The 144,179-nt window shown below is 39.1% G+C and overlaps 2 protein-coding genes and 1 long non-coding RNA gene across 7 annotated transcripts in view; 2 read left to right on the top strand and 1 right to left on the bottom strand.

Annotated features, from left to right (window-relative positions):
• The first annotated feature begins 6,494 nt into the window (after positions 1 to 6,494).
• LOC117394804 (ras-responsive element-binding protein 1-like) lies at positions 6,495 to 65,442 on the top strand. Of its 4 annotated transcripts, none has more exons than XM_033993398.3 (12): positions 6,495 to 6,968; positions 35,334 to 35,456; positions 36,247 to 36,449; positions 38,285 to 38,374; positions 39,470 to 39,633; positions 49,841 to 49,982; positions 53,067 to 53,206; positions 59,012 to 59,201; positions 59,320 to 61,978; positions 62,925 to 63,089; positions 63,588 to 64,343; positions 64,674 to 65,442. In XM_033993398.3, the coding sequence occupies exons 1-12, from the start codon at positions 6,929 to 6,931 to the stop codon at positions 65,144 to 65,146; spliced, it is 5,145 nt and encodes a 1,714-aa protein (XP_033849289.3). In that variant the 5' UTR covers positions 6,495 to 6,928; the 3' UTR covers positions 65,147 to 65,442. The 4 variants fall into 4 exon arrangements, with proteins under 4 accessions (XP_033849289.3, XP_033849290.3, XP_058870902.1 ...); XM_033993399.3 differs by having other exon boundaries at positions 36,250 to 36,449; XM_059014919.1 differs by lacking the exon at positions 6,495 to 6,968 and adding an exon at positions 29,583 to 29,697.
• Positions 65,443 to 76,288: 10,846 nt separating this feature from the next.
• On the bottom strand, positions 76,289 to 84,488 carry LOC117394886 (translocon-associated protein subunit alpha-like). 2 transcript variants are annotated; one of them, XM_033993568.3, is made up of 9 exons: positions 84,323 to 84,488; positions 83,405 to 83,517; positions 81,589 to 81,685; positions 80,389 to 80,651; positions 80,035 to 80,111; positions 79,564 to 79,642; positions 79,296 to 79,389; positions 78,492 to 78,506; positions 76,289 to 77,454 (listed from the first exon to the last, which is right to left on the bottom strand). In XM_033993568.3, the coding sequence occupies exons 1-9, from the start codon at positions 84,483 to 84,485 to the stop codon at positions 77,387 to 77,389; spliced, it is 969 nt and encodes a 322-aa protein (XP_033849459.2). In that variant the 5' UTR covers positions 84,486 to 84,488; the 3' UTR covers positions 76,289 to 77,386. The 2 variants fall into 2 exon arrangements, with proteins under 2 accessions (XP_033849459.2, XP_033849460.2); XM_033993569.3 differs by lacking the exon at positions 78,492 to 78,506 and having other exon boundaries at positions 84,323 to 84,485.
• Positions 84,489 to 141,795: 57,307 nt separating this feature from the next.
• Positions 141,796 to 144,179, top strand: part of LOC131721853 (uncharacterized) — a 15,554-nt gene continuing 13,170 nt past the window's right edge. Inside the window, exon 1 of the long non-coding RNA XR_009319940.1 lies at positions 141,796 to 144,154. This is a non-coding gene — a long non-coding RNA (uncharacterized LOC131721853). The remainder of the gene's footprint in view (positions 144,155 to 144,179) is intronic.

Below are 144,179 nucleotides of genomic sequence, written 5' to 3' on the forward strand. Positions count from 1 at the left end.
TATTATATAAATATAAATATTTTCACTTTGGGCGTTATTCATAAGTCTTTGACTCATGAGTTACAGACATGTTTTCTAAACATCTGTTTACGAAGAGCAATATTCTTGATCTCAGACAAACAACATAGGTGTACTGTAGCATATAATTACTACTAATGGCTTACCTTGACCAAAATGCCTGCTTATTTCAGCCAGTCAGTTTCACTGGTGTTACAATATATTGTATTTAAAGCATATAATATATATTGTCACTCTAGTCAACTTTCCAGTCTGGAATGGTTTTATTCATCTACAACATATTTTGTTTACTTGGGGGAGTGTAAAAATATAATTACAAGGCTTATCCAACTATAACATAGTGAATCAAAGTTAAAACCTGGAAGTTATTTGCATTCTGCATGGCACTTTTTTAAATACATCACATTACTTTTCACAAATGATTTTCCTGTGTTTTGTCAGTGAGCTAAACTAATAATATTCTGACATAAATTCATTGTTTCATTCAATTTCATTTTTGAAAGTAGGGGTAACCAATGAGAAACTGCAACATCATTCTAACAGCTTTAGTTTTTTAGGCTATACAGAAATTCTACTTGTAATAAGTCAGTGTTTGAACAATCTGTCACTCTAAATTGTTTATTATATGTGTGTGTGTGAGAGAGAGATGTTGTTAAGAACATTTCTTGAAGTATATTTACATGTGATTTTCCTTTCAGTGAGTTTTTCATTAATGAAAGTCAGGAAGGAGTGTTAAACTTTCACCTCTTTCATCTCTGAAGCACTGGATGGGGATTGGTTGCCTTCAATGCTGGCCCACAAGCCCCCCAGCTAGAATGAAAAAAGAAGACATGAGTACTCCTTTGATTGTAGAAACAGCTTTTTCAGGAATGAAGACTCTCACTTGTCAGCAATAGGAGCTTATGTGTACCTGTAAAAGAGGCCTATTTCTGTCTCAAGGAGGATGCACTGTTTATTGAAAGAATATATCGGCAGCTTGCTTTTAACTCTTGCAGTGTGTTAAGTTTGTACATTCAGTCTTCCAGCATCAAATACACAATAAAGAACCAGGGTTGGTCATACCAAATGATAAATTAAGTGTATTACTATTATTATTTATTTCTTAGCAGACGCCCTTATCCAGGGCAACTTACAATTGTTACAAGTTATCACATTATTTTTACATACAATTACATTATTTTTTACACATTATTTTTGCATACAATTATCCATTTATAGTTTTTTTTTTTTTTTTTTTTTTTTTTTTTACTGGAGCAATCTAGGTAAAGTACCTTTCTCAAGGGTACAGCAGCAGTGTCCCCACCTTGGATTGAACCCATGACCCTCCGGTAAAGAATCCAGAGCCCTAACCACTACTACACACTGTATTAGGATTTAAATATGTAAATACAATAATATAGGTAATCTTTCATCTTAATTTGCCATTCCAAAGTAATGAGTTCCAGGACTGTACATTTTCACGTTGTTTATTTTATGAATCCATCTCCACACTTCACATCTAAACCTTTGTGAAGTTACTGAAACTTAGAATGCACGACTAAATATAATTTACCATGGCTGGTTGGTTGGCTAAGTGATGGATCTGAAAACAGATTCAACCTGTACAATTCTGGGGAGTGGAAACAAACAAAAATAGGGGGGCTGTGGCACCAGACTGCCCAATACCATTACTCTATGATGATAGGAATAAGTTTCTTGATCACAGTCAGATCAGGTGTTAACATGAAAGTAAACAAATATGCAAGTCATATAACTTATTGCTTACACAGAATTAATTTGCTAATCTGTGAAACAATTAAAACAACAATAAATAAATAAATAAATAAATAAATAAACTCAAATCATGAAAAAGTAAATGATACTGGGTCAGGATAATAATCTTGGCTGTATGTTTTTTAAACAATAATTGTATAGTAACAACACCTCAAAGCATGATTCTGACATTTTTATTTAAAATGTTCTACGAACAAAAACATACTTGTTCTTTCTTTTTTAAAACTCAGAAATGGCACTATCAAAGAAATGGCGATTCATTTAAATTGCTATTTTTATTATGGTCTGAGCAAAAGGATATTTATTCTGTGCTATAAAACGGTATTTTTTGCATTTGTTTGAAAGGTAAGGATATATTGAGAAAATTACGACATCCACGTTTAAAACTACAGTTACATTTGAGGTATTAGGAGAATTGAAAGTGCAGAAGATGCTGGTTTTATTTTAGCTGTTGCACTAAGGAATGCAGGCACTGCACATGCCATCATAACCAGTCATGCTACAATTTACTCTCGACAAATTTAGCAAATCTGGTTGCAACAAGACATTGTGACATAACTTAACATGACAATTTGACAACATAAGTTTGGTGATTTAATAGTATATGTATTCCATGCTATAGGGATATAATTATACACTGAAAACGGCACCGCCGCTGTCCGTTTGCTAGCGAAAGTAGCACAAAACAAGTCTGCAAACACGTTTTAACCTAGTAGATTCTGCTGCTATCTGAAACCGGTTTCTTACCACTCCCTCAACATCTATCTGTGCGTTCTCCCTGCAGTACACACGAGTTTAAATAGCTTTGCGATATCCCTGTTCTAAATTCAACAAAACACGATTTTTTTTTTTTTTTTTTAATGCAACAACAGATAGAAACGGTTGAATGTGAACTTGTAAATATATCACTAACTCATATACATGTTGTTTGACAATATTCCAGCACTGACACTGCCACAACCAGCAACAAAGTTAACCCTTGCAGCTGCTTCGTGTTTTTTTTTTCTCAAATCGCTCAAGATAGAAGAGGTAACTACGCTTGCGCAACAGTGATCTGGTACCCGGCTTGTGAGTGAATGCTCAACAGGTCACAAACTTCAATACAGGAAAACACCAAGCACGAGGAGAGACTGAGCTTCTGTGGGAGATGCTGCGTGTTTCCAGAAGGCTTGTGAATGTGATAATACAGTTTAAAATAACTAGTCACCATATCATTAATATGTATTCACTGTCTAGCATAAAAAAATATATATTATGAGTGTACTCTACCGGTATATGATGACGCGATTAATTGTTTAGCAAGGTCAAATGGAATTTACAATGTCATTGAAATAAATAGCGTAACTTCTAAAAATAATTAAGAATAATGTAGTTGCATTTGCATTTATGAAACCGTGCTCTTACGCTTTTGTAAGGTTATAACTATGCTACATTTAAAATGCCTTTTCTTCATAACTATGTGATAATAATAAAATAAACGCTGCCCCTTGACATGTGGAATGTTAGCGTCTTGCACCAAAGGTGGAGCATTTAGTTACACATCCATTTATCACCGAACGGCAAGACAGTACAAACAGGTGTTCATCTCATGTGACTGCGAAGAGGGGGGAGGTATACAGAGATGCCATCAGAAATGCAACAATACGTGCACTGCTTCGGAAATTTAGCAGTAGCACGTACAGGATAACGGCAGGAGGGTTGCCCTAAAGAAAGAAAATTAAATTTAGTTTTGCCAAGATTTCCAAGTTTGGTAATTGGTGTGGGAGGAAATCGGCGAGGCGGTGAAACTAGACTCTGCCCCTGGCTGTTGCAAAAGGGAGTCTCCGTGTCTCATCCGTAAGCTGTATATCAACGTTGATGATGCCCAGTCTTCCTGTTCCTGGTTACCATGGGGGATCATGGGTGATGATCTTTTGTGATCGTTTGATGAGGGAAATTATCCCCTAGCAACAAAGTTAGGCTTGGATCCCTGCGAGACGACAACAAATAGCTTCAGACTAAACTGGAAAAACGAGTGTGTTTACTTCGGTGATTGTATTTGTAGATGGAAACTGCGCTAGGGGGATGCATTCTGGATCATACATCTTTAAAGTTTCAGCAAATATCGTAGATATTCTATATAAACAGCACAGTGATGAAGGTCGTGTGTTTCTTAATAATAAACAATTTAGACTGGACTTTTAACTTCATGCGACTTTGTAAGGTTAAGCAGACTGTAGTGCAATACAATAAATACAATACAATGTTATAATTTATAATAATGAATAACAATATTTATATTGGTATATATTTTAATTTAAAACACATACAAGCTTTACCTTAGCTGTTACCCAGAAACGTTTAGGCATATTCCCTGAGCTAATCCTATTATTTTTCTGCATTCAAGAAGGTTATTAATTTATAGTACAAATGCAGTTTAGTACATGCATTGTATCATTACAATAAAACCTCACTTTAACAAAAATACAGACACCTCAAATATTAGGTCTATCCATAAAATAACAAATTCCACCAAGGTTTATTTGTCGTAAAGGCATTTGGGATACTACAACTGCAGATGCTTTTGCATTCATTTAAATAGGCGATTATCATCTATTTAGAGTTAATATCTCCCAGAAAGGGATTCTGTCCAGCACAGATACAACATTGGATGTCTGTCTCTAATACCGAAGGACCAGCATGGAAGCCATGACTGCTCTGTAGTGTTGACAAATTGCACTAAACAATAAGCGGGGGGATGGGACCTTGTTAAAAAATAGCTACTACATCTTAAATGTCGCCAAATTATCTAAACAGTGAATCGCAGCCCCAGAATTTAGTAGAAGCTCATAATCTCGGTCAGTTATACACAAACGACAATATACATTGTTAAAAGTAAAAAAAAAAACACATAGTACACAACATCAGTAGAAAATGTTACACTTACAGTTGGGTTTCAGCTTATTTAAAGATGGTCTACTCAGGGAAGCATGAACTGTGTTTGTTCCAGATACAAGCAGCTTGATAAACAGAGAGATCTGTGTCCAAATAGTGTTTAGCCAGGGAATAAGGTAAGTAATCTCAATCCCTGTCTACTCTGCTGCAGTGACATTCTGCATATACATAGTTATTGCTATTGAGAATAGATTTTTATTTGTTCTTTCTTTATGCTGCTGTGATTTAACAAATAAGATACAATTTACAAGGGGGTCCTGGGGTAGCATTTTGGCAATCATACAGCTAGTAAGATGGCTAAATTCCTAAAAAAAGCAGCTGTCTGAAATAAGAAGATTTAATTATCTCATGGTATACTATTCACAACCACACAACAATTTCAGGAAATGGGACATACAGTACATATGTCGACAAAGTGCAGCACGTCTAAGAAACATCCTTGGTTTAATATTGTGTTTGAGCCAGGAAGACTCACTTTTGTCATCTGTTTGTAAACCAGTCATTCTAATGAACCTGTGTTCTACCACTGTTGCTGTGACAGTCCGAGTTGATTTTAGAGAATGCCCTAGCTGAGCAACCTGCCTGTCTTGTAAAAAATAAATATTATAAAAGAGAGATGATAAGTGATGAGCACTTTTATGTTATTTTGTATTATATGTAGAGAACCATTCAACCAATTCTGATAAAACTTGGTCATTAATTATCACATGTCACTAAACGAATTAGAACGTGTACTAATGACCTTGCTTGTGACTGGTTTGGTTAGGAGGGCTATATCTAAGAAGACTTTTGCATGTACTTTTTTTTTTACAATAAGTTATGCCTGTCAGTCCATCAATCCATGCCATAATTAAAAATTAATTGAATGTTGTACCTGGACATTTTGGGGGCTAAAATGTACAAATGTCCCGATTGATCATTGTGTATTGGCAGTAAATAGATAATACTATGAGACAGTTTTTTTTAAAAAAAATTAAAATTGTATAATGGGCTGATTGTTCACTTTAGGGATACTGAGCTATTCATTAAGAAAGGGGTCTGAGTGCAGTAAAAACAGGCACAAAAAATAAATCTGCATACATTGGTCACAGTACTTGTTGGGGGTGGTTATATTACATTTAAGTCTTAGGGATTCCCATAATGTAGGTGGCTTTTGGTGGGCAGCATACCATGTTCTATATATATATATATATATATATATATATATATATATATATATATATATATATATATATATATATATATATATATATATATACACATACATACATATATACATATATATGTTGTGTTGTACAAATAACATTGCTCTTGCCTTTTGCATCATTCTAGTGGTGCATTATATAATAGGGGGTAATATTATTATATAACCCATTTAATGATTTCCCCCCTTGCAATAATCTGCTGTATAATAAAACGTACATGTAAACGATGACCGGGCACTGAATAAGATATATTACTTTCGTAAGCATCTGAAATACTACTAATAAAAACACAGCAATATCTGTTCTTTACCATTACTTAAATTCAGGGAACATTTTGCATTGTTTAGTAAAGTTACCTATGACGCAAAAAAAAAAAAAAAAAAAAGTATTACAGCTACCCCTGCTTAATACTAGACGTAGTAGGTGCAACTTTTCTTCTTTCTTTCTACTAATAAAGGTGAGCTGAGAAATGTACCCTCCCCTCATTCATAATGATGCTGCCAGCAGCGTCCTGTTTAAACGGCGGAAATAAAACGAAACCTACTGGCATACTTCCTTCTCTGTATGTAAGAAAGGAGGTGAGTTGGGTGGTACCAGGCAGTTCGATACAACTTTTTTTTTTTTCACGAGAGACCCCTCCTGCTGTAGAGATGATGCTTGTAACTGGCTGCACTGTAGTAGTGGCAGCCTCAGTAACACGTCCCCCTGGAGACTAGCAGGAACAACACGTGATGTGTCTACTTATCAGGTTTAGGGAGAGGAGAGAGCAGCACTGTTAGAGACTGAGTGAGAGAGGAGTGCGAAATAAGAGACTTTTTCAGTCTCCCACTCTTTCTTTCCATCTTCCATGCTCGGGAAGAAAACGGGAGAAAGGGAAATAATAAGTTAGTAAACTTTGCACATCCTCAGAAACGCCATTTTGATTCCTCTCCGGAACAACTTTGCAGCTCTTTTTTTTTCATCTTGTAAGTCCATCATCACCATTCACCATCATCATCATGTCTCGGCGCAAACAGCCCAACCCCAACAAAGTCAAACGTAAGTACACGGATCCCTTTTCAATGCTGCCTTCTTAACTTTTTTCGAATCTGTTGCAGAGCTACTTTTGTGACACACAAAAGTTGAAAAAGTTGTAAAGATGTTGTGATGATGTTGGGTTTAGTTTTTGCAACTCCCCTTTCCTTCCTAGTTTCGTCTGGACCTGATGCTCATCCATTAACTGTCTGAGCTCAGGAATTTGACTTGGTCTTCCCCATGCACATTTATTTTTAACTACCTGGGTAGTTAATGGTAGTTAAAAATGTTATACAAACTGCATTCGTTGATATTCTTTGAACTTTTTCAGACTTTACTGTGGAATGATGCAGTTCGCTAAAGGTACAAAGTTTATTCCTTCTGTCGTGCGGAGCATCCATATCTATATGTACTTTGATCAGCTCTACTAATGCGGAGGGGCCATGTGTCCTTTTGCGTTTTGACCTTGTCGAGCCTGTTAGTTGTTATTTAATTGTATACACTTACGTAATTTAAGATAGTTTTAAACACATTTAATGTCTTTTAATTTAATATTTAGGTCATATGACATTTTGTTAATCGGACGTAAGTTTTTTTTTAAAAGGATAATATAGAACAGACATTAAGCATCGCCAGAAAACAAGGAAGTTTAACCTGCAGTAAAATATAGATTTGCTGTTTGATGATTTGCATTAATATCATCATTATGAGATGCAAATATATAATGCACATTACATATTGCTAGTGGTTTTTTTGTTGTTGATAAAAAAAATAGTCACAGATAAGAAATTCTTAAGGTCAAATTAGTCTTAAATGGCTGGAGATGGATTCCTTGTTTTGTGGGACGCTGAGAATAGTTTCACAGTGCAGATCAGGAATTGACAAGTTTAGTCTCTTAGGAAACTGCAACCTATAATGGTTGCTAGGGCGGGGGGACAGAAGTGTATTAGCATTTTGCATTTTCCGTACACTTGGGATAAGTTTGTGGATGTTTTATGCATTAATCATTTCACTTTTTTTACTGGACCATCCATGTCGTTCTAAATTGTAACACTGATCTGTATTTGGCTACCCCTAACGCGATGTGCTTTTTATTTTTATTTACTTATTATAAATGTTTATTATTTTGTTATCAGGCCTAGTAGTAACACTGCGGTGTTGGTGAAATAAATGTTGTGTTTTTCTCGCAATAACCTTTTGGGAGATTTAATATATAAAGAAGGAAAGTGATTGACCTTGTTCAGCATATTTACCCACTTTCCCTTTGCTGTTTGGAAGATAGAATGAGAGCGAAGATCCGGATGAGCAGTTGACATTCCATTACGAAATTCTACACGGCTTTTGAGCAGCAACAGGCACACACACACAAACACACACACACACACACACACACACACACACACACACACACACTTTTACATCTGTACTTTGCTGTCAAATAGAATTCTGCTGTGGTTGCCTGCAGTACTGGTGATGGCTGTTTGGAAAATTAAAACGACTTTTAAGAATAGGTCGGTGCAGGGTTGGATTGATTGGACGTATTTTTTAGATTTTTCAGTATTTCGCAAATATGTTTTTAGTTTGTTTCGAGTTTTCAACTATACAGTATTTAACAAAGTAAAGCGATATACTGAAATACAGCGGGGGAAATGCGCATTCCAGTTATACCTGAGCAATGTACTTTTGGAATTCTTAGTAGTGCACATTTGCATTGGTTTAAGGTCAATAGGTTTTTGACATACTTGTCGTGTGTGTGTGTGTGCCTGAGTTGCCCGTTGTAAAATAGTGTAGGTAGTATGTTTAAAATGACAGCATCCCTGGTTAGACAGCTAGCTGTAGCTATAAACACACATTTAATTCGCAGTTTTTAATAGCCAGGAACTGTACTGTAGGTTTTAAAAGTCGATTTTTTATATCCTGGATAAAATCTGTGAATGTCAGTAAATCCTGTTTGCTTTGGTGCTTGATGCTCTTTCAGTGACTGGTCTTTAGAGGTGCCTCCATTGAGCAAAAGTAAATGGTCTTTGTGGTAGATGCTCTAAGTTGAGCTTGCACAGGTGGTGCAGCCATTTTTGTTGCTCATTTTAACTTTACATTATGACCTCAAGGTTAAGTGATTTCAGTTCTGTTTTGAAGAGAGATCAGTATTATCAAGCCTATGCCATACATTACTAAACTAACCCATCTTTTCCTTTGGAAAGAATATTCTTTAAGTTGAAAAGGTATATTTTAAACATAGGTTACAGTCTAGAAAGAAAATCACAAAGCCAGGTAAAGGTATGTTTGAGGTTTTTTGGCAAGTTGAGTCGTGAGTATTTCTTAATACAGTGGGGTGTACTTTCAGAATCTAGGCGTACTGTTGTGGTTAGTACAGTTTATATTTCACAATTGATTCATAACATAAAAGACTAAAAGGTAGTTTCTTTTATTGTTTCATTATCTTTATTAATTTGTCTTTTTAGTTGCATCACAATGTATTTTTGTGAGTGGGTAGTTCTATCATTTAGGGCAGCTAGAGTAGCAACTAAATAACACACAGCTAAATTTAGCTCCATGGTAGCCTTTTTACACGCACATTCATTTATGAATGTTTTAAACATAATACTTGCAGAATTTTCAGGGTTATGACTTGAAGTTGTGATACATTTTCTGTGTGGGATTGTTAAATTGAGTTTTGCCCTAGAATGCCCTTGACTATCTGTCTCATTATACAGTAGTTCAGTGCTCTTGGAGCACCTGATATATTTCGGACGGTGGCCTCTGCAGGCAGACCTGATGCAGTCCTTTAGAATTTGAAGATTTTGTTCAATCACTTCTATCTTTGTGTTTATCCAGTGTGGGTTTTATATGAAACAAAATGCGGGTGCAGTGTGAAATTACAATGAGGTAAAGCTTCTGAACTGTTAATCACAAAACAAGTGGAGATTTTTAATGTTTGGGAAGTTCTACAATTTTTAAAGGAAGTCTTTAAAGATAGAGCCCTTTTAATTTTGAATGAAGAGATAAAAAAACAAAAAAGTTTTGCTAAAGATGCAAATTATGGCATGGAACGTTTTACATTAAAGCCTTTTATACCCTTCCTGCTATCTGCCTGCCTAGCAGCCAATAGAGCAGCGTTCAGTGAATAGTCTCCTGAGACAAAAGAATTAGGTGACGGGTGGGGAGTGTTTGTTCAGTGCGATTCAATCAAGTAGAACTAAAATACTTTGAAAAGTCCCAGAGACTGCCTAGCTGAATGACCCTACTGGGATTCACCTGTAATCTCCCAGACTTCAATAGGGTGGTATTAATAGGGGTGGGAAAAGCTATTGTATAGCCCCCCCAGAGGTATTGTAAGATTAAAAAAGAAAACAAACCAAATGACGGTTAGCTGACAATCCCTAAGGACTTTTTACACAGTCCTACACTACTCTGTATCTAATAGAAAAAGATTCACACTAACTCTTGTTATAAGATGTCTATTTTCAATAGACCCTTTTTATATACAAGTAAAACAGGTTAAAGCATGTGTTTAAAGTTTTGTGAATAGGGCCTAGTTTTACATATAAAGTGTGTCTATGTGTTTTGAAATGATATTTAAAATCCACAAATAGAAGTGATGGAAAGTACCTTGATAAAGCGTGTTTCACATTTTATTATTTTTATTATTATTATTATTATTATTATTATTATTATTATTATTATTATTATTATTAATGGGGACATTTGTGACAAAATACAATGTACAGTACATCATACTGTTCTGTACCTGCTCTATCTGTGGGTTCCTTCAGTCAGTTACTTTTGCACAGTGTATGTGCTTGTTGGCCTGAGGGTCCAGATGGGTTTCCCCCTTTGCTTCTTCTCTATTTATAACACATCTATTTTAAGATTATATTCCATCACAGAGCATGGATGCAGGTCTGCAGGGAATGAACTCCCTGGAGGACCATAGCAGTTGATTTTAAATAAATTTATTTTGATTTATTTTAACTGGTCATATAGAAGTTTCCAATAAACTTTGAAACAATTTAGGATCTCCTGCCCTACTGAGTAAACTGTACTGTACTGAAGATATATACACAGTAAGACACAATAAAATGCTCCCTAATGCTGTACTGACGTTCATAGACATCAATCACTGAAACCCTTCAAGTTAGAAAAGGGGCAGTTATTATCAGACATTATTGTGGATGCTAATATATATATATATTTTTAAACTATCAGCGAATGCTGTTTTATTATTAATCCTAAAAAGTGGGGAATTTTATGAAGAATTTAGAGCCATCTTCTGCAGTGGTGCTTTTATTGGTGTAACAAAGTCATCTTATTTTTGGATGACAAGACAGCAGTTGTACTGCATCATCTTTTTTTTGGCGATTGTGGTAAGATCATGTGAAACTGCTGAAATAATTGTGGAAAGATCACGTGTGGCAACCTTGTATCTGGCCATTATCCAGTGACCTTTGTATGAATATAGTGGAAGAAACTTGGGCATTTATGATACTGATACACTGAGTTCAGTTTGTAATGGGACACTACAATTTGGAAACACTGATTGTTATTCAAAAATAGATTTCATAGAATCAGCCGCCATCCCTGGGTAAGTGCAAAATAATTTCAGTAGGTGAAAAGGTGTTAAATGTAAATGTTGTCAATGACAAATCCATGACATATTCTAATTCAGCATGTCAAAAGCACACAATGTGTTGTGTTTTGGTACAGCACATGTTAATTCTTTGAGCATCAGAATGATTGTTTTTACAGTTTAATCTGAATTGTGTTGTGGTTGTAACTGGCCAGTACTTAAAAACAGAGTGACAGGTGCAAATACTAAGGGGTAGATGTATTAAGATGGGCCAGTCGCAGCGCAAACATACTGTAATTTGCATTTTCGTTACGACAATTCGCAAAGTATACATTTTGTTGTACGTACTAAGAGAAAATATGTTAATGAAAAGAGCAGCAAAATACTAATTTAAATGTTTGTTGAGTCTTCTTAGTGAGATCTCTTGCATACATTGCGAGAGTCGTGCAACGTTGTTCAGATAAATAGTGGGAGTTGAGTTGTGGTTTGCTGCAGCAGAGGCTGTCTGAAGGATAACGTCTACATGCAAGGGTGCAAGAATCAAAGTAACATAGTTTTTGTTAAATGTAAACGTCATCTATACAATGCATTCTGTTCCGTATTCATTTTTTCCTATTTTAATACTGTTTATATATATATATATATATATATATATATATATATATATATAAATTAAAGGCAGTTTAATCCCATCAGATTCTATAGTGGGGCCCCAACCTTCACCACCCAAAAGCTTTTCATAATCGTACAGTAGTCTGTCGCTAAACCGGACATGTTTGTCCGACATAAGGAGGTGCCGGGTTTAAAAACAATACAATAAAATCGCACACAATAAATCATTGCACTGAAATAACACTAATATGTTTTGGGCAGGCTACACATTACATTATGTACAAATATAAATCTGTACAGTAGGCCTATACAGTAGTAAAATCAAATGAACACCTGCACACTTATTGTACTTTAGCCTACTGGTAACACAAAATAAATCATGCTGCTGCATTGTACACCTCGGTGTGCAATGAGAATAAAAGATTATTTTAAATTGAAACTAAAGGATTTATTTTAATTATTTTTGTAACTTGGCCTACTTAGTAGTAGGGGTGTAAATCGTCTAAAGTTTAAACGTTAGTAAAGTGTCAAACATTTTTAATTTTGCAAATAACGGCTACTCAGTTTTTAATTTTTTTATTTTATTACTTCCTACCTTTGTCACGTGGATTCATTGCCATTGGATATTCACCTCCCAATGTCCAGCATGCTTTTGGTCACGTGACTAGTTTAAGTCTATGAAGCTGGATCTAGTGTGGAGGAGGAGGTGGGGCCCAGACATTCAAACAAAATGTTAGGAAATGCCATAAAAATTCAGGCTGAAAACATAACATGGTTGCTTTTTGAGACGATCGCAAATGGCATAGAACCAATTTCAGTGGAGGGTACTGGATTCAACTTTAATGTAAAAAAATCATAATCATTAGTAATAATAGATTTTTTTTAGCATGTTAAGGGTTTGTCCCACACTAGCCGCTCATGTTGTTCACCTCTGAAGGTTTAAATCTGGTTCATATAAAAAATGAAAAGAGTTTGGTGGTCCAATATTTTTGCTTCTAAAAAAGCTGACACAGCTTGCCACAATTGACAACCTTTACTTGAGAGATGACAATTTAGTTGTGTTTGTGCATCAGTAACTTATAAAGGGGAACCAAACTTAAACTTTTATTCTCAAGCAATGTCGTGCAGTTTCAGTAAGTATAATAGATGATACGTTGCAATGCAAGAGGCATCCTTTTACAGTTTGATACAGTTTCTCAGTTGATGGCTTATTTGGGAAAGCATTATATAGTTAAGTGATAGAGCTTGATAAGTGTATGAGGAAATAAACTGACTCCCGAGTGGATAAATATATTTGTGGTTCCTGCAATACAGCAACTGTTTTGAAAAATGCCTGGCCCATCTGTCTTTACGTATGCTGTATGTACAGTATGCCACACTTGTTTTTTTTTTTTTTTTAAATACACATGAAGGTGATTAACTTTATAATGATTCAGATATCTCTAGTTTTGTATTTTACAGCTATGGCAGCTTTGTATGTTACTAACAGACTACAGACTTATTCATAGCATCCAAAAATCCTGGCAAATACTTACACTTATGCATTTCTTTATTGAATGTGCTAACCCTGTTTCCTGTAAATGATCCACAAACACACTTTATCAAAGCAGGCAATAAAGGTCTTTTCATGTCCTTGAAATCAGAACTTATTTAACTTTCTGTGTAAATGTTTTGTAGGACCGCAATATGTTAGATTGTTTGTGACTGTTTTTCAGACACAATGGACTAGACAAAAAAATAAAACACAATACAAAAACATAATGTACAGTACGGTTCAGGGTGTTGTATCTGCAAGGAAGAGCTTTTGTTTGACATAAAAAAAAAATCCATGGTAAAGAGTATAGTTAATTCATAATTCTTGCTTTTAATTTAGAAATCTTGATTACACCATGAAATAAGTAATTTTAACTGCAACACATAACTGCATAGCTTTTCAAATGCTTGCAAAACAGCACAGTGCATCCTCAACATGGGCACAATCCTCCTCCACATCAAATAAGCCAGGTATTTATAGGGGGTTCAAAGTCTACTCGCTGATGTGTCATTACTGTGAAAGAATCCACAGAAAACAGCCAGCACCTGGAGCTGATAGGGGAGTGGGGGATAGGACATGAAACAGACTGTGTACTTCTTTTGCATGATGGTCTTGCAGAAAGATGGAGGAAGTAACAACGACAAGAAGCAATAACTTTGAGTGTCCCTTCTGCTCAAAGGGGGTCATGGGATCAAGTGTTTTTAACTGAAGCAAAATGAGAGATAGTATGAGGAGAAAGGGGCCTATACTGTATATTTCAGAACTGTTTTCTTAGTGGATGATGAGGGGAGGGGAGAGTAGGGGAGTGGGGGGGGGGTGGTCTTGCTTAACGTCCTTCATTTAAGGGAAGGAGTAACACAGTTGAAGAGTGATGGAGAGAGAGAGAGAGAGAGAGAGAGAGAGAGAGAGAGAGAGAGAGAGAGAGAGAGAGAGAGAGAGAGAGAGAGAGAAATAGTGTGAGAGAGGAAGGTTGCTTCTCCCTCTTGCTTCTTGCTGATTAAACAGTTTTGTCAGCTGGCAGTTGCCTGCCTGAGGATTTGTGATAGCTGCTAGAGGTTGTGGGGGAAGGGTGGTACTTCCAGCCAGTACTTGTTGCTTTAGTAGTGAAAGAGGCATCTTTCATACCTGTCTTTATTGAAAAGCTATTCATGGTTTAAGAGCAAGGAATTGGTTCCTAAAATAAATACATTAATAAAATACAAAACATAAATTGATAGGTATAACAGCATGTGCAGTAAAGCCACACCACCTTACATTTGTTTTGTGTAATTTTAAGTTCAAGAAGTGTGCTTATCTGGCTTTGTTTTTGAATAAAGTAAGCATGCAAATTAAGTAGAGTTGTTCTATTATTACATTCTTGAAAATGGGCTTAGAACAATTTGGTATTGCTTATGTTAACATAGCGGAAACGGACCTACATAGAAATAGATGTTTTCATATAAACCAGTTGTTTTGGACTGGTAGACGTTACTCCATTTACTGTAGTCTAGATAACCCTAGGTGAGGAAACGACCCAAGAAGTTCTTATGAAACAGTTCTGTACCAAATTTAGTTAGTTACAAACTTATGTGAATTGAAGCAGTTTCAAAGGGTTAACTGAAAGGGTTGTTCTTAAGGCCTCTCAATATAGTAAATAAGATAGCATGGTAATATCAGTAGTTTCCATTCTGACAATGACAGGATTAAATGTCAGCCTAAGGTTATTCTTTTGGGTAGCAACTTGCATTGTAGCACCTGCATGTTCTTTCGTCAGGTTTATACAAATGGAAAATGATCAATTTTGGGCAGCAATTACTTATAAAAGTACTAAGATGATAATCTTATAGATGCTGTTCTACTTAGAAACATGAGGATTTAAGCTTTACTAATTTTTGTTGTAACAATATATTATTGTGGATGCTTTATATACCTACTTTTGATGCAACATGTTTACATTAGTTAAATTGAACAAAGTTACAGTAAACTTGTTGTTCCTACTGTATGTTTGTCAATCAGTCTTCCTTCAATCAATGGCATTTTAGGGTTAGAGCCAAGTTCAACCCTACTTAAGTATTGCTTAAACAGACTGAAATTGGAGTTACGTTTTTTCCTTTTCTTTTAAAGCAAATTGTAATTATGAATTTCATTCATGAAATGAATACAGTTACACCATAAGGGTTTTGTTGCCTCTGCCTCTGTAGTCGGCTCTTTTGAAACATCCTTTGGGAATGATGCTGTTTATAATAACCTGTGACACAAATCTTGAGTGGTTTCCTTAAAAGCCAACGTTTTGTGTTTTGTTTTAAATAGTTAACTTAATGAAATACAATGAATAAAAATGAAACAACACAACTTAATTCCAACATCTTGATAGTGACTGTTCTTCAACACAACATGGTGGTTATTGCATGCACGCACCCACAAGCACAGTACAGGTGTGCGTGACGTGTGTGAGTGAGTGCGGAAGTTCCTAAGATCAGCAGCCAGCACTGCTAACTTACTGTAGAGGCGCATTCTTGGTGCAGGATTATTTTTTGCCACATGCTCAGAATGCGATATGTTAACACTCCTGTGAGTCCCAGAATTGCTCACCTGCCCCTTGCCCTGTCTGCTTCATACTGCCTGAAAAGGTGCCATTGTTTGTTCTGCAAACACTGGGTGCAGTTTGTTTCCAAGGTGACTATAGTCTTCTTGTTGCTTCTTGGCATAAAAGTTCTCTCCAAACACCTGAGAGCATCCAGCCACTGAAAAGAGGGGAGTGGGTGGAGAGTGAGGATTATTTAAATAGGAGCAATACCCAGGGTAGACAATAGACTAAGTGAGACTGAAACCTTTGGATAAAAGGTGGGGTCTTTGTAAATGTTGATTGTACAGTTGTATAAAGTAAAACGTATAAGTTTAACTCTAAACTTACCTAAAATAGTTTATCAGCGTTTAAAGTTAACTAGTTGTGATGACGAATTAATCAGTGAATGTGGGCTTTTGTGGACATTATATCTTCTTGTAGCACCTACTGTGTTCTGAAAATATACTTTGTAATTTGAACGAAGGATAGGGGCATTTCTTTCTTTTCATAGTAACACAATATACTTGCACTATATCACAAAATAAATCCCATTGTAAAGGTTATTGTCACCTACTGTCTTTTTAGGAACATTATGTCTGTTAAAAAGTTTTACAGATTGCCCAGCGATTTGCTTAAGTCTATCAGCTGTCGCAATGAATTGGCTAAACACCCACAAGTAATTCTGTACTTGAATATCAGTCAACATACTAATCCAAGTCTTTGTTAATGACATTAGATAATGAAATTAGCTCTGCTATAGATTTATTGCTTGTCCAACAGCACAACGCTGGCAATCAGTAGCAGCCATAACACTTACAGCACTTTATCAAACCAGTTTAACTAACAGTACAGTAAATGAATGGTACAGAGAGACATGTTTCTGTCTTCTTGTGGCCTAATCTACTGTAGTGCAAATGTAAGAGTGCTGATTTGATTCAGCTGTTGATTTAATTTTATTAAGACTTTTGTTGTCAGTAGGGCTGGGCAGAAGAGGACTTAACAATGCAGACACTTATCAGCTCAGTCAGAGGACCACTGTAAGAACCTGAAGAGACACCAGAAAGTGCACCACTTCAACCTGATAAAAGTGTACTGTGCCACTGAGTTTTACAAAAAAAGGTTTAATGGTTTTAGAAGACTGGTTTTTAGGTCCTTATTTTCTCTGTTCTTGCTCCCAGAACTGAGATTTCACTTTCCGTTGCATTCTGCATTTTGTGATGGACGTGTACTGTCTGCAAGGTCTGCAAAAGCAACAACATTAATCCAGAAAGACATTTAAAAAAGGATTCATGCGTTTTTACCACTGAAGCACTAAGATCTGTTGTAGATATGAAATGCATTGCTGAAATACATTTTATTGAACAGAACTGAAATTGCAGCTTGCCTACTGTAGCATCTTGCATAATGTATTAATTGAATAATCCGCTCGAATATAAAGAAAAACAATGTACAGTTTATGTCTACACTTCTGTGCTCAGGTTTTTTGTAATCTAACAGTACGTGCTGCCAGGATTTAAATACATTCTGATTTTGAAATGGACTCAGAAGCTAGGTTGACCAGTTAGAATATATTTGCATACAGGAAATCCTAAATATTCAGACTCTTGTGAACAGGAACATGTCGTGGGAGCTTTGTCGGATCAGAATGTGCAGTAAATTACTGGTGGGGACCTCAACTGAACCAGCAACCATTCAATCTTAATTTGATAGTAACAACTGATTACAAATGTATCTGTTTAAATTGTTGAAGCACGGTTCAATTCAAAATAATTGTTTGTTTCCTTGTTTTATATTAAGACATTTTTGGCATCACCAGCCGACTCCATTAATGAAAACATTTTAAAAGCTAGTTCTGTTCAGTCGATCTGTAATTCTCCCAGGGTCAGATACAGTATACAGTACAGCACTGTCTCCTTGCTAGTTCAGTATGCTGGAGAAAGGGCTGCTATCACACCATAGGGTTTCATTACTGCTTGTCCAACATTAAGAATAGGGTTGAGTTTGATAAGTTGCCGGTGGGATCAAGTGAATATATCCCTCCTACAAGGGAAAAAAGAAGATGCTGTTGAAAGAAAAAAGAAGGCAAAGTGTTCTGCTATCTGCTTTACTGTGGTTCATTCACAGGTTTCAGTAAACATTAACCACTTTTATCAGACCTCAGAGAAATGAGTTCCACAAGGAACACAGTACTGGGAGGAATACTTAGATTTTCTACTGAGGAGGGTGAAACCCATTCACCTTTATACAGTAGCTCATATTCTTTTGGGGGGTGGGGATAAGTGGTGTTTGTATTGGCCCTTTGTATTGTGCCGTTATTGACAAAATGTCTCATAATAAGTTGTTGTATTAAAAAAATTAATTAGACAAGGATTTTTAGATCTCCTGTTACCAAAGTAGCATGGCAACAAAAAACATGCTAAATGGGTGTTTGCATTACAACTGAACAATGATTATAATGGATGGGGCAGCAGGGGTGATGGGGGGGGAGTTTATGGCCTAGAGTGTTTAACCCCAGATATCCTTTAAGCTGTCTCTGAAGGCTATCATGCCAGGCATTTGAACCTGTACACTTTCATCAGTTGAGGTGTACAGTATGTTTTATGATAATAAATGTCTGTTTACATTAGCAGTGTTTGTTTTTCTAGCACATTGCTTCATTATAACAGTGCGTATAATAATGCTCGTTCAATAAAAATAATTGATGAAGTAGGCAATACTATCTTCAAATACTGTGATAATATCATTTTGTAAATACATTTTAAAGCCACTCCAAAATACAGGAAGTGAACAACGGTTGTGTACACTGAGTTCGTGTGATAATTATTAACAATATAATCCCACTTGAAGGAGATGCCAAAGGTGTACATTTTTATTACGGTAATGTTGAAAAGATTTCTCGTATTTGAATCACATTACACTAATTGTCTTGTCATCTGCCATAGACTTGATAATATAATGACAGAAATGAACTGCAATAGACTGTATGCATTAAAAAAAAAAAAAAGAAGAAAATGTATACAGTTTTTAAAGGAGAGGTGATTTGTCTAAAGAAATGACTCCACTTGATTCAGCATTTCCCTGTTTAAACTGTTCCTTATTGATGTCCACACAGTAGATACTAAATTAGACATGACAAATTGGTATTACAGTAAAATCACAATTGGACAGTAATTTGGGAAAGTGAAAGGAGAGGGACTCACATTTTAATTATATTTAAGTGCTTTCTAGTTCTATTCCAGTTACTGGTTTACCCTAGAAGAGTAAAAGGATTTAGCACATCTTGTAAACTGGCCCCTAGGCGTGAACATACACTGTGGTTTTCTTTCAAAATCTATGCAACAGAAAAACAATGTGTCTGTTATTTGGGGTGGGGGTTGGGGAGTGGGTAAAGAAGCTGGAAGGCCATGATGTGGGAGCGTTGGGAGATTCAGTCTGTGATGGATGACACCTTCTGCAGTAACAGTGCACTGCTGTCTGTCAGTCTCTGAACCTTGCAAACAGAGCTGAAGCAGCTGGGGCAGGTCTGCTGATTGGTCCAGGAGTGGCACATGGGGTGGGGAGGGGTAAAGCTACCACAGCAACAGTTGGCTGATGTTCTAGCCTTGTACTTTGGCCTGCATCCTCAAGCCTGTGTATAGCTTTGCAGGGGGAGAGATTAGCTTGGAGGACATTGTTGGATAATAGTTTCTTAGGAAATACGGGCCAACCTAACTGTAAATTTCTTACCCTGACTCCTCCTCTCAACTTTCATAACCAGCCATTGTAATACAGTGTGTGTGTGTGTGTGTGTGTGTGTGTGTGTGTGTGTGTTTAACAGCAGTTAAAGTAAGTCCCTAGCTTCAGTAGTTGATTCATTTAATTATTTACATTTCACGGCCAAAAACTAATACTTATATTTGCATTGCAGTACCACTGCAACGTATATGTCTCCACAAGTAAATAAAAAAATGAATAAATAAATAAATAAAAGCTTGTACACAATTGAATGCAAGGGGTAATTAGGCCTTGGTAGGGTCAGGAGAAAAAATAAATAAAAAACACAACAACATTTGCAACAAACCTAAAGCAAGTTTAACATACTACAGGTGTGTTACTAAAATATTTATTCCAAACAGTACTTTGGAATGCAATCTATAGAAACTAGACACGAGTTTATGAAAAACATCTTTTATTCAGTGGCAGCTGCAGCATCACGGATTGCATCTTGTTAATACTGTACCACCTAACCTTCGCTATCTGTGAAACACACAAAGCGGTAATCCCTGCCTAAAACTTCATCATAATAATAATAATAAAAAATAAATTGATTTACTTGCCACAACATGCATACCCGCTTTTGGTCAAGCTGATCGTTACTCCAAAATTGCGTTTAACATCACTGATCATTTATTTAGTTATTGAATATTGTTAAATATTCATTATATAACAGTTCATTTTGAAACTCCAAAGAAACTCAAACTATATACAGTCGTTTTCTTCAATGTGCACAATTTATTTACAGGCTGTTTGCCAGGAATAAAAGCCTGTCGTCCTGCTCTGGATTCAAGGCGACACCCTGCTTTTTTTTTTGGTTTACATGGAACTCACAGAGGGGCGTACTTACAAAGCATTTTCAAAACTGATTCTTTGGTAGGATGGGACCAGCAAATCAGACGCTAGTTAATATGAGCAGGAAAAGAAGAGCATGCCCACTGCTTGTCTGGCAGAAATACTGTAAATAGCAAGGCAGGGCGTTCTGTGCAGTTTCGTTGATAAACTTAAATAATGTTATTAACTATACGCGTTACAAAAATGTAATTATTGAATCGATTATCCAGTATTTATATTGATGTACATAATGAGGAATGGAATCGATCGAAAAAACGATTTTTGATTTAATCGTAGCAGCCCTAAAAGTTACACATGAAAAACAGTTCTTGCATTCTCCAGTATGACCTCTGTGCATAACCTGTCAGAAGCCACAGTGCTTGTTTTATGGTCGAGCAGCATTGTACTGCGCTGTTGTTGGCGCTAGTCTCCAGTCGAACAGGATTGGTGAGGCCTGTTGGATAACTCCTTGTCTCCATGATAATTTTCCGTAACAAAACAGTATTTTTCTACCTTTCAGACAAGTGGCCACACCCTATTCTCTCTAAACTCAGAAGGGACACTAGTCATGCTTCCAATTAGCTGTATAAAAAATAAAAAAAAAAGAAAAGAAAATCCTGTTCCCTTCGAAGATGTCACTTACCTGTAACACAATCTTCTAAAGAATGTGTTGCCTTGTTCTTTTCTTTAAAAAAGAACCCTTTCTTTTCTACCTCCTCCTCCTCATCCCATACCATAGCCCTACATCGGTCCATCCTGTTTTTGCCACACTAAGTACTTGCAGTAATGTAAGTCAGGCCCTTTTTACAGTTGAGTGAAGATTCAGTTTGCCCCCCTTGAGATTTGAAACTAAGATTTATCTATAATGTCTTTCAGAAAGTGGGGTTGATAACTTCACTTGCATCTGAGCTTTGTTGGCATTTAAACAAAAAAATGTGTTTTACTACTGGTTGTGAGAACTGGTAACTATTATTCCTATTTGACTTCCCAAGTTAAGTTGAATTCCTCTGCTTTTGTGCCCATAGAAGCCAGAATCACTGTGTTCAGTGCAAAATGTTTTTGTGCACCACACAACTACTTAGACCAACATTTCCTGTAACTGAAAACCAGCCTGAGACCGTGACCATTTACTTCTGCAAAGTTAGGCCAGCCAGCCAATAGACATTGGCCTCCTTCAATTTATAGACTGAGCAGACGCTGCCCTAGCTCATGAATGTACCATTTGTTGCAGAGAGGACAACTGTCAGATGTAAGTAACAACAGCCTGCTGTACTTGTGACCACCATAAAAAAATAAGAAACTGTGACTGGCTGCAGAGTGCTGAAGTTGGAGGTACTGACAAAAATGGAGAGAGAAAAAGAGAAGCTTCCAAAAAGTGACGTTCTTTCCTTTATCCGCTAAAATAACATGCATATTGTTCACTGGCTTGTAACAAACACATTGTGTTTTTGTACGATTATTCTCAAATTATTTGAGAACATACTTTATATATTTCCAGGTATTTCCAGGCATTATTATTATGTAATTATTTGGCAGGTACCTTTTCCAAGGCGACTTACAGGTGTTACAATGCAAAATCAATATTTAAATACAGTATAGTTTACGATAAGTGCAAATTATACTACTGAAATACAATATGAAATAAGATGCAACAACAATTTATATCTACAATTACATACTAGTAGTGCAATACTGTAATTGCAGGTGTTATAAAGCTGGATAGTAATGTTGCTCACCTCAGGTTATTTGGTTAGTATGAGATTTTACAAATAATTAAATTAGTATAGAAACCAGCATTGGATCTTTTGTTACTAAAATTATACTTATTAAGTACACAAATAACAGCAATTAAAATGCATTTGCTTAGATACATAAATTGTTAGGTTGAAATGACTAATCTAGTAATTTAGCCAAAAACAAAACACTGCGTTATGGAAAATTTAAAATCTCTGTCAAAAGCACCTGTGCAGAATGACAGCTGATGCTTCTGTTGCCAAGGGAGTCGTTTACTACCTTTAGCCTGCTTGACTTTTAACTCGCAATTGGCCAATGCCAAGCCATATCCTGGATAAAAACTCCTGAAAATATGGATGACACAAATTCAAATACCGTAGTGTAGGCGTCCGTTGTTCAGCAATCCAGTTTGTGATTCAGCTAATGCAAATATTGAGAACAACTGCATGTACTAGAAATGGAAAGTTCCTAGAAATTCAGGAAAGTTGGACTTAGTTGTTTTTTTTTTTTAACATTTTTTGTAGGATGAAATTTGCATTGTAACATATCAAATCAAATCAAATCAAAGGTTATTCATATAGTGCCTTTCATACAAAATGTATCTCAAAGCACCGTACAATACAAAGCAAAGAAAATCACAATAAAATACATTTGTATAAGGATACCAAGGTGTGTCACATACACAAAACTGCCAACAATTAGACCATTATATATGTTGGAAACAGCAATTCATGAAAATTACAAGAGTATTTAACACTGTTGCGGTATATAAAGCCTAAAGATTGCTTCAGTAAACTGTTTCAACAATTTCCTTATAAGATTTCATAGGGTTAAGCATAGGAAAGTAAGTAGGATAACAGGATAAACAGGCTTGTCACGGCACTCTTGCAGCTTTCTACATGTTGGAACCCACTAATCCCCCACCCCCAGCCCATTATTATTATTATTATTATTATTATTATTATTATTATTATTATTATTATTATTATTATTATTATTTATTTCTTAGCAGACGCCCTTATCCAGGGCAACTTACAGTCGTAAACAAAAATACATCAAGAATCACATTACAAGTAATAATACAATTAAGAGCAAGATAAAAATACAATGACTTTGGTTCTAGCAAGTACAAGTATAACAAAATACCATTCAATAATGGAGCAGATAACAGTGTCAGTGATAGTTACATCAGGATATAATTAAATACAAAATACTACAGATTAAATAACACTTGTGACAGATTACAGTAGTCAAGTACAGGATTACTTTATCAAAAGATTTTCTACGAGAAATGGATATTCCACAGTGATGTGAAGCAAGCAAAAAACGATAGCTCTCTCTGTCAACTGTTCTGAAATCATCAGTTTTGACTTGTCTGTGCCTGTCATTCTGCAGCATCGCAGCATTCTTGTGTACATCCATGCCCTCTATAGGGCTTAGCAGATAACAAAGTAAGAAAGAAAAGCATGTTTTTGAACATATATTCATTACTGTACATGGGTCGTACGAAGAAAAAAGAAAATACTGTACTGATCTTTTTCTCGTACATATTGTATTGGCACAAGAATATCTTTATTCGCATTCATTTTCTCTGAAAAGCAGTTTTGTGTTGACAGTGCATAGACAAAGGCTGCACATGAATAACTAATTTATTTTTTTTCTTAGCAGACGCTCTTATCCAGGGCGACTTACAATTGTTACAAGATATCACATTATTTTTACATACAATTACATTATTTTGTTGACATACAATTACCCATTTATACAGTTGGGTTTTTACTAGAGCTATCTAGGTAACATACCTTGCTCAAGGGTACAGCAGCAGTGTCCCCCACCTGGGATTGAACCCACGACCCTCCGGAGTCCAGAGCCCTTACCTCTACTCCACACTGCTGCCTTATCATCAGTAGATGTTAGAAAGACTCCACCGTATGGCTGATCATGCCATTCAAAAAAAATAATTTCAATTTTACTCAATACATGTTCATCTGCAGTGATAAACACATACATTCATAACTTGTCTGTTGTGTATTTCTGCATCAGTTTCTAAAAATGATTCTGCACCCACTTGCCACATCTTCCGATCGGTCTATTGATGAGGTCAAAGGTTCACTGCCCTTGTCGAATGCATTCCAAGGGCAGTATAAGCCTACACTATGCATACAGTAGCAATGTTTTATGTTTTTTTTGGTGCACTCCCTTTAAGCAGATACTTTCCAGCATAAGGCATACAGTAAGTATTGTATACAGTGATGCACTCATATATTGCCACTAATGCTTTTACATGGGCCAAGGACCATTGATCTTGATGTTACCACTGCACTGTTAAAACATTTAGTCAAAATCAACTTGTATTGCTTGCTGCTTAGGAAGATACTGTAACATTATTGGAGGGGGTCAATATGGGCACCACTGTTTTTGCATGCCACATGTGTAAGTACAGCATTGTGTGCTTAATTAGTGAGAAACCTAAGTAAGCTGCTGATTTTTGTTTGTTTGAAAGTTAAAAGACTTAACAATAACAGTTTAAAACACAAGTTTAAATGAAAAACAAATCATGTAAATTGATGTTCACTTGATCAGGATGCTGCTAGATAAATCTGTAGTGAATATGAACATCTGATTTTTGAATCCGAATACATGTCAAAAAATATTCGTTCGAATACTATGATATTTGTCCCAGCAGTAATTTAATTTATTGTTTTCGCTTATTTATTTCCATGCTACCTGCCTTAATAATTAGCGAAGCTGTCTCTTAATTAAATTATATTATCTGACAATGAAGAAACAAGCTCAGAGCTATTTTTCTAGCTATACATTCCTTTAAGGAAAGTGATCGCTTTACTGTGTGAAGAATGTAATCACTACACTACACACCGTTTGTTTCAAAAAGACATTCTGTCTGGAGACACACCTCTTGTTAAATCTTGCAAATAACAAGGAAGAATTAGTAAAGAAACAATTAGGAGGATTAATTATGCGTTTACATTAAAAGGGGTGGTATTTATATTACAATCTGTAATACACAGCAGTGAACCTGTTTAGATCAACGAGTAAGTCAACATGCGTTTTTTAAATCAGTGTTTCATATTCTATCCTTGTTATTATACACCAGTAAAACGCTAAACTTAATTTGTGAAGTACTGTAAATAGGATTACTCTCACATGACATTGCAGGACTGTTACTAAACTGTTTGATAATTTGTAATGTTATTGTAATGCCAGCTAAGATAAACAGGTCTTTTCCAAACACCTTTATTTGTAGACTGAACTACAGTGTTAGTGGGAGGCTGTAAATATGATTCTCACAATAGTGCTAGACATTTGTTTTCTGAACTGTTTTGTAATATAATTCTTAGGTTTTCCTGCTTATTTTAATGCCAGCAATGTGCCAGGTGATGTCTATAAACATGACAGGTTTGAAGTGTCTTCAGGTGCTTTACTTATTATTACAACAAGCAACACGAGTCTTATTCAAAATATTGGGTTTAATTTAAAAAAAAAAAAAAGTAATTGTGGTAATATTTATTAATTTACTTATTTTAACTATTAGAATTATATTTATATTTGCATGCCATGTTTAATTATTAATATGTTTTTATGAAAAAACAGAATTGTTCATTTTTGAAAAACTGAATATACTATTCCCAAGAATGGAAAATCAGTAGCTCTAGTTCTGCAGTTCTGAATGACAGGGTTAGAAAAGGCTGCATACACTTCTTTAACTAACCCTGTGTTAAGTCTCCCGAGTTTTCAACAGTGCTACAGTACCAAATTACAGATTACTTGTGTCACAGCCAACATATTGCATGTAAAACACTCCCTTTAGAGATGCAAATGGCTTTACATCAGGGAGAGGGAGTATTGGCCTATGTGTCTGAAGTCTTTTGTTGAAAGTCAGTTCATTTGATTTTCCAAATACTCTGGAACGCATCAGTAATGGGGAACTGACCCATTTTTTTCTGATTGCCTTAATTTAGCATGTTGCAGCCTGAGCTGTCTGGTCATCTCCTTAAAAGATGTCAGTCATACTCCTCCCACTGCAATGCTGGAGTGAACCACTGATGCCCTAGAAAGAGGGGTGGTTGGTTCTGTGCAACAGGAGAAAGTCTTTGTTCTCGTACTGTAAAAGCACTACGTATTTCTTCTATACAGTGTGTGTTAAGGCTAGCCTAAGCTGTCAAATAATAACTTCCACATAGACTGGATGCAGGAGTTTACTGCTGTTTTCAAAAGGGAAGTATTACAAAAAAAAAAAAAAAGTTGGTTGCCAAGCAGCACCTGGCAACAGGTGCAGAGCTGTGAAAACATGCAGACATAAAGTTTAAAGGCTGTTTAATTAACTTTACCCCACGTCGCTCCCCCCCCCCCCCCCCCCCCCCCCGGCGACAATAATCCTGTGATGCCTCCTGTTGATTTTTTGTTTTTTTAGCGAAAGAAAATGTGTTTTAGAATTTGGCTGTCAGTTTCTCATTGGAATTGGTTTTAAAAGGGTGTTGTTGTAAAATGTTAAATGTTTTGTATTTTGTATTCAAATAACTATTGTTGAAAAAAAAAACACTGTGTTTGTTTATATTAAATGCAAGATACTATAAGCAACCGAGTTAAAAAAAATAAAAAATAATAATAATAATCTAATTTAGGTTCCATATCATAGGTTTGATGGTACTCTACAATAGAATAAAATAGTCACTTAAAAATGTAAATCATCGTGGGTGTGGAGTGCTGAAGTACCAAGCATTACAGCGAGAGGCCTTGTTGGAAGTGCAGCAGAGCTGAATGATTGCCACAGCCCGGGGCAAAAAACATTCTCAGGTTTTGCAGAAGCACCAGCATGCTGTCTGATATACCTGGAACAAGTGGTGCTCTGAACCTGTTAAAGCTATTCAACTTCAGCTATAGGTCCTTGGAGCAGTAGAAAACAATTATTTTATTAATTTTTCCCCCATGTTTCCAAGAACTGCAAACGCTCGTTTTGCTCTGGTAGAAAGTCAGAGGCACTGTAATTTGCCCCCAGAGTCATAAAGCAGCCATAGTTCGTGGCCGCCGAGACTTTTTCAGCATGAATTATATTATTTTACCTTAGAGGATGTAAAACTAGTAATTTAAGGTGATTATCGTGTGGTGTGAGCTGGGGGAGGAGGTGGTACAGTAGTAAATGTTGGTTTGAGTCACAGGGTTGTTGAGCTATGAAAGTTAGCAGAGAGTTAAAGCTGTGCAGTCACTGAGAAAATGTGTTAACGTGGTAATGCTACAGTAGAAAATACGGTTTATAAAAGATGTAAATTTTTTGAAACCCACACAAATATTGTTATGAATTGGATGTGAAATACTTTTTTATGATGTTCAGGCACTTCTGTCTGATGTGATACAGTACCAAATAAGCATGTCAACGTTTAAATTACTGTAAAAGGACATTTAAAACAGGAACTTCCTCTCTCATTTTTTTTTTAGTATTGTAATTTGTCTGAGTCATTTTGAAGGAGGAAAAAAATATTTGGAGTCACTTTGAAATATTTTTGGTGTCATCAATGTGTATAGTCTGACATATCCTGGCTCTGATTCTATCTCTGTGAATTGAAAAGAATGTGGAGTAGCAGTAACTGTAATAGGGATGCTATTATCTGCATCTTATCAGGTTGAGAATGATTTAAAGGGTAGTACCCTGGAGGAGAAAAGCAGACCGCAGCTTTGAATTATAAGGAGATGGAATTCAGATATAATCAGTTTTTGGAAGCAAGAAGTGCTGTACATCTCTGCACTGTGCTTCAGAGCAGGCTGACAGTGTTAGGAGGGAGCATTGGGTTGCATCTCAAAATGGAGAACAATTTAGAGTGCACTCTATCCATTTCTTATGCGTTTACCCTCAGATTTAAAGGGTGTGTCACTTTTCAAAGTGTGTGAAAGGTATCCAGCTAGTAAATCTACTCACCTTTTTTATTTTGTGTTGTTTTTTTCAGAAGCATTAAATTATGTTGAAAAAAAAAACATGCAAAAGGCATGCAAAATAACAAAAAGATGTTGAGTGCTGTAGTATTTATCTACTTACTGCTGTGACCCGTGTCATTATAAAAATTGCCTTTCTGACAGACATTTTTAAATTAAAGGCTTAAATGTTCTTTGACTTGCTGTAGTTATGGTTTATTGATGACTGTAACTTTTCTTGGATTTCTTTCTGATGTTTCACCACTTGGAATTAAAACTTTTTTTGTGGACACTTAGTTGAAAAATGACTGTGAGGGATGTTTCCATTAATTCAGCCTATCAAATGTAAGAACCTTTTTCTGATGCCCCTGGAATAAATATTCATGGAATTTTTAGACTTGTTCAAGTCTCAGTCATTTGTGAATGGCCTTTGGCTAAACAAGGAGACAGGGCAGGCTACAGTTCACACAAAGTTATGTCAGTGGCATTCTAGATAAGGTTTGCTTTGGAGGTCTTTTGGTGATATGTGCCCATGGTACTGTAACTTAAACTTTGTTTTTCAATTTGTAAAGCCCGGCTACAGTATGTGAGGATTTGAGTCACCCTCTGCTCCGGAGCATGATAACCTAACTTTGGAAATCGTCACAGTCAAAGAGTACTGCATAGGAAAGCATAACTGTGTGAAAGCATCTAACTGTATATGCTTTATATATAAAATATATCTACTACTGTAGCAAGATATATGCAGAGAATGTTAAATATGTAGATCAGACTGTTCTGACTGTGGGAACTACCAGAAGTTTCAGGTCTAACAAAATACACATTAGAGTGTTAGCAGTCATATGGAAAGTAGTTTACAGTCTAAAAAGTGCCACAAATCTGTCATAATTAGGGCAAAAAGAATTATTATAATAAGGATTCATATGATATTGATAACCTAGAATAGAGCACATGACAATTTTCAGCAGTGCTGTTTTTTAAAGCACAAAGTGAAATGGGTGTGGAGAGGATGCTTTGTCTGGGCACATCTCCAAATCCAACTGTAACATTTAAACACGATGAACATCCCTTAAAGCCAGCAGCAGGAAATCCAGAGCTGGGCTGCAAGTTGCTACATGGTCAGAAGATGAGGAGAATGGCCTGTTTCAGCTGGGGGCTGTTTCATATCAAAGCAGGGTGGGATGGGAATGAAAGAGACTGTATTACCCACTAACTTAATGAGAAAGTGCCGTGTCCACCCTAACAGTTGGTAAGTGATGTTGAAAATGATTCATGTTGGGGATGGGGTGGGGGTTGCTTGCTGTTTAAAAACATTAGTTACGCGAAACAAAAAGCTCTACTGTGCAGGTGATGGTTTTTGTTTTCGTTTTCTTGGCCCCATTGTAGGAAACGTTGGGTAGGGGGTATAAGTAGATTTACAGGGGGATTAAGCGGGCCAGAACAAGAATGGCTGACTTTATTTCAGCCCTGTGGTAAGGTTTATTTTCTGGCACCAATATTTATGAAAGAAAGCACTTTCCCTGAAAGACTAGGCCAAAACCTGGTTGGCTAAGCTGGTCAGCATGACATGTGTTTAAGCTGCAAGACTGTGCATGGTTTTTTCTTCAGTAAAGTGATACCTTAGTGAGAAAACTGTATTTGGAAATAGGGAAAGACTACAAATTATTATTTGTAAGAAATACTGCATTGTGCTGTATGCCTTTCAATATCATATTCACTACTTTAAGTAGTGAAATGTGGTTTAGGTTGTATCTTATAGAAATGCTTGTCGTCCAGTTGGCATTCGGTAAAACCGAAATTAAAGTATAAAACCAAAAAAGCGAACAGCGTTTGTGAAGCTATTTTTTCTTTTCTTTTTTTTTTTTTATTAACTGTGACACATTAATACAGTATTACTGCATCACTCATACAAATGTATTACAATTAGCACACTGTAGAGAGAGTAAAAGAATGTATTAAGAGACATTAAACCTTTTTATTTATTGTTTTCCTGGTACCCGCCCATTGTTGCTGCAGTCAGTTGTAAGTGGCAAATCACATGAGTAGAACTGTAAAATTGCAATCATTTAATCAACATGTTGGCTTCAAAGTGACTGAGCTGTTTAAAATGAGGAAACACTTCAAATTTAAAATGTCATAATTTATTAAAAAAAAAAAAAAAAAAACTTGTTTAGTATGCTGGTTTATTATAGCCCGGTACTGTAATACATATGACTAGGGATGTGGATAGGATAGGGACCTTAGCCTTAAATTCAGTCAATATACCAATAGAATACAGCAACAAAGTCATCAGACAAACAAAACAAATTTCAGTGCATGCACAGTAAATGAAGCTTCTGTAATACAAATAAACTGATCTGCTCACAGAAGCATCTCATTTAAAGCAGCTTCCAGATATTTGTCCACACTATCCCTTTCACTTTTTTTCCAGCTTCGCCCAGTTTACTACTTTTCCAGTTTCATAGTGGTCCGGGACCGCAACTAACATTTTATTTTCTTTCAATACTTTTGTATTGTTGTCAGTTTAGCATCATTATTTAATGTTTTAATTAGGTCTACACAGAGTAATTTAACAGAAGTGACAGACTCGGCAACATTTTTTTGAACTCAGAAACCTCTAGCTTCAGCGTTTTCACTTCTTAGGATGCATTTTTTTTACAAAAGGTTGAGGTTAGGGTATGCAGGCCAAGTGCTTGTGAATGCCTGCTACTGCTTTTCGCGCTCATGCTCCGCTCAGGCACTTTACCCACTGCGCTCCACGCTCCTAGCAAAATGATCCCACTCCACTCCACGCTCCGCTCCGCTCACATGCTCTGGCTGAGACTGACAACACTTTATCATTGTACAAAAAAATTGTTTTGACTGTATTGTTGTGTTTAGAATTTTATGAAAATGACGGTTTGGTTTGGGAAAATCATAACCGTTGCAGCCTTAATTTATACATATATTTATTCAGTTGTTTGCGTGCATAACTCTCTTTATTATTAAAAGGCTGGATATTGTGCTTCAGCATGAGAATGTGTAGGGCTCTGTGTCTGTGCTTGTTCTGTGGAGGTTGGAGAGATGTGTAATAAATGTGTGCCATGTGGCAGCTCCACAGCTCTGCTTGGCAGTGCTTAATCTTGTCAAACTCTCTCTTTCTTTCTTTCTCTCTCTCTCTCTCTCTCTCTCTCTCTCTCTCTCTCTCTCTCTCTCTCTCTCTCTCACTCTCTCTTGCTCTGTCTGTCTGTGGAGATACAACCAGAACCTGGGCACTGGACCGATCCCATTAAAATAAATAAACAAATCTACAGTAGGCAAGCCTTGTTTAAAATCCTTTAGTTAAGTCAAGCAGCGCTCTTATCAGCCTCTGTCTGATGTGAGTGCTACAGGGCAGAATGCTTGTTATTAAAATGCATTTGTTGATACTTTCCGGGTAGGCTAACTGAGCAGTGGGTACAATATGAACTGCACATTTTCACTTTAGTACAGGGGTTGGCCTGACACCACAGGGGACAGGAAATGTTCAGACAGTGTAAAACTTGTCACCCTGGAAATGAGCACAACAATGTGGAAGCACGGTTATTAACATACTGAAGCATGTTTGGCTATTAGATTATCAAACACGAATGCTACTGCAAGGGTCATACAGTAAGACAGTAAAAGAAGAAAGTGTTTGTTTTGACAGCATGATAAAGTTGTGTTTATCTCAAAATGATGTTTCTTTTTAATCTTTGGCAAGTACAGTACACATTTGATTGGTTGTTTGTTTTCCCTGTTTGTTTAGTTTTTTATTCGGAAGATGCATCAACAGTACACATTTTTTTGCACTAATGCTATTGTAACTACCGTAATAGTATAAAAATGCTTTTAGGTAAGCAGACAGGCCTTGCATCAGTTATTGCCTAGATCTGTGTGCAGAGCCAGCTAAAAACATTCTGAACTCCTCACATGAACATGTGATCTCTGTTTGGCACTGGAGATAACTGAGCTTTCCTCTCTACTGCTAGGTTTCATTGTTTCCCTGATTGGTTTTACATGGACATGTTAACTAAGGGGGCCACTGGAGTGATGGCTAGCAGCAGATGCAGCTCTCAGAAGTCTAATGAGCTTCCCATAGTCAGTATTCGAGTGCAATACAATACGTAACAGAGCTGCTCTTGTCTGAACAAGGTCACACCCTGTGCAGGCTAAATTACCTTGGATGATGCTGGCTTTTCTTGGTCATTTTCTTTTTTGTAAGAGCATCCCCTAGTTATCCACCAATCAGAGGAGCTACTGCAGACGAGCTTATGAGAGAATCAAATCCTAGGCTAATCTTATGAACCATTTGCTGAGCTACTGTAATTCTGCTTTCGTGATGGAGAAAATACTATACGAGACTCAGCTGTTACTGTATCTGATTAACACTAGAAGACCCGGGGATATACTCCTACCTAGAAGCCCCACAGCAGTCTTTCTGACGGCTGTATTCAAAACACTGTAAATAGTATAACGAAAGGAGAAACAGTCGGATGTAATTATTTTTTATTTTTTTTATTGAATACGACACATAAACATCTAAACAACCAAAGCATATATATATATATATATATATATATATATATATATATATATATATATATATATATATATAATATATGAACATTTATTTTACAAATGAAAACAAGGTAACAAATCCTTTACCTTGAGTCTAAGGCTGTTAATGCGCTTCTCCACGCCGCCTTTCTGCACAGGGCACAGCTGTCCAAAGTTTTATTTTTATTGCACTTGCCAACCTGGCATTTGCCTCTCTTGCGGCTCTCAGTGGGGTTGCCAGCTTCAGCTGTGGGTACACGCTGGGGTACACGCTGTGGGTCTCTGGTATTTTTTTTCACTAGTCCTGATTCTAATTGAGTGACCAAAACAGCGCACCTGGCAAGTAAGAGCCAGCCTTTGAAAAGGCTGATTGATTGAAAAACAATAGACTGTCAGTCATTCACTCAGGCAGAGAGTAGAGACTAATCTAATTACAGTTAAACACATTTCGGACTGGTAAATAAAAATAATAAAGTAGAATACCATTCTGTATAATCAAAATACAGTTTTCTGTGTGGCCGTCAACGTAACTGCTCCCGGGGCTTTTAGGTGTAATATAATATATCTTTATTTCTGCACTCCCGCATTTCATGCTTTGTGAGAATATTTAATACATATGGACAGAATGGTACATGAATGTGCAACCCCATATGTCTTACACGATCAGACCACAGTTTGTTTTAATTATTTTATTTGTTAACACGAAATCTTACTTCAAAATTGTATACTATTTAAAAAAATAAAGCTATAGTAGTGTTCCTCATATGCAATGTTTTTTTTCTCTAAAAATGAAGCATATCGCTCACTATTCAAGTAAGCACAAAACAGACATTCATTTGTGTGTTTCAACGGATGTTTGAAGTACAATTCACCTTTCAGTCTGATTGTTATTTAAAAAATAAACAGCATGCAGTAGCATGCTCCCTCAAACAGAATCTGGACTGTGTTCATAGCAATTATCGTATTTATTTGCAACTTAGTAGTTTTTCTGTTTTTTGCTTTAAGACTTCAAACTACATAGCTTGTGGGTGGATTTGTGATTACAACTTTTGGGACCATCCTTTACTTGCACAGAAATATCTGCTAGAACCACCCACTGTGCTCAGTGATGTTAAAGACACACGTAGTTGTACTGGAGAAAATCAAATGTGTTGTTTTAGAAGCAGCCTAAAACTCGGCCCTGGATTCTCTTGCAGAAGATCCTTTTTCCCATAATCCAAGGCTGCCTACACTTTATAAATAGAAACATATTTGTGTTTGTTGCTTTCAGTTTAAACGTGGTCTGGTGAGAAAACACAAAGTCAGATGTTTGGAGATTCGCTTGAGTCAGGTTTTATCCAAAAGGAGGAAGTAGATTCAGCAAATGCCTTCCTGTACAGAGCAAACGGGAAGCAGCAATTGGCATATGTATTACTGTTCAAATCTTAAGTAACCCTGTCCATTTGGTGAGCCAAGCTACCCAGATCTGTTTTAGTATACAGGATCTCATTTACATGTCACAATCATATAGATGGATAACACTAACCCAGGAATAATACAATAGATTATCCCCCAACTCTCGTTGTTTCAAGGGTCTGAGCTTCCTGTTGATTTTTTATCTGTTATTTTTTATCTGTTCCTACAGTGCAGCTGATAACAGCTGGGCATACTATCTACTGTGCTGTATAAGACAGGGCGTTTACCTCTTCTATAGCAAAAGCAAAGCACAGTCTAACATAATGAGTGAGTATTGTATTCTCATGTGGAAAAGTTATCTAAACTAAGTTCTTGAACAGTACAGTCAGTAAGTTGCAGTATTTTATTTAGTCAGTCAAATTTTACTGCATACAAACATTCCCATTGAAGATTTAGCATTTTCAAACCAGTTACGACAGTATTTTCTACTGTCATTTTTTTACTGCTATTGTATGGTTGCTGTAGCAATTGTGTTGTACTGTATATAGGTTTAATTGACTAGCATTTAGCATATGCTACTGTAGCAAGCGTTGCAAAAACGATAAAGTAGTACCCTGCATTTACAGTATTGGCGATAATTAATGATATGCAACTAAATAACTTCTGGATATGGTATTTTTTTTTTTTTTTAACTCACTATAGAAGTCTTTGGTTTGATTTCAGAGACAACTGAAGGTTGTTTACTGCCAGGCAACTGTTGGATTATGTGAGAAATGTGTCCTGTGTGTCGCAGCCCTAGCTGGACAGGTGTCTGCATCATAAAACACCATCATCATTGGGCACTTTGCCCACTGTCTCACAGATAATAGGGCGGCCATGGCTGCTAATGTTTCAGTCTTTATTTATTCACCCTTTTTTTCTTTCTTATTTCAGTAATGGAAAGTGCAGCTGAAGCCAAGGCAGATGCTGAGATTACTCCCTCTACAGCTGTGGCTGGTGAATCCACAAACCAGAAAGAAAGTCTTGCTACAGCACAGGCAGAAAAGGACAATGGAGGTAAAGCTGAGGCACACATAGAAGTGACATTGTGGGCCATATGTATAAAGCACTAGAATGCTGGTTAATCAAAATGTATTAGCATGGCTATACACATAATGGCTTATGTTTCATCAGTACAGCCCTGTGTACAGTATCTTAAAAGGAGACACTCGTTTTTATTTGTACTCTTTGGAATAATTCAAATGTGTGGAGAGATCCTCAAAGTTGGTTTTGTTTTGGCTTCTATTAAAATGAAAGAGAGACCCTCATTGTGTTTATTGAGTAAAATGTGCATCACAGTTGAAGGAAAATCACATTTTTCAACTAAAAGGGAATGTTTTACAGATGGTGTGCTTTAAAAACAACAGCACTAGTCAGTTCCTAATTTGCAGTTCCAGCTTTGCATAGATTGTGAAATTCTTTTGTCCTCACATTTTTTTTATGATTAATTTCCTTTATTTGTTTTCTGCTTCAGTGTGGTCCAGATATTGAGTTCTATTTCTAAATGTATGTAAACTGATGTAGATGATGTAGTATGTCCTTAAAAATAAAATTCAAAGTATTAAAAAAAATATTGCAAAAGAGCTTTAAGACAGTTATTGTTTAAAATCACGCATATCCATAAAACAGTCAATTGTAAAAAATACTAAATAAGCTTGGGAAATTCTTTGACAATCATTTCAACTAGAAGCATTTCATATAGTCCTTGATAATGTTTGTCGAAACACTATTTAATTGCTAAACAGATGCAATGTTCTGTATTGCTTTGTTATGCAAGCTTCCACTACTGTAAAAAAGTGATTCTCAGCAGGTAAGAACTGTGAATCTCTTGCCCCGGCCAATGAAAATGGAGTTGGACCCAACAGTTCCGATGGTGTGGACCTGTCCTCCATCAATTCCATGATGTCAACGGTAATGGGTGTGGGAACGATCGATGGCAACAGAGAAAACTCACCCCTGAAAACTCCAACAAAATCTCCTGGGCCAAACCGCACCGGCAGACGGAACCAGGTACAGAAGACATTAGCTTGTAGAAATTCATTTTTTGTTTGTTTTTTTAGGAATAACTATTTAATTAGGAGTAAGGGATAACATCTGTCTAATATATGTGAAGGTTTATCAAGATTCAATTATTCTACAAAGAGACCTACTGCCTGTTATTATACTAAGAGGATCTCAGTAGTGTTTACCTCTGGAGCATACTACTTCCTATATGACCAGGATACAAATACACTTTTTACTGAGATTTTCACATTATACTAGCCTGTTACTTATCAAAATGTTCAATATCTACAACCACTTATCATTTGTGATAGTGCAGTACACGGCACAGGGTTCTTTCTCATCCCAGCCTCACAAACGTGGTACAAAATTCAAGTAAATCAATTGTTGTGTTTTTTTTCTGTCATAATTTACTCCTTTTAAAATATTTGCACAGTGCATTCAGTTGACATGGAAATATTTGGAGCAAATGGAAATGATCTTGAGCATTTGCCATTGTACAGAAAAATGCCAACATAACTTAGATACTTTTAAGTGCATGCAAACATGTAGGTGTTAGGAAACTGAAGCGGATAGTGTCTTTGATAGTAAATTATTATTGTGAGAAATGTGCTGCAAACATCATTATAATAATTGTTAAATAAGCACAATAATGTTAAATAAGACCGCATGTGAATTTTATGCTTCAACCTTTAGCATTGTTCATCCTGTAACAGTTGCCTCTTTATTTGGTTGACCAGAATCATGGTATGTACTGCACAGTGTGCTGGTATGGGAGTAGGTCTAGTTAATGATCAGCTCTAGAGTCAATATTAGCTTGATCAGATTGAGCCCTCTGGTGTACACTGATCTGCGTTTCAAGGTGAAACAGTAACCAGACTCAATTAAGTTAATGCCTGAACCAAAAGACAGGTGGCCGTGGTGACAGGGTTGGCTAATTTTAAAAGAAGCAGATATAGCTTCTTTTAAAATAGTATTATTTTTTTAATTTAAGTCAATATAAAAAGTAACACGGCAGCACACATTTCCCTATACAGTACCTAGAGTACTAAAACAATAACTAGTTCTCTATTATTGACTTGCCAAAGGAAAAAAAAAATATTTTAATGTCCTCTGTCTTCAATGTACAATGTGCTAGTCCAATACTTTGTGGAAGAAACTTTGGTTTATGTTTAGTAAGTCTCAGCTTGGCCACATTATCTGATTATAGGTGGGGTGAGAGGAATGTTCTTTACAGCTATGGCCAAACGTTTTGCATCACCTAGAATTTTAGGATTGAGACATAATTACAAAAATAATAATAATAAAAAGAAAACAATTATATGAACATAATTTAGAACTTTTATTTAACATCATGTAATCAAAGAAACTACAAAATAATATCTCAAAAATCTTCTGTAAGCCATAATAGTACAGTATTTCATGTTAGATTTCAAATTTAGATGTCTCATTTTTCAATTTATGTCTTTTTTCGTTAAGTATATGGAAAATTACATTGTTTTAACATAACATTCAGCAGGTTTCATTTGAAATTATGTAGCAAAATGTGTTAATTCTACAGCATGGTGCAAAACTGTTGGCCATAGCTGAACAGTAGCAGACACCATGATGTAAAATAATTAAGTAAAAAAAATAAAAGCCAAACAGCATGTGGTATAGAGATATTTGTAATACCGCCCTCCCAATCACTTACTGTTACTGATCACAAAGGACAGCACTTATGATGGGCATCACTCTGTTTATACTGAGCCTGCACATCTGTTTTGCTGCCACACAGCTTGTGTGTCTGCTCGTGGCCTACCTTCAGATGATATTTACATTTTGATTGGTCTCATCTGTTACAGGAAGCCAAAGAAGAAAAGTCTACATTTATTTGCCCTTTGTGTGAAAAGAACTGCATGACACAACACCAGCTAACTATGCACATTCGACAGGTAGGCCAACTTGGATGTGTGGTTGTTTTAGTGGTATAAGTGTTTAGTTTCCGGATGGATAATTGTGTAAATAAAAAAATAAAAAAGTGGTCCCTCTTGCCACATGCTTTTACTGCCAGACAGACACCATTTTGGATTTGTAAGCATCATAAACCATGGGGAAGAACATCTTTGCCTTAGCTATTAACAGGTGTGAGTTTGCTCACCACATGATCCAGTAACTTAATGAATATGAAACAAAAAAAATAACAGATGCAATTTTCTCTTTGAAACACATTTTTGATTACAATTCCACAAATTCCACAAATTTTCTTGAGTGATAAATAAGTTGCACAACCTGTAACAGAAGGTCAGATGGTGAAATGTAGAAACAAGAACAGGATTCCTGAGTAGATAAATCTGAGTGCTTGTCTTTAAAACATAATAAAATGTGAGACCCTTAACATCTTTGTGAATAAACCCAGGTCTTAACATCTGTCTGGTGTTCAGGGCTTTGTACTTAGTTGACACGTTTCTCCATCAAATGCTCAAGGACAAATGAGCCTGGTGTTCGGGGTTGAGATGAGAAGTAGGTAGGACAGAATGGTGGGGAAGCACAGCATGCAGTCCTTTGATTTAGACAATTCAAGTAAACAAAAGGTGATGGTGAAAAGAGTTGTTGTTTTAAGCTTTGTTAGCTATGCTGATTTAAAGAAAAGTTTCAGGCCACTGTGTCAGTTTATCTCAAATTAGTGAAGTCATTTCGTGCCATTGTGCGATGTACTGCTGTTGAAAAACAATGACCTCTGTGAATTTGTTTTCAGTTGGGACCCCTTTTGAAGTGGCTTGACCCACTCTGTGCAAGAAAATAAAATATTGGTTATATATACAGAATATATCTGTCAAATTTTACAATAGAAACAGGAGATACATGAAACAAACTACAGCATTTTGTAACCTGACTAATTGACTAAACAGGTAATGACAAAAATAATATAAAAATATGTAATAAAGTTTGTTAAACAGATTTGTAGTAAATGTCTCCCCTATTAAATATCTTAAAAAAAAAGATATTTAAAAAAAAAAGGAAAAGTAAACAATCTTTCCTTCCTGCAGCACAACTCTGACAGTGGCGGTACAGACCACTCCTGCAGTATCTGTGGGAAGTCGCTGAGCTCAGCAAGCTCCCTGGATCGCCACATGCTGGTGCATTCTGGAGAGAGGCCTTACAAGTGTAGTGTCTGCGGCCAGACCTTCACCACCAACGGCAACATGCACAGGTCAGTACTAGTGAGCTAGAACCTGTTGACTGCCAAGTGCTGCACTACAGGCTGCTGTACTTAAAGTACACAAGTCACCCATACATTTTTACATAAATCTAGAAAAACGCTACATGCATACAGTATTTATTTATCAGTATATGATATACAGCTATAGCCAAAGATTTTGCATCACCCAGAAATTTGGGATTGAGACATACTTAAAGGATAAAAAAAAAAATAATAGCTCTTTTATTTAACATCATGTAATCAAATAAACTACAAAATGATATCACAAAAGTCTAAAAAGTCTACCAGAAGCCATAATAATAGTACAGTATGTCATGTTAGATTTCGAAATATATTTTTCAATTTTTGTCAGTTTTTCGTTTGAAGTATATGGAAAACTACAAAGCGGTATGTAATTCAGTATGTTAAAGTAACATTATCCAGCAGGTTTCATTATGAAGCAGAATTAGTTCATTCTACATGGTGATGCAAAACTTTTGACAATAGCTGTAGAGAATAGTTGGTAACTATAAGCTTTTATCTAATACTTAGTGGGCATTGTTTATTGTATTAAAATTCCTGACTTCACAATATTACTAAATACTGTAGCTCATACTGTATGCACACTGCTTAATAAAAAGCAAAACTGTTGAAAATAATTTGTTAAAGTCCAACCCAAAGATAATTAATACATAGCTGTGGAATTAATGAAGACGTTATTTTTAAGAAAATTTGTAATATTAATTATCTGAAAAGAAGGAACTGCTTCTGCGCATTTTATTATTGTCACTTTCTACACAGAGCTAAATGCAATGCGATTGAAAGATAACACAAGAGGAGAGTTTGGGGAATTGAATGTAATGGGTATGGCAGTTGTTTGAGAAGCTGGAGGAAGTGGGAAGATGGCTTTAGACTCTCCCAGTAATGGTATCTTCACCCAGCAGGCTTTGCTGATTGGAGAGATAAACACTGACATCCTGTTCAGCTGTACATGTTTACCTACCTACATCTTAATGGCACAATGCTCGCAGGCAACCTAAATTACAAGGAAACTTGAAAATAAAGACCTCAGGAATTAATGAAGATGTATAGCTTTTTTCCCTTTCATAGAAATTGAACTTGTTTATGAAGTACTTTGAAAGGATGTGTGTTACTGTTAATAGTTCACTCGCATGGGGCTCTTGGCTTACTGTTTAAAACATGTATCCAATCCTGTTTGCAAAAGAGGAAATGGGAAGCAACAGACATGCAACCTAAAAGCACTACTGTGGGGGTATACTTTTACACACTCTTTCATAGGCACTAAATAGGCTATACAAGCTCAAAACAGATTCACATCAAAACCTGTTCTTTGTTGCATCAGTGTTTTTTTTTTTTCTTTTTACAGAATTGAAGCAGCTGTTGATATGCTATCTGTGTGATTAGTTGTGAATACCTAATCGCATCAATAAAATGAATTTGTAGGAATGTTGGGTCTAGCTGACTAACAGACTTAAAAGCACTGCCAAAATAAACTGTAGCATTAGGAGAAGCTTTTTTATTTTGCACACTGTGCTTTTATTTACATGTTCGGTTTATTTATTGGTCTCTGTATTTGTTGTTGCTGACTTGAGTTATATTTTTGAAAGATGAAAAAAGAAAATCTTTAAATTCACATGTGGCTGAATGGCAGATAAACCCAACAGTATGAAAGAGTTTTCCTATGTGTTTTTGTATTTCTTTAACCTTTTCTTTTGTATTAGTACAGACCATGGTACATCATGTTCACAGTTTGCTTAGCTGCAGAATGTTTCTTTTAGGCCTTACATTTTTACAGAAAAAGAAACATCCACAACATCTGACACTGTTTCTTTAAAATGTAGCAATCTTTCATTTACATTGTGTGCTTGTTAAGTCACAAAGCAAACATGACTAATGAGAATTATGATAGTTTAAGAATACCCTAAATTAATACAGTAAGTGAGAATAGGTTTAAATCTGTTAGTAGATGCATGCTCTCTGCATTTTCAACATCTTTCTGTGCATATGGAATGCAAGTAGTAACAAGACATTGCATGTAGCAACAAAGAGCCCTTCTTTTGAAATACATTGAACTAGTAAATAGTCTATGAGTAGTATTAAAATAATTATGAATTACTGAAGATGTAAGCTGGTTATATCTGTGTAGTGATATAGCAACCACAGTGTTGGTGAACTGTGGAGTTCAAAAAAACTAAATAAAAACATAAACAAAAAATAAGACGGCATTAACCATATTGTACAGCTGCACATTGTCCAGAGAAAATACATCTCTTTGCCTTGTGGCATTATAAAGCATTTGGCAAGTACTTTTTTGGTATACTTACCAGCAATAGCTTTTACTGTCAAGGGTACAACCAAAAAGAACCACAGAGAAAAGGCTGCCTGTAGTAGCTGCTTGTGCTGTGTTTGTATCTAACTCCCCTACTGGTTATACTTAAAACTGCAATTGGCCTACAAAGACTTTCTTAAACAAAACAGAAAGTTAAATGCCTCTATATTACTCTGCTTTGATTTTTAAGTTGGCCTTTCCTAATTGCAGTCAAATTTACCTGCAGGCTTAAAGGGTGAGCAGTACTTAAAGAGGCTTGTTTGTGTTGCCTTGGTTTACAGAGGGTTGACATGGCCTGTGTCTGAACACAGGGATTTAGATTTCTTTGACAAGGTAACCGTTCACACCTGGGATGACGGAAGCCAAGCATTAAAAGCCCTTAGCAAACCCTTCCTAGCACTAACAACATACATGTTTTTTTTTTTTCTGCAGCTATTTTTTGAATTGCCTGAATGTACAATTGGTACAAGTCCTCATATTGACCTAATGTCTACCTATTAGCTACAGTAGGCATCAGCAGGTTAAATTATATACATTGGCTAGTTTCCAAAGCAAAACTTTGAGTTTTTAAAGGCATCACCCTCTCAAGTGTCACTTTAGGAGTTGTACATATTTTGTTTCAGAAGCCTGCACTAGCAAGGGTAGTTGTCCGTGCAGGAACAGGCAGCCTGGGCTTTGCTTGCTAATAATAACATGGCTTTGCTAATAAAAAGCAAGACAATGAAAGGTTAGGCTGGTTGCCATTTATTTACACACTCGCACACACAGGCTTCATAGATTAACTTCTCTGTAGTTTCACATTAAGGCACACACCTTGCAAAACCGGCACAGCCAGTTCAGATCCAACATGATGTAGCTAGTCGACATGATTGTCCCTGGCTACACTTGTTGTAATCTGTCGACGAGCTGTGTTTGACCTTTACCCTAAGCGGCTTAGTAATCAAATCCAGCCGATAGTACCTCCCACTCACCTTGTATACTTAAAGGTATACTACACTCCAGATTCATTTAGACTGCTATCCTTGTCTTTATTAAAAAAAACCTTCCAGTTGCCTCATAAATAGACTAGAAATGCTCTCCACGTTCCATGTAAACGCAGTATACGGCAAGTGGCAGTCTCCCTTGAACCCCTTGAAAGAAGACGATCGTCCAGCAGTGTCTGTTTTAATTTTCCTCAGTGATGTGTTTCCTGACAGAAGACAACATTATACTCCAAGCTGTCTTTTTTTCAGCATGTCTGAACAGGCTTGTGGTAACAACAGAGGTTTGTCTAGTGTAGTACAGTGCTTGCAAGTGGGACTTGGGAAATTAGCCTAGTATTACCAAAGAGTGAATGTGACTGTAAGTTGTTGCAGTTAGACACAGTATTTATAGACATGGGAGTGTGATTGTGATGACAACATAAACCAAGAAGTAGTTCTGTTTTATATAGACATTGCCCCCCTTGCTCCCCTTGCTGCCATAAACATGGCACACTTATGCCCTTGTTTAACCTTCTCATTAAAGCCCTTGCTAAGGATGGATATGATCCCTTATTCCAGCATAACTGATTAGCATAGCCAAACACAGTGGTTTCAGAACTGCTGTCACTTACTCTATAAGTCAATACTTTAGGTTCATGGTTTTCAACCCTGGTCCTGTGGACCCCCCTGTGTTTGCTGGTTTTCATTCCAACTGAGCTCTCAATTACTTAACTAGACCCTTCATTGAAATGATAATTTGCTTAATTAGACCTTTTTAAATGTTTTCAGCTCTTAAACAGTTGCAGAGTTCAAGTTACTTGTAGCTAGAGCCCCGTGAGATTCTTTTTAATTGTTATAATTTTTAGTTTTAGTTTTCACAAATTTCATTTTATTTAGTTTTATTACAGATCCACTTTAATAAAAATAACTCAAATATATGTATATCAATAATAGTATAGTATACATCATGTTTTAACTACATACATCATTTTTATTAAACATTTTCTGCTTTTTTATAACATTATGACCTAAACAGACCATGAACAGAAACATAATTTAGTTTCCATAATTTCTCATTAGCAGCAGTAACTGTAACGTACAGTCCCCCACTTTTTTTAACTGCCTATTTACAGTAAATACTGCCCATGCCCTCTATACAAATACAATAAGATCAAATACAAAATATATATTTACACTGCCCTACTATTGTGGGGCTTTCATAATAATTGCACATACAGTGATAGGAATTGTATTTCAAGCTTGGGGAGGTATACATGTGTATAACAGTATACAGCAAGCTTGGGGTTTCTCAGTATTTAAACACTATGCAAAACAGATTCATTCATTCAGATTCATTCAAATCCAAAACAGCATTTGTTCCAGTGCAAAGTTTGCACCACTTGAAATCGACTTGCATTCCAGCGGACAGTTGCAAAATCTGCACATTATTTTGTCACCGTTGTTATGCACGGTTAAGGCATTTTAGAAACAAATGTCTCTTCTCTTCCATTACAATTTTAATTCCCAAATGACTCGCTCCAAATTATACATCTGCGCAAGTGCTAGTTAGAGCTTCCGTTTCCCTTCAGACCGTGTCAATGGTAACGTCTGAGGCTTGACAACTATGATTGCAAGTATTTTTATAAAGTATTTTTTGTATAAACCTCCCAATTAAAACATGTAATTCTGTTATAGCGATCCGTGCAGTTGTGTTTGTGTACTGTAATTCCCGCTGTAATTGTGTTCCCCTCCATCTCTGTATTTCCCGCTGTTTGTTTGTTTACCTCTGTCTGTGCAATCCTATCCTGTGTGTGGATATGTTCTGTGTCTCCCCTGTGATTGGCTGTTGTTTGTCTGCTAGTGTGTGGCTGAGAGCCAATGGGATGTGCTGCCAATAAGGGGGCGGTGCTTGGGAGAAAAGAAGGCGCTGCAACACCATTTTGTGTTGTTGTTGGTCTTGTAACCTGAGTAGCTGGCAGAGCTGTGGTCTCTGTGTGTGAGAAAAAGGCCTGCTGAATAAAAGCCCTGTGGAAAGAAAGCATCTCTCTTGTTTTCTGCCTCCTGCTGAAACGCTACACTATATTTGCTTTATAATGATTTTTCGTTTTATTTTCGTTTTATTTTTGCATGTTTTATTTTGTTTTATAGGTTTCATTTCGTTTTATTTCATGCTATTTTGTATTTGCGAAAAACACAGGGCTCTACTTATAATCATTCATGCTTTAGGTGAATGGTCATCAGAGTATCAACCGTAGTGCTGCCATTATCCAAACGATGGTTAATCTGGTCTGAGTAAATGATTGACAACCTCTAATCTGTTAGTAAACAGTATACAGTTTACATTTTTCCATTATTGAAACTTTTTAACTACAGTAATCATCTAAAACTTTTACTTTAACAAAACATAAAGTAAACTAATATAATTCATTTGTAACACTCAACATATCTGTTTTGAAATCTTAAATAAAATTTTTAAAAAGTACTGCTTGTTTCCAAGTCAGTAAACCCTAAAAAACTAATCTTTTATTACATCCCTAAATATCCTAGTAGTCAGCTGGTCACCCAGTCACAGAAAAGTTGTTTCATCTCCTGCCAGTGGTACCATTTCCAGTTTAATGATTTGGGAGTTTGATTTGCAGTGATAGAATATCCTCAGGTACAGAAAGAGCTGCACTGCTGCTGACAGACCAGCAACCCATTGAGACACAACACTGCAAATGGATATAAATAAGTGGCATTCAAGATAATCTCATTTTAGTACATTCCTTGGGACCTGTGCCTATGAACAATAAACAAATCCTGCTCTGCAGGTTGTACTAAGCCAGTGTTTTTCAAACTTCTTCTAGTTTGGACCCCCACTGAAGTGACTTGGGTCTGCCAAAAAAAAAAAAAAAGACCAGAAAAAGCCTGTAGAGTCCCCAGCAATAAGCATCAAACAGTAGCACAGCATATACTGTACATAACACCAACTATAAACAAACTAGCAAATCAATGTGACATGAGTCTATTTTGGCCCCTTTACTGGGTTCCCCAATGAAAACTTGGGAGATCTTTTTCATGTTTTTACTGGCAGCCCAGCAGTCTCGCTATTTCCAGAACTCCATGCAAGATTGCACCATTGTGAATGTGTGACCGAAACTCCATTGTTATAATGATGAGCAAATCGCATTACGAAAGGAGTTGTGAGTTACCCATCTGTGAATCACTGCTCTGATGTGTTACAACTAATTCTGACAATTAGGGAGTTCAAAAAAGTGGTCATTATGTGTCTAACAAAGGTTTTCTTTTTAAGTGCATTTTTTTTGTCAATTGCTACCTAATTACAGAGTAGTTAGACTACCACAGCTCTTGAGCAGCGTAACTGCATAGGTAGCTACTGTTTTACCATAAAAGTCGAACTGAAACTTCAACCTTCAATAAGCTCACACTTTTATGGTAAAACAGCCTGCCTGTTTCCCCTCCTCTCCCTCATGTTGAAGCACAAGCGTCATTGTATGCATTTGAGGCTTAATGGTCCTTGGAGGGTCATTTTATTCAATTCCCTGTTTACACCCACCAGGTAAAGCCAATTGAAAGATATAATCAGCTAGATTACCTGTTTTATGGTAGAAGCCCTCAGATTTGATGGGGTTCATTCAATTGATCTAAACAGTGGCAGAACTAAATAACAGCGTCCTTTAAGTCTCCAAAAAGGATACATGTCTCTGGAGGTAGTTAAATCCACCAGTGTTTATATCAATTAAATAGACAACCATGACCCTGTCTAACTGGTCCAATCAATTTGAAGTTTGGAGTCTTCCAATAAAAAAAAAACACCATAGGTAACAACTTTCATTAACATCTGAGATGGTGCTGTGTTAAAATGACCCTTGGGTGTCCTGATTTGTCACAGGATGACACTTGCATGGTTTGTGTGGTTGGCATTTGCATCAATTATAGCCTATTCTCGCTGCCTATCATAATGTTTTGAAAAGGTAATTGTGAATGGTTTAACACAGTGTTGATTGGATTCTGAAACCACCAGTTTGTGTTCTCCAAGTGCAAGAGGCCTAAAACACATAACCTGAATGACAGGAGTACAATGCGCTGTATGGAATAATACATCCTTTTATATTAGTCACTGTCAACTCTTTTCTCTTTTTAGTCCAACAAGTGAAACCCTTGGTGGTGGAAGGGTCAATCTCATGACCTCTCTACTAAGCCATTGAGCCTTCTAACCTCCCCTGTGTACTTGATCCTATTGGCCCTTTGGAATCGAATGAATACAGACTGTTTTCCTCTTTAAACTTCAGAAACACTACCTTTATGTACCTTGGTTCCCTATTTGTAAAAACAACGATGACAAAAATAACACTGTGGAGTGAGTTTGCAAATACAGATTCTTAAGTGTTTTTACTCTTTGCATGTTTATACTCCAGCATTGCAAATACTGTACTATACAGACCTTACAGAGAAGGATGTTATTTTTTTAATCACAGTTTGAAAGCTGTTATTTTCACTTTTATAGATGGTAGGAAGTTGCATGTGGTAGATGGGCAGCAGCTTAATCATCAGCTGTAGCAAATTCCCTGTGTTTAGTTGCTGTTCTGTGAAAATGTTCTTATAAGCTGTGTTGGCATGGTTCTCAATCTGGTATAGTTTAGCTTAAACAAATATATGACGTACTCTTTTAGTTCCTCTGGGGAGAAAAAAGGCACTTTAGAAAGAGTGGAGTGTAGTGATACAAGTGGACTACTGACATTTCTATTTCAGGCAGCTCATAGCTACACCGAGTAACCTAACCCTCACTTTAGCATGTGCTCAGCCTGCTAGGACCTTTTATTACCAAAAATACATATGAAAAGGCCTCTTCAGCATCTCTTAATGTACTCTGCCATTTTCCGCTGTTCACCTCTCTATAATAATTCAGGGAAAACTGCTGAAATGCCCAACTATAGCATGTAGGATAAAGTATTTTTAATAGCAGCTCATATACGCTTTATATTCCAGACTGAAATAAACATTGTCTTACTAAGGTTTATAACTGACGTATAGTGATGGTTTAACTATCATGGTTTTACCTTAAAATCCTGAAGAGAAAATGATTTGGAGAACATTTTTTTCTGGAATAATGTATTGAATGCCCTAAAGAATACATTAATTACCTAGCTGTCATCTACTTAACTTACTTTTACATTTACATTTAAAGTAACCAGATCACTGCTAATGTTTAACACTTTAGAGCCAAATATTTTGACATAATTCATTGTTTAAATAATCAAATTTGGTCATGGAGATGTTTGGGAATGACAGGGAAACTGCTGGAATATGGTTCTATTTATTTATTTTATTTATTTATTGCATTTATATAGCACTTTGTATACAAAAGTATTGCAAAGCACTGTACAAATACATAGCAGAAAAAAAAGAACAAACCACAATACATTTGTATAGCATGTCACACATACAACTGCCACAGTCAGACCATTTAAATAACAGTCTACACATAGTAATACGAAAAAAGCAATTTTAAAGTTACATTAAAAGCCATTATAAGATAAGAAAGCCGGGGCTCCCGAGTGGCGCATCCAGTAAAGGTGCTCCGCGTGGAGTGCGGGATGTGCCCTATAGTCTGGACGTCGCAAGTTCGAGTCCAGGCTATTCCTTTGCCAACCAAGGACGGGAGCTTCCAGGGGGCAGCCAGGGTGTCCTCGGCTCACCACGCACCAACGACCCCAGTAGTCTGGCCGGGCACCTGCAGGCTTGCCTGTAAGCTGCCCGAGAGCTGCGTTGTCCTCCGACGCTGTAGCTCATGGGTGGCTGCATGGTGAGTCTGCAGTGTGAAAAAAAGCGGTCGGCTGACAGCACACGCTTCGGAGGACAGCGTGTGTTCATCTTCGCCCTCCCGAGTCAGCGCAGGGGTGGTAGCAGTGAGCTAAGCCTAAAAATAATTGGCCATTTCAAATTGGGGAGAAAATAATAAATAAAAGTGTGTTTTCAGTCTTCATTCATAACATTCTCAGCTTCCCTGACAAAGGCAGAACATTCCATAATTTAGAGCTCTACAAGAAAAAGTCTTACCTCCCGTGTTGCTTTTGTTGACCCTTGGAATAACCAGCAGCCCCGCAACTTGTGATCTCAGAGAGTGCGTTTTATAAGATAAGGGGTCAATAACTCCTGCAAATAACTAGGTGCTAATCCATTCAGGGCCTTGTAAGTTAACAGTAATTCTATACTGCACAGGGAGCCAGTGTAAAGAGGCCAAAACAGGGGTAATATGTTCACTTTTCCTGGTTTTAGTCAGAATTCTAGCAGCGGTATTCTGAACAAGCTGTAAGCGGGATACCACACGTTTTGGGACACCAGATAAAAGTACATTACAATAATCAATTCTAGATGAAACAAAGGCATGCATTAGTCTCTCGGCATCAGATACGGAAATAATTGGTCTAAGTTTGGCTGTATTTCTCAAATGGTAAAAAGATACTTTAGTAACTTCCCAAATATGAGTCTGAAATGAGAGATCAGGATCAAAGATGACCCCCAAACTCTTAATTTCTAGTTTAAGTTTTGATGAGAGACTGTAAGGGTCGAGCTCATGTAGTCCCACATTTCCTTTTAGTTGGTTATGTGATCCCGCTAGCATAACGTCTGTTTTATCTGAATTCAACATTAGGACATTCTGTGACATCCAATGCTTGATGTCTGTAAGGCAAGTGGCTAATAACACCCAGGCATTAGGGACAAATATAGCTGGGTATCATAGGCATAGCAATGGAAGTTCACTCTGTGTCTGTGGATAATGTCACCTAACGGTACCATATATAATGAAAACAGCAAGGGACCTAGAATGGAGCCCTGTGGAACATCACAGAGAACTTCCGATATTGATGATTTTTAATAATTATTATTATTTTTTTTTTCTCAGGCACATGAAGATCCATGTGAAGGACCCCAGCACTGCAGTCCCCAGCCCCCCCTCTCCAATGAAACGCAGGAGGCTGTCAGCCAAGAGGAAGCTGAGCCACGAGGGGGAGCCTGTGAAGGAGGAGGAGCCACTAAACAAGAAGGTGGGTGGCTTTTGTTCGCCGCATTGTAACTGGGAGCAGAAACCAGACCTTTCCCGTGTTTATCAGTTGGTTACTTTCAGTTTTTACAGCAGGACCTTTTTTAGTGTTAAGTTAGTTAATTTAGTCAAATGACCCATCAAAAATATAATTGAAAACATTTAGACACAGTCAGGATTTAAAAAATGTTTTTAGTCCTTTTTAACTATGTATATCTATTTCATGGTCATTCCTTGTTTTCCCTGTATAGCCCCCATTGAAATGACCGTCATTTAATGAGTTCAAAGGCTTTGTCTATTTAATTTTCATGCCTACATTCTGTTATATCTTTTTTTATGCAAAAACAAAATCTGTGTATGGTAGAGATGTCTTTACTTCTGCCAGCACTACAAGTTCCTGTTAGGAATACATTTTAATTAAAAGCCTCCAGCTAAAACTCTTGTCTTGCTGTGGGAATGACTGCAAGTGTGTGTGTGTGTGTGTGTGTGTGTGTGTGTGTATTTATATCTATCAAAGTGCATTTGTACAGTGCCTTGCATAAGTATTCATTTTGTAGTGTTACAACCTGGAATTAAAATGGATTTAATTAGGATTTTTTGTCACTGATCTACACAAAATAGTCCATAATGTCGAAGTGGGGAAAAAAATCTACATATTTTTTTAAATTATTTACAAATAAAAAACTGAAAAGTCTTGATTGCATAAGTATTCACCCCCTTTGCTGTGACACCCCTAAATAAGCTCTGGTGCAACCAATTGCCTTCAGAAGTCACATAATTAGTTGAATGGAGTCCACCTGTGTGCAATTAAAGTGTCACATGATCTCAGATTAAATATACCTGTTTCTGGAAGGCCCCAGAGTTTTTTAGAGAGCATATCTAAACAAACAGCATCATGAAGACCAAGGAGCTATCAAAACAAGTCCGGGATAAAGTTCTGGAGAAGCACCAGTCAGGGTTGGGTTATAAAAAAATATCCCAAACTTTGAACATCCCCCGAAGCACCGTTAAATCCATTATTAAAAAATGGAAAGAATATGGCACAACCGTGACTCTGCCTAGAAGAAGGCCGTCCACCAAAACTCAGTGACCAGGTAAGGAGGGCATTAGTCAGAGAAGCAACCAAGTGGCTTATGGTAACTCTGAAGGAGCTGGAGAGATCCAGAGCTGAGATGGGAGAAACCATCCATGGGACAACTATAACCCGGATGCTCCACAAAGCTGGGCTTTATGGAAGAGAAGAGAAGAAAGCCATTGCTGAAAAAAACCCATATCAAATCCCGTTTGGATTTTGCCAAAAGGCATGTGGGAGACACAGCAAACATGTGGAAAAAGGTTCTCTGGTCTGATGAGACCAAAATTGAACTTTTTGGCCTTCGCGCAAAACGCTATGTGTGGCCCAAAGCCAACACTGCTCATCACCCTGAGAACACCATCCCCATGGTGAAGCATGGTGGTGGCAGCATCATGTTATGGGGATGCTTTTCATCGGCAGGGACTGGGAAACTGGTCAGGATTGAGGGCAAGATGGATGGAGCCAAATACAGGGAAATTCTAGAGGAAAACCTGTTTCAGTCTGCAAGAGACCTGGGACTGGGGCGGAGGTTCACCTTCCAGCAGGACAATGACCCTAAACACACAGCCAAAGCTACACTGGAGTGGTTTAAAAAGAAGAACCTGAATGTCTTAGAATGGCCCAGTCAAAGCCCAGACCTCAATCCGATTGAGAATCTGTGGCAAGACTTGAAAATTGCTGTTCACCAACGGTCCCCCTCCAACTTGACAGAGCTTGAGCAATTTTGCCAAGAAGAATGGGCAAAAATTGCAGGATCCAGATGTGCAAAGCTGGTAGAGACTTACCCAAAAAGACTCACAGCTGTAATTGCTGCCAAAGGTGCTTCTACCAAGTATTGACTCAGGGGGGTGAATACTTATGCAACCAACAAATGTCTTATTTTTTGTTTAATTAACTTTTGTGTCACAATAAAAAATATTTTGCACCTTCAAAGTGTTAAGTATGTTGTGTAAATCAAATGGTAAAAATCTCAATTAAATCCATTTTAATTCCAGGTTGTAACACGACAAAATGTGGAAAATATATATACACAGTATATATATACCGCTAAATTCCAAATGATCATAAAATCTAGACCTAATCCGATTCAATAACATGGGGCTTCTGACAGGCAGGACATACAGCCAACAGCAGCACTGAAAGAAACAGTCAAATTTTTCTTTAGTGAAATGGGTTGTTATATATTTAAATTTTACCCCAAAGTGCTTGATACCAGGTTCCTTTAAATAGCAGATGTTGGTTGGTTTAGTCAACAAAATGGAGAAGAGATAAAAATAATTGAACTAATTTGACCAGTAGCCAGACTACACCATAGGGATGGTGCCACAACCAGAATAATATGTACAAATACATTCTAGTGTACTATAAAGTGCAATATAAAAAAATGAAGTGTAATTTTGGGTCATTTATTGCATTAAAGATAACAGAAACAATGCGGTATGCCTAATAATTGAAGAATAAAAAAACAGAATACTTTTTAGGCAGATAGTTTGATAGATCTGTTCACGTACAGTTTAAAATGGCATATTTTCAAAGCATTCCTCTTGAGTAATACTTTTTTGAAACAAGAAAATTCCAAGTTCATCAATCACTTTTGTTTTTCTACCCAAATTTTGAAATGCCAATTCAAATGTTTCCTCCTCCGCCTGGCTTTGCTGGGCTCCTGACCAGTAGGGGTTGTTGAACTGGGATGAGGTGAGGTGAGCTCTCCCCATTCGGTTTTCCTTCCTACACCTTTCTTAGCAGTGAAATAAAAGAAAGATAATCTGTAATGATGTCTTACAGGTTGTAACACTAAAAAATGTGGAAAAGTCCAAGGGGAGTGAATACTTATGCAAGGCACTGTATATTTGGTGTGTGTGTTTTGTGTTATGCTGCCCCCCATAGTCATGTTAAGAAATGCAAAACCTGTAGCTTAGAAGAGTATTCTTTACTTTGCCAAATGAAAGGGACCATTTAGAAGCACAACACTAAGGATGCTAAAGTTGTACTATGTTTCCATTTTCCCTAAAGGTGGCAGGGGAGAGCCTCGCTGACGAGCAAGAAACTAAAGCAGACAAAGAATTATTGCACTGTCCCATCTGCTTCAAGACATTTATATGCAAATATGGGCTAGAGACGCACATGGAGACTCATCCTGATACCACACCCAGGTAAGGTAACACTTGAACGAGCAAGGTAAACTGGTCACGTCGCTCTTTGTTCATCTTGGACAAAGCTTCCCATAAATTACTTTGTTAAGACCAGAGATTGTAGTTTCAGTCCTGGCTGGTAAGGGGCGACAGAGAAACTACGCCCCCTAGCTGGCACGCACAGCCACTTTATTGAGCAACAGGAATGGCCAAACACATGCTCAACACCCCTGGACGTTGGCTGCTCAGAGAGATCCCAGCGTTGGCGTACATTGCTAAATATAGTGTGTCTTGGATGCTGAATCCTCCAAATGGCAGTTTTCCATAACATGAGAATAGTTTTCAAAACCTGTGAGTTATCTGGTATGGTATTAAAAACTCCCATTACAATGTTGACTAGCTTATTTTTTAGCTTTTTTTTTATAGTATCCACTTAATTCGCCACCTTTTTGTACATCTAATTAAGGTCATAGTAAAACCTGGGGGTCATATTTCAAAGCTAATAAAGAATAGTGAGTGCTATGGGAAGGAAAGGGAAATTTGGAACAGATACCGGCTTCTTCAGAATATCCTTTGGGATGGCATGTTTCTGCAGATTTCCAATTTGCATACCTGCCAGAACTTTCACTTGAAGCTCATCTTCTTTTATAGTTGTTATCATTAAATGCCAAAGGAAACTAAGACTTGTCCTTGTGCAGTTAATTTATGCAAATGTGCTGTTTGTCATTACTATATAAAACATGACATTTTGTTGCAGAGATTAGTTTTTGATATTTTTTTTTAGTAATGTCATTGTTATTTATGAAACATACATGGGGAAAGAATACTGGAGTGTCAATAGGTTTTCTTGTTTAACTGCTAAATTTACCTATGCTGTAGATCTGATTTTTTTTAGCTTATGAGGTGACAACCTTCTCAACTACCTTCATAGTTTTGTTTAGAACTGTGTGGATAATCACACACCAATGCCAGAAATGGCAAAGTAAGGTGGGATTGAAATGCAGTCATGTTTGGCTCCCTAGTCCTCCCCAGCACTAACAATGAGGTCACACTGTGCTTTCCAGAGTGTACTCTTGAGAGAGCTGTGGGAAGGGCGGTGTGAACGAGATAAGTGACGGGGAGAGAGCTGCTTCAGCATGTCAGCACAGAGTTGCAGAACCTGTCTCTTGCTGCAGGGCATGTTGTTCCCAGGCTATTCAAAAGAAGGCAAAAGAAAAGAGCAAAAAAATGCATGCAAGCTTTGCATACTGGGGGTTGGCACTAAATATATATATATATATATATATATATATATATATATATATATATATATATATATATAACTCTAAAAAGGTTTAGCCAAGTATAGTAACATTATAAAAGCAAGGTAGCCAGGCAAGCAGGTCCTGTTTATATAACATTCATAACCACCCCACAGTATCTATATATTCAGGCGGATGTAACGTTAACTGGAAATAAATACATTGTTATGGACAGTGTTATTCTAAATATTTTGAATATAGTGCATACTGTATATTATACTGTATATAATTATATCAGTTCAGTACCCTGGTAAACTGCCCTTAAATAAACAAAGTTGAGTTTTTAGTGTACTTTTTGTTGCCCTTTATGCATATTAACGATGTTGGTATTACAACTCCTTAACATGGTGTGTAGTATTCTGGTTACCTTTGAGATTGGAATTGAGCAAATAACAGTTAGACATATCCATCTATCCTATTAATAATTGAGCAACACAACCGATTTTACTTTGGTGTACTTGTGGTACAGTATCAGATAAGCATGTTTTATAAGTGGGTGGTTCCATGGTTGCCAGGAGACAAAAATAAAAGCATTCCTGCTTGTGAAGGATGCAATGTCACTCTAAATTATGGGATTTTGTTTTACGGTGTGTGGGGGGGGGGGGGGGGCAGAGTAAGCTAAGTGAAATAAAAAAAAAACAGATTTAACTTATTTATAAAAAAGAAAAGCAATTACTCACTTTTACTAGCACCCTTTGACCTCTTTTAATTGCCCTTTGTAATTTCTGAACAGTATACTGACAAGTGATGGTTAAGCAGAAGGCTGTAAAACTTTGTTCCAGTAGACTCTCAGCATATTAAAAAAACAAAAAAAAAACGAGCTGTACTTAAATAGAAAAAAAAATAAAAAAATGAGGCAACTATTCTGCTGTACGTAGGAGTGTTCTGCCTTGGCCTTCTGTTGTGTATAACTAGTATTACACTGCACTGTAGTGCTTTGTAACATGACACAGCCCCTTGCAACTTCCATTTTGTGATTCAGTCTCTAAAAGCATGCTCAGACTGCATCTTTCTGTATCTAACAGTGTTTGGCTTCCGTCCTCTTCGGTGGATTTAAGCAGTGTACTGTGGTTGGTTGAGGAAAGAGGTAGAGGGTGGGGGCGGCACGGGGGGGGGGGGGGGGGGGTAGGAGTGAATTAGCAGACAGTAAGGAAGCTTCCTACAGCTCACAACTGGGAGAGATTAGTGCAGCTGTTTAGTGTTTGTTCAGAAGGATGAGTTGGAAGGGTGGTTTATCTTCAAACTTGGTGCACACTGCACACTTCTAACACTCCACAGAGATCAAGACAAGGTTTTGTTGGTCTTTTCCTCCCTTAGGTGTTTTGACACTAAAGTTCCTTTTTTAATTAAATAGGGATATGTTAAACTGGCTCTTGAGCAGAAGGGAAACCTTTTTGGAATTTTTTTTTTTTTATTAAAAAAGGGGTTTAAAAATAGATGGATAGAGATAAAGATAATTTCACAGAGCACTTTTAAGAGAAATCTTGTTAACAGAAGTTGAAATGTCAATAAAAAAAACTGATGCCACTTCATGTATCTGAAAGGCACACAAATAATTACCAAACATTTCATTTATTTTTTTCTAATTACAGTACTATTACAGTAATGATTACAGTAATAATTTTTCTGGTTACCATTTGAAGTGTATTTTAGTTCTGGATAAAAAGTGGCAAGGTGGCGTCCTAGTTAAAATAAATAGTAACAATCCATTGGTCTAAAGTTCTTGGGCATTTGTGGAGACTCCTGGATAGTCATTCAAGGGTGACGGCTCCTTTCACAATTAAGTGTATATCTACAGTTTTTTTTTTTTTTTAAAGTATGTCAATACTTATACATGGAGTACATTTAAAAAGCAGAAGTTGTTTGCACCAGGTGTTAAACATTTGCAGTTTATCCATGATCTCCCAACTGGTACATTCAATAAACTGTAATTGGTGCAAACACTAAAATCATTGGGAGGAGGGGGCTTATCAGCTGTTGGTAAAACAAAGAACAATGTGAAGATGCTTACTCCTAAAGGTCCTGTATTTAGTTTCCCCACACCCAACACTTCAAGTCCATGTAGACTGTAGTAGATGGCTGTTTGCTTATAAAAGATATTTGACCAGCAAGCCAAAGGAGACCACATTGTCCTCAGTAAAATAACTATGTTGATATGTTTGGATAGTATGCCTATTCTATAATTTGTATAATGAAGATTGATTTTAAACAAGCTTCTGGTGGACAGTATGGCAAGTGTCTGCATCTTATTGCACGCTGGTGGCTGTCACCTGCAAGTTCTTCAGTTACAGAGAACCTCCAAGATCGGATTTCTAAACTGAGTGCAGTTAGTAAATGAAAATAGTCAAGTTTGCTTTTGATAACTGTAATCCCCCATGTTAAATTCTATAGTTAAGTAGCTACAGGCTTTAGCTAATGCATACTTGAATAGGTAAATAGTTTTACGTGTTGATACATTGATACATTATACAGCACGCAGTATAATTGGTGAGGTGTTTTATTGTTTTTTTTTATTTTATAATTTGAGCATTTATTGTGAGAAGCAAGTAACAGTACTGATTAATACTTTTAATAACTTCTCAGGGTTTTTGCTGTTGAGGCCTACCTCGCCATCCACAAACATCTACAAATTTAGACTGTTTTGACACAGGCAAGTCTTCTTGTCCAAAAAAACAATAAAAAACAATTACCAGCACATACCATTTTTAAAGTAAACTTCTGTCATGACTTCTCTTTAAGACTGTCAGTACAAACAAAATAACCTTTTGTGTGTTTGTTAGGCAAGACTTGTAATGACTGTGTGTGTGTGTGTGTGTGTGTGTGTGTGTGTGTGTGTGTGTGTGTGCGTGTGTGTGTGCATGTGCCAAGAATATTAGCATTTTGTTCATTCAGTAATCTGATGTTTCACAAGTATGTTGCTAATTGGAAGTGACAGGCCTGACTGAGGTGGCCTAATTCTGTGAGTGCTAAGGAGGTGGCTGCTGTTACTGCATCCCACAGGAGGTGGATTGGCTTTACAATGACCTCCATTGTCCTCTGACCAAGCCCAGTGCCAAGACAAGGCCACACTTTAGCTGCAGCTTTGGGAGTGCCTTGTTGAGTTTTAGGTGTCTTGAGTTGCTTCCGAACTGGCTGTGAGAAATCAGGTTTAAGACTTAAGTTTAATGTGCAATACAGTTTTTCTTAGTTACATTTCTTTTTAAATGTCTTAAGATTTTTTATTTGGACACTAACTATTGAAATACTGCACTGTTTTTTTTTCTTCCTATATGTATAGGATGGGATTAAAACACATATGTTCTCATCCATCAAGAAGCTTGATGGTATACAAACATACCAACCTATGTGCAACTCAGTAAAGACACATACTGTACCCACACGTCTCCCGTAGACTAATTTCTACTGATTTGTACCAATTAAGCACGCTAATGGGATTGTACACAATTGCTAGACACAATAGAGGCAGAGCCAAGACATAGTGAAGTGACAGTGAAGATAAAACAGATGAAAGTGCTAGAGCCACCTATTCATATCCCCATAAGTAGCAGTGTGACAAGAGAGGCTGTGTGATATATATTACACAGTTGCCTCTTTCAACACTTAATGAATACAAGATTAGTGGCGGCAGAGTTGACTAGGTTATCACTACAAATGCTGGTCTCTGTGAAAAGCCTGCTGTATATAAAGTCTTAGTATAATAAGCACTTGAACAATAATGAGTGATAAAAGGAGATACTTGCTTAGAAAAACTGAAACCGTTTTTTTTTTGTGTGTGTGTGTTATCGAAGAATGTCTTACAGATAGGTCATGCCTTTGTAGATAATCAGCAAAGAGAAACCTATGTGGGTTTGATGATTGAGATGTTTGCTGTGGATCTGCAAAGCAGTATTAGTTTAATTTAAGTTCTTAGAAGTCTGAGCTCAGATTTATTTTTAAAATTTGTCACACATTCTAATCAGTACAAGGTTCAGGGTGCAAAATAAATTCTGAAATAACTGTTAACTGTTGCTTCAACAAGAGATGTTGTTGTTATTCATATTTTGTTATCAGCACCCAACTGCACCTAAATCCTATTATGTCGGTTTTAAAGATTATTTAACAATGCCTAGTGTATTATTTGTAAATGTATTAAATGTACTAAGATTTAAATGTTTATTATATGTGTACAAAATTATATATATATATATATATATATATATATATATATAATATATTATATATATATATATATATATATATATATATATATATATATATATATATATATATATATATATCATGTTTTTTATTTGGTCTTGTTCCAAAAATGAAAGAATTTGTATATTTTAATGTGCATTATTATTCGCATTGTTATCAAACTCCATTAACCAATATATAAGTTCAATGATAGGGACTTCCCAAAACCACGAGAAACCATTTTACAACAAATTTAAATGGCTCTACAAATAGGCCTGAAATTATGTTTTTTTTTTTATTATTTATTCTAAGGGAGTAATGGTGAAAAATGCCTTTTCTTTTGTTCAAGGTGTGACCTGTGCTGCATCACGTTCCGTACCCATCGTGGTCTGCTGCGACATAATGTCGTTATCCACAAGCAGCTCCCCACAGACCCTTCAGGCAAGCCGTTCATCCAGAACAACCCCTTGCTTCCAGTGGGCTTCAATGATCTGGCATTCATTGACTTCTCCTGTCGGAAATTTCCAAACATCGCCCAGGTACCAATTACCAGGACAATTCCCATCACTCCAAAACATCCCCATACGTTTTTGGCGAAAACATTGTGTACTGTTTCTGTTTTTAAGTCTTGTCTTGGTTATTTTTTTTTATATACAGGTCTGGTGCGAAACAAACCTGAGAAGATGCACTAGCAAATTCCACCGGTTTGTTTGTGAAACGTGCAATAAGGCTTTCCCCCTGCAATCAGCCCTCGGCCTCCACTTGGAAACCCATAAAGGACCTCAAGAAGAAGACAAAACCAAACCCAAGAAGGACTCTTCAGCTCAAGAGGAAAAGAAGAGTTTCATGGCATCTCTGGGTTTGCAGCACATCTCGGAAGTGAAACCAGCCAAGGAGGACGAGATGTGTGCTGAGCTGGAGAATATCAAAGTAATACGGGTTGAACCACCCAAGTCTAACCTACCTCAGGAGGCCAACTGCGCCACCGGGATGAACCTTCCTCTCCTGTCACAGTTCGCTCAGAACAACATGAAAGTTCTGTCGCTGCAGCCCTTTCAAAAGGGCTTCATCATCCATCCCGATAATAATATAGTGGTCAAGCCCATCTCCATTGAGTCAGGGGTGGAACTGGCTGACATCCAACAGATCCTCAAGATATCTTCCTCTGCACCTACACATACCAGTCTTCCCCCTCTCTCCCAGGCCCCTCCCACTCTGACACAATCTATCTATAAGCAGATGCCAACTCTGAAGCCAAAGCCTTTGGTGACCCCCCGTACGATGGTGGCAATCTCCACTCCGCCCCCTCTCATGAATGCCCAGCAGGCCTCACCAGGCTGCATCAGTCCTAGCCTACCCCCTCCACCCCTCCAACTCCTTAAGAGCCCAGTGGAGTCTTCCTCCAGCAACCAGAGCCTGCAGCACCAGCCAGGGCAAGAACCCAACTCCTCTCAGCTGCAGCTTAAGACAGAGCCCACAGAGATGAAGACACAGCTAGAACAGGACAACATCATCGATGCCCTAATGCCTATGGAAGTTGAGAGGAAAATCAAGCAGGAAGTGAGTGAGGAAGCCATCACGGCAGAGACAGCCAGCAAGAAGGGCTCATTTGTAAGGAAAGGCGTCTACCCGTGTCACGTCTGTGACCAGGTCTTTGCATTCTCTGGTGTTCTCAGGGCTCACATCCGCTATCACCTGGGCATCTCGCCTTACCAGTGCAACATCTGTGACTACATTGCCCCCGACAAGGCTACACTCATCCGCCACCTGCGTACCCACAGTGGAGAGAGGCCCTATATCTGCCGCATCTGCCACTACCCCTTCAGTGTCAAAGCAAATTGTGAGAGGCACCTACGCAAGAAGCATATGAAGGTCACGCGCAAGGAGATTGAGAAGAACATTGAGTATGTCTCCTGCTCCACAACTGACCTGCCTGAGACTATGTGCACCGTCCCTGAGACTGCTTGCCGGTACTGCGGGAACGACCTAAAGAACTACCGGGCTCTGCAGATCCACATGAGGACCCATAACGGGTGTCAGAAGAAGCCATTTGAGTGTAAAGAGTGTGGTGCTGCCTTCTTGGCCAAGAGGAACTGTATTCACCACCTCCTCAAGCAACACCCTCAAGTTCAAGAAAAAGAGATTGAGGACCACATCGCTACGACGGATCCGACTGCTGAAGTGAACAAGGCTGGGTCCCCCGCACCTAACCCCAACCCCAGTGAGCAGTCATCCTACCCTCTTCCTCAGAACGGACTGGTTTCTGGTGGTTTTATCCCACGCCCTATCAAGGTTGAGCCTGTGAGCTGCTTCTCTGCAGACCTGGACCAGCCTCTGGATTTTTCCAACAAGAGCAAAAGCTCTGGATTTGTTACCATTCAGCAGGAGAGCAGCATTCACTTGCCCCAGCTCTCCCGGTTCCATGAGGGTTCCATGGAGCCTATTGACCTCTCCATCCCAAAGAACGCTGGTAAAATGACAGCAGAATCACCAACAGAGATTAAGAAAGAGCAGCCATCGCCTGTGACTGACAATCTCTTCACATCCCCCACAGTCTTCCTAGGGAAAAGCGACCTGGACAAACGCATGGTGGCGAAACATTCTCAAGCCACTTTACAAGCCTCATTTCAGCTCCCTCTTCCCATGACTTCCTCGGCTGCGCTCAACAGCTCCAACCTGCTACGGCCAATAAGGCCCAAGCCATTGCCGCCTAAGCCTGCCGTGTCAAAGGAGTTACCCCCCTTGGCTTCCATAGCTCAAATCATCTCCTCTGTGTCCTCTGCTCCTGCCCTCCTGAAGAGAGAAGCTCCCGCTGCCAGTTCCAATGCAGTCAATGGCACCCCAGGATCAGAGAGAAATGCAAAACTGAAGGGACTGCTCTCAGTCACTCTAGTGAACTCTGATGCGCCTAATGATCCCAGTCTAGTGGCCAAAAGCCCACATGCTTCCCAGGATGACTCCACACTGTGCATGTCTAGGAAAAGGGGCAAAAAGAGAGCAACAAGAAACAAACCCAAAGCCACCAGCACCAATGTGGTGGACCTGGAGTCCAGTGGAGAGTTTGCCAGCATCGAGAAGATGCTTGCAACCACTGATACCAATAAATTCAGCCCATATCTGCAGTGCACCTCAGACATCAAAGAAGAGATGGACAGGAATATGAGCAGCGAGGATGAGAAGGAGGTGCCAGATGAAAAGCTTATGAAAGGGAAGAAGAACGCCTATTCCAACTCCCTGCAGAAGATCACCTGCCCCTTTTGCCCCAGAGTCTTTCCATGGGCCAGCTCGCTGCAGCGCCATATGCTGACTCATACAGGTATGGTAACTCCTTGTTAACATAATGCCTTGTTCTTTGTATGTTCACAACATAATACAAAATACCCTAGGTCTCCACAACCTTTGATTTGTCTTTATGATGATGGTAGGTAGCACCCTTTTCTTTTTTCTAATAAAACAGCATAGGCGGTTTGGTGTATTGCTGTCCCCAGGCGACTGGCACCCTCTGGATTTTGATTAGTAAGGTTTTTGAAAATGTGTTAACCTGGGTATATCTGTGTTGCCGTTCCGAATGGTTTTGAAACAAGCATGTCTTGAATGAGATTTTACATTATTTTCATTTGAGTGAATAGTTGCTGAAGATGAAGAAATATGCCATGAAGTTAAGAAACACTCAAAATGTTACCAGAGTTCTCTGTCTAAGTAGTAATTATCATAAATAATTAACCAAAGAAAGGCCTCTTACAACTAATACATTATCTACAGAGTGTTCAAAGTGCACAGCAACTCAAAAGTTGAACTTTGTGGCTGTGTTTATGGGCCGTTCTCAAACACGTGAAAGAGGGTCAATCTACTACACAATAGCTAACCACATAGGGTTGTGTGAGGTAAACGTTCAAAATGTTCACATCATTCCCTCTGCTGCTCTTAGTGTCCATACCAAATGTTACCAAATGTTTGGGCATGATCAGGGATTCGTTAATCCATCATTGTAATTTCTCCAACAAGTATTTATGTATTTCCTTTTTACCTATGAAAGTGAGACACCCACAGGGTAAGTGTGAAGTGCCCTAAGGCCTTCAGAGGCCTAAAGACAAAATTCAGTAGATTTTTGTCAGGGTCACAAAGTAGTAGCTTTCGAGAAATTGCATATTACAATCATTGATCTTCTCTTTTTTTTATTATTTTTTTTAATGTGTTTTATTTTGATATGTAACAGTGGACAGTGGTCACATTTATAATCTGTTCATTTTCTTGTGCTGTAGGCCAGAAGCCCTACCCCTGTCCAAAGTGTGATGCCTATTTTTCCACCAAGTCTAACTGTGAGCGCCACCTCTTGCGTAAACATGGAGTTGCCAATCGCTCATTGAGAAGAAATGGCGTGATCCCCAAATCTAAAGTTGATGATGAAGGATCACAAGAAAGTGCAGGTAAATAACACTTTAAAAACCTACCATTAATACCAAAGGCTCCTTTATCAAAAACACATGGTAAGCAGGTCAAGTTTACTGTTTGCATGAAATCCTCTCCCCAAGTACAGGCTAAGCTGCAAGATACCAATGTTTATTGAAGTACTGTAAGTAATAATAATAAAAAAACAGTAAATCTTACCTGAAATATAAAATGTGTTTCCAATTCTTTGAGATTTCACAAATGTTTAAATGTTGGAGCCTTTGAAGTTTAAGACTTGAATTTTTTTTTTATTTAGTCATATGAATAAAATAATATTGCTATGGAATTATTGTCCCAGTGTATAGAAGCAATGTTTCACAAGCACGCTGAGATATTACATTATGTAGGTATATGCTGCCCTCTAGTGGAGTGAATTAGATATTAAGTAATTCAATTCAAATAGAAATGTAAAAAGCAACGTTAGTCATTATAATTTGTGGAAAAGATCTTTGATTAATCTTATCATGTTGTTTTAGAGAGCAATTCGGAACCAGAATTGACATCAGAAGATGTGCTTGATCTGACCACTTGTCAAAAGGAGCCGGCAGAGTTTCTGCAAGGAAGTTTAGAAAACAAGGATGAGCAGAAGGACGTTGCTGTTGAAGAGCAAGAGCCTGATGAAATGGAGACCGAGCCCAGACCCCAGACAGAGGACCCAGAAGATGACACCCAAAGCAACAAAAGCCTGGACTTGAATTTTGCAAGCAAGCTGATTGACTTCAAGCTGTCTGAAGGAGACCAGAGTGGTGGCTGCAGCTCCCAAGATGATAGAAAGCACACATGTGGCAGCTGTGGAAAGAGCTTCAAATTTGCTGCTACACTGACCCGCCATGAGAAAGTGCACTCAGCCAAGGGTCAGGGTGAAAGCAGGAGTGGGAGAAAAATAACCAGGAAATCTGCTGAGGCTGCTACAGACAATGTGGCTCAGGAGACAGATACATTCAGGGAGAAGGAAGCTGAGAGCCTGGAAAGAACAAAGGAAAGCATCTCTGGAGCTGAACGGGAAAGTGAGGAGAACATCAGCTGTGCGGAGAGCGCTTCGGAGGATGACTCGCCAGCAGAGAAAGCAAATGACGATAAGAGCGACGAAGATAGCAGCAACCAGAAGGAACCAAAGACAAGCAGGGCCGGAGGAACAAATAAGGCAGACAAGAGGAAGAAAATCTGCAATGTGTGTAACAAGCGGTTTTGGTCCCTGCAGGATCTGACACGACACATGAGATCTCATACAGGTAAAGAAAATATTCAAATATTATCAGAAATTCCAAAAACATACAGTTGCATCAATATAATTCATATAATGTATTTATTAATTTAGTGGAAACATTTCTGGTTTTTTTCATAAGTCCTAATGAAAAGTGACCCTGTTTTCCTGTTTTAGTGAGTTGAACCAGAACATAAAGCACAATATAGGTCAAGTTAGGAAGCCAATAGAGGCTCCTAATCCCAAAGATTCCCGTACTTATTACACAAATAACAATAAAGTAGAGACAAAGCAGCAGGCCTTCTGTGCTGAGCCTGTCACCCTCCCTGCTGACACTGTTCCTTCGTTATTGTTCAAGGTGAGAGACCCTACAGGTGCCAGACGTGTGAGCGCACTTTCACATTGAAGCACAGCCTGGTGCGACACCAGCGCATCCACCAGAAGATGCGCGGGAGTGAAGAGGAGGGGGCCGGTAGCGAGAGCGAGTCGGCACACAGTGGCACCAGCCCACCCTCTGAGAACGAGTGCGAGATCATCACCAGCATTACTACCCTGGATGAGCCGCCTACAGGCACCTCGACTGCCACCACCACCACCGCCAGCCAGCCTTCACCTAAGGCCGAGAAATCCTTGGAGCAAGAGGGGGAGGCGGAGGAGGAGGAGGAGGAGGAGGGAGAAATGGGGCAAGGTCAGAGTGAGTCTGCAACCAAGTCTGCCGCTGAGACACCAAGCAACTTCATTCAAGATCTGCTGGACATGCACAGCAAGCCCACTATAAATCACATCCTTCCATCCAATGAGCCTGCACCACAGCTTTTGGAAGTAGAGTGACTGCAATACCTGTGTGAATATGCAGAAAGCACTGCTTTTATTTCTGCTACAACTAGCAATAAGAGTAGATACACAGTGCCATAAATGTTATGTCAAATACTGTGGACTATATTCTGTTTGGAGTGCCTTACTACTTTTCTAGATCTTTGTATCAAATTAAATATTATGAATATCATTTTTTTTCATATAGCATTTTATGAAATTTTCCTAAAGAAATGAACTTATTGAAGCATTAAGAATGATTTACAGTACCTGTTTTGTGTGATTGAAAAAAAATAAAAAAAATATATATATATATATATATATATATATATATATATATATATATATATATATATATATATGCAGCCTTTCTTAATCTACTGAAGCTACAAATGTTTATTTTTTGGTCTGGAGCTCCAAAATTAAGGCTTGAATATGACTGCACATAACTGGAAAACAAATAAAACAGTATATGGAAGGGAAGAGGATTTCTCAGTATTGAAATCATTTTGCTAAAGAGAGTTTTTTCATGAAACTTATATACTGAATGGGTTGGGGTGGGGTGTGTTTTTAAAATAAAATCCTAATAATGTAATATCTACAATTCACAGCCTATCTGTTCTTTTTTTAATGTCTTTTTTCAGTAATGTAAGAATTTGATATTCTCTGTTACCAGAGAAATGTGGGCAATATTTGCCTGTTATGTCATTTAAAAAACCTAGCCTTTATGTACCATGTCTTTCTAGTTCACTGATATAATACATTTTTTTTGTACAAAAACTATGTTGGTTGGGTGGGTGTTTGGGTTCAATGGCCAGTGGCTTAGGGATTTGCAAGCAGGTCAGCGTTCCAAATGTGCAGTTTGGGAGGGATTTTTAGCAGAGACACTGGAAGGAGCCACTAAGGATCTTTATGAACAGAATCTGTTCAAGTAGAGCTGACCTGGTGGCTGGATGTGCGAGGACTCTTAAGTCTTCCAATTTTTTTGTTTGTTTAAAAACGATTCTGCAACGCTCGCAATCTGTAAGCAGGATCTTGCTCTGTTTAAAAAGCATGGAGGAACACTATACTTAAGGGTTTATGTTTGGTACTTGAAAAATGTATCCTACTGTCACTCTACATTTAGTACACTGTACAGTATTATAGCTGTGCATTGCCTTTGTAGTGTTATTAATTATGTAAGAAAATAGGCTGGGTGTGATTTTTTTTTTTATTATTATTTTTTTAATAAAAGAATCCTAATTTGCTTAAGGCTCAAAAAGGCTAACAGACATTTAGGAAATTCCTTATTTTCATACACCCACAGCAATAAATAAATCTGGCACCAACCAAAAAAAAAAAAGGAAAGGCGATGAATATATTTTCCTTTGAAATGAGCTATGTTAATCAAAAGATGGGTAGATGTATTTTCATTTAATACGTTCCCAAATTTACATGCCCAATAATCTGGGGAGAAGCCATTAATCAAGTGCGTGCTGCAAGATATTTTTTTACAAATTACAGGAAATGATGAAATGGGGTAAAAAATAGTCTCCCTGTGTCAAACTGGGACTCATGCTAGCAATAATCACTGTTGATTTTAAGCTTTATTTAGACCTTTATCTATATTAGTAGGTCATGTGGTCTTGTCACATTTTTGTCATTATTATTAGATTGACTGAGAAATGTATTTTGTTTTCTCGAATATATATATATAAAAAAAAAACTGTGAAATGTATCATGTGTTAAACTATGGGTGAATCTTAGACTAGTTTTGCATGTCAACCTAATTTTTTGTTATTTTTATTATTTTGTTTGTTTCTCCTTTTATGTTTATTTCCTCTCTCAGGGCTTTTACAGTAAGCATATTCAAAAATGTTCATTTTTAATCACAAACCCCCCCCCCAGGCGCCTCCCCGAGTTGCAAATGGAGATAATTCAATCACTACATTAAGCACTTGACTGTGAAAATACACGCCACAAAAGCAAAACAAAACCTTTGGTGTTGACTGGCTGCTTGGAGGTGGCTGTTTCACTTCACTGTACTGCGTTTTAACAGTTCTTAGAAAAATGCTTGTTGCTTTTCTCTACTCAAGAAGGTGTCAGTTTGATGATTGTGTAACCAATGAATTGCCATTAAATCAATGTTGAAGTTTAGAATCTGTGTTAATGTAAAGGGAACTCACACTGCTGCTACATGCATATCAGACTGGTTAATGCCACATGAACAGAGCATCACATGCTGTGCGTTGGTACTTTACTTTCCTTTGTATTAAATTGTACAGTACTTCAGATTCAGAATTGTAAGCTGTTCTGTATCAAATCATTTAAACAATAAAGGTATATAAACTAATGGTGCTTATTTGGCTTGTGTTGGGTCTCTAATTTTCCTTATCACTGTAGGCAGCTACATCATAATGAGGGATCAACTTGTAATGGTTCTGAAGCAAAATGAAGGGCCTACAATGTAAAATACATTGTTGTATATTCTTGGTAATTCTCTTTCAACATACAGTAGATGCTGAATACAGAGGTCTTAAACACATTACCAAGCATTTTTTAACAGTTTAATAAATATCACATTAATTCATCAAAATGGATTTTTTAAATAAATCATGAGTTGAAGCTCTGTGCGTATGACGCTGTGAGAGGGACGGGTGCGTGACGGAAGAAATAACACAAGTCTCAAGTTTTAATGAAGCACATAGTGTATTGGGTTCACACAGGTGCTCGTGTCACACACTATTTACAAAAACAACAATCTTTTCAATCCCCCGATCTTTCATGCCATTCTTGAGGGGTAATCACCGATCCTGTGGTCGTCCCCCGGTCTCCAGCAATCCTCTGCTCAGCTCTGGTTTTAGAAACACCCGTGAGACACAATAACAACAACATGGTCGGTTCTCTCTGCAGTACTCTGCACACCACGCAACCAGACTCCACTTCCAGGAATCTCTTGCTATTCCACACAGTCCCCTTATGTACCCCAAGCCACGCTTCTATCAATCAGTCACAGCCAACCGCTACTCGGTTATGCTTGTGACCTAACCCGGTTTTGATATCAGCGCAACCTGGAACATCTGTGTTTCTGCCTTTCCCAAGATGGCCATCGCAACAGGACCCTATGCTTAAGGCATGCTCCATCTTGGTGAGGTCGTGCGAGCAGCTGCCTTTTGTGCCTCCACCTGTTGGGAGGCCAGACTCCACTCATTCTACTATCATTCACCCTACCACAGACCCATAATTGTGTTTAATTAGGAAAATTGGATTGCATGTTTCAACAACTTTTTAAATCTGAAAAACATTAATACCAAATAACTGATTTGCTGAAGTGGAATTTGCATAATTTGTTGTAAAAAGTTTGGATACAGGCTAAGTATTGTTCAGTTCAGGGTTACACTTACAAGTTACAAATACAAGATTGAAGCTAGCCGTCCAGAAGAGTGAACTTATCGAAAAGTGGGGTGCACACAACATTTGCATGCACTTTTGGATTTTTAACTTCATGATGTACTTGGTACTAGTTTTGTTACATTAACAGTTGAAAATATGTTCAGTGTGTTGACTGCTTTTACACAGGAACACTCTAATTGTGTTTTTATAATTGTTAATGACACCAAGACCTTTACAGATGGTAAGTTATTTGAAAAAACAAACTATACTAAACAGTATGTGGGGGGAAAAAAACATATATATGTTCTTCTTGATAACAGTATATGGAAGAGCTGTTTATTGAGCATTTACTAAAGCTAAATTACCTGTAAGAAATGTAGATTGTGCATGCATGCAGTGTTGAAATGATAAAGCCAGGCTTCATAATGTGAGAAGGAAGGGTACATGTTACTGTAGTAGTGAATCTGACTGTGTCATGTAGTGACACAGGAAAGCTTTTGGTCTAATGGATGATTGTTTCTGTAGAATCGTCACTATGACTGCACAGTAATGCACCTGTTTAATCTACAATACAATTAACTAATTTGTGTGCTTTGTTGCTTTTCACCATCACAGCTGTCCAGAGCAAATATTTTCATTAAAGGAATGCTTTATACCCTGTAAAGTCTGCTTATTTTTTATCTGCATTGCTTTTGTTATCCTGTCATATTTGTTCTTAATCTGCCTCAAGGTATATGGCATGTTTAATTAGTCACCAGTATATTTTAGTCCTCTATAAAAATGACAATTAGGGATGTACAACAATAACAGTGCATATACAGCTCCTTTCAAGACCAGGTCCTCTCAAAGCACTAAACATATTTTAGCAGAACAAATACTATTAAAATATAAGTTTAACCCTTTAGACTGGGATCGTGTTAACACAATCATACTGAAGTGGGCTGCTAGGATGATAAAAGTACTTTATTTTGATGACTTATAGGACCACCATACTTTGCAGTACAGGCTTGAAAAACATATCAATGGATAGGGGAGGGAGTGATGTTCACTTCCTGATAGTTTTATGTGATGTCACTGAGAGGAGCATTTAGTGTCTAAAGGGCGGAGACAAACATTAGAACATTTATTCTGTCTCATGTGTTTTAATATACTGTATATGTTTTTACAACATTTATAAATATCAAGGAACGAGTGGCGTTAAGCAGATACTATTTATTGTACTAAATGTATAAGGTAGTTTTTTTTTCCTTATTACTGATAATAATGGAATGAATAACTATTATTTTATTTATAAATACTTATTTTGAGAAAATAAATCGAGAGTAGTGTCCATTATTGCTTATGAAGACCCTGAGAATGAACGTGTATTATGTCATTGCAATCACTCAGGTGAAACAATGTCTAGTAATTTGTCCAAACATCAATATTTTTCAACAAAACTTTCTGGAAACATTGTAAGGCCCCTCGGGTTATAGAATAACACGTTTTTATACATCTGCCTCAAGCAGAATACATAATAAAAAAATACTTAATACATAATAAAAAAATACAAACTTTTTTGCTGCGCCCCCCCCCCGCCCCTTCAGAGATTTTGTTTTACCTGTGCCCCCCCTTCTGATAAACTGTCCAATATTTAGAAAAATATTATTATCCTAAAATAACATATTGTAACATTGCATGTAAAATGAAAGCAGGCTCCACACAGGCAGTAGCTTTGTGCTCGAATTCAGCAGTTTATTAGCATAGGACAAATAAACAATTAAAGACCACGCCAAAGCAAAACCAAATAAATAAAACCTCATCTCACTGCTAAATTCCAGTGTACCTCTCACTCTCACTTAGACAGCCTCTGTCACTCACTCGCACAACTGCGCTCAGGTACACACTCCTATTTATCTCTTCGCATTAAACCGAGCACTCCATACGCCTTCACCAATCCCGGGCATGCCATTTGGACCCCAATCTCCCGCCATCATTGTAGTGGTACAAATGCATGTCCAGTCACAGCGAGGACAGGTGGAGCGAGGACTTTGTCCTAATCTCTCCCAATGGCTACCAGAGGTCTCATTCTCACCTTGACACCTAATGTCTTGATCCCCTGGACAAAGCGTTCTCAACCTTTCTCCCCTCCTAGAATGAACACTGGTAAGTACTTGCTTCAGATACCGTTACTAACACCCTCTCCCCCTGTACTGCCTGTTACAAACTGTAAATTCTCCTTCCTAAATTGCCATTCTCTGACTAACAAATCTCTGCTTCTCAACGAACTTATAACTGATACTAATCTTGATCTTCTCTGTCTAGCAGAAACCTGGAAATCTGTAAATGATAAGCACTCGCTACATCTATCCACCCCAAATGGCTACTCACTCTTTGACAAGCCACGTCTGACTGGTAGAGGTGGGGGCACAGCTGTTATTGCTAACTCTCTCTTTCCCAGCCTTCTCTTCATTTGAGCATCTTGCTATCAAGCTCCCCTCTCCCATGTCCCTCACCCTTGCTGTTATCTGTCGTCCACTAAAGAATAACTCTGCTTTTATTGGGTAGCAGTGTGGAGTAGTGGTTAGGGCTCTGGACTCTTGACCGGAGGGTTGTGGGTTCAATCCCCAGTGGGGGACACTGCTGTTGTATCCTTGAGCAAGGTACTTTACCTAGATTGCTCCAGTAAAAACCCAACTGTATAAATGGGTAATTGTATGTAAAAATAATGTGATATCTGTATAATGTGAAATAATGTATAATGTGATATGTTGTAACAATTGTAAGTCGCCCTGGATAAGAGCGTCTGCTAAGAAATAAATAATAATAATAATATTGCTGAGTTCTCGCAATTCCTCTCCCTAATCTTCACTTCAACTGATAAAATTATACTCCTAGATGATTTCACCATCCACGTCGATTTGCCTTCTTCCCCTCTGGTGACCAACTTTGTCAAGCTTCTGGACTGTCTTGGACCCTCTCAATCTGTCAACGGAACCACTCACACCTGTGGACACACTCTGGATCTGCTCATCACCAGAGGTCTTGATATCTTCAATCTCTCAGTCACGGATATCTCTCTCTCTCTGACCATTTCTTAATCACTTCCAATATTAGTCTTCACACACCTTCAGCTACTACTGATAATGTTATTTCTTTCCGTCCCAAAAATCTGCTAAATCCTATAATACTCTTGGAATGTGTGTCTTCTTCCCCTCTGACTGGGACTTTCCTGTCTTCAGTCGATGATGCAGTGTCCCTCTACAACGCCACCCTTACTCAGATCATCAACACAGTTGCCCCGCTTACAACCAAAACAGTGAAGAAACATCGCAACTGTCCATGGTATACCCTCGAACTTCGACTGCTTAAGTCTGCCTGCCGCAAGTCTGAGCGCAAATGGAGGTTGTCTGACTAACAGTAACAGTTCACCGAGAGATTTGGACCGATCACTTCAGTAGCTACAGACGTGCGTGCACTCGCTGCTGCCAGGGTGAAGTACTTCTCAGAACTCATATCTCTAGGACACGGTAAACCAAATATTCTCTTCAAACCATTGATCAAATCCACCTCCCATTCATCCTCCTCTTTCTTTCGGAACAAAATCGACACCATTTATTCTACACTCTCCAGCCACAAACCTAGTATAATAGCTGTCCACCTTGACTCCCCTCTGATTGCCCCTCCTGCTCTCTCTTCCTTCTCTCCTCTCTCCATTACTGATGTCTCCATCCTACTGCTGAAATCAACTACTGCCACATGCCCCCTGGACCCCTGGCCAACAAATCTCGTTCATCTCTGTGTTTCTGACCTTGCTCCTTTCATTATGTACACTCTCAACTTGACCCTGGTTTCAGGCCTGGTTCCTGCTGCCCTTAAGACTGCCTGAGTAACGCCAGTGCTCAAAAAACCCTCCCTTGACCCAGCTGTCTTATTCAACTCATATCCAATCTTGCTTTTCTCTACAAAACTCTTGAAAGGGCTGTAGCCAGCCATCTGATGAAACATCTCACAGATAACAATCTGGTTGAATCTCTGTAGTCTGGCTTCTGGCCGCATCACAGTCCTGAAACTGCTCTCCAACCTGCTGACCCACTATGTCCTTGCACATAAGCTGAGGTCCTCTGACTCTGGCCTGCTTGTTATACCCAAGCAAAAGTGCACCACACTCGGAGAGCGCTCTTTTAGCTTCATGGCCCCGACTCTCTGGAACTCTCTCCCAGCTTTAGTGCATACAGCTCCCACAATCGCTCGCTTCAAATCAACTCTCAAGACCCACTTGTTCTCTCTTGCTTTTATGCTCTCTAAGCCTGATATCTGTCGTATAATTCTGCTTGACACACGCATCCACAATGTTTAGAATTCACATCCTAGCCTTTTATTTAATGTATTATGCCTATATTTAATGTATTTGCATTGTTTTTTTACTGTTGTATTTAATGTACTATTCCCTGTATTTCGCTGTATTTAATGTATTATGCATTGTTCCTCACTATCTTGTAAAGCGCTTTGTGATGGTGGTCCACTATGAAAGGCGCTATATAAAATAAATATTGATTGATTGATTGATTGATTGATTTCTGGAATAAACAATGTTTAATTTGAACTGCCATTTCTGGCATTATTTGTTTTGTAGTTAATTCACTGGGGTAAACTAAGTCCTACACAACTTATTCTTTACTCCTGGGATATTTTTCTCTTTTAATGTGTTATGTGTTGTAAGGACTTGCTGTAAAAAAAAAAAGCCACACATATGGGCCATGCCCCACTGCTGCTATGCTGTCTCTGCCTGCGTTCAGCGTAATATAATGGCTTTTATTACTTTTTGAAAAACAAACGAATATCTGATTGAATATTTAAATTATGAGCAAATATCCAAACATGAAAATCCTGTGTTCATCCCAGCACTAATTAAAACCCGCCACTGCTGCACTTTCAAATGAAGGAGGGCTGGGCGATAGAGTTGCTGAGCTATGAAAGGTCTTTAAACGACACAAGCTCTGTAGATAGGGATTGGTCAGATTTAACAGGGGGTTGGTCAGATTAAACATGATCCCTGCCTGCTACCACATCAGTGTCTTGAGGGTCTGTGACTGGTATTGTAGTTACACCCCGAAAGAGAGAAGGACCATGCTTGAATTGCAGAGTAGCCGGTTTGATGTCCGTGGTGCACTGACGCCAATACTCCAGATGGCTCCCTGAAAACTGCTGCTCGGCCTGTTGCCTGTCTGTGCAGTACGGCTTAACCTATTAAGCCCTCCGCAGCGAACAGCCGCAATCTGGTCCTAAACATTACCTCTGGCAGCGGGCGCAGTTGGCTGTGCAGTCTTTGAGGCTGCTGAGGCCTAGGGCGCCAGATTGCCGCTGGTTTACTCACTGGAGGTGGTCGCTTAGGAAGCAAGGTGAACCAGCTCCTTTGTTGATTCCCGAGTACGGTGAAAACTCTGCAGCATCTCGTCCACCGCAGGACCAAACATATTCCCTGGTGTAATCGGAGGCGAACACACTGGCTGAATAGGCTCGCTTGAGGATCACCTCAGTGACCCGGCACTGCTTGTTGGGACAGGAAGCATCCTTGGACAGCAGTGCTAAATTAGGCACCTGGACCAAGGTGGCAATAGAAGCGTCAACCGGCGGAAATTGGGCCAGACCCAGCTTCTCCGCCTCACGCACCCTGTTGCTGGATGATCCTAGGAAGACTGGATTTCAAAAAGAAAATCCTAGTGAACTAGGGGCTTCTGTAGGTCAAGGCACTTGCAATATTGCAGTGGCCCTCTTCATCAGCGGTAGATGCTCTGCCAACAGGGAGAGCTTAACTGCAGGGGATGCGCTGTCAGTCTCCACACCCTCAGACGGGAACTGTTCACCCACCTCCTCAGAGGCAGCAATAGACTGTGTGTCCTCCTGTGGCTAATCGGTGCTTGTAGGGGACAGGCAGCGCCGAAAGTTCCCGCAGTAATTCCATGAGAACAGTTCCTTGGTGGGAAACAGCTGCCCAGAGCTTGTCCATTTGCTCCGAGTCTGCCAATCGCTTGGAACAGTGACTCCTCTTCATCCTCGGGGGAGAAGGAGAAGCAGAGGAGAATGAGTGAGACCGTGAGGACAGCTTTCTGCCTGGGCGACTTTCCTGGGTGTGTCGCCCACTCTCCCTTGGCACAGAGCCATGGGGTGATGACGCAGCTACCTATCTAACAGAGGGTGATGGGTAAAAGTGGAGTAAGGGACGCACAGCACTCTATAGAGTTGTGGGAGAGACGTTTCTCAAGCATGCGCCTGGAGAAAAGGGAACAAAATTCGCAGAAGCTGCAATTAAGCAGTGCCTCCTTGGCATTCTCTGGCTCCAGGCAGGAAGAGCACCTGCCGTGCTTATCCTCTATAGGCAGACTGGCCTTGCATGTCGCACAGGGATAGAACCCGGGAATGGTGCAAGAAGCAAGCAATACAGTGTACAGTATAAAGTTACTGCCTCAATCTGCTTATAGATATCAACTGGGGCAGGTCAAGACCCGAGTGGGACTGGTTTGATTTGAGCACCGGTCGGTAGCGTGCCATGTAGCACCGGGAAGAAACGGGGACGGTAATGGGTTGGTGACATTAGCAACAGGTCGGTACAGGACGGTGACTTTAGCACCAGGTCGGGAACGGAGCGGGTCAGTGACCTCGGTACTGGTACGGTACAGGTCCACCGGTTCACAGTCACCGCGGGCGGCAAAGGGGGGACAGCACAAAGTCAGCCGACTTATGTTGCTGAATCCCTGGGAAGGAGGGACTCAAGCTGCTGGCTTCACGCAGGGCACAAGGCCGCATCGGGACTTAACAAGCAACTCGCTGTAGTGCACAATATACATGGAATTAGAAAAACTATTAAAGCGTTAATGTAATATCACATAAATTAAGTGTAAGATTACCTGAACCAGGTTCTCCATCAGGTCAGTCTTGAAAGGAAAAAATGATGCAGAGAACTGTGAGCACAGTCCTTGTGTACCTTCGAGGGAAGGGCATGACTGTGTCACACGCTCGTTGAGCAACTGGTATATCAATATTCAGGTTTCGGGTCTTTAGGAGGTAAATACTCATATGGCAATGGTTACATTTTATACTTGAAACTCTTTCTAAAGGAAAATAATTACTGTACACAGTATAATAAACAATAATGGCTCAACAAAATCTGTACCTGCTAGCACAAGTTTTTTTTATACCATTTCCATTGAAAGACTTGTTCGTACTGTACCTGCATGTGGGATTCAGGTGCTTTCTGCAGACATTCACGTTTTCTGTGTTGCTTTTCAGTATGTTTGAAAGGGGTTGCCCTTTTTTCTTAGCTCTTTGTTTTGGTAAAAGTTCAGCTTTTTCTGAGCACATTTTCTTTTGTGGGAGCACGCTGTGTGGATACTTATTTCTTGTTTATCAACTGCAGAATTTAGAAACACGTGTGAGTACATGAGCAATTTTTATTTTTATTTTACTAATTGTAAACTTAGAAAAGAAAAAACACATATCCAGATTGAACAGTCAGATTTACATCGATTTTAGGCAGAAGATACTTTAAAATAACGCCTTATTCCAGAATAGACAGGTTCCGGATTGTGGAGGGTATCACACCATTCACTTCGATAGTGATTTGGTTGTACCCAAATATCATGCTGAAGTATACAGAATACTGGTATGTAGAGGGGCTGGATTAGATTAGGTTTTACTTTATTGTTCTTTGTATGCTATACCCTTGCATCATTTTACAGGGTGTAATGTAATAAACACAATGAACAAACAAAGTTTCATTTGGCATTCTTAAATTCAATTAAACAGATGTGAAAAAAATGTAAATTTATTCTTTACTTTCAATGCAATCCTTTGCACACCACTAAGTTTTAAAACAGGGGAAAAAAAAAAAAGTACAATAAAAAGTCACAGTCCAGTTTTTCCTTTCCCGATACACAGGATTACATTTCTTTTCAATTAATTCACAGCTGTGGGACAATGCATTTTCTGGGCAATTATAATTTCCAGTGGTCTTTACCATTCAAATTATATAAAAAAAACACATTTTACAGAGCATGAATGTCATCAGGTATGGTGAACAGCAATTCTCAGTCTTTTATATGCCCATTTTCTCCATGCAACATACATTAAAGTATCATGGCCCAAAACTACTGTTCACCATGCAAAACAAACCATTAAATGTAAAATAAAAAAGTCCAACAAGAAATAAAATCTAAATAGGTTATTAGAGGATTTTCTGCTTCTCTGACACATGCTACACAACTAGTATCTCCCAAAATCATGGATTTTTATTTACTTATTTTTTTAAAATGCAGTCAGCTGTTTCTACCATTACAAATTATTTCAGTGCAGAAATAGCAGCATTATCAAGACAAACTGCTAATTCTGCCACCATTATTCTTACAACATATCAGAACAAACAGCAGCTACCACATGGCTGTTACTGGCTGGAGAAAGCTAGCATTTGTACGAAAAGTAGTACAAACCCAGGGCTCTCTTCTTATTATTACAATGACAATTTCTTCAGAAGCCCTACACACTCCCTGGAGACAACATGCCAAAGGCAACTCTTTAGATGAGGAATTAAACTTAATTGAGACACAAAAGCCCCACCCCCCACCCCCAATTTAGGTTTGCAAGATAAGCACAGCAACATTGTCCGTTACTGCCTGACTTTTGTAAAAAATACATTAAAAACAGATCAAAGGGGGAACAACTTAATTTGTAAAATAAATTAGGAGAATGCGTTTGTAATGACATGCTTGCTGCAGTCATGACAGAGTATACAGTTTTTTAAATGCTGCTCAAGTTCATGGATTTATTTTGTGTGTATGCTCATATGGCTTTGTTGCACTGTCCTCATTCTTGCTCACAATGGACAGGATGAATTCTATCTTCCTGGGGCAGTTACTCATCTGACCCCGCAGATCTCTTCTGTGCTCTCTTACGGGGTGACCTTCTTGGAGAGGCTTTATCTATGAAGGAAGCAGGCACATCAATAAGTCACAGGAGTTTTGTCACCATTTAAACTCACTTGAACAAAAATCCCACATAAAAACAGATATTAGTTACACACAGCAATGATTATAGTAATTATTACAGAAGGGCTTTACATTCAAATTGTTTAGATAATCAGTCCTTGGTTCCACCCACAAACTATAAAATTGTCAGGCAAGGTCGTGTTCAGTTCAGGGTTGATGTTCAGATTGAAATCACAAGTAGAAAGAAAAGGTTAGGGAAATAAAGAATAAAACTTCCTAAAATAACCTAAACCTGCAAAGGTATGTTAGTAACAAATAAATAAATCACAAGGACATAAAAACAGCACAGGTCTCCACACCGGACGCGATGCGAATTGTCCTGCGATAAAATGGTACTTTTGCTGCGACACTACCTTTCATACTAGTGGCGACAGGCGTGACTCATCCAACTATCAACAGCTGGAAAAAATCACAAGTCCGGTTATACAACTAATAAAAATGCAGAATACAGAATACCTTTTCAGAATTTTTATTTCAGTAAAAGGTAAATGAAATCATACACACCAGATATATCCAGTTCCCTGGTAATGGACTGCCAGTTCATCCTCATTGCCGTGTCTTTATAATTTGTGTGTCCTTTATTGTACAGCTCCGGATATTGACACTGCAAGACTCCTCTTTTCTAACACCACTGTTTACTAAAGGCACGCAAGGGAAGTTGTTCCTCATTGCCGCGCCACAAAATTAGGACACCAATCCTATTTTTTTTTCACATCGCTTCAGCGCTGCCTGTTGCATCACCGGCAGTGTGAACGGCTCGTATCAAATACAACACATTTGCTTGTCACATCGCGTCCAGTGTGTAGAGGCCTTTACAGGCAACCGTACCATGAAAGTGGACCTAAAACCTCTGCAAGCAGAAAGCATCTCAAGAGCTGCCCATGCACTGTTAACACATCTAAATGACCGTCAAGATCTTTATTTTATTAAAAGCTACACTACACATCCTTAAGGAAAAGTAGGAATCTCACCTCGTCTGCTTTGCACTGAAGGCACAAGAAAAGGAAGAAAGCAAGGCAGCGCAAGAAAGAGATAGCAGAACATGTTAGAATATTTACAAGTCAGTCACAAAACTTACGTAGAAAACTATGTTTGCGCCTAGTGTATAGTGTGAAATGGAGGTCAGTTTAGAAACCTTCTTGAAAAGACAAGGTAGAATCAGAGTGGCAGGCAGTTACAGCAGCAGTTAACTGATAATTCACATTTATCATCATATTCAGTTCAGCAGAAAATGACCCTTAATATGTTGAATTCTCTGTTAAAGTGGAGGCATGTGTTAAGTCATTAAAAGGCAGACTTGATTAAAAGTACCTGTAGACATTTTCAGATGTTACTTTTGTACTTATTTCAAATTTTACATTGATTACCTACAGTATTTAAATGCAGCAAAATAAATTTAAAACAATCAATGCAAGATCCCCCCGTGATTAAATGTTTAGTGAAATAGTATGCCATTTAAGATTTTTTATTTTTTTATTTACCGTTTAACCTTTACAGTGTTAGGTTAAACCCTTAAACCCATCAGGCAGCACAGAAAACATGAAAAAGACAAATTCATTAACCAGACACTAGTAGATGTGTCAAACTAATCTTTCAAGAAAGGGAATTCGACAAGCTGGTTTTCTGTAGCATGCTTTGTCTAATGCAATCAGGAAAGATGAGGAAATACATAAATGCATCAAAAAAAATATTATGGTTTTAGAATTATTGCAGTTTTAGTTTATTTATTTCTTTATAAATCATCCTGGAACAAACAGAACGAAAGCACAACTTACTGATTTGGTTCAGAGTTTCTTGAGGAATCCAGCTCATGTCAACATCATTGTGGTTAGATGTACCCATCTCTACCTTGGTAGCTGGTCTCCGTCTCTGAAGACAAAACGTATTGTACACTGTTTATTTCAAAAGAGTTATATATTGCATATTCTACAAGGAAAGCCATGGCACTTGCCAAGCTTGAGGTAAGGTAGTTAAGTTTTTTAAAACACAATATTCCCCTGTGTTCTCAAAGCAGAATTTTTTTTTGTGCATTTCTTAGCTTACCTTTCTAGACTCTAGAAGCTGATGCAGCCCAACAATGACAAGCAGTCCAAGACCAGACAGGAACACGTATAGGAAGACTCTGGGAAGAGGATACCAATACAAAATATTATAAAGCCATTTACAGCTATACAGTATATGGATAGACCTATTTAATGAACTTTCATGTGTAAATATATTGCAATTTTAAATATAGATAAACATAAATAACTGGTTTCACAGATCCAGATTAGCACTAATCCTGGACTGCCAAACGTTACCTTAGATAAGGTAGCCCAAGACTGGCCTTAATCAGGGTCCGTGAAACCAGCTGTAAATGAACGTTAACTTCAGGACGTATCCTAATTTCAATTAACACAGAACTGAATTTAATAAAATGCAAATTTAAAAATATTAACTCATACTTTGCCATAAAAAGGTATTAGAAATAGTTGTGTGATCGAGGTCAAAAACTTATATAATGAAACCACTCACGTTTCTCCATCCAAGCCATCTTCCTTCTCTGTGATAGTGACAGTTTGGTTGAAAACAGCATCTTGGAAAACATTTCCCTGCAAAACATTTTGTATAAACCATATTTAAAAATGCAAGAAATTTGTTAAACAAAGGATTTTTTTTTTCTGCAGTACGAAAGGCTGAAAAGGGCATTTTGAATTGCCAATAACTTTGTAAAGTGGATATGGTATTTCACCAGCAGCCAGGGGACAACTTCATATTCCAACAGGCAATTCTGCTGATACTATGATTCTGGACCAAGGTATAACAACTTAGAATGACATTTAACTGGGTAATTCATTTTATTGCTGCTAATAGCTTTTCTTCACTCACATTGGTGTCCTTGTAGTTGAGGTTAATGACAAGGCCAAAAGGACGACCTCCCATGGGCTCGGCTGGAATGAAAGAGTACTCGAAGGTGGCCTGTCTCTGAGACTGCACCACTGTGTTGAGCTGCAGAGCTGTGAAGTTCTGGATGTAGAACTGATAGTCCTGAGGGTAGCGGAAGGAGGCATCCAAGGATTCCACCACAAAGTCTTCGCTGCCTTTGTTGGTAAAGCCAACAAGGAATTTCACAATGTTGTTTGCAGGAAAACCTAAATAACAAAGTCCAAGCCCGAGTCAGAATATAAAAAGAGAGGTATTTACATTCAGCAGAGGATAAGGAGTGCACCATGTAAAACACACTTACAGGAATTTCCTGAGGAAAAACTTGGCAGCACTTGGAGATCTTAATCAAAGGTTAATCCTGGCACAAGCACATTTCAAGTAATTCTTGGAATATCATGCAAGTACAGCGACAAAAAAGGTTAAAGGGTTAATGCAATTTATTAAGACAGAATTAAAAACAATAGAAAGCAGCAACAGTGTCAGAAATGACAATTCCAATCAGTGCCTAATATACATAAGGATTGCAAGCCAATAATTTAGCAACCCAGGGATCTGTAATCACTAAAGACAACAGTTATGTATGAAGTCTGTGAACATTAATCACTTAGGAATTCAAACTGCTGATGAAGAGTTCTGTAACATTAGGCCTGACATTTGATTCTTTGGAAATATATTTAAGGACTGTTTAAGGGAGTGTATACACATTCTATTAGATTAAACAGTGCTCTGAAGAATGAAAATACATTCCAAATCCCTCAAACAGCAAACCTGATTTAACTAAATAGAAAAGGGCTTTAAAAACAAACAGTCATTTCACTCATTACAGCATGCACAATTATCAGTGCAAGACTGGCAGGTAAGAATTTTTTTTTTCTAAGTTTAGACATTTTCTAGGAAGAAGTGAATGTGAACCTCAACACATCTACATGCCTATTAAATATTTCTCAAAAGGTAAAGTCAAGATACCACATTATAAAGTAATTTTATTTGCAATACAACAACACATGCAACAGACTCATGGCTATCTTTTCATTCCATCAAAAAAAAAAAAAAAAAATAGCCAACAACCAAATAAAAACCTGGATGGCATCAAAACAGGAAGCGTGTACCTTGAGTGTCTGTCCCTCCCCCCGCTGGACCTACCCTCTCCTTTGACAAACAAGATGGTTGTGTCAGCATTGGGAGAGGCTTTGGCTTCCCCCGACGTTGCATCTTCCTCCTCTTCCTCTTTTTCTTCAGTCTGAAACAGAAATTTCAGAAAAGAATAGGAATATTAACCAAAGAGACTTCAATCTTTGCTGCATACAAGCGTAAAACACTACATTTCAAATTCCAGTTTCCACTCACAAACCTAATCTAACACAGGCCTTAAGGTTAATGTTGGTCTACTGGCCAAAGTTTACAGTGGGCCAAGTGCCAACATGGATACTTCAAACACTTCTTGTGCGATATTATTAAGGATCCCTTTCCACTAGAAAGGATAGTCAAAGATCTACAGGCCACATGCCAATTTAATCTTTAACCATTTGCGGTTTATTCAGCGCGTCAGGTCCAATTTATTTTCACACGCGCAGGTTATTTTAGACACGCTGTTTAAAAGTTTTTTTTTTCACAGTAAAACAGGTTTAAAAGGCACTGCATATAAACAGGACACTCAGTACTGCATCTCCAGCCCCGCCCCACCCCGTGTTCGCTGTATTTTCCACATACCTCTTCATAGTCGTGCATACTGATAAATCATCTCCCGATCATTCGTTTTATCACCAAACTCCTCAATAATGTGATCCAAGTCATTATTTTTTACTATAACATCCCAAAATGCTCTGCAAATGTCTGTGATATTCTTTGAGCGCTGGATGCAGAAGCAGCTATCTTGTTTGTTTATAGCCGTGTTATCTCTGTGGTGCCGGGGCTATGTGTATTGCTCAGATACACCTCTTGTTGTTTTTCGGCTTCGGTCTCACTCAGCCATTGAATGATTTTCTCTGCTTTTTCCAGAGAAAAAACGACAAGAGACCTGTGTTTTACGTCTTTTTGATGATGTTGGACAGGGTCCGACATCAGACCGGAAAAGGAAAATTGTAATGTCGGACATGATCCGACAGAGGACTGCAAGGGGTTAACTATAATCAAGTACGCAGAGACATTGTCAAAACAGCTCATCAAACTGATGTATGGTTATAGATGAACCAAGAAAGGGATAATATTGATGGAAACTGAATTTAGCAGACATAAGTTGTCTGCTAAGAATTGTTTTTTTTTTCTGCGTTGCAACAAAACCACCATATTAAGAACGCAGATTAGGGGGTTTACAAGAAGAACCAAGTTGTGATTTGACATGCAAGGTGAAAGAGAAGCGAGAAGTATGTCTGTCTAAAGAGGGTACACTTTGGTTTAACTCAAGAACACGCACCGGACATACTGCTGTTGACTACATTTAGCAAGTTAACAATAACCAGTTGACAACACAACAAGCTTACAGCTCACAGCTTCATGATGGCATATAAATTTAGGCACTGGAGAGACACTGAGACGCGCTCCAAGTCCTCCAGGTGATCTTGAAGGTGTGTACCAACATGCTCCGAGAAGGATAGGTAATTGAGCTCTACCTTTACTTCTGTAATAACTAGTACTACATTATTTTGTATAAAGATAATGATTAAATAATATGTGTGTAACTCTTGAATATTGGAAACAAATACAGGAACTATGTTAAATTCATAAATACTGTTTGGACATGAATCATTATCAGGACCAAAAAGCATTTTTATTTTACTGCTGCTGCTGCTCTAGATGTGACCCTACCAAAAATAAGAGTATTTGATAGGCTTTTTATCTGCTAGGGTAATGCATCCACCAGTCTAAACTAGGTTGATTGAAACTGTATTCATTCAAAATACCTGCAACTTTAACCCACCGCCCACAAAAAAAAAGTTTGACCATGCACATTCTCCCTCACCAAATCTGTAGTTTCATCATCTTCTACTTCAGCTTCATCATCTTCATCCTCTGCAATAATATCTTCTGCTGCCTCCTCATCCTCTGTAGCATCTTGAGCTGCTACAAGGGGTCCTGCAGTCATTTGAAAAAAAAAAAAAAAAACCCAGAAAGCAATCAAAATCTGACTTACTACCAATAACAAACACCACCACTATACTGATAATATAAAAACATGTTTAAATCAAGCACTGCCAAATAGAGATCCTGTTTGTACATCTTTCAAGGCTGAGTGTCACTAGTATGTATACTACTGCAAACAGCAGGTAGACAATTACTTTGCGGCATTCCACTAACGATTCTGTAACAAAAGCCAGCCAAGACTGTATTCAAAATATGTTGCTGCAAATTTGCAACATATCTCGGTCTTCTCTATGTGATTACCGTATAGTCGCCAATAATATAAGGACACGTCAGCGGTATCACTTGACAATGGCGAACTAAGGTTTTTTTTTTTTTTTTTTTTTTTTTTTCAGTCCGTGAAGAAACGAATTCAAACTTACAATGTATTAAGTTTCGCAAAGGAACAGTTCATTGCGGCCGCAACGGATCAGTTTAGTATTAATTTTAAACAGAAAATGTTTTCCTTCTTCCTGCTTTAGTAGCTACCTTTCCCAGTACAAATAGAAGTGCGCTACACTAAAATTCTGATTTCCCATTGTAACGCTATATTCGGACACAATGTGCAACCTCTTCCATGCCCAACTAGTATGAATGCTGTGCTACCAGATAACTATACATTGAAGCTGGACTGGACGCTTTTTCAAGTCACAGTCACTGAAACAGTAACACACTGGTGCATATTGCCGGACAGGTTTAAGAAACTAAAATCTAAATATGTTGTTTCTTTATCTTTCAAAATGAAGAATGTTTTTTTTACCTCTGCTGTTGAAAATAATGGTTGCAGGGAACGCTAGGAGGACGAGTAAAAGCAATTTTGGCAGTAATTTCATCATGTTTTCTGATTGCTGCAGATTGTGTCGTGGTGTTGTCTTCCCTTCCACACCACTTCCTACGCTTTGCAAATGGCGTTTATTGCTCATCCGGGTATTGTGCACTCTAAACTCAAGTCAGAGGTCACCTTTGGCCACGCCTCTACTCTACTCTGCGGCGTCACATACCTTACTCTGGAATACACTGTTAAAGCGTAGTATATATTTAAAGTGGAGTGGAGTGACTGGAACTCAGTGATAATGTCTTAAATAAACACAGTATCAATCAACCTAGTTTAGACTGTAAAATATTTTTACACTGATTATTATTAGTATACCCAAGTCAAAGTAAAATCTGGTCTGTCCTGGTTATGTTCATAGTGTATAATTTAAATTAATATGTATATTAAACTATACTCCTACTACTAATATTAACACAGAATACTGATGGGGTAAATCAAAGTAAAAACATCAGAAAAATGTGGTGCAAAATTACCTTTACTTAAAGGACTAGAAGCAAAGGACTTCTTACTCACCAATTAACACTTTTAACCATTATTTTATTTTTTGAATTAATGTTTAATGCAGTCCATCTTAGAAAATATCAACAGTGGTCAACCCTTGTTTATCACGCAGAGCTTGTTTGCTGGTCTTTAACTATTAATGCTGATCCAAGGTTTACTGCCGTCTACACTCTCAATTAAATTTACAGGAGTTGTGGTATAATTGCTTGCGTAGACCAGCTGGATAACTGAAGACAGGAGTGAAATATGGGTCTACTTATTAGTTTTACCTTATACTGTGAATTAAGACAGTACTCTGAATGTCCCTTCACTTGACAGTCGAATATGGTGGAATGCATTTTTTTCAGCCACTTTCTACTATTAGAGGTGATGAAATGTGTTAAATATCCTATCTTTTGACTGAGTGCAATAAATGAAGTTGACTAATCAGCTTTTCTGAGTTTTGTTTACAAGCTGCCCTGATTGCTGAAGCAGGAATTTCATTTTGAAATATTTATTAAGTATGGTAAATAGTAATCCATGTAGGCAAACAACGAATAGTTATATTTCCAAATTCCCCCTTTAACATGTTGTAAGCTGACAAGTATCAATCAAAAAGGAAAGGAAACTTGTTAATTGCATGAAATTTCCTGCCTATTCCATTTTTCAGTACCAATCAATGAGCATGAGAAAGCATCTTCTGACAATCTAAATAATAGATAATGACGCATTTCACCAAGGCTAATTTCTTTGCTGATCTTGGCTGTTTGTTTTTGTGAGTCATGGACCAAGGTGCAATAAGATTAAATCATATTCCTTTTCTGATCAAATGAAATGTTGTCACTTCTTTACTTATGAAAGAAATACTATTTCATCTTCCTTAATATAAGCATAAGCATTAGCCTTTGTAAAATGCACAGAGAAGTTTTCAGATTGTCATGAGACGCTTTGTCTTCATTACCATTGATTGGTACTTAATAAATTATCATTGAGTGGTATTGGAAAACTGCATAGACAAGGTAGGAAATGTCATCATACAATTGGCAGGTTTAACAGGTTCCTTTCTGTTTTAAGTGATACCTGTCGGCTTAAAACATATGTTTTTATCAATGTGTTGTTTTTCTTCTTTTAAACTAATGGCTGTGTGGCAAAGTGGCTGCTGATTAAGAACAGATGCAGAGGTGATGCAGTGCAGAAATAATCACAAGTGAAAACTGTAATCCAATTTGGAAATGTTATTCTTATTATTACACAAATCCTGGTCTGGCGACCAAACAATAATCCTCTGGCAATACACCCCTGGTGTAAAGCTTGGCAGGAAAATAATAACGATTTGTAAACAAAACAAATAATAACACGTTATCCGCTCCCACAATACTACATACACAAATCACCAGTCCGGGTGCGTGCAGTAGTGCTCAAGGTGGGTGATAACAAATAACAGTGACTGTGGTGTTGTTGTTCCGGATAGTGCTGGCCCAAGGCAACAGCTCCGGAGACGTATTAGCTGTCTAGTGAATTTACAAACAAAAGACAATTATTAACAGTGCTACAAACAAACAAAACACTCACAAATACTTTTTGTTTCTTTTTGGGAACTCTCCCGGTCCTTCCAGTTCCGTGCGTCTCTGAACCCAAGCGAAGGAAAAGATTTACAATTCTCCGGCCTTCTTTATGCAATCATGCATGACCCCTTGGTAAATGATTACAGCTGACTCTATTGCCTGCAGCTGCTACCTCGTTTACCTTCCGGGTCAATACGTTCCTGCAACGGAGCCTTGCCTTTTTCCAGGCTGACTGACTTTCCGACCCAGGAAATGAACTGTCAGGCCAACCCGTCCAAAGCCTTTCCCTTTCGCTACTTAGCACCCTCACAGGTCGGGAGGGAGATTTACAACCATAAATCATTATATTTCCGTCACAGGCCGTGATAAAGTACAATACTTATAAAATACCTTATATAGCTATGACACCTATGCAACAGATATCATTAATCTTAAATATGAGTACTCTATTTTTTTCTTAAACTTTGCAGGATAAAATATACTTCTTCTATAATACATTTAACACAGAAATAAAAATAAGGGGTCACCAAATTAAAGAGATGTATCCTGCCTCTAAGGCAGCTTATGTACGTTTATTTGTCTATTTAATTTTAGAACTGGGTCTCCCCTCCCCCTCCGCCCCTGTGCAGGTTATTGTTTTGTGTTTGTTTGTTTTATGATTGATGTATTTAAAATGTATGACGGCGAAGCGCCGTATGTTTTGTTTTATTTAAAACGTGTTCTGACAGAGGCGAGATTGGTGCTCGTCCTCTGCCAGGAATAATTAATAAACTCGTGCAGATTGTGGACCCTCAGTGACCACAGGTGAAGCAGGACCCTCAGCGACCCCAGGCGAAGCAGGACCCTCAGCGACCGCAGGCGAAGCAGGACCCTCAGCGACCCCAGGCGAAGCAGGACCCTCAGCGACCCCAGGTGAAGCAAGACAGGCAGCAACCCTAGGAGAAGCAAAAGACACAGCAACCCCAGGCGAAGCGGGACCTTCTGCAACCCCAGGCGACGCGAAACAGCAGGCAGCCCCAGGTGATGTGGAGCAACAGGACGCCCCAGGTGATGCGGAGCACCAGGCAGCCCCAGGCAATCCAGACATGGCATCCCTGAGCGGAGCGGGTGTGGCATCCCTGAGCGGTGCAAGGCAGGCATCCCCGGGCGTTGGCAAACTGGCATCCCTGGGCGATGGCGAACTGGCATTATTATTATTATTTATTTATTAGCAGACACCCTTATCCAGGGCGACTTACAATCGTAAGCAAATACAATTCAAGTGTTGCAATACAAGTAATACAATAAGAGCAAGAAATACAATAACTTTAGTTCAAGCAAAGTACAAGTGTGACAAACCACAATTCAATAATACAGCAGATAATAGTGATAGTTACATCAGGATATGATTAAATAGTGATAGTTACATCAGGATATGATTAAATACAAAGTACTACAGGTTAAACACTTGGCAGATTACAGTATTCTGAAGTACAGGATTAAATGCAGTAAAATAGGGGGCAGATAAGAGCAAAATAAAGCACATTTACATGAAGGGTGATAGTGTCCCAGGATACAAACAGAGGAGTTCTACAGGTGCTGTTTGAAGAGGTGAGTCTTAAGGAGGCGCCGGAATGTGGTCAGGGACTGGGCAGTCCTGACATCTGTAGGAAGGTCATTCCACCACTGCGGAGCAAGGGTGGAGAAGAAGAGGGCAGCGGAGGTAGAGCTAGTCTTCTAGTGCAGGCGGAGCGGAGAGGTTGATTGGGGGTGTAGGGAGAGATGAGGGTCTGGAGGTAGCTGGGTGCAGTCTGGTCAAGGCATCTGTAGGCTAGTACAAGAGTCTTGAACTGGATGCGAGCGGTGATCGGGAGCCAGTGGAGCGAGCGGAGTAGTGGAGTAGCGTGGGCGAAGCGAGGCAGAGAGAACACCAGGCGGGCAGCAGAGTTCTGGATGAGCTGGAGCGGACGGATGGCGGACGCAGGGAGGCCAGCCAGGAGGGAGTTGCAGTAGTCTAGGCGGGAGAGTACCAGGGCCTGGACCAGGAGCTGGGTAGCATAGTCGATGGCGAACTGGCATCCCCAGGCGATGCATGACAGGGCAGCAGCGGTCCCTCAGGAGGCGATGGCGGCAGTGGACCCACGGGAGGCGAAGGTGGCAGCGGACCCTCGGGAGGCGATGGCAGCAGCGGACCCTCCTGCTCCTCTCCCTCGGGTGGTGGCGAAGGCGGCAGGGGCTCCCCCCTCTTGGGCTGTGGATGCACCAACTCCCCCGTCTTGGGCTGTGGACGCACCGACTCCCCCCTCTTGGGCTGTAGACGTTCTGGCTCCTCACACTCAGGCGCAGGACGTTCGAGCTCCTCCCACTCAGACGCAGGACATTCGGGCTCCTCCCACTCAGGCGCAGGACGTTCGGGCTCCTCCCAATCCAGGTCCGTGTCTTCGAAGACCTCCAGGCAGTGGTGCTCCTCATGTCTGTACCGCATGCAGTTGGTGCACCACTCCTCTTCTTCCTGTGCCTTCCTTCCTCTCTGCCTCCTTCTTCTCACCTTTGTTTGGGTCTTCACTTCCTCCTGCCATATGGGGAAGGTGCCAAGGGATACGTGCCACGGCTCCCTACAGCTAAAGCACCACTCCTCCCCCCACAGGCAGGTGAGGCAAACTTGCTGCCGCTGTTGCTGCTGCAGCGGCTGCTGTCTCCTTCCCATCCTCCTTTTTCCTCACTCCACAAGAAACAATAAAAAAAACACAAAAAAATGAAAAAAATCTGCAGTACCCTACTCTGACCTGAGTCCCGGAGGCGCTGCGATCCCATGCAGGACGCAATGTGTGGCAGGGTGGCTAAGTGGTGACGTCAGGCCAGAATGCAGGAACAAAAAAACTGACATCAGTACTGCAGATACGGTGCAAAGGCGCGTGCGCTGTTTTATTTTTAAATAACAAAAATAAATAAAATATTTTAACACAAAAACAGTGCTCACAGAGCTAAATAAAAAGGTAAACAAAACAAATCTCAAGCACAAAACCGAATAACAAAACCCAGGTCTTTTAAGGTCCGGCTGGGCAGTAGCCTTCACGGTTCCTTTTTTTAGGTTTCATTTTTCTTTTTAAATGTACTCGCTTTCTCTCCTCTCACTCTCGTTCCTCCTCTGAACACCCCAGCCTGAGTGCAGAGAGCTGCAGGCTTTTATATTGTGGCTGAGGGGTTTAACTGGCTAGTAATTATTCTATTACCCCTCTGCCACAATCTGCATGAGTTTATTAATTATTCTTGGCAAAGGACGAGCACCAATCTCGCCTCTGCCCGAACACGTTTTAAATAAAACAAAATATACGCCGCTTCGCCGTCATACATTTTAAATACATCAATCATAAAACAAACAAATACAAAACAATAACCTGCACAGGGGCAGAGGGGGAGACCCCGTTCTAAAAATAAATAAACAAATAAACGTACAGGGCTCCTCGCTCTGTTACAGTACCTTCTTAAACTAATTTTAGATACTTCAACAGCATGCAGAATAGCATCTGATGACACACCCAAGTATAGTTCCATGAAAACTGTACAAAGGTTTTCCAAAATGTAATTGATAGCAAACATACATAAGGACTTTCTTTTGCAATGTACATGCTTTAGTATCAGCTCCGGATTACAGGAGTGAATGTTACATACTTTTGTTTTTGTTTGTTTACAAGCTCAGCACTCCCTGTATTGCATCAGCAAGCATTGAATAGTTAAAACGCATTGAAGCCCAACAGGGTCTCACTTGCTTTGGCTAACCCTGCAGTACTGTTCATGATTTGCATGCTTTCTGTTTCATTTTCTCAACTTCTGTGATTGATTTAAAAACCTTACAAACAGCAACTGTTAACCTACACAAAGCAAACTTTATTGCTTATTTCCTAATTAGACAATAACACCAACTTCACCACACCAAAAAAAAAAAAAAAAACTAAAACAAAACAAAAACAAAATGGCAAAAGATACACACAACTGCAGTACAATTCAAGGCTATTTAACCACCACATTTTACTGGTGATGGAAGTAAAAGTTTTTCTCAATGGGGCCGTCAGTGTTACTAGGCAGCTCAGCTTCCGCTAGTTAATAACTTCTAGCCGACAACCATGACATATTCAGCTCCAGTCCTTCTGACTATGGCAAAACTGGTTTAATTAAACATCAGATATGTACTGCAACGGCATCCCCAGTCAGACAGTGTGCGTATCACACCTCACCAGCAGTACGTGAAGAAATCAACAACCAGGTCTAAAAGTTATTGGATCAAGAATGGCTAATTCAAGGAAGAAGACCACCTCTCTGGACATGGATACAAAGTTCATCAATGCTCAGTGTTATGGAGACAGTTTTCTAAGCTTTGCCTACAGAATGACATTTTGTGCAGGCGCTATCGTGACCAGCCTGGCCAAGGTTTCACCTACCAGATCCTCATCTCTGAACTTTTAACACTGCACATTCTGCAGTATCTACATGGACACCGATTGGTTGCCCATTTAGGTTATAATCAGACCCTAGCTCGTGCACAGGACCATTTCTATTAGTCATTTACGGCAAGAGATGTTGAACATTATTGTTAGCAATCCTTAGCATGTCAGTTGAGAGGAATACCAATTAAGTTGTACAAAATAATCAAACTCCACTTCAAACTGTTCAGGCCTACCATTTCAGAAAGTTGCTGCTGACATCACTGAACTTCCAATAAATTACTGATGGGTAATAGGTACATCTTGGGCATTCAAGACTACTTCACCAAGTACGTTAATCTGTACCCAATGAAGGATCTGTGTGCCATCACTGTTGCAAAATGCATCTTCGAGCAATATGTACGGGATCATGGAGTTCCAGAATACCTCCATACTGATCAAGCATGACAATTTGAAGCGGACTTGATTATAGAACTGTGTTTCCTTCTGGGCATCAATAAGACACGAACTTCGCCATATTACCCACAAGGTGATGGATTAATTGAACACAACTAGCTAAGTGTTTGTATGACAAGGAGAGTTCATGGAACAATGTGAATAGGCTGGCTAGTGGTGACATAAGGCCAGGAAGTAGACAGACAGGACTGGTGAGTAAAATGTGCTGTTGTGCCAGTTTATTATAAATAAAAGATTTAAACAAAACAAAACACTGAGACACCAAAATAAATGGCATGTTGGCCAAAAGAAACAGACACTAAACAAACACGGTGAGACAAACCAAAAAACAACTAACGTGCTGATTTAAAGTCAGCACGAATAGCAATTGTGATTCTTTTCTGTACCTCTTTTCTGTACCTCATTCTCTTCTCACCAAACACACAACCCTGTGTACGTGAAACACTCTTTTATGTAGCTGTGCCGAGACTCGATTGCTAATAAATCATTCAGTTGAATCTCAGCACAGTTGCACGAGAACTAATTGTGCACTCCCTGTGCCCCCATACAAATACCCACTTTAATCTGCACGTGAATCCCTGTGCCTAAATACAAATATATATATATATATATATATATATATATATATATATATATATATATATTATATCACCTGTGCTACATAACACACACCGTTCACCTCTACATACATAGATATAAAACATACAACATAAAACACAAAATACGCACAGGGGCGGGGCACCCCACCACAGACAGTCACCTGAACGAAATACAATTAGCTTACAACACCAGTGTGCATACCAGCACCAGCTACACAACTTTCTTTTTGGTGTATTGCCGCGAGGCTCGTTTACCTGTGCATTTGTTATTTTCCTGCCTAGAAACCCCATCCACAGCTTTGCTTGGGACACCTGCAGAGTATGTGACATCTGTTTGCCATAAGTTACAGACAGCTTGCCAGACATCACAGGAACACCACAAGCAAGCTCATCTGTGTCAGAAAACACAGTATGAAAAAAGAGTCAGATATCTACCTTACCATGAAGGAGACCTTGTCTGGCTGAGTGACCCTGCCAACTCTAGAAGTAATACAGCCTCTACAATCTCAGGATCAAGAGGGTGTCCTGTATCGCATCAGAGACAGGATGGACCAACTCAGGTGTTGCACTGCCTCAAGGACCCACCTGCAGCAGCCAAACATCGTCCCCAAACCTCGATTCTCCCTTTTTTTGTTTTTCAGGTGTTGCCTGTTTCGCCGCCTGTGGCCGCTGACTCTGCCATTGACCATGGTGATGTTTTGCCTCCATCCATGTTGGAGTCACCATATCTATATGGTCCGGGCACTTGCCGTACAGACACTGACAGCCCATTTCACCCAGACCACAATTCGCAGACCAGTTAGTTTGCATTCCCATTTAAAGGACTCTGTTCTGTTACTTCACTGTTGTTGTTCTGCTGGTATATGTATGTTTTTCTTTTGTGGATGTTTCTTACCCACGGTACGACTAATGTGAGACATAATAATTAATGTGGAAGGGGTTACTACATTTAGTTTGGCCTCCATAGTTGGAGAGGAAGGGAGGAGTTATGAATAGTGGGGGAGACAAAGTGTAGTTTGGAGTGAGTCCGCCATCTTTTTTTTCCTTTTAATGTAATCCTATACGCAGTTTATAGATATAATATCTGCTGTCCAGTTGTTTACCTGATTGCTGGATCTTTATATGGTGTTCACTGTTTCGGAGGTTGATGCACAATCCTCTCATCCTGCCTGATTTATCCTTCACGCTACTGACCCAGATAACAGAAGGTAACCCATCGCCTTACATCATCATAGTTCTATATCACAGCCTTTTTTCTTATTTAAGTGTGGTATAATAATAAATCCAACTATGTAATAATATATCGAAGTAAAATAGATTTTAGTTTGATATGTTACACTTTTGAGTATACTATTGTGTGGTTTTATTGGATTTCTATGCTTTTTAGTCAGAACTTAAGGTTAAGTTTCTCAAGATGGTTACAATTGAATACAGTGCAGACACCAGTGTTTTATGCAATAGTATAAAGCAATTCTATGCAGACCACCAGTTAAGCATGCAGTGTTGTGTTGGAATATAGATTAAAAATGTATAATGCAACAAAAATTATAAATTAAACAGTTGATGCAAGGCCGAAAGTTTCTCACTGATAGTTTAGCCTTTCTCCGTCAAAACAGCAAGTTTCTTAGTATCTAAAAAGCTTAGAGGGAACACTGCTCACTTCATATTTGCAGGGTTATATGAACATTGCTTGCTAAATGTGTTACTAACTGCAAAATTGGCCCCTGTCTTAATACAGCTGCCATATTGAGGTTATGTGTTTTTTGAAATCACAGCTGTAGAAACAGTACACTTCTGAGTTAATATCATAATGTTTGGTACAAAGTACTCTGTCATTTTTATTTTCATTGTTAACATCCTGACAACATTTTTACACTTATAACTTTAAAGGCTCTTTCCAAAATGGCAGTTCTAGTGCACTGATAGTGTAAGGATTATTGCCCACATTGTCAAACAGGTACAACAATAATGATGTGGTACGGAACAGAAAAGCCTGAGCATTTGTTGTTATGCATTTTTTCCTGCTTTTCCTGCAGTGATTTAGAGGACAGATCTCAAACCCCAGTGCACTACAGTTGCCATTTTGAAAAGAGCTTTGAAACAAACTTTAAAGTTATAAGTGTAAAAAGTTGTCAGGGTGTTAACAATGAAAAGAAAATTTACAGGTACGTTACTTAAACAGTTGTAGCAACATGTGGGGATGTATAACGCTATATTTTTCAGAACCCTGCTATTTGCTTTTTCTTTATTTAGTTTTTAAAGAGTTTATTTAAATTAAACATGTACAGCTAAAATAAAAAGGCATAAGTAAACCTCTGTGATGCTATTATGTTATGGAAATGTGGCTTTTGCCACTTTGTTTATTGTGAACAGCGTACAATGGCAGGGATATTAAAAAAAAAAAAAAAAAAAAACATGTGATGTCTATTATTATTATTATTATTATTATTATTTACTTCTTAGCAGACACCCTTATCCAGGGTGATTTACAGTCGTAAACAAATACATTTCAAGAATCACAGTACAAGTAATAATACAATTAAGAGCAAGATAAATACAATGACTTTGATTCTAGGAAGTACAAATATGACAAAATACGATTCAATAATGGAGCAGATAACAGTGTCAGTGATAGTTGCGTCAGGATATAATTAAATACAAAATACTACAGATTAAATAACACTTGACAGATTACAGTAATCTAAAGTACAGGATTAAATGCAGTAAAATAGGGGGCAGATAAGAGCAAGTAAAGCTCATTTAAGGAAGAGTGATAAGTGTCCAGGGGGAAAAACAGAGGAGTTCTATAGGTGCTGTCTGAAGAGGTGAGTCTTGAGGAGGCGACCGAAGGTGGTCAGGGACTGAGCAGTCCTGTCATCTGTAGGAAGGTCATTCCACCACTGCGGGGCGAGGGTGGAGAAGGAGCGGACTCTGGAGGCAGGGGAGCGTAAAGGAGGTAGAACCAGTCTTCTAGTGCAGGAGGAGCGGAGAGGTCTTGTGGGGGTGTAGGGAGAGATGAGGGTCTGGAGGTAGCTGGGTGCAGTCGGGTCAAGGCATCTGTAGGCTAGTACAAGAGTCTTGAACTGGATGCAAGCGGTGATCGGGAGCCAGTGGAGTGAGCGGAGCAGTGGAGTTGCGTGGGAGAAGCGAGGCAGAGAGAACACCAGACGAGCAGCTGAGTTCTGGATGAGCTGGAGCGGACGGGTGGCGGACGCAGGGAGGCCAGCCAGGAGGGAGTTGCAGTAGTCTAGGCGGGAGAGTACCAAGGCCTGGACCAGGAGCTGGGTGGCGTAGTTGGTGAGCAAGGGTCGGATTCTACGGATGTTGCTCAGGAAGAATCAGCAAGTGCGTGCCATAGTGGAGATATTATTATTATTATTATTATTATTATCTGTTTATTTAGCAGACGCCTTTATCCAAGGCGACTTACAGAGACTAGGGTGTGTGAACTATGCATCAGCTGCAGAGTCACTTACAATTACGTCTCACCCGAAAGACGGAGAACAAGGAGGTTAAGTGACTTGCTCAGGGTCACACAATGAGTCAGTAGCTGAGGTGAGATTTGAACCGGGGACCTCCTGGTTACAAGCCCTTTCCTTTAACCACTGGACCACACAGCCTCCCAGATGTGCTGGGAATAAGAGAGGCAGGGGTCCAAGGTAACTCCGAGGTTCTTAGCCGAGGAGGAGGGAGACAGTGTGGTAGATTCCTGAGGAACAGAGATAGAGAGATCAGAGGAGGGGGAGGAGGAGGAGGGAAAGAAAAGGAGGTCAGATTTTGAGATGTTGAGTTTGAGGTGATGCGATTGCATCCAGGAGGAGATAGCAGACAGACAGGTAGAGATACGGGAGGGGATGGTGGAGTCAGAGGTGGGAAAGGAGAGGAAAATCTGAGCATCATCAGCATAGGAGTGGTATGAGAAACCATAGGATGCGATGAGGGGGCCCAGGGAGCGGGTGTAGAGAGAGAACAGGAGAGGACCTAAGACTGACCCTTGGGGGACTCCTGTTGAGAGAGAGCGAGGTGTGGAGGTTGCTCCATGCCAGGTTACCTGGTAAGTGTGGTTGGAGAGGTAGGAGGAGAACCAGGCCAGAGCAGTGCCAGAGATTCCCAGGTCCGTGAGAGAGGATAGTAGAATAGAGTGATCGACAGTGTCAAAGGCAGCAGAGAGGTAGAGGAAAATTAGGACAGAGGAGAGAGATGCAGCTGGGGCAGAGTTTAGTGAGTTGGTGACAGACAGGATGGCGGTTTCAGTGGAGGGAGCAGAGCGGAAGCCAGATTGGAGAGGGTCGAGCAGAGAGTGGTTGGACAGGAAAGCAGAGAGCTGGTGGTGTACAGCCCGCTCGAAGGTTTAGGAAAGGAAGGGTAGGAGGGAGACAGGATGGTAGCTCTGGAGGGAGGTGGGGTCGAGGGTAGGTTTTTTGAGGAGGGGAGTGATAGAGGCTTGTTTGAAGGCAGAGACCAGAAAGGAGAGAGGTGGTGAGAAGGGAGGAGATGAAGGGAAGTAGAGCAGGAGCAGCAGCTTGAAAGAGGTGAGTGGGGAGGGGGTCCAGGGCACACGTGGTGGGTTTGTGACCCTGGAGCAGGGAGGAGAGGTCAGAATCTGAGAGGGGAGAGAAGGTGGAGAAGGAGGGTGAGTTAGTAGGGTATGCAGTGGGTGTAGAAGTTGGAGCAGGAGGGGTTGCGTGGGAGGGAGAGGTGTTAAAGGGTTTGCGGATATCTGAGATTTTAGAAGAGAAGAAAGAGGCAAAGTCATCAGAGGAGAAAGAGGAGGGAGGAGGAGGGGGGAGGGTTTAGGAGGGAGGAGAAGGTAGAGAATAGTTTACGTGGGTTGTTAGTGGAGGCTTGGATTACAGATTGGAAATAAATACATTTAGCAGAGGAGAGAGTAGAGGAGAAGGAGGAGAGGAGAGTGCGGTAGAGGTTGAGGGCAGCAGGGAGTTTGATTCTCTTCCATTTCTTTTCAGCAGATTGCAGTGTGATTCTTGCTGAGCGGAGCGCAGAGGAGAGCCAGGGTTGGGGAGGGGAGGGGCGAGCAGGTCGGGAAGTGAGGGGACAGAGGGAGTCGAGGGAGGAGGTGAGGGAGGAGAAGAGGGTGGAGGTAGCAGAGTCTACAGAGAGTTGCGAGAAGGAGTTGATAGGAGGGAGGTGAGAGAGAGCAGTGGAGGCAAGGACAGAGGGGGAGAGAGCGGAGGTTATGGCGAGAGGTGACAGAGGGAGTAGGATGAGCAGGGAGAGAGGGGAGAGACAGAGAAAAAGAGATGAAATAGTGATCAGCGAGGTCCAGGGGGGTGACAGAGAGGGTGGAGGGTCAGCAGGCCCTGGAGAAGGTGAGGTCCAGTTGATGGCCAGCTTTGTGGGTAGGGGGGGATGGAGAGAGACAGAAGTCGAAGGATTGAAGGAGAGGGAGGAATCCAGCAGAGTGGCTGGGATTGGAGAGATGGATATTGAAGTCACCTAACAGGACAGTTGGGGTAGACAGAGAGGGGAGGGAGGAGAGTAGCTAGTCGAGTTCATATAGAAAGTGAGCGAGAGGTCCAGGGGGACGGTACAGTACAATTAGCAGGAGTTCACAGGGAGGTTAGTTGGACAGCATGAAATTCAAAGGTATTAACATAGAGTGAGGAGAGGTCGGAGGGGACAAAAAAGAGTAAGGAGGGAGAGAGGAGAAGACCAGTCCCACCTCCCCGTCCAGTGAGACGCGGGGTATGGGACAGGATGTAGAGAGAGGACAGGGCGGCAGGAGTTACAGTGTTATCAGGGGACAGCCAGGTTTAAGTGAGAGCAAGGAAATCGAGAGAGAGGTGGGAGGCAAAGGCAGAGATGAAATCAGCTTTGTTAGCAGAACAGTGACAGTTCTAGAGTGCACCAGAGAGTGTGCGGGAGGGGGGGAGAGGCAGAGGGATGAGGTTAGAGGGGTTGGAGGAGCAGCGGCAGAGAGAGGGCAGAGGACGAGGGCGAGAGGACAGAACAGGGATGTGAGAGACAGTCATAGCAGGACAGGTGAGACAAATAGGCACAGTGGGAGCGGTGGGGTGGAGGGTACAGACCTGACTATTAGATGGCATCTTCCAGAGCGCTGTTTTGGATTGGATCTATTCCAACAGTGTCTCGGCGCAGGCCTCCCCTCGCTAGACTCCCACAGCTAGACTCCCGGCTCTTTTGTTGAGGCTCTTCGGTTTGCTGGCGCTTCATGCTATCTGCCTCAGACCCTGGTTACCTTGTACCATGTCTACTTTTGTACTATTTATGCCTGAAATACACACAAGAAAAATAAAATCAAACTTTTGTGTGACAGGCAAAGTAAGGCCTTCCCAACCTATTCTGGAATATTACACCACTGTTCTAGGTAATGCTTGCATAAAAACAAAAAAGAACACATCTTTCACTGGTATGCATTTTATCTTTTGGGAAAGTACCACAATGGAGAAGTTCTAATTATTAATGTATCCCCGTCTGTAGAGCACGACCATCCATGTGCATTGGAGTTCCTTCGGAAGGACTGTGCCAAGTGTGATAGTCCCTTCATTTAACTCTTATACATTGGATTTCTGATTCATACAACCGCATGTAATTTAACCTTGATGAATCTGTGCACTAAAAAGATTAACAATATTTGTTATCCGAGATGGTCAGATGTGTGCGGTTATGCTTAATTTGATTTGCTATTATTTTTTTATATCATATTTTAAATAATTTGCAAATTACTGTGAGTATGCACTTTGAGAAAAAAATGTTGGAAGGCAATATTCTATCGTACCGTCTTCAACCTGATTTAATAAAAATACAGAAATATATATTTCTCCATCTGTCTTGGACAACATTATTTCACTTAAATATTTACAATTAACATACAAATGGTAAATGAAGTGCCCTCATGATATATACATTTTACTATAGAAGGGCAATTTAAATTCTACCATTGATAGTTCCAACAGGTAATGGTGGGTTTGTAAAAATCTTCTTGTAATGTGTCATTAAAACCACCGGGTGGTGATAAAAAACAACATATTTATGTACAGTAAAAACAAGGAGAGTAATTGTTCACACTGTCAACAGTTCAGGAGAAAATATTGGCATTTATATTTTCTGTCATAATGTTCCTCGTTTTTGACATTTTATTCTTATATTTTACCCTTCCTTCACAGACTTTTTCTTCACAAGTGAAAATATTGATGAATAGTTGGAAAAGCTGAGCAGAAAACAGTAGCCACCACTACCAGCAGCACATTGTGATATTAAATAAACAATATTATGTTTACAGGCAGATAAGCAGACACAAACCTAATCCATACTTAGGAAAAGGGCATTACAGGATTACATAGAAAAATATGAATGTGAAAAGTATATTAACTTAACTGTTTTACCTTACTGGTTTTAAGAAAAGTGGTGAAAAGTGGTTTATTATGCCTATTATAAACCTCTCCTTTTGTTATATTGTGGGATTGTAACTTTTTAAATTAGGCCAATATAAATCATTGTGTAATTTATATCCGTAGTTAGTATTGGTTTCTTTTCGGTAGTATTGGACAGGATTCTGTATTATTGATGTATGTACATAGATGTATATACTGCTTGGAAAGCAAAGAAACCGGAGATATTGCAAGATAACTGAAACACAATTGTGTTTTCCAGTTAAATTCTGATTTCAGCTTCCCATCACTCTGAGACATTCAGATAATAATAATTCTTAGACAGTCCTTACATATTTAATCCTTGCTTTGGCCTAGTACCACTGTATCTGTTTTGCACTGCTTCACTGTCATCTTCTGTTCGGTCTGCCAAGTTTGTTCCAGTTCTATTCAAAGCCTGACAAATTGACAAAACCAGGTGCCCATTCCAAGAATGTTCTTTCCTCTTTGAAATAAGAGAATTCTTTCCAAACAATGTTGGAATGACCTGCTGGTGACCCGTGTCAGCCTGAACCCTTTTAATTTCCTGCAGAGATTATTATTCCTCACTCCTGTTTTCCTATTTACTATACACCAGGTGTTTAAGAATGCCTACATCCCAAGTAACAAGCTCCTGGGTCGAACCAGGAAGACAGGGGAACCCCTCCGCAAACTGGCCGAGGCGATTGAGGGTCTGACTCGCCGGGCGTTCGTGCACATGCCATCCTCGGTGCAGGAGGAACTGTCTCGGGACCAATTCGTGGAGGCCCTGGGGCCTGGACAGCTGTGGAGTCAAGTGCGCCTGCTCCACCCCCAGAACCTCCAGGTGGCGCTAGAGATGGCCCACAAGAGGGAGACAGTCTGGGCCTGGTCCGGGAGGCGCAGATTGACCAGGGTGAGCCCGGCTCCAGTGCGGCGTAAATGACATGGCTTCCAGAGGTTACTGCTCTTACCAGGGCAGTCGCGGCCCGTGACTTGGAAGCCAGCCAGCGGCAGCCTCTCCGGTGTTGGGGGTGCTGACAGACCAGTCATCGTCGAGCACAGTGCCCGGAGAAGCGTCGTCCTGGGGAAGCCCCAAGTTGTTAGCCGACGCCGGAAAACGACAAGGGGTCTGCCTAAGAACGGGAAAGCAGACCACATGACCAACCCCCGCTGCAGAAAAAGTGGACATTCCGGTGAGGGTGGTCGAGAGAGCCTCGGTGGGAGACCATTGTCATGTCCTGGACCGGGTTGAAGAGGTGCCCTGCTTGGCACTGGTGGACACGGGATCGACAGTGACCCTCGTACGGCTGGACGTTCTACAACAGAGTCGATGGGGACATTGTTGGATGGAAGCAACGACTGTCCAATTAAGGGCAGTGATGGGGGAGCTGTCACCGATGGGAGGAAAAGGGACAATGACCGTCCACATTGAGGATCAAGTGCTAAAGCACCCAATGTAGATTGCCCCAGTCCAGGATGCATGCATGCATCCGTCGCATCGGAGGTCAAATCCCCGGTGAGTCGATCATTGTCCTGGCTGGTTTAAAGACACCACCGCTAGCTCTCAAAGCTCCTCAGAAACACAGGCCCTCGTCTGTGCGTTGTCCTGCAGCCAAGCAAGGCCAGCTGGACCCCACCCCTGTGTCCCCCAACCGGAGGAAGAGGAAACCCCACACTGGACGGGCTCGACGGGCCTGAGGTGGGCCTGCCACCCCACTAGGAGCAGCGGTGCTACCTACCCCCCTTTCCCAGTCTGCCACCATCACCGCACCATCGGGGTCATTGGGACAGCAATTGATGGTTACTCCTCAGCCACAAAGCGTGGAGGAAAAGGCTCTCGAGGCAGCAACCGCAGTCTGGCGATGGAATTGCGAGGGGCTTTGCCTGAAACAACAGAGCCAACTGCAGGAGCTGTTGCTGAGGTACTGCCACAGTTTCACCATGAAGGCTGAGGAGGCCGGCCGAAACCACCTTGTCCAGCACACCATCGACACGGGGGACGCAGTGCCGATAAAGATGCTACACTGCCGGATGCTGCTGGCTCACCAGCCTGAGGCGGATAAAATGTTGCGGAGAATGGTGGAGGCAGGACTAGTGGAGCCTTCCAAGAGCCCCTGGATGGCCCCTGAAGTCATGGTGCGTAAAAAGAACGGAGAGTGGAGGTTCTGCATTGACTACCGGCAGTTGAACGGGGTGACTCGGAAGGATTTGTACCCTCTTCCCCGCATAGATGAGTCCCTGGACCTGGTGACTGGGTCATCATGGTTCTCGTCTCTGGACGGAAGAAGTGGCTACTGGTAGGTAGCTATCGCCCCTGAAGCCCGGCCCAAGACAGCCTTTTCGCCTGGGCAGGGCTGTGGCAGTTCCGGGTGATGCCGTTTGGGCTCTGCAATCCTCCGGCCATGTTTGAGCAGTTGATGGAGCGAGCCCTAGCCGGTATCTCCCGACGGCGTTGTCTGGTTTACCTGGACGAATTGCTGGTCATGGCCCCAGCTTGGAAGAAGCCCTCGCATCCCTCCAACAGATGCTGCAATGCCTGGAGACAGCAGGACTGAAGCTCAACACGGATAAGTGTTGCTTCATGAGGCTGACAAGATCAGAGCCGTGCGGGACTGGCCCACTCCCACCAACCAGTGACAGGTGAGGGCGTTTCTGGGGTTGGCCTTGTATTACCGTCAATTCATGGCCAACTTTGCAGACAAGGCAGCCCCCCTAAACCATCTCCTGAGGAAGGTGTTTAAGTGTGAAGGCACATCACGGCACCCCTGGAACGGGCCACTTCGGAGTCACCAAAACCTTGTGGCGACTTCGGCATTGCTTTTACTGGGGCGATGCCTCTGTGATGTGACGGACTACTGCCACCACTGCGACGACTGCACAGCCAAGAAGGGACTGGCAGACCAGTCGTGAGCCCCTCTCCAGTAGTTCCTGGTCGGCGGGCCCATGGAGCGGATAGGAGTCGACATCCTGGGCCCCTTCCCCTGCTATGAAAGGAGGAAGTGAAGACCATGGTGGACTGTGACAGGGAGCATGAGGATCTGAGCTGCAAATCTCCCTCCCGACCCAAGAGGGCGCTAAGCAGAGGTACTTGCACGCCTGTTCAGAGACGGGCCGGCTTGGAGAGAGGGGCGGAAAAGGAAGTCGGCCATCTTGGTGCAGGGCGGAATGACCATATTAGGGGACAAGATTACTGTGATCAGCTGTGCTGCATTAGACAACTGGCAGGTGTGCTGAGTCGCGCTGATCATGGGGTGGAGTCTCCTAGTATATAAGAGCTGTCATTCTGTAAGTGTGGGGCTTTTGGGGGTAATACTAAACCTGGGTTGCTGAGCTGTGTGTTTGTTTTGTTTGCTTGTGTTCTACGTGTTTTTGATTTGTTTATCGTCAGGACCAGGGTCAGACGCCAAGGAGCTGCCGCACTACTGCCAGCACTTTTCACCTTGGACATCACACACCCTGCACAACTGAACTGGACACTTCAGCACCTGAGCACCTGCACTTTTCACCACCCCAAAAGTGCACCCAAAGAGCTGAGAGGGACTTGCTCTATTGGGACTTATGATTTGTACTTTTGTTGCTTTGGACTGTGTTTCCCTTTTTAATAAAGTTCACCCTCTACCATTGTGGTAGAGTGTTTGCACCTTTACAAAGTGACTCTGTGACGTGTGTTCCACATCCACACCCACTGCACCGTCACATGGACACACTGCTGGAGGGCCCCTGGAGCCCCACTCTGACCAAGGCCGGAATATCGAGTCTAAGTCATGGAGGAGTTGTGCAGCCGGCTGGGGAACCGCAAGACCAGGACCACTCAACTCCACCCCCAAAGTGATGGGTTGGTGGAGCGGTTTAACCGGACCTTGGCAACCAGTTGGACATCACAACCACCACGCACCAGCTCGACTGGGACTTGCAGCTGCCCCTGGTCCTATTGATGCTGGGGTGTTGCTCAGCTGTGCAGGAGTCCACCAGCTGCTCCCCGGCCCTCCTGATGCTGGGACTGCAGCTATGGACCCCGGCAGCATTGGTGTTTGGTTGGCCACCCGACTCTGAGGCAATTCCCCCAGGTGTTTTTTTTTATTGTTCTGGAATGTGAATACTATATACATTGTTTATTTGATGTGTTCTTTCGGGTTGATTTGTGAATTGACAAACAGGTATATTTTATATAGGACTGCTACTAACATAGTTACTCTCTTTTGTGGTTATCGGGTCATGTACCAGACAGTGACAGGGGTTTGCCTGGAGTACAAACAGTAATGTGATATATCAAACTGACTCATGGATTGCTAATGGGGGAGGGGGGAGCTGAAAGATAACTGGCTGCCCTTCTATAGTAACAGAGGATTTAAACTTCTGAAAGGAATGGGAGGGCATTCACAACAGTATATTTCACGTACTAATTTTCAAAAAGAGTTTTTTTTTTACTTAAAAATCTATAGTTGCCTCATCTACATATAGAAGATAAAACATTTGCATGAAAAGCCTTATCACTTATTAAGCACACCTGTACAACCTGTTTATGAGTTTGTCATCCTGCCAGCGCCGCACCTACTAGTAACCATTAGTACATGAATCAAAGTTAATGTATTGTTTGACTCTCCCCAGAATTTTTTTTAAGGACACAGAAATCAAACTGAAATGTTTAAAAGCTTAGTTCTTTATTACAATGAAGAAATAACATTGCACTGAAATAAAAAAAGGACATCTAATTTGCTTATGTAATGTCCCTCAATATAGAATCATGCGTAGGGGTTTATCAGACCTCAACATGAATAGAAGGCAGAATGCAACATATTTTATTTACCTGTCACCAAAAAAAAAAAAAATACAATAAAGGCCTATATCAGTTTTTTCACCTTCTGGGTTTTAAGAGATCACTGCCCTTCAACAACTTAACATGAATATTATTATATTGTATTGGTGAAACAGTCCTGATATATTCCTGATAGTTTAAACTGTAGGCTATAAAACATGTTTAAACAGTTGGACTATACAAATACAATGAAAAAAAATACATTGTAAAATACTAACGATTACATCTAGTGAGAGATTACAGACGTTGTGCAAAGTACAAGTAACATGTAAAAATGTGCCCCTCAGTCATTCACTGTATAGTCCTTCCCACTTGGAAACATTTGCACTGGCCATAAAAGGGTTAACTGCAAGAGTGATCGAATGACACAAGTTAATTGTATCAACCTGTATGACCTATGTAATGCCTAGATTGATACTTTGCTGTAGTTAATACTTCTAACAGTCCATAGGCATTCCTGATATTGATAGAATGCCACAGGTTAAATGTATCAACCTGTACCACCTAATGACTGTCTAGATTAATACTTTGTTGCAGTACTTACTTCTAATAGTCCACAGATGGAAATGCCTGACATTCTAAACAGCTTGACATTATAAATAGGCTTGGTAGTTTTTTATGTATATTCCTAACAAAACGACTTGCCTTCACATGTCATTTAAAAAAAAAAAGTAAATGGTCAAAGTAAAACTGTAAAATTGGTTGTCCCTCAACACCCCTAAAAATATATGCATAATGCGTTGTTAATATAGTGTAAATGTACTACAAGTGATTTTACAGAATCCTTGACTAACTAGTTGCTTTCAGTGTCTTGTACTGAAAAGTAAATAAAATGAACACTGATATACACTATTACACTACTACTAGAGAGGTCTGCTGTTTTGAGTGGTTTCAGTATCTTTTATAGACTTTTATACAGATCTGCAGTGTTGGTCCTTTCCTATTTTCCCTGTTTTCTTGAGAGTTGAACAGCAGTGTTGGAAGGTGTACACAAAACAAGACTTTTAAACATTTTCTTGCCCTTTAATTCGCACTTTTTGACATATTTAATCCATAAATCCTACCACAATACTAAGTTTAATATTAACACATGGTTCCCTTTCTCCATGCCCTTTCTATATTAAAGGTAATAGGACTTAACCCTACGAGGGTAATGATCAGGATGGGTTGTATCACCAGTAATAAAGGAAAAGTGTTGTGACTCAGATAAAGTGGCTTCTGAGCCACAGTGAAAATAGATAGTCTGGGAAAAAATCCACAGCAAAACAACTGGAGATTTACAAGTGTTAACTTAATCCATGGTTATTACAGTTAATCTGTTCTGGCAGACATACGTCTTAACCTTCTGTTACAGTAAATTTAATCAAATATGGTTTACTTGACAGCTTAATGCATGGAAAAAAAGCAATTAACTCAATCTCCACCTAACCCAGTCTGTGTCATCCTTCTTTAGCAAAACTTTCGGACAGAGGTAGATATATCCTGGGGGACTAACATGTGTTGAATTAAAATGAAAAAAGGGTCCTGGGCCTTATTGAGGGTATAATGGATTTTAAAACCTTACCACAACTGTATTAGATTAAAAAAAAAAAAATGGAAAGCCTTGGGTTTGTTTTGCTCTTAATTTTCAGGAACTGAAAAAGGTGAAAAAAGAAGCTCAGAGGGAGAAAAGGACAAACAAGATACAGAAACATGTCAGAAAATGAAAAGAGAAGGTGGTGAGAATGAAAAAGGGCTAATAAGACATCGGGACTCAGAGGGACACATTTTGGCAGGTCCACAAACACTGGTTTGTTTACTAGCGGTAAAGTCACATCTCCAACCTGGGTCCTGGAGAGATACAGGGTCTTCTGGTTTTCATTTGAACCAAGCCCTCAGCTACTTGACTGAACCAATTGTCAGCATAATTAGTCCAGATTAACATGTGTTCCAGATCTTTAGCCACTGATGATGTAAAGACACCTATAAAACCTGCAGGATTGGGGTTCTCCAGGACCAGGGTTGGAGACCCCTGGCCTAGCATGTTTTTGTAGTTAACTCTGCTGGGCTGCATTCTTTACCTTGGGACTGGCTTTTTTTTTTCATAGAATTTCAAATATTTATTTTTAACATTAAGAAGCTTGTGACCACAAAAGCTACTGCAAACAAAAACACCAAAAATATAGCAGCTTCCAGGCTTAAACAACAACAGACCCTGCTTAAGGTATTGTGAGTAAGTGATTATTGTCGGGACAACAATTGTTTTGGCAGGGAAGTACATGTCACCCTTGTGACTAACTTGCTTATTAGCTTTTGTTAAGCACTTTGTTATTGTGATGTGGCAATGTGCCCCGCCCCTGTGTGCATTTGTGTGTTATATGTTGTATGTTGCGTGTGTAAATGTTGGTGCATAGTCATTGGTACACGGGACATAAACGGGTCTGTGTTTCACGTGTATTTAAAAATGTAGATTTGTATTTAGACACGAGGATGGCACAAATCACTTCACGTGCTGGTGGACATGGGGATAGCAGGCATTGTTCCTCTGCTGGTGGAGGTGAAACCAGCAGGCATTCTCCCTCTGCTGGCAGCTTGGGTCCTAGTGCTGTGGAAGCACCGACTTCCCCCTCTTGGGAGGAGTCGGTGCGTCCACAGCCCAAAGAGGGGGAAGTCGGTGCATGTCCACCAGCACGTGAAGTGATTTGTGCCATCCTCGTGTCTAAATACAAATCTACATTTTTAAATATACGTGAAACACAGACCCGTTTACATCCCGTGTACCAATGACTATATACCAACATTTACACACGCAACATACAACATATAACACACAAATGCACACAGGGGCGGGGCACATTGCCACATGTGACCACTTATTATTTTTTCTGCACGTTTTCTATTTCTTTTTTCTAAGCTATTTTCCTTATATGGGCATAGCTTCAAGTTTTTGTTATAGTTATAGTGCAGGTCTGAGTACAGATAACATGTAGAGAGTTATGTTTTAGGAATAAATGCCATGCTGTCTTTGTGTTAACCAGACAAATTGGAATTTGTAAATTAGGTTAGTGAGGCTGGGGCACTGCTTTCCCTGTAGCTGGCTGAGTTTTAGTATTAGTATTTTAAAACCTTTTTAATTTTGGTTTTGCTTTTGTGTGTGCATTTTGTTTTTCTTTTATTTGGACTTGGGCTTTTAGAATTTTTTTTTTATTTTTGCTGGACTTTTTGCTTGACTACTTTTTGTGCTGTTTATTGTTTCATCACCTATCCACCCCCCGAGAGAACATCACCCCCCAAGGAACAGAGAGAGGACACGAGAGACCCTGCTCCCTGACATGGCTTGGATGCGCTGATTGTCCAGTATTGAGATAAGCACAGTCTTTTACTGGGACACCAGGCCATGGACAGTGGTGTAAGGTGGTCCCCCATGTGTAGAGGTGGGATTTTGGAACTATATCCATACCCTTTTACCCAGTCCCTCACATCTTCTCCCACTTCCTTTCCCTACTGTCATCACTTCTGGAGTTGACCAGGATCCTGAGTGGCGAAACCAGAGTTGGAGCTGAGTTAACTCAGGCTGAACGACACTTTTCCCCGCAACAAGGCCATTCCGGCAGTTCCCCCTGCTTGACCCTTCATTTTTGTGACATTCTGTTTTTATTTTTATTTTTTTTAAATCTTGTTTTTGGACTCTAGTATTTTAACATTATTTTTTAATTTTAGATGCTTACGTTTGTCCTACAAATATAGTAGAACCAATAAAAGCTTCCTCATAATACTTACCTGTTGGTGTGCCTCCTTGCTGTGCATTTGGTGTGTGGACCCCCGGATCAAAACAAACCTGTTCAAAGAAAGATTAGAATAAATTGACACTTACCTGTGTAATACTGTCAGTGTGAGTAACCAACCTCCCAGTGAGTCATGGTGTTCACTAGCCTCTACCAGGTGGCATAGTCTAGGATACGAGTAATTTAGGTGACACTTTTGGTGTAGTCGTCAGGATACGAGTAATTTAAGGTGACACAAGTACTTTATTAGTCCCATGAAACTGATAAAACTGTACCAGGAATGTGCAATTTTTAAAAAAAAAGAAAGTGTTATTCTGATGTCAGTGGGTGTTTAGTAATAACAACTTAACTGAATAGTGTTTTTTTTTTTTTTTAATAGGATTCAATTTGTATGTGACCTGATAGTGACTCACTACAGGCTTTGATAGCTGACTCAGACTTTACAATTGAATTGACACCACAGAATGTCTACTTGTTTGAGCACATTTGTATGCATATACAATATAATTAAATATATAAACAGGTTTAGCTTTTTGCAGGTCCAGAAAACGTCTCACCCTTAACACACACTAGTACTTAAAAAAAAAAACATAATAGGTTTCTTTGTACACTACAGTATTGGAAAGGTTTGAATGTTCAAAATGATATATGAATTGACAAATGGCATGCAAAAATACCATGTTACTTTTAGCTCTTTTTTGAAGATGGCTCCAGGACCAAGGTGTGTATATCTTGGGGACTACAAAATTGAAAAAAAAATGAACGAGACCTGTGTTTGTAATCACTTGTACAAATGATTAAGATAGTTTGCCCACAATGGCTTTGTAGATAAATAGCAAGGTACTAGAGCCATAACCCTATTTTAAAAAGCAGTTGTTTCTTTGTGGATTACAATTGCTGTCGAAAAACATTTTAGTCATTGGGGCAGTTTCCATGGAAAAAGAAAAATAAGTCTCACCTTTTTCTCACTCTGTTTTGTCTCCATGTAGTTTACTTTTAGCCAGAGAAATTCTTCTTCCAAATGCAAATAACCTAATTAATCTATAATACGGGAGGGTATATTTGGCCTTGCATAACTATTGATATGATACAGCTTTCTTAAACTGGATTTCCACAAAGTTTTTTAGGTTGTGTTGAAGCAATGCAAGTGCAGCCTGTCTCCATTTGGTTACCAAACAAATATAATTAACTACGGGAAACTAAAGAAAAACCGAGATAGTTTTACACAAATACAAAAAAAAAGTTTCATAAGGAAGCTCTGTGTATCCTTTTATTATTTGCTAAACATTTTTTGACTGCATATATATTTATTATAAACCTGTTATACACGTACATATATGACATATACAAGTTTTCCAACAGAACCTTATGTAAGAAGTAGTATTCTTACTAATGCAGTTTCCCAGTGTTCACGTCGGGTTCACCTCCCCAATTAAGCAATATACTGTTAGTGTTAATTAAGAGCCCTATAAGAGGCAGCTGAGTGAGTGAGTGAAAAGATAGCAAGCCAACTAGCAAGCAAGAAAGCAAGAGGATTGGAGACCAGGACGGGTTGGAACGAAACTAAACCGAACCAGTATGGTTGCGAAGGGCAAGGTGGGAGCGAAACTGGCTGGCAGACTGGAGTGAGCAGCATGGGAGCCGACGCCGCTGTGAGAGGGAGAGCAGCCGGTGTGGTGGAGCAGATTGTACTAATTAAGAAGGAAAGTATTTGGGACTTATTTTTGAAATACTAGGGGTGGACAACCAACGGGCAACCAATTTGGCTAGTGTTATAATATACTGGCTGATTCAGGACACTAATTTACACCATGCATTTGCACAGAGTTTTCCTTTTGCTTTTTTTCAGCTACTCCTTGATTGCGCTTCTAAGAAGACAGGGGAGTAAACTAGCCCTACGAGGGAGGACGGCACGGGGGAGGAGCGCTGCGCTGCACCTCAACGCTCGGCTAAACGCCTCAAAGTTAAGAATTGGTGGCCTGCTGGAAAGGCACTTTAACAGAGGCTTTGGCCAAATAGAGGTGCAGCTAGTAAATAACACCTACACCGGTATTATATCGTGCTGGTCTACTTGCAGTAAGGGCTGTGTTTTCTTCCCATTCCTTTGCAGAGGGGCGGTGCCACGAGGGGGAGCTGGAGCAGCCAGGATGGCTGCAACGCGAGGAGGCGGAGCCATCGTAGACTACAGGAGACACAACCAAGCCAGCCACGTTAGGCTGTGAAGAGGAAAGAAAAGATGGACTTGTGCGGGACTAGCGTGGCAAGGAGAGTGGAGCCAAGAATAATTAGGAGTGGCCACGTATCAGCTGAGTTGAATATTGCATACTGTTGGTCTAGGTTTGGGGAGGTGGGGGAACATTCTGGGGTGAACAATTAAGAAACTGTATTGGTGGCCTTATTGCAAAGGGTCTGATTGTGGTTCATGCTGTTTGATATTCCTGTTTATCGCTCCCTATTTATTCTGTAGTTTATTTATCCCTGTAACCAGAGCACACACATTTTTAGCTGTTTAAAAGTGAATTGACACAGTATTTATTGCACGCTGTGAAGGGGGTATTGATTAGGGTTTTAGATCTTTATTACCAGGAGGGATTATTAGTCTGTTGCACCGTATCAAACCAGTAGGGGGTAGGGGGAGCTGTTATACAGCCCTGGGATCAGGGGATTGTTTATGGGTGTTCTTGTTGGTTTGTGTGAAATAAAGCCTCGTAAAATTGACTTGTGTGTTGGCATTCTGATTTTCCTTCCAATCAAGTCACATGGGGATTCATGCGCCAGTGGTCAACTAAGCGAGTGTGTACACAGGGGCCATTGTGCAAATTGAGCGTAAGGACCTGTTGCATGTAGCATCAGCAATTCTGATCCTTATAGTCTACGAACAGAGCTAAAATAACACTACTTAATGGTATAAAAATGATCTAGTCAATGTTTAGTAGAGTACATTTTTTAAATACTGGTAGTAAATCTACAATAGGCTATCCTACTCATCGGCATTTGCCACTACATATTATTCTTATAATACTATTAATAATAATACTAAATACTGCAGGGATAGTGCAAGGCTCTCGCCAGTAGAATGTGGTTATATATAAGTTGTTAGTTATTTAGGATTCAGTAGATGCTAATCCACCTGGGACTTTGGAACTGCGTTATGTCCTGTAGCAAGATGATGTTAAGCCCTGTTTGAACACATTTGTGGAACCAACATATTTTTCTTGTTCATGTTTTTGTTCTTCTAAAACAAATCTTCCTCAATGAATTAGGTTTAAGAGATTTTACTTCAATGCTCAAGCCTGGTGCTGTCGGTAGGCCACAGCAATAATAACGCCGCTGGCAACGAATTCAGCTTTGCTTATTTAACACATTTTGAGGGTACAAAAGTGACATTTTTTGTCCAAGGTAGGTACCCATGATAGATGCTACTTAAAGCTAGTGTACAGTGTATTGCATCTCATAGCTAAGGGACAGAAAAGTCTAAGCTTCTGATCACCAAACACGAAGATAACAAAAGTGTAAAAGGATGAACAAAAATATTTGTGCTTTGCAAAGGGCTTTGTTATTTATTTTATTTATTTATGTATTGCAAAGGGTTGCATTTTTTAAAATGAGTAGTAACTTCGGTATTTTTTTTTATAACCATGCTTATAAAACAACTAAACTATAAAGCACAAATTTTATGAGTCAAAATGACAGTAATTTTAAACGTTGAATAAATGGTGTCAAATAAAAAATAATATACTGAATGCAGGTCTCCTAATCCCCTCGTACTGTATGCTTCCGTTTTTCTATTTGTTCAAACAAGCTTGCCAGGGCTACATCCAGCTGATCTCCGATAATAAAGGATTGCTTGGCATGTGCATGTTTCTATGTTTCCAGTCAATTGTACCAAGAGTACATAGCTGCAGAACAAAGGCTTGCACAGAGTAGCTCTCACAATGAGCTCACACAGGGTAGTGCTGCGTGCGCAACTCGTAATTTACTTTGTGCTTCATTCACCCTCAACACCCCCACCACGTGACCATAAACAGGCTGTGAGAGGGGGAGAACACTGAACATTGTGATTACCCTGTGAGAATTAATTGGTGATCCACGGTCAACATCCCACAAGCCTTAGGTTTAGGGTTAGGTTACTGTTGTGAAATAAACTTAGTTTTAGTACCTAAATTCATCAGCCTTATCATGTGATTGGCCTGTAGCGTATACTGATGACATCTATTATGAGTTGTGCACGCAGCATTACCCTGTGTGAGCTACGTTGTGCGAGTCCTCTCAATTGTAAGGCTTTTAAGCAGGAGAAGGCGATTTACCCACCTTTTAATGTTTTAGCACACTTCCTATAGCATGTGGAATGTGCGTGGTATGTGCTACGTCACATAAATCATGATGGTGGAGAGAGTATCGACTTTCTAAGCTGCGTGGAAACCCGGATATTGATAGCTGCAGCTGTGGATGTATGGTATTCTACTTTTTCATGATATTAATTTCTTCTTGGATAAAGGCGTCTGCTAAATAAACAAATAATAATTTACTGCTGTGGCAGGGGATGTATGCGGTAATATTTTTTTAATCAGGGGAATATATTATTCCCCATATTGACATCTAAGCAACATTGCATAAGAAAATGTCACAGTGCAGCTTTTTGTGAGTATAAAAAACACTCCCATTGTTTACTCACTCTGCTTATCTATCAGTTATTCAGCCATTTCAATGTGAACAGAGTTTTTGGTTACTCCTTCCCCTGAAGGCAGGTTCCACCCATCTTTTAAAAAATGCTCTTTGTACCAGTAAGTGCGTTGCTTCTGTTGGTCCAGAACAATCTTTTGTTATCTGAGTGAGGGATATGGAGATCAGACAGTTAGGTCTCCAGTGTGAATGTGTTATTCTCTCAGTGAAAACAAAGACCATGGTTGGCTAATTCAAAGAAAACCTAATGGAGTGCGAATCATTCATGACGCATGCAATTGTTGCCTGCCCGCCATCGTCACACAAACTGCAACCAGGCAACGGGCGTGAGGAGGCAACTGCAGACAGTGCACTGAGAAAAGCACGAACAATATTAAGCAATCTGCACTGGATATTTATTTCAAGAGAAAGGACATGTAATTAATGTATTCAGCATGCTTTCTAGTCTAGTCCTTTTATATTTCTTTACTGTTTTTTTTAAACATACCATTTAAATGTTGATCAATGTAAAGTAATCTTCATAAACATACTATATATTGATGTTCAATTCAAATTGCACGTTTCTTTATTATTCTGATGCAGCAGATTGCCACACCCTATTATAGTGAACACCCTGATATAATGAACATTTCTCCAGGTCCCATGGGGGTTTGTTATAGTGAAGTTAGCATTAAAGAACTAGACTGATAGGAGTCAAGGATGAAAGAAAGTCACATTTAGCTATCCACAGTCAGAAATGATAGGGGTCAAGGGAAGGCGCACTGCATTTTGAGACAAATGAGAATCATGGGGAGTGGAGGGAGCAAGTTAAATAGTGTAAGAAAGGTTTTAATGCTATGTAAAATAAATGTATATATATATATATATATATATATATATATATATATATATATATATATATATATATATATATATATATATATATATATATATATATATATATGGGCAGCAGTGTGGAGTAGTGGTTAGGGCTCTGGACTCTTGACCGGAGGGTTGTGGGTTCAATCCCCAGTGGGGGACACTGCTGTTGTACCCTTGAGCAAGGTACTTTACCTAGATTGCTCCAGTAAAAACCCAACTGTATAAATGGGTGATTGTATGTAAAAATAATGTGATATCTGTATAATGTGAAATAATGTATAATGTGATATCTTGTAACAATTGTAAGTCGCCCTGGATAAGGGCGTCTGCTAAGAAATAAATAATAATAATATATATATGGACACTCCATATATGGAAAGATCTCAGGAAATAGTAACTAAAGTTGTGTTAAACGCTCTTGATAAGTAGCTTTTGCAAAACTTCCCCAATGTTCTTTTAAATTACTGAGGCAGCATATCTATGGTGACATGGCTGCTGGTGAAGAAATCAACTGAAACAGAGAGCCGGCTCCAACAAGCCCATAGACGTAGTATTATGTCTCCAATTTCAATACATCCGCTTTCCACGCCTTTAGCACCACCTGTGTGAAACCAAAAGAGACTCCCCCACACCAAGAAACTTGTATCAGAATGTGTTTAGTCTTGTTCAGTGTTGCTTAGCAACATATAGACTGGGTTATGTCAGGAAGCATTTGCACGCCACTATAAATCCTTCCCTTACAGTGACTGTATTCCACTGTCTGATTCATGAGCAACTCAAAAAGACTCACAGATCAACAAAGTCAGCACTAATATATATATATATATATATATATATATATATATATATATATATATATATATATATATATATATATATATATATACACAGACAGTTGTAGTCAAACGTTTACATACCCCAATTGAAATTTATAATTTCTAGAAATTTTTGAAAACAAAGAATTTTAGGGAAAATCTTTTGTAGCAAAAGTTTTGCTTTTGTGGATGAGGAAAACAAGTTACAAGAAATAGATGTCTACAATTATTTATTTCAGCAATTATTTTTGCAAAACTCCAAATATACTAATTCAAGAGCATTCATACTGTATGATGCTATGATAATATTGTCTACAAGGTGCTAGAAATTTCAATATGATAATGCAGAATCTAATTCATTTCAATTTCAATATGATAATGCAGAACCTAATTGGTTTCCCAGTAAAAATGGTCGACAGCCAATTATCAATAATTCCATTAGCTTCCGACCATGCATTCTCAGAGGTTTAGATCGGAATTAACTTCTGTCGCTGCCGACCACATTTACAAATCCAAATAATACAGGGGCTGGCATACCCTGTCACATACGTTAATAACACTATGTAACACATTTTTTGTTCCTGGGTAGTAAGTGTTATTTTCTAATTGCTTATGCCTCAAAAGTAAAGAAAATGGCTATTATTCCCCACAAACTTTGCTTTTGTGACCAGGACAGTGATATTTTGAAATTTACCTATTTCCAATAAGAAAACGGGCAAATTTGTGTCTTTTCGTTCACATAAAGTCAGAAAAAAACAACATATGAATCCAAATTAACATGTATTTATACTAAAGTAATACAAAAATGACTACAAAAGATTTAGAAGTGAGTAGTTTTTCGAGATTTACGATTATACTGTAAATCACTTTCACGAATCAGCCCCCAAATGTAGTCTCCCATCATGTTCTTGTTATACTGTCCTTGGTAGCGGCGTTCAAAGTCCAGTATATCCTGGTGGAAGAGCTCGCCTTGCTCCTCCGAGTACGTTTCCATGTTCTCCTTGAATTTATCAAGATGAGCATCAAGGATATGGACTTTGAGGGACATCCTACAGACCATTGTGCCGTAGTTCTTCACCAGAGTCTCGAACATTGTTTTCGGCCTTGTGATTGCCCAGGAAGCCCCGAACCACTGCGACAAAGCTGTTCCAAGCCGCTTTCTCCTTACTAGTGAGCTTCTTGGGGAATTCATTGCACTCCAGGATCTTCTTTATCTGTGGTCCGATGAAGACACCGGCTTTGAACTTTGCCTCAGACAGCTTAGGGAAGAAGTCTTGAAGGTACTTGAAGGCTGCCGACTCCTTATCTAGAGCTTGATGTGCAGTGGTGGCATCAGCACCTTCCGGGGGTCCACCAGTGGCTCCCACTTGACGTTGTTCCTCCCCACAGAGAACTCGGTCCCCTTGGAAGGGTCCACCATGCAGAAGTAGCAGTTGCTTGAGTGGTCAGTGGGTTCCCGCCAAATTCTTGGGATAGCGAACTTCATGGCTCTCTTTTCCCCTCTGTACCATCCTACAAAAATACATTTATTTCACCCATGACTAATGTGTAAGAGATTCTCGCAACATTTTTCATATATGATATATTTTTTCAATAACATTGAAAATTGTAAAACATTTTAAAATTAAAAATTTTACAATTTAAAAAATTTTAACAAATTTTATAACATCAAATTCCGAGCAACAATTGTCCATCTTACCTTCCAGAGTTTTTTTTGCAGTGCTCGCAGGTGAAATGAGGTGCCCAGGGTTTGTCTTGATTCCCGATAGGCATGCCGAAATATGCCTTGTAGGCCTCACACATCTTAGCAGATGCTTCCACGGAGTACTTTTTTTTTGTACTTTTTTGTCTTGATAAATTGGCCGCAGACATAGCAAAATGCGTCTGCTGGATGCTTGCAGCCTCTTGATGCCATCTCAGAAAAATGCAGATATGTATCCACTTAGGCAGCTGGAACTAAACTGAACTGGTGGGCTTAAGGCCCCTGTATTTATACTACTATTTATATTACTGGAAAGTTCTAGAAGTTACTCCAAGTTTACTCAGCACTGAATCTATCTGGAATGTTCTGGAAAATAGGTAAATTTCAAAATATCACTGTCCTGGTCACAAAAGCAAAGTTTGTGGGGAATAATAGCCATTTCTATACTTTTGAGGCATAAGCAATTAGGAAATAACAGTTACTACCCAGGAACCAAAAAAAAAAAAAAGTGTTACATGGCGTAATAATACAAAATAATATATATATATATATATATATATATATATATATATATATATATATATATATATATATATATATATATATATATATAAATATAAACCAGGGCTGGCAATGGAACGTGAAACAAGCAATGTGATTGGCCAAGCAAGGTTCCAGCCAGCTGTCCGTATATTGGATGGACACAGACAGTTCAAGCCTCAACACCAGGGATCCTAGGATTTTCTATGCTATCGGAGAATTTTTTTTTTCACTTGGGGCAGGGCAAAAAACATGCAAGGCTTTTTGTTTGTTTGATAACCAAATCAATATACTTATAAGAACATAAGAAGAACATAAGAAAGTTTACCAACGAGAGGAGGCCATTCAGCCCATCTTGCTCGTTTGGTTGTTAGTAGCTTATTGATCCCAGAATCTCATCAAGCAGCTTCTTGAAGGATCCCAGGGTGTCAGCTTCAACAACATTACTGGGGAGTTGGTTCCAGACCCTCACAATTCTCTGTGTAAAAAAGTGCCTCCTATTTTCTGTTCTGAAATCCCCTTTATCTAATCTCCATTTGTGACCCCTGGTCCTTGTTTCTTTTTTCAGGTCAAAGAAGTCCCCTGCGTTGACATTGTCTATACCTTTTAGGATTTTGAATGTTTGAATCAGATTGCCGCGTAGTCTTCTTTGTTCAAGACTGAATAGATTCAATTCTTTTAGCCTGTCTGCATACGACATGCCTTTTAAACCCAGGATAATTCTGGTTGCTCTTCTTTGCACTCTTTCTAGAGCAGCAATATCCTTTTTGTAACGAGGTGACCAGAACTGAACACAATATTCTAGGTGAGGTCTTACTAATGCATTGTAGAGTTTTAACATTACTTCCCTTGATTTAAATTCAACACTTCTCACAATATATCCGAGCATCTTGATAGCCTTTTGTATAGCTTCCCCACATTGTCTAGATGAATACATTTCTGAGTCAACATAAACTCCTAGGTCTTTTTCATAGTTCCCTTCTTCAATTTCACTATCTCCCATATGAAATCTATAATGCACATTTTTATTGCCCGCATGCAATACTTTACATTTTTCTCTATTGAATTTCATTTGCCATGTGTCTGCCCAATTCTGAATGCTGTCTAGATCATTTTGAATGACCTTTGCTGCTGCAACAGTGTTTGCCACTCCTCCTATTTTTGTGTCGTCTGCAAATTTAACGAATTTGCTTACTATACCAGAATCTAAATCATTAATTTAGATTAGGAATAGCAGAGGACCTAATACTGATCCCTGTGGTACACCACTGGTTACCTCACTCCATTTTGAGGTTTCTCCTCTAATCAGTACTTTCTGTTTTCTACCTGTTAACCACTCCCTAATCCATGTGCATGCATTTCCTTGAATCCCTACTGCATTCAGTTTGAGAATTAATCTTTTATGCGGGACTTTGTCAAAAGCTTTCTGGAAATCTAAATAGACCATGTCGTATGCTTTGCAGTTATCCATTTTCAATGTTGCATCCTCAAAAAAGTTAAGTAGGTTAGTTAGACACGATCTCCCTTTCCTAAAACCATGCTGGCTGTCTCCCAGGATATTGTTACCATATACAGTGCCTTGCGAAAGTATTCGGCCCCCTTGAACTTTGCGACCTTTTGCCACATTTCAGGCTTCAAACATAAAGATATAAAACTGTAATTTTTTGTGAAGAATCAACAACAAGTGGGACACAATCATGAAGTGGAACGAAATTTATTGGATATTTCAAACTTTTTTAACAAATAAAAAACTGAAAAATTGGGCGTGCAAAATTATTCAGCCCCCTTAAGTTAATACTTTGTAGCGCCACCTTTTGCTGCGATTACAGCTGTATGTCGCTTGGGGTATGTCTCTATCAGTTTTGCACATCGAGAGACTGAAATTTTTGCCCATTCCTCCTTGCAAAACAGCTCGAGCTCAGTGAGGTTGGATGGAGAGCATTTGTGAACAGCAGTTTTCAGTTCTTTCCACAGATTCTCGATTGGATTCAGGTCTGGACTTTGACTTGGCCATTCTAACACCTGGATATGTTTATTTGTGAACCATTCCATTGTAGATTTTGCTTTATGTTTTGGATCATTGTCTTGTTGGAAGTCAAATCTCCGTCCCAGTCTCAGGTCTTTTGCAGACTCCATCAGGTTTTCTTACAGAATGGTCCTGTATTTGGCTCCATCCATCTTCCCATCAATTTTAACCATCTTCCCTGTCCCTGCTGAAGAAAAGCAGGCCCAAACCATGATGCTGCCACCACCATGTTTGACAGTGGGGATGGTGTGTTCAGGGTGATAAGCTGTGTTGCTTTTACGCCAAACATAACGTTTTGCATTGTTGCCAAAAAGTTCGATTTTGGTTTCATCTGACCAGAGCACCTTCTTCCACATGTTTGGTGTGTCTCCCAGGTGGCTTGTGGCAAACTGTAAACGACACTTTTTATGGATATCTTTAAGAAATGGCTTTCTTCTTGCCACTCTTCCATAAAGGCCAGATTTGTGCAGTATACGACTGATTGTTGTCCTATGGACAGAGTCTCCCACCTCAGCTGTAGATCTCTGCAGTTCATCCAGAGTGATCATGGGCCTCTTGGCTGCATCTCTGATCAGTCTTCTCCTTGTATGAGATGAAAGTTTAGAGGGACGGCCAGGTCTTGGTAGATTTGCAGTGGTCTGATACTCCTTCCATTTCAATATTATCGCTTGCACAGTGCTCCTTGGGATGTTTAAAGCTTGGGAAATCTTTTTGTATCCAAATCCGGCTTTAAACTTCTCCACAACAGTATCTCGGACCTGCCTGGTGTGTTCCTTGTTCTTCATGATGCTCTCTGCGCTTTAAACGGACCTCTGAGACTATCACAGTGCAGGTGCATTTATACGGAGACTTGATTACACACAGGTGGATTCTATTTATCATCATTAGTCATTTAGGTCAACATTGGATCATTCAGAGATCCTCACTGAACTTCTGGAGAGAGTTTGCTGCACTGAAAGTAAAGGGGCTGAATAATTTTGCACGCCCAATTTTTCAGTTTTTTATTTGTTAAAAAAGTTTGAAATATCCAATAAATTTCGTTCCACTTCATGATTGTGTCCCACTTGTTGTTGATTCTTCACAAAAAATTACAGTTTTATATCTTTATGTTTGAAGCCTGAAATGTGGCAAAAGGTCGCAAAGTTCAAGGGGGCCGAATACTTTCGCAAGGCACTGTAGGTAATTTTCCATTTTGGATCTTATTATAGTTTCCATAAGTTTACATATAATAGAAGTCAGGCTTATTGGTCTGTAGTTACCTGGTTTGGTTTTGTCTCCCTTTTTGTGGATCGGTATTACGTTTGCTATTTTCCAGTCTGTCGGTACAACCCCTGTGTCAAGAGACTGTTGCATGATCTTGGTTAGCGGTTGTAAATAACTTCTTTCATTTCTTTGAGTACTATTGGGAGGATCTCATCTGGCCCAGGGGATTTGTTTATTTTAAGAGCTCCTAGTCCCTTTAACACTTCTGCCTCTGTTATGCTAAAGTTATTTAAAATTGGATAGGAACAGGTCGACATGTGGGGCATGTTGTCCGTGTCCTCCTTTGTGAAAACCTGTGAAAAGTAATCATTTAATATATTTGCTATTTTTTTTTCTTCATCTATGATTTTGCCATTAGTGTCTCTTAGACATTTAACCTCCTCTTTGAATGTTCTCTTGCTGTTATAATATTGGAAAAATATTTTGGAATTGGTTTTAGCCCCCTTAGCAATATTGATTTCTATCTCTCTCTTGGCCTTTCTAACTTCCTTTTTGACTTGTGTTTGCAGTTCCAAGTACTCTTTCTGTGTACTGAAGTTTCTGTACTGTGTTTTTGGTCCCTTTTAAACGCTCTGTAAAGTGCTTTTTTTCGCTGAATATTTTTTTTTAATTGATCCATTTTTTTAATTAAACCATTTTGGCCATTTTGTTTTAGATTTAGATTTGTCTACTTTTGGGATGTAATTGTTTTGTACCTCTAGTACTACATTTTTAAAAATCAGCCACCCTTTTTCTGTGGATGTTTTCTCTATTTTACTCCAATCTACTTCTGTTAGTCTCCATTTCATACCTTCATAGTTTGCTTTTCTAAAATTGTAAACCTTAGCTTTAGTCATTACTTTTGGGGTTTTAAAAAATATTTCAAAAGTTTGCCAATGGCTCTCTGAATTCTGTTTTAGTTATTCTGTCTTCATTATTTGAAAAGACTAAGTCAAGGCATGCCTCCCCTCTAGTCGGTGCCTTGACAAATTGTGTTAGGAAGCAGTCATTTGTCATTTCCACCATTTCAATTTCATCCGTCGTGCCCCCCATCGGGTTTTCCCATTTTATACAGAGGAAGTTGAAATCCCCCATTAGTATGGCTTCTCCTTCGTCTCCATCCCTCTCAGACAACCAAGTTTCTGTAACACCTATCATGTTATACTAAATACAATATACAATATACTAAATTTAGTAAACATACTTGTTCAATAAAACTGCTTCTGGTGTGCAGAGGTCAAGGTTGAACGAGGCGCACTGTCACATTCATGTTGAAACGTAGCTGCAGTTTACATCAGTATCCAGTGTGTTGTTACTACTGAACAATCTGATCCCGAAAATGATAAAAATCACCCATAAAGATCAGATCAATAAGTTTGGCAATAGCCATCCAGATGACAAAGACTAACTTGGAGATAAACGAATAATGACTCAATTTTAGCCTTTTATTTTAATTGCTGTATAACACTTTTTTTAGTGCAGAATCTCTTTTTTTATTGCAGAAAACTAGGATCCCTGCTTATCACATATTAGAAATCACTGCACTGCCTCACAGAATGTGCAGTACTGGCAGCCATCTTATTTACAGTTACAAAGTTACAGCAACTAAAAAACTGACTGACCAACTACCTGAAAATATGGAGGTGTCTCAAAATACTGAACCACAAAAAACAATCCCAAAACTCGGAAAAGGAGGCTGGAACACACGTCCTCCGAAACGTGCTCCTGCCAAGCCGTCATTTTTCGCACTGCAGATCCACAGCAATGCCACCAGACCTATAGTGCCGGAGGACAACACAGATCTAGCGGCTCCACTGCAGAACCACAGGCACCCTATTGGCCACAGGGGTCGCTGATGCGGGGTGAGCTGTGGATTCCCCTGCTGACCTAAGCCCTCCCTACCCGGGCAGCGCTCAGCCAATTGTGCGCCGCCCCATAGGAACTCCCGGTCACAATCGGCTGTGACATAGCCTGGATTCGAACCTGCGATCTCCAGGCTATAGGGCACATCCTGCACTCCGCGCGGACTGCCTTTACTGGATGCGCCACTCGGGAGCTAGTAAGTAAACATGCTGATTTAGATGAAGAACAATCAAATGAACTGGAAGATAGCATGGAGAAAAATACAAAAAAAAAATGACAGTGGGCAATTGCCATCTTTCAGGACTGGCTAAAGCAGAGCTACATTAGTCTCTGAGCTGCAATAACTGGTATTTAAATGGAAACAAAACTGGGGAATCTGTCAATATACACACTCACCCCGACTTCATCACTTCAAATAATGTAGTTTTAGCAGTTTGTAAACGCTACAGAAAAACACAAAAAGACACATCTGCACATTATCCACCCCTCTCAAACACAGACCTTGACAAATTAATGAAATCCAGAAAGCATTACATTTTCTTCTTACTCCTGTCCCTCCGTTCTGTTGAAATAAAAGTGTCTTGAACTGAGAGAAAAGAAAATGAATTCAGTGCCGTCTCAACTCTGCCGCCTGATGGATCTTTTCAATGGCAATATACAATTCAACACATCAAAAATAAATATTTTCTTAGTTTTGCATGTTTCAATTAAATCAATGTACTCGCTTAACTTAATGTGTAATTTAAAGTTATAAATGGGACTATTGAGGTTCCTTTATTGCATAAGGATATTAAAAAAATAATAATAATTGCCCTAAAAATTATTATTATTATTATTATTATTATTATTATTATTATTATTATTATTATTATTATTATTATTTTCAAATCCACTGTTTGACCTGGATTATAAATGCTATAAGGCCCATCAGGGTGTCCGTATACGTCCAATATACTGACTTCTCGGGGGTTGGAGGCACTCGGCTTCACCTTGATACACAACGCCCCGAGGTGTACGTATATTGGACGTATACGGACACCCTGTCGGGCCATATTGCATTCACACACATACAGTGCCTTGCATAAGTATTCACCCCCCTTGGACTTTTCCACGTTTTGTAGTGTTACAACCTGGAATTAAAATGGATTTAATTGGGATTTTTACCATTTGATTTACACAACATACTTAACACTTTGAAGATGCAAAATATTTTTTATTGTGACACAAAAGTTAATTAAACAAAAAAAAGACATTTGTTGGTTGCATAAGTATTCACACCCCTGAGTCAATACTTGATAGAAGCACCTTTGGCAGCAATTACAGCTGTGAGTCTTTTTGGGTAAGTCTCTACCAGCTTTGCACATCTGGATCCTGCAATTTTTGCCCATTCTTCTTGGCAAAATTGCTCAAGCTCTGTCAAGTTTGATGGGGACCGTTGGTGAACAGCAATTTTCAAGTCTTGCTGCAGATTCTCAATTGGATTGAGGTCTCGGATTTGACTGGGCCAGTCTAAGACATTCAGGTTCTTGTTTTTAAACCATTCCAGTGTAGCTTTGGCTGTGTGGTTAGGGTCATTGTCCTGCTGGAAGGTGAATCTCCGCCCCAGTCCCAGGTCTCTTGCAGACTGAAACAGGTTTACCTCTAGAATTTCCCTGTATTTGGCTCCATCCATCTTGCCCTCAATCCTGACCAGTTCCCCAGTCCGTGCTGATGAAAAGCATCCCCATAACATGATGCTGCCACCACCATGCTTCACCGTGGGGATGGTGTTCTCAGGGTGATGAGCAGTGTTGGCTTTGTGCCACACATAGCGTTTTGCGCGAAGGCCAAAAAGTTCAATTTTGGTCTCATCAGACCAGAGAACCTTTTTCCACATGTTTGCTGTGTCTCCCACATGCCTTTTGGCAAAATCCAAACGGGATTTGATATGGGTTTTTTTCAGCAATGGCTTTCTTCTCGCCACTCTTCCATAAAGCCCAGCTTTGTGGAGCGTCCGGGTTATAGTTGTCCCATGGACGGTTTCTCCCATCTCAGCTGTGGATCTCTCCAGCTCCTTCAGAGTTACCATTAACCTCTTGGTTGCTTCTCTGACTAATGCCCTCCTTACCTGGTCACTGAGTTTTGGTGGATGGCCTTCTCTAGGCAGAGTCGCGGTTGTGCCATGTTCTTTCCATTTTTTAATAGTGGATTTAACGGTGCTCCGGTGGATGTTCAAAGTTTGGGGTATTTTTTTATAACCCAACCCTGATTTCCCCACTTTGACATTATGGACTATTTTGTGTAGATCAGTGACAAAAAATCCTAATTGCAACACTACACTACACTACAATGTGGAAAAGTCCAAGGGGGGTGAATACTTATGCAAGGCACTGGATATGTATATGCTATAAGGCTCTCGGTTATAGCATGCCTAGAATATAACGCTCCTACATTATGTCCCCCTATACTAGTGATTCATGCAATATTTGTACAGTAAATACAGTACCGGTGTTGTTCAAACTTATCTTTCCTAATTTATTTTCTTTTTTGCTGCAAGACGAGCTTTCTCCAGGAGACGAGGCGTTTCAGCTTCCCTTCAGCCCCGCTCCGGCAGCCGAACCTGGGGCGAGCCCATTCCCTCTTCTCCTCTCCTGACCCGCTCTCCTTCTTGCGCTTGGTTTGCTTGTCTGTTGCTTCAAACTGAACTCCTGACTGCCATTTAGCCATGCTATGTATAGTTTAAAAACTGCTAATAAAATGATCCACGAGTGGGAATGTTTTTTTTTTTTGTAAAAAATATAGTGTTGATTACATGGTGCTTTATGCATGGTTAATTCAAGGAAAGTTACATTTTTGCTTCACTATATGTGCATCATAGAGAGGGAGTTATTTTATTTAGTATTTTAGTCAGATGTGTGTTGTTATGTGTCCCTCGGTGCCCCCCACCCCCTACCACGTTTATAACGTTCTTCAGTTACAACGGTCATATTGTGTGTGTCCTGAGACCCGGGTTATAGCGAGGAACACTGTATATACATTTGGTATATTTCGAAGGAATACGGTATTGTGGCAAAATGCTGCTGCTGTGGTAAACAGGATGGCTTGCCTGGAGCTGTGCTGATCGGGAGGTCCTGATTGGCCGGGGGGAGTGCCCGGGGAGCCTACACCTGCTTAACGCAGCAGCGCCAGTTCAAGGCTACTGCACCACTGTCACAGCTACACAGGCGGGCACTGAGGGAAAGCTTGCTTTGTTTACATCGAGGAGGATAGTGTCCACGCCGCAGGATAACTACTACGGAACCCTTCAACAGCCAGTCAGTCACGTTGCTGTTTGTGTACTCGGGCTGTCACATCTTTTGTTGGCGATTTTAATACACGCATCACTATATTGTACTCAAATTTAAGATGCAAATTGAAGAAAAAATTGGTTTAAAAAGTGCATCTTAAAGGAATACGGTCTATATATTTCTACAGCAAAAAACTGAGTTAGTAGCTGTAACAAAATAATAAAACCTTTGAGGCTGCCGTCCTAACAACTGAGTACACCCTAGGTCAACAGCAGCATGAGTTTATGAAGCAGCAAAGTTACAAACTAATACAAATCAAACACATGCACCATAAAATAAAGGATTACATCAATAGTGCTAGATTCAAAAGTGTTTCAAGTTTAGGACTTTGGGACTTGGAAAAGATAAAGCTTCAAAAGAATTGTGTGGAATTTTTTTTTTTTTTTACAAAGGGAATGTGACTGGGGAGAGAACTGAGTAATAATTTCAAAAGTGGTATATCATAAGAGAATAAAATACAAAGTCTGCAAATAGTTTCATGAATACCAAATAACAGTATTTAATCAAACCAGAGTAAATGTTTTGTCACTAGATACAGATATATGCACTTGCCCAAATTAAGAAAAAAAATAGAAAATAGTCCCGATTTGATCCAGTTGGAACTGGAGTTGTCCTCTCGCTCTTACTGTTGACAGTTATTATGTGCATGTGTGACAGGGCAGAACACCATAAAAACATCTTGATGGGTTGTTTTGTTTTAAGCAGCTGTACACCAGGGCAGTGAGGTAGTGCTGACACCTGAGAGCTAGGAAGTGTAAGGTTTGGAATCCTTCAGTCACAGCAATTATAATGACTTAATGTTTGGCATTTGATCTAAGTGCCTCATTCACAGTTAAGCTAACCTGGAAAAACTGAGCTAATATTGTTTCTTAATAAATTATTTGTATGGGAGGGTCTTAGGACAGAAAAAGTTAAGTAAAAGTCGGTTCTGAAGCGTTGGACTTTAAAATATTTTTGCATGCCATTAATGTGTCTGTTTCTGTACTGTCTGCTTCTGACCACCTGTGGCAGGGCTGAGGCACTGCATGTGTAAATAACATGTCTAATTCAAATCCATGCGCAGCAAGTAGCCAGGTGTTGAAGTGACTAATTGATTATTAATTAACCCTGGCCACATGCCTTCAAAAAGTAGTTGGAAAGACAGTCCTTTGCTCTGTGCTTTGCCTAATAGCTGTAAGCCTCATGATTGCGTGTAGCTCCAGGATGAGTGAACCAAATACAAACACTGTATGTTTAACCAGGGTGAGCGCAACCAAGGACCACCGTGTGTTTAACCAGGATCCTTGATATTTAGCAAAGTGATTTAATTTAATGGATTTTAATCCGACAAAGGTTTATTTAAATGTGTGTCAGGAAGAAGGTTTCTGCAGCGGGACCCTACTTTTACCAGAGGTAGAGCTTGACCGTCTGTAGACCAAATTTTGTTTTCTAGTTGCTTTTGAAAAGTGTTTTGTATTTATTTTCATGTACACGTGTGTATGTCCTCCCGCACTAGGACTATCATTGTTGGTACCCTAGTGGCGGCCACGTACTACTGCACATAAACTGTATATAAAACCTGGACCCCTTTCAACGTCAACCTCTGTGTCTCTCTTGTCAATCAGTGGATAACCACACACGTAGCAAACACCCCTATTACACCACTCAATAAAGGTTATGTATTTCTTCTTTGTCATATGGTTTTGTTCCTTTATCAAAACACTGAATTAGGTATAGTACACACAGCAAGGTCATACAAGTCTGAACAAATATTAAAGGAAAGTATTGAAATAAGTTGTGGTTTTATATTTTTTATTAAACTGCAACCTTGCAGGAAATTAATTCCATTGTTTTAAGTAAAAAGATTACACATTGCCTAAAGCTTAGGAGTTGCAAAGTTTTAAAATGCAAATTTCTCGTTCTGTTGCAATCTGTGTTGCAGAACCTTCTAATGCTACTCGTCCAGGGCTATTGAAAATGTATATCCTCCCAGAAAGCTGCTGCAGCTATCCTGTCCTTGAACTTTGGAAGTATATGGATAGATAAAATTCCCTCCAAACTAAAAACTTAACTGGAAAGGACAGTAAGGAAAATGTAAACCTCTATCACTTTTATCACTAAGTGTTACAAACAGGCAGCAATACATTACATGATTACAGAATCTAGAAAAAGGGAAATAAGTTTAGCATGTTAGTAAGCTTTTTAAAAAACAAAAAAAATCAGAAACATAACAAGTGCTCTGGCTTTTCTGTTCCGTACCACAATGTGGGCAACAATCCATACACTATCAGTGTACTAAAGCAGGCATTTTGAAAAGAGTTTTGAAGCAGACTTTAAAGTTTAAAGTTTTTAAGTGTAAAAAGTTGTCAGGATGTTGACATTGAAAAAACAAATTACAGGTACATTATTTAAACAGTTGTAGCAACACCTGGGGACCTGTAACGCTATATTTTTTGGAACCCCGCTACTTACTCTCTAAGGTCTGTGCCAGTAATTCTTGTGCCTTTTAGGGATATATTACTATATGGTTTACAGTGTAGTATGTGTAAGGGAATGCAGATATTTCTACAATATGCTGTACAGTGCATTACATCTTTAGATAAAACATGCTAGCTGCAGGCAAAGATTTAATTGAAAATGTAACCCAGGATATAAGTTTTAGCTGTCTTGTGTTGGCTTTTAAATGGGGCTAAAGAGAATTCAAGAGCCTTGCAGATTCTTTTTTGCTTTTTACAAACATTGCTATTAAGAGCTAATTGCAATCCAGTTTCAAATGCAATAGAAAAACAATGTAACGCCTGTAAAGAACACTGAATTAAAATGATGCCGAAAATATAGTACTGTTTTGATAAAGATTTAAATACATTTGTATAATGCTCATTCATCTGATATGTTGAGCATCTAACTGAATATGTTTTTTTTTTTTTTACACTGGGGAATTGGCATTTGATATACAATAGAAGAAGATGTATTTTATTGAATATGTAAGGGTACAATTACAAAACATGTAAACATCAACAACTGAATACAATTCTTAAAATATATTTTGTGGTATAGCATACAAAAATACATGTACATAGACACTAAGCAGTAACAAATAAATCATTATTTATGTAAAGAACAATTATATCACACTAAAACAAAACCCACACTTTCACTACTGCATTAAAATATATTCCCAATTTGCATTCAATTAAGCATTTAGTGATGTCCCTTCCAGTTTATATTTTACTGTTCAGAGTTCAGACTGTTGTACTTTATAATATGTTTCCCCCAGCTAGTACTGAAAATGCGCTGCACTAATCTTAATAAGATTCATGACAAGTGTGAACAGAGATACTGACTCCCCTTTATGCAAGCAGGTTTGTCATTGGTTACTATGACAGTGGTGTCACTTTACCGACACCCTACACCACCTCGCCCTTTGAGGGCTGTTCCATTCCAGGTTGAAGCAAATAACTACTAGGCTTAATTGATTCTGATTAAGTAAATAATTTAGGTAAGAACACAAAATACTGACCCCCTGCCTGGGAACCAAAAACGTATGAGATTTGCAGCACATTTTCTCTTCTGTTTCTTTAAACAGTTTATCATTTATTTTCAAGTATAAGTAGGGGGCATGAGTTAGCCTTATTGAAACTCCTCGCAGCTCTAGAGAGTGAGTGTAATTTTTCAACACCAGGCTAAAATACTTGTCTAACTGGCCCCTGTCAGTGTTTTGCGTGTACACTGTGCTAAATTCTTAGAATGTTTGAATGTATGCGTTACAGTTTTATGTAACACCCTCACCTTTTCTAAACCAGTGTGAACTCCAGATAAAAAAGTTTTAACTTGGAAGCAGGGAGTGGTCAGGAATTAGAGATAACCAAGGAAGGTTCATTATTTTGTCTGACTTCCCCACCCTCCTTTTTGGCATGGTGGTAATTTCCAGTCATTGCACTCCTATGGTATAAGTGGTCATGTGTTTACTGGGGCTGTTTGTGACTCATGCATTCTGGTACTTTTATTGTCTCAAATATGACCTGGTTTGGTAGGGCTGAAACCCTGCTCTTGAGAAAAAAGTGTTTTCGTTTTTGTTTATTTCATGTACAGGGTTTTGTGTTTGTTTTTTGAAAATGCTGTTGTAAATAGTTTAGACAGCCAGTCTATGTTGCGCTGCCAGACGAGTTTGTTTGCAGGGGATCGTAGCCGAGGATTGGATGGCAACAGTTCCTTGACCAGCTGCTGGGCCTATCCCAGTAGAATGTCTTGTTAAAAAAAGGAGTCCCTTGATACACCTTGCTGCTATGAGCCAGGACACACTAGCCTGTATGACTGTGAAAGTAAGATACCTATCTGTGTGCTGAGCAGCATGTCTAACCGGGGTCAGAGTTTGCTTTACTGTTTGTCTGTACGAAGTGTTGGAAGACAGAGGTGTGTCAGCGGGACATCCTTTGATAGAAGGAATAGAGCACAGCTGTGCTCATAGCAACTTTTATTTTTAGCTGTGTTTTACAGTGTTTTGTTTTTTTGTTTTTTGTACCATTGTGTATGCTTACCCGTGACCTACCATCGCTGGTAGTGTCACATGGTTTTCTTTTCTTTTCCTTTTTGTGAGCTGCCGTAAATAAATCTTGGGCGCCTGTGTGACGTTACAAAGAAAGCTGCTAACCCACACTCCTCATCAGACCTGGGTTATGGTATTTTTGTTTATTTACCTCAAGTTTCTTGTATGTATACTGTTTTTTTTTTTTTTTCTTAAACACTTTTCATGTAAATGAGACCTTTGTCTTAGTAAGTAATATCCTGGTTTACTTTGAAAATAAATAAATAAAACATGACATATAAACTTTGTAAAAGTGACAAAAACAATAAAAACGACAGCACAGGGAAGCAACAGCAAGTAATGTGTTTATTATAACAAAAGACACACTAATACACTGTATCACTTTAAAAAAAAATGTTTTGTCTGGCTTCCTTGAAAGGGGAGTTGCAGAGAACAATAATGGAATGCTAGCAGGCCCCAAGTTAAGACTGGATTCCAGGAAATCTGTGCTTATCAGTGCTACTATGGTAACAGTAAGTGTCTAATGAATAGAACCAGAGCTGCAAGGTCAAAGTACACATCTGACTCAGTTGCAAGTTTTGACTCAATTTAATAACTGTCTAAAAAGAAAGGTGAGAGCAATTCAGATAACTGCAAATGTAATAAGTGATCATAAATATTATAAATACAGATGGGAATAATAAGGCTCTTTTTTATTTTGATACACTCTTTATCATATTTTACCACCGTTTGTTTACCAAATGTAGAAATACTAAAATAAATTAAATGCCCTCCAAATGGAAAATTCCCAATATGAATGTTGCCTTACTATTGGAATCCATTTATCTATCAGGAGGACTGGATATTAATGAAAGACCTCCAGTCCTGCTATCAAAGACATTGCCTCTTTTCCCCTGATGAGGGCCATTATGGGATATCTCTGGGGCCATGCCTGAGAAATCGGCTTGCTGTGTGCAGTAGGGGTCACTGAACCAGCCTAGCCATGTAAAAGCAAATCCCAATGCCAGAGCAAATGAGATTCTAACCACGCTAGCATGATTCACTCTGCTCCCCAAGCAGAGGTACTTTACTTTTTTAAATTATACAGTATATCAGTATTATTTATTCACATCTAGTACTGTAATAAAACAGACAACATTACAATTAAATATCACAACAATATTCCTTGCTTGTGGTGGCTTGGGATTCCATTTGACAGATTCTTGGTCTGACTAGGTTGATTCATTTAATTTCTGCTTACTGTCTAAGCCACTTTGTGAACATTCTGTGATACTGTGACATGTACTTGCACGGATGCTTTAACTTACAAGTATGTGTTTAATATAAGTGTTTTAGAAAAATGAGTCAGCTTTAAAATATTTTCAGAGTCACACATTTAAGATTAAAGATTTGGCTCTGGTGCAGTAGTGGAACCATTTGATCTTAAATTGAAAAAAAAAAAGAAAAAACTTGGTGAGGTTACAAAAATACGAATACAAATCATTTATGATGTTTTATCACATGTTCTGTCTGGGTATGTTTTCCTACTTCAGGTATTTCGTCACCCGTGCAGTGTAAGGTGAGCACAATTATTAAATGTACATAAGACCACCTCCATTACCCTATACCCTGTCACTAGTGGGGGATACACACAATTTTCAAACACCAGCATGTTTTTTAAATAGATATTCCATGCCCTTATTTGTATTATTGGTTGTACTTGTATCTCCAGTGCTGAACATGGAACAAATAGGTGCTGTAAATCATTTGTAGCAAAAGTTTTGCTTTTGTGGACGAGGAAAAAAAAAGTTTCATAACCTTTGATGCTATGATAGTATTGTCTATAAGGTGCTAGAAATTTCAATATGATAATGCAGAACCTAATTATAGAAAAGTCTAGAAAATGCTGGATTTTATGTGAACATTCTTAGAGAGTATAAAAGGGTTAGGCATAGGATGATTGCTGTCATTACCAATAAGTCAATATGGGAAAAAAGTACATAGCTATCTGAAGACCTTAGGCAGAAAACTATTTACTGTCATAAAGCTAGAGAAGGATACAAGATTTACAAGCATTTGAGTATCCCAATTTCAACTATTGTTTCTATTATCAAGAACTACAAGACTCATGGTACTGTCACAACGCTCCCTCAGTCTGGAAGAAAGAAGGTTCTTTCATCAAGAACAAGTAGAAGAATTGTGAGGAAGGTTAATAACAATCTGAGATTGACTGCCAAAGATATTCAAAGTGAATTGGCTGCAAGTGTGACTGGGGTTTCCATTTCATCCATAGGTTGAGTATTGCATGGTGAAGGTCTCAATGGTTGCAGGCCAAGGAAAAAGCCACTCTTAGGAAAACATCACAAGGACAATCACTTGAAGTTTGCAAAATGGCATTTGAATGATGGATATGAGTTCTGGTCAAAGGTTTTATGGGAGTGATGAAACAAAAAAATAATAATATTGAGCTATTTGGTCACACTGATAGTCGTTATGTTTGGAGAAAGTCTGGTGAGGTGTACAAAGAAAAGAACACCATACCTACTGTCAAGCACAGAGGTGGTAATATCTTTCTATGGGGCTGTTTTTCCTCTAATGGCACAGGAAATTTAGTTTCAATACATGCTAAAATGGATTCCATAGCATACCAAAAGACATTGGCCAATCATCTTAAACCCTCCGCTACAAAACTTGGTTTAACGCACAACTGGACGTGTTCCAACACATTAACGATCCAAAGCACACATCAAAATGTACTTCAGAATGGTTAAAGAAGAATAAAATCAAGGTTCTGGAATGGCCTAGTCAAAGTCCCGATCTAAATCCAATTGAGAATCTTTGGTATGCGTTGAAGAAGGCTGTACACAAGAGAAGTCCTTGGAATTTGAATGAACTGGAACAATTTTGCGTTGAAAAACTGTCAAAAACTACTAAAGAATCATGCCGAAAGCTCACTGACAAATAATTTTGTAAAAGAGGTTATTATTGCTAAAGGTGCCTCAATTAGCTATTAATTTAATTTTCCTTGTCAGAGTATGAATACTTTTGAATTCACTTTTATTTACACAAAACAAAGTAAACAAAACAAAAACTCCCACATGGAGTACTAACTAAACTTCTTTCCCATTCCTCACTATACCAGACGGCGAAGCCATTTTCTGCTCACAAAACATTTTGTACACTTTTTGCACACACAAAAGGTTTACACAGTACCTTATTCTTTTACTCACAGCCTCTTGCCTTCACACAGACTGCCCTTAACAAACATTTGATCCCTCTTATATACCTGCCTGCTAATTACAGGCGGGTGACATTGATTATTTCGAGCCAGGAAAACTCTTCCTGGCTCACTCCTGTGGCATTCTGGGGGGTGTAGTCCTTTAGCCCCTCTTAGACTACATTTTTTTCTACTCCTCCCCTTGTCCACAATATATGTTAAATGTTAGCACTTTTTTGTAATTAGCTTGTACTATATTTTGTGTGAACTGAAACCACTGAAAAAATAAAATAAATAATAGATGTGCTTTTTAAAATAATGCTTTGGGTATTAGTGAGAACAAGAAAATATGAGTGTAGAATTGCACGGTCCATGAATTATTACAAAGTGAATAACTCAGAGTGAACCAAAGCAGTTCATAATGCCAAAAAAAGTACTGACTGTTATTTCAAGTGGTCAGGGAAGATAGAAAACAGTGCAGCAAGGTCCAATACATTTCACAGGTATTGTTATAACTTAGGTCTATATAGACGAGATACGGCTCTTTTACTTGAAGTTCAGAAGTGAAGCAATGATAGTGATGGCCACATGGTTTGTGTGAGGAGGGGTTACGCTAAAATCAAACGCATCAATAGTGCACAGTTAAAAAACGAATGTAATTAGTAGTAGCCTACTGGCAAAACTTCTGTGTTATGAGGGAATTTTAAAGGAAACATTTAACAAATAATTACATTTAACCATCATTGGACATTGGACCACATAAAGAAAATTGGAACATCTCTGTAATAGCATTCAGCAATATTAAGGCAGTGTGAATAGTATACTAATGTGGATGACAGGGTACTATGATGGAGGTCAGGTTTAGAATGAAACATCAACGTTTTTTGTAGCAAAAGTTAATATTTTATGTTGTTCTTGGCCTAATTCTTTATTAGTGTTGTAGTTGGGTTAATTAATTGCTTAACAAGAAATTCATTTTAAATTCAATAAGGACAGTATGTCCTGTACCAGTTGCATGTTGGTTTCAGGTGCAGAATATTCTGGAGCTGATCTTTACAAATGGAAAACACTACTTGTTGAAGCAAACAGGCACGTATTTGTAACAATTTTATTTGTATCGCAACTGTTAATATTTTAGTATATTTTTCCAGAAGGCTGCTATGCCTTTCTCTTGTATTGCTTGCTGTGTACTTTAATGATCCCTTAATTTGTGTGACATTGTTAGTGGAAGCAAGTGGTCATTCCTCATTGTGATTAGTGCAATCCCTCGAAAATATCTGTATGCATTTCAGAATAAACCATTGTTTTTGAGAGTCCAAATCAAATCAAGCATTTTATATTTTTGTGCCTTTTCTTTTTTGGCATAACAAAAACAGGTTCCTTAGTTAATTTGGAAAAAAAAACGTTTTTTTTTTCATTCAATGAATGATTATTTAATATACAAATTATTAATAGGTGCATTCCAGATCAACCAACACTAAAAAGATGCATGTTTTAGAAATGACAATTCATGTATATTGTAATGCTGCAAGTATTTTACACTGCCTCATGTATACTGACCAAATGATCTGAGTTAGAATTGAGAAAGTACTAATATGATAATACATTTGTTGTTACAGTTTAACTACCTAGGTCATTTCATCTCACCGGTTTGGGGTCAAAGCATGTCACTGGCTTCAAAGCATGCCACTCCTTTGTGGAAGCAGCCGGTAGGTAATGACAGGAAATAAGGTGTTGAGGGATAAGGACCAAAGAAATGCAAGAGGAAAGGAAGGCTTGCAAACAAAGCTTACTTTTAACCTTGTATTTCACAAAATATAATTTTAAAATGAAAATACATGTTAGCAATAGCAACTGTTTCTTCCAAAACTACACAACTGAGACAAATATAGAAAATAGAAATGCAAAACAGATTTATGGAATAGCTATAACAAACCACTTTAATCACACATACACAGTAGTAGTATAATATTACTTTTGTTGTGAAATAGTGATATCTATATTTTTATGTCTTTTACCAAACATGCTGCAAAACCACACTTCTGTATGTAGATCCCTTAAGCTAATTTCATGATGATGATAATATTAAAATGGACTAATTAATCTTTGAATGTTTCCATCCAGTCTGAAATATGGAAAAGCAATCATTTAGTTACCACTTATAGGACAAAAACTAAAATGGTTGTATTTGTGCAGTTTACACATGTATCTCATTGTTGAAAAGGATGCTTGATTTGTGAAAGATGTGTTTGTTTGTTATTTTATTTTACAGAAAAGAAGTTCAGTTAAAAAATTTGACCCAGGTGGGACTTGAACCCACAATCTCCACCTCCGGAAACTGATGCCTTATCCATGAGGCAACTGGGCCTTTTTATGAGGCTTGGTTCTTGTTAATAGTATTGGTATTATATTTTTCATTACCACCTCTCATTTTGTTTGAATAATGTGTGAGAGCAGTTTTCATAATGTAAGAGTTTGTGATACTTATGTACAAATTGGCAAGGTTTTAAGGACAAGGGCAAAATGTATCCTGCCAGAATCTTTCATTTATTCATTTAAAAGATTCTAAAGGTGTACACACTTCATGAATTTTCCTATTTCCCTCAGTAACTATTTTGTTTGTAACAAAGAATTTTCACAAAGAGAGCTGAATGCAATCTATTCATCAAGGTGTGAAATAGTTTTTCGATGCTTGTCTGGAAAGAACTAGGCAAGTGTGGAGTATTTGAAATGCCTGCTCATGTATTGCATTTGGGTGCATATTAAAATCCTTTTCACAGAAAGGTGCAAAGCTAAAATCTACGATGTATTTTTTATAGGAAAACAGTCCACCATAAATTTAGACATAACCTAGAATAAACTAGAACAACACAACTCACAGGCACGTGATTCAAAGTCCAGCTATTACTGAACAGCACTTTACAATCAAAGCAAAGTACTGTATAGGCTTCACGTAGAATGTGCAAACTGCAATGCTAACCACTGAATTTATAATAAAGGGCTAACAGATCATAGAAGACAAAATGATTCTAAAAGCATAAACACCTTTTTTTCTGTCCTCTTTACAGTTCAAAGGCTATTTTTTTGGAATGTTCCATTTATTGATTGATTGATTTGTATTCAAAACTTTGGAAACATATGCAGACTTTAGCCAGATAAGTCTGAATCTGAACTGTTATTCCTCAGTTGAGAGAGTTTTATGTTTACTAAATTGATCACATGGATTTGAAAGTACCATATAATATCATTGCTGTTTCAAATAGTGCAAGCAGCCTACAATACTGTAAAACCCCCTTTATCTAATCCAAACATTATCCACACCCTTTTATCTGAGCATCTGTCAAAGTAAATGTTTCCATGACCACAGGGGAGTCTGGATAAAAGCAATTCTACTGTACATGTTGTTTTCAAAAAGCCAGTGTTAAAATGTAATGCATTTAATATCTTTTGTATTTATCAAACAATTGTACTGAGCAAGCCTTCAATATATAATTCTAGCTCAAGCACTCCAGGTTCCATGCAGTTTAGAAATTACTTTATCAAAACCACGCCACATCTATTTTCATTAAAAAAAAAAATATGGTGAAGAAAATGTGTTTGATTTTAATGGGATTTTTACAGTATAGGCACCTAGCAGTTTATTTTAATACAACTGATTATCAAACTGTGTATTGTGCAGCTTTTTATTTGATTTAAAACTGTGTCTTGTTCAGCTATCCTTTTAACTCATTTGTTAAATACATTTGAATTATTTTTATTTCTATTGTATAGAACAGCTGTTACTGGGGATATTTGTGTTTAGATTGCAATGGGATTAATCTTTTGAACCTTTCTAGACATTGTAAGTTTTGTTCCAGAGCCTGCCACCTGTAAACCGGTAGAGCAACTCCACTTTGGAAGAAATATCTTCAGGCTAAAAGCATAGTTGAGTAGGCACCTGTTTGTTTTAGCTTGGGGAGACAGGTGATGCTCACGTAGGCAGCTAATGTTGTATTGAACCAGAGGGCTCTGCGGACCCCTTCTGATGCCTGAAATCACATATTGTTGAGGAGTTTAAAGAGTGTTGGGAATTGGCTGTTCCCTTGTTTAAAAATAAATATTTTGATTTGCTTATAAATTGTTACCCTGTCTATTATTGATACTTTGCATTGCTCTTGGTTCTAGCGTACAAAATAAAATACAAATTTAGATACAAATTGAACACTTAAAACTGTAGTGCTCTTCTCTGAGCTAGCATAGTCAGGCTACCAAATCTATAACACCCCTCTTGTTACAACTTGGCGTTCGTCGGCAGGATTTTGTTTAAAGTGCTGGAACCTGAGTTTTGCAATGCATTGTTGGCAGAAAATGGCCAGGGAGCAGGTTTACCACCAGTAATGATGTTGTTTTGTATAGGCAACCCCTGGGTCCCTAAATTTAGAGGGAAAGGCTCAGATACTCAGCTAGGAGAATGGAAGGCAGATCTAAACTGTGTTTAGATTAGAAAATATCCCTGTAGGTCATCAGGTAGATTTTATTTTGAGTTGTTAGAAGGGGATGCAAAGAGAGAAATCCTTATTTTACCAGAGTGTGAGAGAAGATCAGCAGATCAGTTTTTTGAAGCCTTAGATTAACTCTATGGCGATCGGGTGCCTGCTTCGGTCCTTCACTCTGTTTTTCAGCTGCAGACAAAAAGCCCAGGAAGGTGTACAAGGATTTGCCTTGCGGCTACACAAATTGTTCAACAGACTGAAGAAAAGGGATCCAAGAGGGATTGGAGATGGGGATCTACTGGAGATGCTACTCCCATTAGAGAAAGGTACGACAGATTCCACCACAGATGTGTAGCGAAGTCCCTCCTTCAAGGTATGCTGGAGATGGGTGTGGTGCAGGAGAGTAGCAGTCCTTGGGTAGCGGCAGTTGTATTCATTAGAAAAAAAATGGGACTAAGATACTATGTCGATTATAGAAAATTGAATGCAGTAACTCATAAAGATGCTTATCCCCTCCCCCACATTGAAGAATCCTTAACCAGTTTGAAGCAGGCTTGTTGGTTCACCATCCTTGATTTAGCTAGCGGTTATTGGCACATAGGGATGGCCCCAGAGGATCGTAAAAACTGCTTTTACAACCCCTATGGGATTGTATGAGTTTGACTGCATGCCATTTGGTCTCTGCAATGCCCCTGCAACCTTTCAGAGGTTGTTGCAGACGTGTCTGGGGGATCAAAATCTGGAGTCACTATTGATTTATCTTGATCAGTCGTTCTCAAACTGTGGGTCGAAACCCGAGTGCCTTTTAATGGGGTCACGAATACTATTTTTAAGTAACGGCTACGTTCATTTATTATTATTGCCATTTTGTACTCCAAATGAGTCCTCATTTTCTCTTCCTGCCTTTATCTGAACGTTCTGAACTGGTTACCTAGCAACAAACTAAGGCTTTTTTCCGGTCTTGCATGTCAGCCAATCAGCAGAATACACTTCTGTAGTGTTAACTCGGCTATATTTGCTGTGAAGGGAGTTCAAAAAGTTTTACTGTATTGTAGCATTTACCGCTACAGGATAATGCTGCATTAGCTGTTTGCAAGCTCAGTGGCAAATGGCAACATTGTGTTAATACAAGAACTAGCAGTACATTGCTGGATGCATGTCAGGATACGGGCTCACAGCCCTGCAGATCTGTTTTCCCTATAGTTCTAATGGGTGCATGTTCTGCACCAGGACTGACCCCTTGCCAGATGGGAGGTTGTGACTGGTTGGGGGCTGATTAAATGTTGCAGTTGTGTGGTAGCTGTGGCTGTGGGGTATAAATATTGGGTGAAATCTGTACTAGATTGGCTGGAGCTTCTGTCTGATTGAAAAACAATAAAGAAAGTTTTTATTTTATTGTGTGTTTTGGTGCATACCTCATTTTATTTTCTATCCCTCCCTACCCAGTATCTGTCCGTGTTCCTTCTTCGCCATAGCAATAATATTTTGCTATAGTATCTTAAAATGGAGCGTTTTCTGAAGAAGAGTATTGGAAACGATAGTAATGAAGTTGAGCAGCACTGCAAGCAAAATAAGTGCTGACAAGAAGGATCCGATCAGCAGCAAAAAAAAAAAAGAACCCAAAAGTATGATAAAAAATATTTGGAATATGCTATTACCTGGTTTGGTTCTGAAGAGGATCCACAGCCACAGTGCTTGGTGTGTGGTGAAGTGCTGGCTAAGGAGAGCTTAAAACCATCCAAAATGTTGCGACACTTACAGACAAAGCACTGTTCTCTTCAAGGGAAATCAATCAATGTCTTTCAGCAAAAGTTGACATAGCTGAGGGGCCAGACGAAAGTACTCAAGTTGGCGGATACAACTAACGAGAAGGTTCTCCATGCATCTTTTGCTGTGTCACACTGGATAGCCAAAACTGGTAAACCCCACAATATTGGAGAAACTTTTTTTCTACTGTGCGGCAAGCAGGTGGTTTCGATTATGAGGGAACAAAGTGCTGCCAGCCAGCTTGATTCGCTTCCCCTGTCTAATGACACTATTGCCAGGCATATTCACGGTATGGCTATTGACCTGTATGAGCAAGTGATCGTCAAGGTACAGTGCCGAGAAAAAGTTTGTGAACCCCTTAGGATTTATACATATATCAAATATTTCACATATTTCAAACCTAAAATGTTATTAGATCTTAATCTAAGTCCTAATAATAGATAAAGATGACCTGATTAAACAAATGACACAAAAGCATAATACTTTTTCAACATTTATTTATCCACAAATGATTCATCATTCAATATCCATGTGTGAAAAAGTATGTGAACCTTTAGATTCAGTAACTGGTGGCACCCCCTTGAGTAGCAATGACTTCAACTAAGCGTTTCCTGTAACTGTTGGTCAGTCTCTCACATCGGTTTTGAGGAATTTTGGCCCATTCCTCCTTACAGAACTGCTTCAACTCGGTGACATTTGAGGGCTTCCTTACATGGACAGCTCGTTTCAGGTCCTGCCACAACATTTCGATGGGGTTTAGGTCCGGACTTTGACTAGGCCATTCTTAAACGCAGAATTTCTTCTTCTACAGCCATTCTTTTGTAGATCTGCTTGTATGTTTAGAATCATTGTCTTGCTGCATGACCCACTTTCGGTTCAGCTTCAGTTCACGGACGGATGGCCTGACATTCTCCTATAGAATCTTCTGATACAATGCAGAATTCATGGTTGTGTCAATAATGATGGCAAGCCGTCCAGGTCCTGAGGCAGCAAAGCAGCCCCAAACCATCACACTCCCACCAGGTTCTTCTGTTCGAACGCAGTGTTTGGTTTTTGCCAAACATAACGATTCTCATTGAGGCCAAAAAGTTCTACCTTTGACTCTTCTGTCCAGAGAACATTGTTCCAGAAGTCTTGCGGATCATCTATGTGCTCTTTGGCGAACTTCAGACGAGCAGCAATGTTCTTTTTAGAGAGCAGTGGTTTCCTCCTGGCTATACTTCCATGAACACCATTCATGTTCAATCTTTTTCTGATAGTTGAGTCATGAACACTCACATTAGCCAAAGCGAGAGTGGCCTGCAGATCCTTGGATGTTACTCTGGGATTCTTTGTGACTTCCTTGATGATTTTCCGGTTTGTTTGATGACGACCGCTCCTGGGTGACTGTGGTCTTGAACTTTCTCCATTTGTAGACTATCTGTCTGACAGTGGATTGGTGGAGCCCCAAATCCTTAGAAATGGTTTTGTAACCTTTTCTAGACTGATGAGCATCAATAACTGTTTTTCTGAGTTCCTCAGAGATTTCTTTTGATCGTGGCATGACGTGTTTCCACACACCTGTATGGTGAAGACCAAACTCAAAGTTTCTGATCTTTATATAGGATGGGGCCTCCCAAACTCACCCCTGAAGATCTACCTAATTATTTAAACACCTGATTCTAATTATCCCCTTAATTCAGCTGATAAAACCAGGGTTTCATTTACCTTTTCACATACCCTGAATCTTAATTACTCATTGTTTGTCTAATTCATACATCATTTTGTTTCAAAAGACATGGAATTGGTTAACATAAACCCTACTGGATATTTAAGAAAAGTTTTGATTCAAGAAGGCTATCATGGTAAAACTATGGAATTTCCATAATTATCATTGGGGTCCACAAACTTCTTCTCGGCACTGTAAAGCAAAGTATTCTTTTTTCTATTCATTTTAATAAAAACGACTGATGCGTCAAATGCTGACCTACATTAGATTTGAAGATGATGGGAACAGGAGAACAACTCTTTGCTCTTTTGGATGGTTTTGTCTCTGATGCTGTCTTGGAATGGAAGCGCTGTGTAGGCATTTGCAGTGATGGTGCTCATGTGGTACGATTGCATAAATCGTGGCAGTCTGGAAGTATTTTATTTATTAGATAACTTTATGGATGAGAGCGCCTTGTCAAATAGTGATTTACAATTCGTTATCGCTAGCCACCTGGAATGCCTTTAGCTACAGTTTCGAGAGTACTTCCCCGGAAAGTGGAGGGGTGGATTAGAAACCCTGTTATTACTGAAGCGACTGCAAGTGCTAATTTGCCAATAACAGTGGAAAAAAAAACATTGGACGTCATTTCCTGTGATGAGACACCAAAGCTCAGATTTTCTCAGCAACCTCTTGCTAACTTTTGGATTTCTGTGTGACAAGAATACCCAAAGCTATCATCTGCAGCTCTGAAAACGCTCATGCCTTTCCCATCTACATACCTTTGTGAACGAGGTTTTTCTGCACTCATTTGTAACATCTGGTATTTTTGACAGTTTCAGTATTTGTAATTTACTTTTAATAATCATTTAATTGACTAACTATTTCTTGCTGATAACTGAATTGGTGAAACTGCTGTGCAATAGGAGTTTTATTTCCATCCTTGTATGTGTGGGCATCACAGTTTGTGTGTGTGGGTCTGTCTAGGTTTCTCTCACTATCTTTTTCTCTCCTCTCTCTGTCTCTCTATTTCCCTTCCCCATCTCTCTGTCTCTTATCTTATAAGCTCATCTGAGGAATGTGCAGCAGTGTGGGGGTTGTAGGACATATCTATTGTGCACTGGGGTGGGGGTTGTAGAATGTATCTATTGTAGGCTGGGATAGGGTTTGTGGGTTTATGTATTGTTACAATGTTAAACTCACTCACAGTTGGAAAAACAGGAGCGAGGCTGACACGCTCCAACTGTCCAGAGCTAATAGCTAAGTATTTTACTTTATCTGTTACTCTGTATCAGGGCTAATACATAAACTCTAGAAGTAGTGAATTTCTCTGTATAATTTTACCTGTATGTTGATAATAAAACCTGATTACTGTGATTTGAAATTGTTAGTTGTGTCTGGTCATGTTTACTCTCATGTCTCAGTAGATACTTAAGAAAATATTAGGCTTTAGCTCACCCCTCCCATTAGGTAAGCAATCACTAAATTTTAGTTTTGTTGATATTGCCTTGTAATGCATGTTTTACTTATCAATACTAACTATTCTGCAGTAATACAGGTCAGTGGGGTCGCGAAGTAAGTTTTATTGGTAGAAGGGGGTTGCAGTGCCACGAAGTTTGAGAACCGCTGATCTGGATGATGTGATTGTTTATTCAGCTGATTTTATAACCCACTTAAAACATTTTGACTTTGTTTTATTTTTCAGGAAACTGCAGCAGCATAGGTTGTTGAAGCTTGAGAAATGCTATTTACTTTGAAAAGAAGTCCAGTATTTGGGACATCGAGTGTCCGAAGCAGGAGTCTCGCCAGACTCAGATTGTTAAGTTTATTCAGGAGTGGCCAGCTTCCACAACGGTGAAGTAGTTGCAGCCCTTTTTGGGCTTAGCCAGCTATTGTCACCGCTTTGTTAAAAACTTTGCCAAGATAGCGAACCCTCTTCACCAGTTGTTAACTGGGATTTCATCAACTTACCATACTCACCCTGCCATAAAGCTGAGAGAGTGGAATGAGGAATGTGCCTCGGCTTTTAGTAAACTGAAAGAGATTTTGACAAGCGCTCCCATATTGGCATACACTGATTTTAACTTGCCCTTTGTTTTGTACACAGATGCCAGCAACCAGGGTTTGGGAGTAGTCTTGGTGCAGGTGCAAGAACGTGTCATTGCTTATGCTAGCCATGGCCGCCATCCTTCCGAGAGGAATGACAGTAACTACAGTTCCTTTAAATTAGAACTTCTTGATCTTAAATGGGTGGTTACAGAGAAATCCCATGAATATCTGACTGGATCACTTTTTCCTGTACACACTGACAATTGTTCATTTGCAGACTGCAAACTTGGGCAGCCTAGAGAGGCAGTGAGCTGCCCGATTGCCTAATTACAACTTTTAAATAAAATATCATCCAGGATGTATTAATCAAAGTGCTGATGCACTGTCTCGCCTCCCCTTGGATCCACTATAGGGCCCAGTTGAAGACCGGGACCGGATAGAAGTGTCTGCTTTTCAAAGGATCCATCTGAAGATAGTTGAAGCTGTGTGTATAGGGATGGTCGGCTGTGATCTCATGCCAGAAGAACGTGGACAGCACCCATCTGAGATTAGGGTGGAGATAAACTATGTGGGCTGCCTTGGGAGAACTATGCCTAAATGGAAATTTTACAAGAACAGGATCCTACTCTAAAGAAAGCTTTGTACTTTTTACAGAATACTACTTCCCCTAACGCTAAAGAACAAGCAGAGTTACCCAAATAAGTTATGGACATCCTGCGACAGAAAGAATGGCTTGTTTTCAAGGAAAGAGTGCTGCTAAGTACTTACCAAGAACTTAAAGAACAGAGGTTAGCGCACAAGTTGATTGTTCCCACAAGGGATCGTCGCTTTATTTGGGAGTTGTATCATACACAAGCCGGACACAGGGGTGTCGATAGGACTCTTTCATTAATGCAAACCAGATTCTATTGGCCTGGCATGAAAGTCAAACATCTGCTTGGTGTGCTGAATGCGCAATTTGTGCATTAAGGAAACTTCCACCTAACGAGGGGCGTGCTCCGTTGCACTGTTGGAACTGGTTGCTATGGGCTTTCTTGCAGTGGGCCAGCCAGAAGATTCTTACCCCTGTGTATTAGTTAGTGTTGATCACTTCACGAAATCTGCATGGGCCACTGCAACTTGTGACCAAACGGCAACTACTACTGCATGGGTACTATGGCAACAGGTGATTCAACCCTTTGGTTGCCCTTGTTGCATCCACTCCAATCAAGGACCAAACTTTGAGTCAAATTTAGATAAAGAACTATGTCAGTTGTACTGAACAACCAAAAGCCACACAACCACATATCATCCAGCTGGTAATGGAGTTGCAGAAAGGTTCAGTCGTACTTTGTTGAACCTCCTTTCTACCTTGGGACCTGAAAAATGCCTGCGATGGCCCGAACATCTTCATACCCTCTTTTTATACAACAATACTGTTCACACTACTACTGGCTTGTCAAAGGAGTCAAAGGAGTTTTGGTTTGTAATTCAGCCTCCCGACAGCAGAAGGTATGGAATCAACCCAAGGCTTCCCTCACCAAGATCACGTAAGTCACCATTATGGGGGGGCAC

This window comes from Acipenser ruthenus, chromosome 3, assembly GCF_902713425.1.
Source record: "Acipenser ruthenus chromosome 3, fAciRut3.2 maternal haplotype, whole genome shotgun sequence".
NCBI lineage: Eukaryota > Metazoa > Chordata > Actinopteri > Acipenseriformes > Acipenseridae > Acipenser > Acipenser ruthenus.

Excerpts from the sequence above, each read along its gene's own strand:
- LOC117394804 (XM_033993398.3), top strand. The coding sequence starts at position 6,929 with ATGTCTCGGCGCAAACAGCCCAACCCCAACAAAGTCAAAC. Across the intron at positions 36,450-38,284 it reads GCACCGGCAGACGGAACCAG|GAAGCCAAAGAAGAAAAGTC; the intron begins GTACAGAAGACA and ends CATCTGTTACAG. Across the intron at positions 39,634-49,840 it reads ACCAACGGCAACATGCACAG|GCACATGAAGATCCATGTGA; the intron begins GTCAGTACTAGT and ends TTTTTTTCTCAG.
- LOC117394886 (XM_033993568.3), bottom strand. The coding sequence starts at position 84,485 with ATGAGCAATAAACGCCATTTGCAAAGCGTAGGAAGTGGTGTGGAAGGG. Across the intron at positions 81,686-83,404 it reads ATGATGAAACTACAGATTTG|ACTGAAGAAAAAGAGGAAGA; the intron begins GTGAGGGAGAAT and ends TTTCTGTTTCAG. Across the intron at positions 79,643-80,034 it reads GATGGCTTGGATGGAGAAAC|AGTCTTCCTATACGTGTTCC; the intron begins GTGAGTGGTTTC and ends TCCTCTTCCCAG.